This window comes from Pecten maximus, chromosome 3 (genome assembly GCF_902652985.1).
Source record: "Pecten maximus chromosome 3, xPecMax1.1, whole genome shotgun sequence".
Classification (NCBI taxonomy): domain Eukaryota; kingdom Metazoa; phylum Mollusca; class Bivalvia; order Pectinida; family Pectinidae; genus Pecten; species Pecten maximus.
In genome coordinates this window covers 38,745,843-38,890,021 of record NC_047017.1, presented here as the reverse complement: position 1 = coordinate 38,890,021, position 144,179 = coordinate 38,745,843, and the positions used below count along the sequence as shown (strand labels likewise).

Below are 144,179 nucleotides of genomic sequence, written 5' to 3'. Positions count from 1 at the left end.
TCAATATCTGAAACTCAACAGTAAACAATTAAAGATCTGGTTATTCTGATTTTTTAAACAGAACTAGCAAAATATTGCAAAAGAAAAAAAAAAAAAAAAAGAAAAAAAAACCCTGTAAAAATACGCTGTGTTGATATTTTTATTCTAAATCATAATTTTGTTGTGTGACACGACAGCAACATCTTTGTATCACGGATGGAGCCATGACACGAAATACAGTTACTGTAATGAGGAGAGTCATGACACAAAATACAGTTACTGTCATGAGGAGAGCCATGACACAAAATACAGTTACTGTAATGAGGAGAGTCATGACACAAAATACAGTTACTGTAATGAGGAGAGTCATGACACAGTTACTGTAATGAGGAGAGTCATGACACAAAATACAGTTACTGCAATGAGGAGAGCCATGACACAATATACAGTTATCGTAATAAAGAGAGTCATGACACGAAATACAGTTACTGTAATGAGGAGAGCCATGACACGAAATACAGTTACTGTAATGAGGAGGGTCATGACACAAAATACAGTTACTGTAATGAGGAGAGCCATGACACGAAATACAGTCTACTGTAATGAAGAGAGTCATGACACAAAATACAGTTGCTGTAATGAGGAGAGCCATGACACAGTTACTGTAATGAGGAGAGTCATGACACAGTTACTGTAATGAGGAGAGTCATGACACAGTTACTGTAAAGAGGAGAGCCATGACACAAAATACAGTTACTGTAAAGAGGAGAGTCATGACACAAAATACAGTAACTGTAATGAGGAGAGTCATGACACAAAATACAGTTACTGTAATGAGGAGAGCCATGACACAAAATACAGTTACTGTAATGAGAGGAGAGCCATGACACAAAATACAGTTACTGTAATGAGGAGAGCCATGACACAGTTACTGTAATGAGGAGAGCCATGACACAAAATACAGTTACTGTAATGAGGAGAGCCATAGCACAAAATACAATTATTGTAATGAGGAGAGCCATGACACAAAATACAGTAACTGTAATGAGGAGAGTCATGACACAAAATACAGTTACTGTAATGAGGAGAGTCATGACACAAAAAACAGTCTACTGCAATGAGGAGAGCCATGACACAAAATACATTTATTGTAATGAGGAGAGTCATCACACAAAATACAGTAACTGTAATGAGGAGAGTCATGACACAAAATACAGTTACTGTAATGAGGAGAGCCATGACACAAAATACATTTATTGTAATGAGGAGAGTCATGACACAAAATACAGTAACTGTAATGAGGAGAGTCATGACACAAAATACAGTTACTGTAATGAGGAGAGTCATGACACAAAATACAGTCTACTGTAATGAGGAGAGTCATGACACAAAATACAGTAACTGTAATGAGGAGAGTCATGACACAAAATACAGTTACTGTAATGAGGAGAGCCATGACACAGTTACTGTAATGAGGAGAGCCATGACACGAAATACAGTTACTGTAATGAGGAGAGTCATGACACAAAATACAGTTGCTGTAATGAGGAGAGCCATGACACAAAATACAGTCTACTGTAATGAAGAGAGTCATGACACAAAATACAGCTAATGTAATATAATGAGGAGAGCCATGACACAAAATACAGTTACTGTAATGAGGAGAGTCATGACACAAAATACAGTTACTGTTATGAGGAGAGTCATGACACAAAATACAGTTGCTGTAATGAGGATAGCCATGACACAAAATACAGTTGCTGTAATGAGGAGAGCCATGACACAAAATACAGTCTACTGTAATGAAGAGAGTCATGACACAAAATACAGTTACTGTAATGAGGATAGCCATGACACAAAATAGAGTTACTGTAATGAGAAGAGTCATGACACAAAATACAATTATTGTAATGAGGAGAGTCATGACACAAAATACAGTCTACTGTAATGAGGATAGCCATGACACAAAATAGAGTTACTGTAATGAGAAGAGTCATGACACAAAATACAGTTGCTGTAATGAGGAGAGCCATGACACAAAATACAGTCTACTGTAATGAAGAGAGTCATGACACAAAATACAGCTAATGTAATATAATGAGGAGAGCCATCACACAAAATACAGTAACTGTTATGAGGAGAGCCATGACACGAAATACAGTTACTGTAATGAGGAGAGTCATGAAACAAAATACAGTTACTGTAATGAGGAGAGTCATGACACAAAATACAGTTACTGTTATGAGGAGAGTCATGACACAAAATACAGTTACTGCAATGAGGAGAGTCATGAAACAAAATACAGTTACTGTAATGAGGAGAGTCATGACACAGTTACTGTAATGAGGAGAGACATGACACAGTTACTGTAATGAGGAGAGCCATGACACAAAATACAGTAACTGTAATGAGGAGAGTCATGACACAAAATACAGTAACTGTAATGAGGAGAGTCATGACACAAAATACAGTTACTGTAATGAGGAGAGTCATGACACAAAATACAGTTACTGTAATGAGGAGAGTCATGACACAAAATACAGTAACTGTAATGAGGAGAGTCATGACACAGTAACTGTAATGAGGAGAGTCATGACACAGTTACTGTAATGAGGAGAGCTATGAAAAAGGAGTGGATTACACAACTTTAGTACGTAGCAAACAACAATGAAACTTTACGTTAAGGGATGATAACGGTAAATTATATGAGAACATGTTTCAAGAAGGATTATATCATATCTACTACTGTAGCGAATCTAGTATTTTGATCACAGTGATGATTTATATTTTCACTTGTAAACGTGTGATTAAAGTACCTGTTGTTGTCTACTTTGGCTATTCATATCGTGCCAAATTGATTAAGATTTACTCACCAATGATCAATTATATCATTCTTATATCCTGCCTAATAGACGGAAACATGGATGGAGCAAATCAAAATCGAATTATCAAAAATCCAGTTGATGTTTACAGCCAATTGTCAAAGATACTGAAAATAGTATACAACATTAAGATATTAGCGCAGTACATATTAAAAGAAAGTGTTACACATTATATGCGAGTAATAGGTGATAATATGTACAGGAAGTTTGACGAAGAAAAGCAGACAAAAACATATGAGTTTTAATCTCCTTTAATTTTGCCATGATTTTCGGCTTCCTGATAGCAGAAGATAAAATGTTCCACAAAGTGGTTGCTTCTTTTCCGAATCAGAGTTTGGAAGCATAGCATGGACGGCTCGCCAGCAGATCTGATGAATGGGTCAGCACCACGGCCGCAATGACTTTGTCAGACGGACATAATGCCGCGACAAGGTATTACATGGACAGTCTATTGGCGAAAATAAGTGTAAAAGACACTTTGTGAACTTACTTATCATATTAGGGAGAGGATGTTTATTAACGGAGTATTTTGTCTCCGATCCCGTTTGATTTTATCAAAATAAAACATGTTTGAAGAAATAAGCCTGGAGCATTGCACTATAGGAGTGTTTACTACATAGAAAAGTAATTAAACAGCGATAAGGCAGTGTGAGGGGGTTGACTGAAAAGCCTTCCTGTTGTTTCAAGTTTGCTGCTCTTCGGCAACCAACTTTCAAAAAACTTCTCTGAATTGAATTGTCTCGTTATCATCGAAGTTGTATCAAGAACTTGCAAGTACATGAATGTTCTTAGTATTGCATCAAGAGAAACATTTAGGTAAATGTTTCCATGTTTTGATTACTTTCATAATTGTATGTCTTTTAGTACAACTCGCATAACTTGACATTAACAGCAAATCATATGACATGTTTACACTTCTATAACTGATTCAGGCTTGTTTAAGTAGAAATTTACAAACTATCTATACATTCGAATTTTATGTACCATTTAGATTGAATCATTTCGCTTGACAATGTGGTTTTCAATAAAATCTTGCAATTTTTTGTCAAAAAAGAATGATTCATTCGTGACAACACAAAATTCATATTAAATTGTTTTAAAAGCAGACAGATAAGAAACTTTAGAATGTTAAGATAACTATTTATGTATTCATTTATTGCCTGATTACACTCTTTAATTTGAAATAGAGATCTCTTTGCCCTGTGTTTTGCAGTGAATCACTTGTCTAGTACGCGATAACATCTCGTGCTTGTGAGCAGTAAAACGTTAATAGGTATGGTGATCCAGATATAAGTATTTATAGCCGATATATGACTAATATAACCCCAGACACTTATATAACATACATATAATTTTATTTACAATAAACCGATATATTTAGTAACGATACGGACAGATTCATCTTCTTAACCGTCACCAGGGAGAATAGGTCTGTATTTAACATTGCATATAATTGTTATATAACATATTACGATCTAGTATTATTCTTGAACATATAAAACTGTCTAAACAGAGCTGTACACACCAGTGGCTGTAGGATAAAGAACAATGACTGTACTACCCTGTATATATTATTTCTAACTATCAAGCACATGTTTCCTGGTTCCAAACATCCGTGAAGGCCGACACCAGATTCTGTCACTTCACGTAGCAACAATTTATCGCTGACTTATGGTGTTCTTTAGGTATAATTCCGTGTATCAATAAATTAGTCACGGAACACGTGCTAGATAGGCTCCGTTATTACAGCCATGTGCATACATATGAAGAGTCATGAAAACTCTTCCAAACTTCCTATAAGGATGTAGTTTAATGACGTTTCTTCCGTCTCATGATACATGATATCATTTTAACTGGGTTTTTTTTTTTTTTTTTGCAGACAAATATGTCGTAGGCTTTTAGACTTGGACGACCATTATCATTGTGAATGGGTATACGCCCAGATAAGGACTGCCAATCTCGCTGTTGCCACAACATCCCGTTATATACATGTAATTCCAAATGTAGGTTTTCTATTTCATTAAATACGTGGGGATTATAATGTAGTTCTTCATCATTTTAATTCAGGGTCATCGATATAGGATTTTTACAACGAACAAATATCCACAAAGCACAAAACTAGTCACGTCATATACCAAAATGTTTGTCGGGGCACGGAGATTATTAAAGCCATGGGATGTACCAAAATATTTGACTGGACTTGGAGTTTATTATAGTCATGTAATATACCAAAATGTTTGTCTGGACATGCAGTTTATTATAGTAATGTAATATACCAAACTGTTTGTCTGGGCATGGTGTTTATTATAGTAATGTAATATACCAAAATGTTTGTCTGGACGTGGAGTTTATAACAGTCATGTAATATACCAAAATGTTTGTCTGGACATGGAGTTTATTATAGTCATGTAATATACCAAACTGTTTGTCTGGACATGGAGTTTATAACAGTAATGTAATATACCAAACTGTTTGTCTGGACATGGAGTTTATTATAGTCATGTAATATACCAAAATGTTTGTCTAGACGTGTAGTTTATTATAGTCATGTAATATACCAAACTGTTTGTCTGGACATGGAGTTTATTATAGTCATGTAATATACCAAAATGTTTGTCTAGACGTGTAGTTTATTATAGTCATGTAATATACCAAAATGTTTGTCTGGACATGGAGTTTATAACAGTCATGTAATATACCAAAATGTTTGTCTGGACGTGTAGTTTATTATGTCATGTAATATACCAAAATGTTTGTCTGGACATGCAGTTTATTATAGTAATGTAATATACCAAAATGTTTGTCTGGACATGGAGTTTATAACAGTCATGTAATATACCAAAATGTTTGTCTGGACGTGTAGTTTATTATTGTAATGTAATATACTAAAATGTTTGTCTGGACGTGTAGTTTATTATGTCATGTAATATACCAAAATGTTTGTCTGGACGTGTAGTTTATTATAGTAATGTAATATACCAAACTGTTTGTCTGGACGTGTAGTTTATTATAGTCATGTAATATACCAAAATGTTTGTCTGGACATGGAGTTTATAACAGTAATGTAATATACCAAAATGTTTGTCTGGACATGGAGTTTATTATAGTAATGTAATATACCAAACTGTTTGTCTGGACGTGGAGTTTATTATAGTCATGTAATATACCAAAATGTTTGTCTGGACATGGAGTTTATTATAATAATGTAATATACCAAAATGTTTGTCTGGACATGTAGTTTATTATAGTCATGTAATATACCAAAATGTTTGTCTGGACATGTAGTTTATTATAGTCATGTAATATACCAAAATGTTTGTCTGGACATGTAGTTTATTATAGTCATGTAATATACCAAAATGTTTGTCTGGACGTGTAGTTTATTATGTCATGTAATATACCAAAATGTTTGTCTGGACGTGTAGTTTATTATAGTCATGTAATATACCAAAATGTTTGTCTGGACATGGAGTTTATTATAGTCATGTAATATACCAAAATGTTTGTCTGGACGTGTAGTTTATTATTGTAATGTAATATACTAAAATGTTTGTCTGGACATGGAGTTTATTATGTCATGTAATATACCAAAATGTTTGTCTGGACGTGTAGTTTATTATAGTAATGTAATATACCAAACTGTTTGTCTGGACGTGTAGTTTATTATAGTAATGTAATATACCAAACTGTTTGTCTGGACGTGTAGTTTATTATAGTCATGTAATATACCAAAATGTTTGTCTGGACATGGAGTTTATAACAGTCATGTAATATACCAAAATGTTTGTCTGGACGTGGAGTTTATTATAGTCATGTAATATACCAAACTGTTTGTCTGGATGTGTAGTTTATTATAGTCATGTAATATACCAAACTGTTTGTCTGGACATGGAGTTTATTATAGTCATGTAATATACCAAACTGTTTGTCTGGATGTGGAGTTTATTATAGTAATGTAATATACCAAACTGTTTGTCTGGATGTGTAGTTTATTATAGTAATGTAATATACCAAACTGTTTGTCTGGACGTGTAGTTTATTATAGTAATGTAATATACCAAAATGTTTGTCTGGACATAGAGTTTATTATAGTAATGTAATATACCAAAATGTTTGTCTGGACATGGAGTTTATTATAGTCATGTAATATACCAAAATGTTTGTCTGGGCATGGGGTTTATAACAGTCATGTAATATACCAAAATGTTTGTCTGGACGTGTAGTTTATTATAGTAATGTAAACTACCAAAATGTTTGTCTGGACGTGTAGTTTATTATAGTAATGTAATATACCAAAATGTTTGTCTGGGCATGGAGTTTATTATAGTAATGTAATATACCAAACTGTTTGTCTGGACGTGGAGTTTATAACAGTAATGTAATATACCAAACTGTTTGTCTGGACATGTAGTTTATTATAGTCATGTAATATACCAAAATGTTTGTCTGGACGTGGAGTTTATAACAGTCATGTAATATACCAAACTGTTTGTCTGGATGTGTAGTTTATTATAGTCATGTAATATACCAAAATGTTTGTCTGGACATGGAGGTTATTATAGTAATGTAATATACCAAACTGTTTGTCTGGACGTGGAGTTTATTATAGTAATGTAATATACCAAAATGTTTGTCTGGACATGGAGTTTATTATAGTAATGTAATATACCAAACTGTTTGTCTGGACGTGGAGTTTATAACAGTAATGTAATATACCAAACTGTTTGTCTGGACGTGTAGTTTATTATAGTAATGTAATATACCAAACTGTTTGTCTGGACATGGAGTTTATAACAGTCATGTAATATACCAAACTGTTTGTCTGGATGTGTAGTTTATTATAGTAATGTAATATACCAAAATGTTTGTCTGGACATGGAGTTTATAACAGTAATGTAATATACCAAACTGTTTGTCTGTACATGGAGTTTATTATAGTAATGTAATATACCAAACTGTTTGTCTGGATGTGTAGTTTATTATAGTAATGTAATATACCAAAATGTTTGTCTGGACATGGAGTTTATAACAGTAATGTAATATACCAAACTGTTTGTCTGGATGTGGAGTTTATTATAGTCATGTAATATACCAAAATGTTTGTCTGGACGTGTAGTTTATTATAGTAATGTAATATACCAAAATGTTTGTCTGGACATGGAGTTTATAACAGTCATGTAATATACCAAAATATTTGACTGGACATGGAGTTTATAACAGTAATGTAATATACCAAACTGTTTGTCTGTACATGGAGTTTATAACAGTCATGTAATATACCAAACTGTTTGTCTGTACATGGAGTTTATTATAGTCATGTAATATACCAAACTGTTTGTCTGGACATGGAGTTTATAACAGTCATGTAATATACCAAACTGTTTGTCTGTACATGGAGTTTATTATAGTCATGTAATATACCAAACTGTTTGTCTGTACATGGAGTTTATTATAGTAATGTAATATACCAAACTGTTTGTCTGTACATGGAGTTTATAACAGTCATGTAATATACCAAACTGTTTGTCTGTACATGGAGTTTATTATAGTCATGTAATATACCAAACTGTTTGTCTGGACATGGAGTTTATAACAGTCATGTAATATACCAAACTGTTTGTCTGTACATGGAGTTTATTATAGTCATGTAATATACCAAACTGTTTGTCTGTACATGGAGTTTATTATAGTAATGTAATATACCAAACTGTTTGTCTGTACATGGAGTTTATAACAGTCATGTAATATACCAAAATGTTTGTCTGGACGTGGAGTTTATAACAGTCATGTAATATACCAAACTGTTTATCTGGACATGGAGTTTATAACAGTCATGTAATATACCAAACTGTTTGTCTGGACATGTAGTTTATAACAGTCATGTAATATACCAAAATGTTTGTCTGGACATGGAGTTTATAACAGTCATGTAATATACCAAACTGTTTGTCTGGATGTGTAGTTTATTATAGTAATGTAATATACCAAAATGTTTGTCTGGACATGTAGTTTATTATGTCATGTAATATACCAAAATGTTTGTCTGGACATGGAGTTTATAACAGTCATGTAATATACCAAACTGTTTGTCTGGACATGGAGTTTATTATAGTAATGTAATATACCAAAATGTTTGTCTGGACGTGTAGTTTATTATAGTAATGTAATATACCAAACTGTTTGTCTGGACATGGAGTTTATTATAGTCATGTAATATACCAAAATGTTTGTCTGGACATGGAGTTTATTATAGTCATGTAATATACCAAACTGTTTGTCTGGACATGGAGTTTATTATAGTCATGTAATATACCAAAATGTTTGTCTGGGCATGGAGTTTATAACAGTCATGTAATATACCAAAATGTTTGTCTGGACATGGAGTTTATAACAGTCATGTAATATACCAAACTGTTTGTCTGGACATGGAGTTTATTATAGTAATGTAATATACCAAAATGTTTGTCTGGACATGGAGTTTATTATAGTCATGTAATATACCAAAATGTTTGTCTGGACATGGAGTTTATTATAGTAATGTAATATACTAAAATGTTTGTCTGGACATGGAGTTTATTATAGTAATGTAATATACCAAAATGTTTGTCTGGACATGGAGTTTATTATGTCATGTAATATACCAAACTGTTTGTCTGGACGTGTAGTTTATAACAGTCATGTAATATACCAAACTTTTTGTCTGGACATGGAGGTTATTATGTCATGTAATATACCAAAATGTTTGTCTGGACGTGTAGTTTATTATAGTAATGTAATATACCAAAATGTTTGTCAGGACATGGAGTTTATTATAGTAATGTAATATACCAAACTGTTTGTCTGGATGTGTAGTTTATTATAGTAATGTAATATACCAAAATGATTGTTTAGACATGGAGTTTATTATAGTCATGTAATATACCAAAATGTTTGTCTGGACATGGAGTTTATAACAGTCATGTAATATACCAAAATGTTTGACTGGACATGGAGTTGATAACAGTCATGTAATATACCAAAATGTTTGACTGGACATGGAGTTTATAACAGTCATGTAATATACCAAACTGTTTGTCTGGACGTGGAGTTTATAACAGTCATGTAATATACCAAACTGTTTGTCTGGACGTGGAGTTTATAACAGTCATGTAATATACCAAACTGTTTGTCTGGACGTGGAGTTTATAACAGTCATGTAATATACCAAACTGTTTGTCTGGACGTGGAGTTTATAACAGTCATGTAATATACCAAAATGTTTGTCTGGACGTGGAGTTTATTATAGTAATGTAATATACCAAACTGTTTGTCTGGATGTGTAGTTTATTACAGTATCGTTTGTCTGGACATTTAATTTCTCAAGATAATCAATTTGCTGTAGATGCTGACCGTTTCATCTAGAGTTACTTTGTGGTAAGAAGCATCAGCGAACAATTATTTGTCACACAAATAATCAAATATGAAAAATACCCCTGTTATTTTACTCACAAGTGTCTATAGCTTACAATAGGAGGATTTGACTTTATGAACGTATAAACACTGATTCTGTTTTGACCTTGACATGCAGATGACGGTTGGGGATATCATTACACAATTATGGTATAAAGGAAGCATTTCAATTAATGAAAACTCTCCTGCATTTCCTGTTTACATGACCCGTACATATCAAAATCACACAAATATACGTCATTTCCCTTTCTAATAACGTTGGATTGATATTCCGATCAGTCCTAATATGTACATTGATTTGATGCGTTTAATACGTCATCGGAATCTCTCAGAAATAAATCGGGGAAAATCATCATTGAGGGTCGAATATGAGGCCATATATATATCAGAAATGACCACCATCCGTATAATATACATCATCCCGCTATAGATAATATGTGTGATCGGTTCGACTTGAAATTTAACGTGAGCACACAGCTTGCAAATACTAAATAATTTGCAATAAACCGTTATCAATGCCATTGCTTAAATTGCGATGTTGAAAGTTCGCAAATATATATAATTCTTCCGTGAAAACTTGATATATTCTTCCTGTATACGTCCCTTTACTTCGAACAGGAAGTACAGCATCGTAGTGTCATGGAAGAAAACGTTTTGTTATCAAACATAAAACTGCACATTGCTTTAAAGCAAACACTTAACATTCAATAGCTGCCATCCTGTTATGGGTGTTCCAGACCAGACTTACCCTTTCAGCACACTTAATTGCTTCCCAGTTTTCTGCGATGACTCATTGTAACTTTAGTTTCGGGATCTGATGTCTGTTGACCTTGTGTCAGTATATTAAGACTACGATGCTGTATTTTACATTGCAACTTTAGTTCCGGGATCTGATGTCTGTTGACCATGTGTCAGTGTATTAAGACTACGATGCTGTATTTTACATTGTAACTTTAGTTTCGGGATCTGATGTCTGTTGACCATGTGTCAGTGTATTAAGACTACGATGCTGTATTTTACATTGTAACTCTAGTTTCGGGATCTGATGTCTGTTGACCATGTGTCAGTGTATTAAGACGACGATGCTGTATTTTACATTGTAACTTTAGTTACGGGATCTGATGTCTGTTGACCTTGTGTCAGTGTATTAAGACTACGATGCTGTATTTTACATTGTAACTTTAGTTTTCGGGGTATTTTGAATCTGTGGCAATATATTGAGTGATGGGATGTGAAGAAAGAATATATCACGTTTATAAAGAAGTAAAATTCTTCCGAACGTAAAATATCACAATGCCATTTATAACGAGTGTTAATTATCTTTCTATGTGAACAGATTTGATTATGTTTGGCTTAGTACTACTTTGTCCCCAACGTCATTGTAAAATACAATACTTCTGTTTGACTTAGAACTACTTTGTCCCCCAAGTGATTGTAAAATATTTATGTTTAACTTTGTACTACTTTCTCGCAAATTGTTTTTCAAATCAAAGTGTTTGACTAATAACTAATTATATAGTACAAGAAATAAATGTTCAGTAAATCAAACATGAGTTATCATGTCAGTACGCCAAAATTCAGCGTGAGGTAATTTTGATATATATCACTAAACACTCATATTTGTATCGTGAATAACATTATTATCATTAACACCGATATATTTTAAATAGAATTTCGTTTAAAATGAACGTTAATAAAGCTTTCATTAATTCAGAAAAAACGGCACGGGCAAGAAATAATGAAACAAATGATCTGTGCCTCGCCATTAGCTGTGTTATAACTACAGAGTGTATACCTATTCCCACTGTGGACGTTGTATTATTTTACCTAGAAATGGGCGGAAATAAATCACAGTAATAAACAACAAAACAAATACAATTTAAATTTCCGTGATTACAGGATATATCGATTTCCACACATTACGGGTGTTAAAGGCGGTTCTGGCACCATAGACTGTAAACACTGATGATTAACGCCTCAAATTATGAGACGTTGATAATGAGTGTGTGTATCAACCTCACCTGTGACACGGTCACACAGGTATACTCAACGCTCACAATCACACCTTTCATGACGAAATGAGTAAGGAATGATTATTTAGAACTGACTGAGCCAAGTTTAATCACAGATCAAGTCGTTATACAAAACAATTTATAATGTATTGGTGGAAAAGTAGCCGACTGATATGAATTTAATATAATTTGTGTCTGATCACTCCAATGCCATGATTTCGATTATATCAGATTCAGTGGGTAAAACTGTAACCTGCGTTTTACTGAGTTTAATCTTGTAAATAAACATTTTCCTGCAATAGATGTTTTAATGTGCATATATAAATAACGCTTTGTATTCATGAGTTAATTTTATTGTTAGAATGAATTAAATGTCGGCCTGAGTTATGTAATGGACATGCCGTGATAGGATCGTGTTTCGCTGATAACATCACATTGATGTATACACGTGAGTAGCGTTACCTCAGGTATGTGACCCGATCTTCACACTACACTGGCCGTGTTATTGTACAACAATAAACATTCTGTTTTTTGTTAAACATTAGGGACATTCCAATACTATGAAGTCAAAATGATATGGTTATTGATATTAGTTTATTTTACAATACGATCTATTGGCATTATTTTACACGCATTTGGTGTTGTTGATGGTCATTTGATTACATAAGCTTATTCTGTCTCGTGTACTGAAAGAACTCATAAAGAAGAGAAAACCTACCAAGAGACTTGATAATGGGCTGTGGAGCTCTAAATTAAACACCGTATTAATGTAATATATTTTACAGTTCATTCATGAATTATTTCTATTTTTTTTAAATTTATTTTAATTGATTATCATAATGAGCAGGCACTTCAATTTTACAGCTAGCAAGATTTTCATTTTCAAAGATGCAAGGAGTAGAGGTACAGGCAAATTGAAAATAAACACCCGATCTCCCAGCCCGTCAAATTAACAAAGCTTTTGGACAATATTACAGTGTATAACAATAGATGAATAGTGAGTGAGTATCGAAATGTATACATACAAATAACGTGATTACTTTTAACATACAAACACTGAAACTATTCGTATGACCCTAATAGAACGTGTAGCATTTAACATATATGGACAAAATAAAATGTCTGAATCGAAAAAAAAAACATTAATTGAAACATATAGAGACACAATGATTCCCTTATTCGACCAAAAGATTTACCCCCAAAATCAATTTTAAATTACAAGGCTAAAAACAATTTAAATTTATGTCACACCAAACGGAAACCTTATTATGCCTGCCTCCCCAAAACGGTGTTTCATCAGTATTTTTAAGCTATTCATTAAAATAAATCACCAGTAAAGTACTCCACGTAAATGAAACTATCGCTTGCATTGTTTTGTTCTGTGTTAAATCACTGCTCCATGCCCTGGTAGACAATAATATCTATCACATCTTAATTAAGTTTTAAGTACAACACTGAAAGATTCCAATCTAATTTGAAACTATGTTCGTCCTGTATTAGTTTTCCTTCGAAACGAGATTAAAAAATGCATTCAAAGCAAGAACTTTTTAATCTGGTCTGATCTCGTTATTTTGGTGTATGACCTAGTTGTAAAGCCAACCAAAGGCATATTTGTTAGTTTATAGCTCAATGCACGGGATAGATAATCTATTTACATGTTAGAACAGTCCCGCTACTGTTTATCGACATACCTATCGGTATTCTGGGTCTCATCTAGGACATGTACTAGAGAGATCTCGCTGGTTGATGTTGAACTTTAATATGGATGCTTTGGTATAAAATGTTACAACATTCTACTGTGCGTATCATGAAAAGTTGCCTGTGTTTTGTCTTCTTAACTATTTAACGGTTATGATATTGTAATACTGGTACTGTAATATACATTTTAAACATTTAGTCGCATTCTAGCTGATCTATAGTCAACGCGAAATATTAATGATGTTTGTTTTGTTTGACTGGTATGAAGTTCTGATGTTTGTTTTGTTTGACTGGTATGAAGTTCTGATGTTTGTTTTGTTTGACTGGTATGAAGTTATGATGTTTGTTATGTTTGACTGGTATGAAGTTCTGATGTTTGTTATGTTTGACTGGTATGAAGTTCTGATGTTTGATATGTTTGACTGGTATAAAGTTCTGATGTTTGATATGTTTGACTGGTATAAAGTTCTGATGTTTATGTTTGACTGGTATGAAGTTCTGATGTTTGTTATGTTTGACTGGTATGAAGTTCTGATGTTTGTTATGTTTGACTGGCATGAAGTTATGATGTTTGTTTTGTTTGACTGGTATGAAGTTCTGATGTTTATGTTTGACTGGTATGAAGTTCTGATGTTTATGTTTGACTGGTATGAAGTTCTGATGTTTGTTTTGTTTGACTGGTATGAAGTTCTGATGTTTATGTTTGACTGGTATGAAGTTCTGATGTTTATGTTTGACTGGTATGAAGTTCTGATGTTTGTTTTGTTTGACTGGTAAGTTATGATGTTTGTTATGTTTGACTGGTATGAAGTTCTGATGTTTGTTTTGTTCGACTGGTATGAAGTTCTGATGTTTGTTTTGTTTGACTGGTATGAAGTTCTGATGTTTGATATGTTTGACTGGTATGTTTGACTGGTATGAAGTTATGATGCATGATATGTCAGCGTTCATGTAGAATTTATCCTGGGGCTTATATCGAGGATTTGTATGAAGAATTTCTTTTAAAAAATCCTGAAAATTTTATGGTCAACGTAATGAATGTTAAAATATTAGTGCATAAACACTGTGATTATCATTTAATATGAATTTAAGTAAATGTAATGCATTGTGCTATTTTTTTAATGATATACCATGTAATGTGTTCATCTATATCAAGATATATATATTCTTGATTGATATAATGATATGATTGTCCATCACTATCTGTACTATTGTATTATTGTATATGTATATGTCTACTCTACAATGTGTCTTGTAACACAAGGAAATAAAATAATCTGAATCTGAAAAAAAATCCTGGCCTTGTTCCCGTGTGTATTTTGACAGCAATTCTGATGTTCAATACAATTGTTAACTATCTCGATATCACTGAAGGGTACCAATCTGTACTCACAGTCGACACTAAAATAGAATCACAACAAATTCAAAGCAAAGCATTTGGGTAATAATCACAAAAATAACAAAATGAAAGAGACGTCCAAAAAACCGGGCGAGGCACCAAACCAAGAAGACAATTTAACGGGCGTGACACCAAACCAAAACGACAATTTAACGGGCGTGACACCAAACCAAAACGACAATTTAACGGGCGTGACACCAAACCAAAACGACAATTTAACGGGCGTGACACCAAACCAAAACGACAACAACAGAAAGAAGGCAGCATGCATTTGTTGGGGTAACTTCGTGATAATGTCCTCCACTACATTATAGAATGTTGTCTTTTTTATAAATGAAGGGATACTGGTTTCGAAAATCTAACTCTTTAAATGTTGAATTTAATTTGGAAAAAGTTTTGTACACAAGCATTTTAACGTGGGCCCGATTTTAAATGTTTTTAGATATGTACAAACTCATCAAATCCAATTCAAATTTTGATAGTAATTTGTATTGTATCATTGTATAAATGTGCATATTTTAGTTGTGTTATTGGTCCTCTACGTTAATATGTTAATTTGTATTGGTAGAAGACGTAGTTAAGGTGTTTATACACCAACACCTTTGTTACAAGTTTGACAATAGATATGTTTAAATCAAATATACTATTCTTTGAATTGCAGGTAGTGTAAACACAGCTGGGTGACAAAGTCATAGGCTGTACACCACATTTTGATTCATTTGAATACTGCTAAGTATCTTGAGGTTATTTCGAAATCCATTATTGTATATTATTATTAAATGTATTTAGGACTATAAACCTCCCCATCCAGGTTCTGCTATCTCTTTTAGTCTATTTTGAATCCCCCCGTCGTCCTCCACTTTAGGCCATTGTCATCATTGACGAGTCTATAATGATTCAGTTTAGTTCATGATTTACTTTAAATTTGTTATGAACTGGTCTAATATCTTGGATTTTGTTTGATCAATATAAGCCTTTCTAATGTTTTTAATGTATAGGGCAACCTTTCAGAATATACACCTGTATATTTTGACATTTTAAAGCGTCTCCATTGACAGGTAAACCTAAAGGGACTCAAGAAAACCCTAGATACAGCTGTTTGACACTGTGACTCTGTTTATCATCTACTGTTCTTAAGTCAGGTCGTATTGAAGTGGCTTGTGTTTTTTCGTACATATACAATGTATCTCTAAAGTAGGCTTTATAGACACATTTGTCGAACAGATGTATATAATCTGTCCGCTCATTGTGATCACTTGTGTCCAGAATCTCCATGACAACGATGGCGTTTGTCACGGGATGGGCTAATTAACACTGGCGTATATAGAAATATCATCTGTACACCTATTATCGACTCTTACCTGTCCATGTACGACTTTACAATTAGCATGCGTGCTATGGTATGATAATATGATATTATAAAAACCTGTATTCATATACAACATTTAACTTACTGTGAAACATGGCCTTTTACAAGGTATACTTAGTTTGGCTATTGACGTCACTGCTATAGATAAAAATAGCGAATTAAACATTAAAACATGATACAGGTACCGGTCCCCGGTTTCCGAGAATACCTAATACAAGTCCATTTAAATGTTCTACGTCAAATCACTAAAAAGTCGGAACTTTAGTCTCGTTCGGCTATACATATGCAGAGCTTGTTTTTTTTTTTCGTTCTGAATGTTATGACGTTTTGCACAGCAGCGTGTGTACTCTGCGTATTCAGTAAATGTCAGACATGCGCGTACCCAGCATACTTTATGGTGGAGTAATGTGTGATGTTTTCGCGTACAGAATCAAACGGCGTGTATATATAGTTTACATTGTTGCATTGTATGCAGATTTAAGGGAGAGGAATTTTTGGCCTATTGATCGTTACGTCAGTCTTACCATTCATTCAATGTTTGTAATATTCAACCTTGGTGCTCATATCAGCTGCATATTTTCCGTATACATTTATAGGCATAGCTTTTCTACTTACATGTACCAGTTAAATGATTTGCGTTAAATGGTGCAAGGTAAAATAGTTTAACGGTTATCGATAGTAACGACAATCAGCTTAAGCTTAATGCGAATGCTATATCATCGAGTCAATCATATCAATTTCTTATATGACAAACACACACACACATACATATATTTATATAAATGTATACTAAATAACTTCTTTCTCAACTATTGGAATGTACACTTTGATCGAGAGGGCTCATGTCACCAAAGTAATATGTTTCCGTGTTTTTTTCACCCGTTTTGATAGCATTTCATCAATTTTGACAAAACTGATATTTATGAAGAATTGAGTTTTGAAGAATGTTTGCTTTATAGCTTTATTTAATATCTTGTGCCTACAAAATAACTGTAGTTTGATATAACGTTTATTTCCGTTACACTTCGGGGATTTAGTTTAACTTCCGTTACACTTCGAGACTTTATTTTTATTTCCGTTGCACGTAGGGATTCCCCGAAGGGTCAAACTGAAAATCCGTACACTGAATTCTGACGTTAAGTATTTAAAGTTAAAAAATACAATGCATTATTTTGGGTGATGCAAGTTGTATAAGGCTAACATCTGCGGTACACCAGTTCTGAATTGATTCACAGGAAGTAATTGTATCACCGTACAATAGTAGTAGGCGGTACCCTGATTCTATTATCGTTCTGTGGAGATTACATCTAGGAATGCAACGTCAAGTATGCTTTCAACAGCAGTACAACAACATTTACATTTTTAATAACCGTATTTCTGTATACATATAATAGGATATATCTTATTATCAGTTAATTTGATCAAAGTAAATAACATCCACGAGTAAATAGTTGACCTACATTATGTGATTAGCATTCATTGTGAGTTACACACTGGTATTACGTGTGGGCTGTATGTGGAATGTCTATAGGTCAAGGCAATATATAGTGTATTACTTAAGTATCTTCCTCACCTGTGGTTGTTACTTACACACCTGAGTGGTTAGGTACAATAGTCAACATACTTCAACTTTTAGTCACCTCACCTGTAATTCAAAGGAGTGAAATTGAATATTTGCACCATTCTCTATCAGACCTGCACATGTAACTTATACATTTCAATGTTGTTTTTCTTATCAAAATAATCATTACTGCAACTATCACATTTGTGAAAATATAATAAGTTCTAGAGAATAGATATTCAAAATAATAGACATTTGATACCTAATTATTTCGGGAATTGATTACGACTGACCATGCTCACAGATAACAAAAGGCAGCCGATTTATCAATATAATATCTTCATCTCATCTATAAATCTACGGACCCATCATCAGATGTAATTATAACCAGTATTTACATCATATATATACCATACAACGCAGATACTCTTATCGACCAAAGACGGCGCAGTGATTAACCTAAGGGTCGGACATATTTTTGAAAGGAATGTTAGTCATTTTATTAATCTCGGTCAATTTACTTTCTTTATGATATACATTTCTATTTATAGATAATATGCTCTATAGAAGGCATCTATAACAATGAAACAAATCACCTATCATCATTACAGACAATTAACTAATATTTATTAAGTTCTCTACATACGCTATTCCTGATGATTTTAACCAAAGAAATCAACATATTAGCTATAAAGATATACATGAACACTAAATGTAATGTTCTTTTTCTAGCGGTAGTCTATATCGTGGTCTGAATTACATGTACCTAGTATGACTTATTTTTGACAGGGTAGTAAATCGAAATGATTGATACATGTTTATCAAATTGCTTCCTTAAAATTGTGAAAATACGTATTTAAATGCATTTTATAAGTTTTATTCTTAACTCATTAAAACTTAATTAATTGATGATAAAATGGTTAATATAATATTCTGAAGACGTGTAAACGAAATAGTTTTAATTTAAGTATGAGTCAGCGAGGCGGAATACTTGATTACTTAATTATCCCCGAGTAGAACATCAAGTCACATTGATTACATTTATTATAACCTTGTCTTCCCGTAAGTCGATACCAATACGTGAACAGTGAAATGCCAATTTTTCAGAGACACGTCAAAAGTATCAATTAGTTTTGGAATTTAGAGAATTTTTATGAAACGATTTAATCAAATATCTTCACAATTAAGGGTAGCCTGTGACAGACTAGTTAGCTTCACCGCGGACATGTTTTTATAACGCAGCCCGGAACCTGTATAAATGGCTTGGGCACGGTATAGAAGCATTAACTAAAACCGTCTTAACCAATTTACCTTAAGATAAATTATGTTGAAAGCTTTATATTTAATTAACATTCAAATCCAACAACAAAGTTTAGTATTGATTAAAAGCAGATTAAAGTTCCTAGCTTGCAATCGAAATTTGGAAACAAACAGAATGCTGACAAACTCCTGGTACAATTTCAGACGTTCAGCTGAAATGATGTTTCGAAATAAATTAAATACAAAAAAGACAACGAATTAGCAATGACGTAATTAGCCTACATACTGATCGCGTGAAACCACGTGACAGTTGTCTCTGTGAGAAGGAGAAGAATGTGAATTACGTCATCAGTGTAAGTGATGTGTACTACTTTACGTCGGCAGGCTAAGGAATGTTGGCTATACGCGCCGAGGAAGACCCGCATCGTGGCTACATTCACAGTGAGACGAACGTGTTTGCATTCGGCGAATTTTAATGAGTGATAGAAGAGTGTATGAATCATAATATGTCGACTTGATAATTATTTCGCACCAGTATATATTAATTACTACTGTAATAAATCAAAATATAAGTTTTCCCTATCTTATCATGTTTAACCGCCTATTGTATACATTTATGCATCAATATTATTATTCATATTTGAAAGTTAAAAAAGTGTAAAATTCATAAGGTTGTCTCTTTTTTATGTAAATATATTTATAAGTCACACCCATCTCAATATCTATATTTCACACCCTTAATTAACGGTAGCGGGAATACCAGCTATATTGTATATAACTACTTTTCGTGCAATATTTTTCCTATATGCATATTTCATGAACATTAAGAGTATTGTGAGACCGACTCTCATCGTGATCATGTGACGTCATATGTCGTGTCTAGTACATTTTAGTCATAATTAATGCATCTATTGATGTTGCTTGATATAGTCGAAGTTTTCTGGTGCAAACCACAAATACGGAAGGCGATAAAAGGGCATGTCCTTGGATACAATACAAACTGGATTTAATCGATTCATTTACATAACTGCGACACTACTTCCATTTTGCAATACAACTCTTTTATATGTAGCACCAATGCTGTTTTAACTACGTAAAATGAATTAACTTATTCGTAGCTGTGCGACACAACACGATATTAAAAAGTAAACTTGAAAGTGAATCTCTTGCATGTTCTTATTGACTTGGTATAATAATTTCCTCTCGCCATTTGAGGACACAAATGTCAGCTGAATCGTTAATAGAATAACGGGAAATTGCTTCCAAATTACAACTGATGAATGAATGATTAGAAGTATCAATGGCATAAAGAGCAGACAGGAAGCCTATAATTCGCTCGTGATTTTATAGTCCTCCTATTAATGAATTCCGTTCGTTACTAAAAGTCATCAGACAAAAGATAAAGCTCGATACGGTTTGGTCGTCAGAGGACTTGCTGTACCAATATGGCATTGTAGCTGACGTCACGCGGGGTACAATGAATCACTTATATAGTAATGATAAATATGCTTTCGCTTTTATTCGTCAGTCGATTGGATACAGAATAAATTTCGTATGCATTATGCATGCAATCTTCTCTATATGTGCATTTCATTCATAAAAATTGGAAGTGTGGGACGTTACCAGTAAGAGTTGTCAGCGTATTCTTGATCTTTTTTCGTTTATGTTTTTATATCATTGATATAAAAAATATTTACATGATGCAAAGATCGTAACAGAAGATACAGTCATTAAGGCAGTAAGGACACTGCGTTTAATATACATTCACAAAGGGCATGTTTCTTGTCGACATGTTACTCTGTAATTCGTAAAATTGACATAATTACTGGAATTGATAATATCGCGAGTGCATTTATTTGGAATACGATCAAATACGACATCAGAACTAAATATTAAAGCATAGAATGGGTTGAACATCACTTTATGATATTCAAAATAAACCATATTTTTTTCATAAATTTGTACAATATATCATCCACGCAATATAACATACAATGAAATAGGATCCAGAGTTGTAACTTGATGATATTTCAGGCACTAATAAGTTAATTGGACCCATTAGTGATGACATTGTTTCAACATTAATCCAATTGTTTCTTTAAATAAAATACATTACTTTATGTATTATCTTATATCATAGAAATAGTTATTGAGACAATAATAATGATATATAACGATATTCTACTACTAATCTTTATAATAATATATATAACGATATTCTACTACTACTCTTTATAATAATATATATAACGATATTCTACTACTACTCTTTATAATAATATATATAACGATATTCTAATACTACCCCTTTTTCTTTGATACCGATCTGTACCTACGATGTGTTAACACGTGTTTTTTTTAATTTTTAACACCAGATAAAATTCGTTTACTGCTGCTGTCCTTTACTATGAGTAATATAAATTTGTAACTGTGATTAATCCAGGCAAATACTTCCTTAACTAAACTGTGACAGAGAAGGTTTACTATCGTTGTCCATTTCCGTGAAGTACATTTGTATCTTGATACTGAATGATTGTATAACATTTCACTGATTCTTATTCAATAAGATAAACTCTTCTTTAATGCATTCACTGCAAGACTAAGATATTTTTGACGCATTTTGATATATTTCAACGTATAGCTCTAGACTCCAGTTTGAGAAAGTATCATTTATTTGACAAACTGGACCAAAGGATGCAGTCCTGATCTACAAAGTGTCCCGGTATTACACGGTAAACTAGTATTAAGTCGATATGGTCGATGACTGGAGACGGGTTATGAATCATACCTCACCTGTCTAGATCAAAGCGTCGCCGCCGACAGATGGGTAAGGTCATCCCTCACCATAATACCAGGTCTAATGTGTGTCCTCTCTCTAATGTTCGATTATCCATGGTTCAAAACGTTATATTGACAGGTCCAAACATTAGGCTAGGGTTAAGTATAGTTATTAAGATCTGTTAATTTCACGGGTGATTAAACTAATTGTTTTACACAATCGTCAATATCACGAGGTAAATTATCTAACATTAAACCAATTAAACAAAGTGAAAAATTATTACACCAATTATCCTATAAGCGTAGTATAATGAATAAATAAACTCGTCTTTACCGAATGTAACTAGTGAAGAGATAAGTATCGAGGAAACAGCATGTTATTATTATCAACCGAAAATCAAACTCATTGATAACACCCACGTGTTATATTATTGAAGATTACGACATTCATGTCTTATTAAGGATGGTGTGTAAGGATAGGATTCAATGCTACAATGTAAATTTATATTTTCAGCAAGTAATACTACAATTAGTGCAGAAGTTGTAATGTACCGTACAGCGGAGGCCTACGATGCAACATTGGCCTTATATTGATGCCACACTATATGAAATATTAAATTTATGACGTAACGCTATTGTCGTGGTAGTGAAAAGATATATTTTCATCACTTCTCTTGATAAAGAAATACATATTAAGTATTGTTCTGTTTAAGTTTTGTAATAAACCGAATCTAACACAAAGTGCTCAGATGAGATAACATCAAATGAATACCAAATTAATGGGGCCTGTGTTAAAGTTACAATGTGAAAAAAAGATATTCCAGCTATTAGGTAAATGACTCTCAAGTTTTGTTTTTAAAGAAAGTAATTAATGAGAGATTGGCGATTGTTATAATTCAATCATTATTTCCGTACCGATAGTAATGTACATTGTACTCTACCTTTTAAGCATACAAAATCGCATTCTCTGGTATTATATTCAAGGCAAAAGAAACTTCCATGCGTTTTTTATTACACTTTATATAAGCATATCAATTAAAACTGACGATTTTTATGTGACGATATACCGTATATCCTATGTTTTTAATGTATTGTAATGTTGGATGTTTTTGCCAAAATTAATAAACTTAGCAATGATCACTGATGTTTGCTCTATATTGTAAACTACTACCGATACATTCGTTATCTATCTACTTTTAATAAAATGTGTTAGTGTGTTAGAATACCTGTACATGTAGAATTTGCGCTACACTCAACCGTGAAATATACCGACATCAAAATCGGAAATAAAACAAAATTCATCTTAACCCATTCGGGCAGCTAAAAACGTATGGGGCTATGTCTTTGTGCGTCAGTGTTGATTGCTGTTAATATCTTAAGATATTTGAATGGATATATATTTGTTAAAAAAAACTGATATATTTTAGTTTCTTATTTTATTACAGAAAAAGTATTGTTTGTATGAATATGTCATTTCATATTACCCCGTTCGTGTGAAAATGATACGAAAAGCTATGACACATTCCATTTCCAATATAACAGAATCTAGAAATTCTATGCAGCGGGAAATCGACCATTCAGATGTTCATCTAAAAAAGGTAAGAAATATCATTCTAACCTCAGATACAGAGTGCACCCCGTTTTTTTCCTCTGTGTGATATATGAATCAGTTTAATATGTTATTTAAGCATGATTTATTTGATTATAAGGTGTGTAGATTTGACTTTTCCCACGGGTTCAGTGGTGTGTGACTAACACGCACCACAAAGGTGCAATACCATATACTCAGAGGAGTTCTGGTTTTTTCTGCTGATTCACTTACGACAGCTGGTAACACTGTGGTCAGTCCCGTGGAGCACACCTACTGTCGACACCCAGCGTCCATTATAGTCATTAGCCGCTAGCTCATTTGTAAGAGGATGTGTATACGGTCAGGATGAACTCAACTTAAGGCAAAAGATATCAGCTTACCAAGTCAGTCATGCGAATTTTCAAAACAGGACATTTTTAGATATTTCAGGAAAGAGGATCATTTTCAGCGTTAAATCCGACTTTAGACGACTTGATTAAATCTAATGTTTAAAACTCCTGGTGTGACCATCTCTATTACATAAACATTTATCAGTGATCGTTTCATCGGTATTAAAAGCAAAAAAAAATTAAACATAATTATTGGAGTCAATAAACATGAACTAATCCAACTTAGGATAAGAAAGAAAAGTTTGACAAGTTTTATTATTCACTGTGACACTGATGTGACAGCATGGACCACATATACTAACACAGACTAGATACTGACACAGACTAGATACTAACACAGACTAGATACCTAACACAGACTACATACTGACACAGACTACATACTGACACAGACTACATACTGACACAGACTAGATACTAATACACACTAGATACTAATACACACTAGATATTAACACAGACTAGATACTAACACAGACTAGCTACTAATACAGACTAGATACTGACACAGACTAGATACTAATACAGACTAGACACCTAACACAACACAGACTAGATACTAACACAGACTAGACACCTAACACAACACAGACTAGATACTGACACAGACTAGACACCTAACACAACACAGACTAGATACTAATACAGACTAGACACCTAACACAACACAGACTAGATACTGACACAGACTAGACACCTAACACAACACAGACTAGATACTGACACAGACTAGACACCTAACACAACACAGACTAGATACTGACACAGACTAGACACCTAACACAACACAGACTAGATACTGACACAGACTAGACACCTAACACAACACAGACTAGATACTAATACAGACTAGACACCTAACACAACACAGACTAGATACTGACACAGACTAGACACCTAACACAACACAGACTAGATACTGACACAGACTAGACACCTAACACAACACAGACTAGATACTGACACAGACTAGACACCTAACACAACACAGACTAGATACTGACACAGACTAGATACTGATACAGACTAGATACTAACACAGACTAGATACTGACACAGACTAGATACTAACACAGACTAGATACTGACACAGACTAGATACTAACACAGACTAAATACTAACACAGACTAGATACTAACACAGACTAGATACTGACACAGACTAGATACTGACACAGACTAGATACTAACACAGACTAGATACTAACACAGACTAGACACCTAACACAACACAGACTAGATACTGACACAGACTAGATACTGACACAGACTAGATACTAACACAGTAACACAGACTAGATACTAACACAGTAACACAGACTAGATACTAACACAGACTAGATACTAACACAGTAACACAGACTAGATACTAACACAGACTAGATACTAACACAGACTAGACACCTAACACAACACAGACTAGATACTAACACAGACTAGATACTGACACAGACTAGATACTAATATAGGTAGTGATACTATTTGTCCAGTAAACCCTGTGATGCAAATGACCAAGAAAAAAGCGAATCAAAGAATTGCTTGTGTTACGAGATTCATTTTTTTTACTTTGACTGAAAAGAAATTCTAATACAAGTATCTTATTAATTTCCGATTAGTAAATGACCTTCGTTTCTTACCTTATGTTACTTTAACGACAAAGTGATGTGGCTGTCATAATAAATTAAAAGATGATTATGATATCTTATTTGATGAAATTGATAAAAACTATGCATACATCATAGGTCAAAATAACAACGCAATTCATTACTGTGTGGAAAGTTGTGTGTTAATTATATATCATCCTTAATTCCACATAGTTTATATCACGTTATCGTGTTATGACGTGTCAGATGAAGTAAAACAACGTAATATTGTAATTTTAAATTGCAATATGATTATGATATTAAATGGACATGACGTAATAACTAATTATATCAAATTGTGAAAAAAGGTCATCAAATGTAGCATCAAATAAGTGTGTACTGTTATATCGGCCAATTCAAGATTCGTTATTAAAAAATACAGGACACAAAGGAAAAATAACGGAACCCGAGAACATTATATAGATGCTTTGTTGTAATATAAAGTGAAGAAAATAATAAATCATATTTTTGCGGAAATGATACACAATTTATATCCCTACATATGCCCCTATCATGTTACTCTAAGTTCATCTCGTAGTACACTTAGCCCCATGTCTTTACAGGAATTACACTTCTTCCTATCAAATCAAAGAGTTCGACTGACTAATGACCCTATGGACTGTGTTAATATATTCTTCTTGTGCGTCTTTTGAGAAGTTAACCATATGTGAATGTATGTGAGGTCAGGCCATATGAGTACTGCTAAAATAAACGCTTAAAATCAAAGCCCGTAAGTGACTAATATGTGTGATCATGTTCCGACTGAGGTTTTTTTTTATCCTCGAGGGTAGCCGCGTACTTAGGTCACACTTAGAGTCTTTTGATGTCACCTTCTGTCACTTCCTCGGTAGCACGTGTATACAAAGATAGTATCACTCGACCTAAAGGTTCATCACTTGTACTGGATAGTTCTACACGTCCTTGATAGGGCGAGGGACATGTAAATCATGTTAACGTAGATGTACAATGTAAACGAGAAAACGAAAAAAAATGTGTGAAATTTATCCGTATCAAGGAAGATTTTTTCTTTATCATTTTAAAAATAGTTTCTGTTGTCTCTTTCCAAAAGAACACCATTATGACTGTATATTGTACCCAATCCATTGTAGATATCTCAATAATATATCCATATCAGTTTAATACGACCCTAAGTTATAACAAGAAGCTGGTTTATCTTCCTTTGGTCTATTGAATGTTACAATGTATCTATTGATAAAGCACAGCTTAAACTATTAAGATAGTTGCTATGATTTTACGTTATTAACTTATAATGATATTTTAAACATTTCTACTACGTAGCATCTAAAATGTTCTTCTAAGTAACTTATCATATTTTTCATATTTGAAAAACCGAAGAGTGATTCATGTAGGAGGATGAAGACGGGATAAATGACACACGGACCACAGAGAGCTGTGGGATGCAGGTTTGACTCGTGTAATATTGTATTAGTAATAAGCCAGTCAACTCTGTGGAATTCAGCAAGAACTTGATTCTACATCGAGATATCTATCACAGGATATATTTCATTCTTCATTCACAATATACATGATATGCATACATATATAAATAATATAATGTACATTTAAAAACAATACAAAAAGATGGCTCTACAGTAGTGGCCAGCTCCAAATTCATCATCGTTACAACTTAAAGTTTTTATTACATTTTCCATTGAGAGCATTATAAGATTTAAAGGGAAACCTTTAATTCCATCGAGATAAGGAATATTGATAAGTCAGGGACCAGATCAGATATTGCCAGTAAAAGGGCTGATTTGGATAATTATTTTATTCCATTTTAATTGGTGCTACTGTAACCAACTTTTTTGTAGTTGTTGTTTTTCTTAAGAAAAGACCATTGTTATCATTACAAGTATTGTCCTTTCGCAGGAGGGCTTTCTCTCGTCATTCTACTTTCATGCATCATAATTCTATATTCCTTATATTATATTGATATTATTTATTGTTATATTACTTATATCATATTGACATTATTTATTACCATATTCCTTTTATCATATTTATATTATTAATTGTTATATTCCTTTTATCATATTGATATCATTTATTGGTATATTCCTTATATCATATTGACATTATTTATTGTTATATTACTTATATCATATTGATATTATTTATTGTTATATTCCTTATATCATATTGATATTATTTATTACCATATTCCTTTTTTCATATTTATATTATTAATTGTTATATTCCTTTTATCATATTGATATCATATTGATATTATTTATTGTTATATTCAATCACGATGGTATTCATTGCAGTGTTCTATTCTCTCAACCATGTTTTCTTTCAACCAAGTCTCATTCTACATGATAATGTGCTAATATCTATTGTGTCCTTACTAATTAATACATAACACGGTGAGTAATTCATTTAATCTTATTTTTTATTTCCTCACATTTAATATACATTTCTGTGACAAATCATTCTACTTTTTGACAAATAAGGTGAATAAAAGTACGAGCACGTTCTTGTCCCTGACCCTCTGACCTCGCCACGTGTTATGTATTGTTTCCTGATTAATCTACGTCGGACAAACTCTTGCAGTAGAAGCGTCCTCTCTGATAAATTTATTTACATAATCTAGCTTACACCTTGTTTGGTAATAACTGTATTTCGTAATGACGGGCGCCATTTTAACATATCATGCAACTATAATCTGATAGGGTTATCTTCTATACCTGCGTCATGTTGACGCATGAGATAAGGAATGTATTTAACCTAGTAAACGTTTGTATATATTATACAAGGGTATAGGATCTAGAACAGTTCACCTTGGTGACTAAATGATATCAACTATTGTTTACTTTAATGGTAATTATCTATTCATACATTAGTTATGTGTGGAATTTCAACAGATTTATTACATTAAGAAAATACGCAGAAGTGAATTTGAATGACAAGTGTTCAGAAGATATATCATTAAATATCCTAAAACAATACAATAAGTAAATCATCGGATTAGTGTACTTCCCTTTCTTTATGATAATTAAGGTATAAACTGGATTTCTATACATTCCCCATCCTCCTGACGAGTCCAAGAAGGACGAGACAACTTTATGAGGCAGTTTTATCAAGGTCCTAATCACATGTCCTATGTTTGTATCATACTGAACGGGAAACAAATATCAACGTATCTAAAATAATTCTAAAAAAGATAAAAATGTATTACTTGTGTATATGAAAATATCATCATTTCACTACAGCCTATCGGATCTGTCAATTTGTCCATCTACTCTCGTTGCCATGTTATACAATTATGTATTATTTGACCTCTTGTTACACACCAAGTGTGTCAGAGTGAAAGAAAAAAATCTTAAATCTTGAGTTAAAGATGATCAGAATTACAAATCATATTTATGTATAATATCAGAGTTGTTAAACCATCCAGAACACGTAGAATCCTATTAAAGATATTCTAATTTACACAGGATTGTTAGATAATGTTTAACAACTACAATACCATCCCCACAGACATTATCGCAATAATGATTAAAAGTACTTCACAATATAAAATCTTCAATATATACCTTAATACATAAGTATATCGGCATTAGAAAGGTGGGTATTTAAACAATAACAATAATTAATCATAGTCAATTAAATCAGCCTTGCTTGTCCTGGAGTAATACTGTATATATATAGCTGTATTGATCAGGACTATGTATATATACGGGTGTGTTAAACTAATAAAAGATCGATTTTATCTATCTTTATACTTATATAAGTTAAAACGAATATCCGTGTGTGACATTGATATCGAGTTTATTTTTTGTGTTTCGTTATCTGTTTTGTGGTTGTACGACACTTCCTCCTCCGTTGATCGCGGGGGTCTATGACTAGTAGCGGACAAACCAATGACGGTTATATGACTAAGTCTCCACGGACCCTAATCCCGTCAACTATTAAGGGCCACATTTGATATTGTATGTTTTAATCTTTTTTATCCGTACAAAGTTCTTATCAACTGAACGCACATTCAAACTCAATGGACTTAATCATGGTATTCCTAAAGTGTATTTTAATACCACGTCTTGACATGTAATCTCTCCACATTGTCAGCACATCGCTTTTCAAAACGAATATGAAGTGACTTCGGTATGACATATGTAAAACAAGCTCAGCGGTTGTGGTTAGGTTCTGAAATGTTAAAAAAAGTGCCAGTTAAACAAATATAGATTGTATTTTGAAAATAACAAATATATATATACACATCACGTTATTTCAGAAACCCTTTCATTCAGAGCGTTTTTGTAATTGATATTTTTTCTAATTATTATTGTAAATGTATTATTGAACTTTATAATCATTATTTATTATTAATTTAATGTGATACAAATTGTGTAACAAATATTTGTTTGTAAATGTTAATCAGCCAATCTGTTGTTTTGACGGTAATACCGTTATAATCTGGCTCGCGTTACTTGTCTGATCAATGAGTACGTTCTTTATTTATAAACATTATACATACGAAGGACTTGGTTCCCACGACCAGTCAGCCATGTGATTCATTGATCGGTAAGGTTTGGATTATGAAGTCCGACAGCTTTGGGTGATAACTCCACGCGTAAACATCTCTATGCTATGGTAGGGTCGTTACCTCAGGAAAGAATGTAGTGTGGCAAAACTTTACATATGAGATAATCATCCACGCAAAATGCAAATTCAGCCTTGTCGATTGATATGTCCAATATTAAATATGATCTGTCCCACGCGATCAATGTCCAATACACAACATATAGTATACAATACCTTTTAACATGCCGAACAAAAACGCCGTTTTCACATTTCAAATGAAACACCATTCATCATTTCTCATGAACACCAATTTAATATGTGCAATTATTGATTATATACCAGGATGCTCTCGCCAAATATCATATCAGGTATATAGTTTCAGGACATGCTCTGAATGGTCCTGAACGAAATTGTACAGAAGTTGATGAGTCAATCATGATAAAAATATTAGACAAAATATAAATACAATGATACCAACATTTTACGAGTGTCATTCGCTACAATCTACACTACTGTACTGATATCAGAAGGCGATTCTACCAATTGACTAGTTCCTGTCGACAATCGACATTATCACTTTCATTCACGACTCTCAACTTTTGTTTTCCTGGTGGAAACATACCAGCATCCCCTTCTTTATGAGTGTTACATAAATCTAGTGACTAAGAATAGTCCATTGTCAGTTCCACATTCATAGCAGTTTTGTCTGTTAAACTACTTCACCGTGGTGTCCTATATTAAGAAATGGTACCATTTTATGTTCTGATTAAAAACTAAGACACTCGGTGTCATCATGTACGGTTACGACATTCCCGTGTTCCGTCATTATAGATTCGCCATGTCTGGGGACTTCGGGGACCTGTAAAAGTTCTTATATCACACAAGAGACATTGTAACTGGTACCACACGTGGCAAACGTTTTCTTATTCCCTGGTAACTTGATTCACCTGTTCCCGGGGTTTATTGATTCTTTCTTTTTGGCTTCGCTTTCTGTCTATTCTAATTTTCGTATCAACTTTTAGCGGGCTAGGAGTTTGTTCTTGTCTTGACGTTATTTATTCTTTTTCCTTCTATGTTGACACTAGTGGTGTTATGTAACGAACATCATTTTATATTAACATTTAAAATAATTTATTGCAATTTTTACCGGTATATCAATATCGGACTTTAATTGAAAAATTAATTTAATTAATTTACCTGTGTACTACATTGTTTTGCAATCACGTGCATGTGACGGTTTTTTTTTTAAATGTAACACGCAGAAACATATATTGTTAAGTGATATCCAACATCATTAACCCACTCTCTGTACCTAGGGTAATACCAATATCTACTGTATATAGGTATCGTCGACAGATTGTAATATTATTTTGAATCGTTGATTACATGAAATAAGGCGTATAATTAAAGGTTTATCCCGTCTCCTACTGACAGACTGTAGTTAGTCACTATCGGAAACAGAAAACACCATATGGGCGGTTCCTCTCATAGGACATTGTATACGGTTGGCATTGGAGCTCACGCGCAGAGCTATAATTGACTAATAAGGACACGCGCTCGGCTATTAGTCACTGTAGGCCTGTAATATCGATATCTGATTGGAATATGATCACCAATAATCATATGGGCGACACAAAAACACTTCAAACGCAGTAAAATTGGCTCCCAAACCACCAGAACACTGTTTAAGGTAGAGATATGGATGTTCGTCAGAGATAGTATACCGACTATGGCTGGTACTGTATACCATTCTATTAGAGGATTTAACATACAAACTATAGGCTTCTTAAGTATAAAGTATACACTTGTCTCAATTAAAATTATCAAACATAGATATAAAAAGAATACTTCCTTTGGTCAAAAGTATACAATAAACGCTTGTTACACTTAAAATATTCGAACATAGATATAAGAAATAACATTCTAAATAACATTCCCGATATCTGATGTATATTTAGCCTGGAAATCCTAACCTTGTAGCAGGGGAAATTAAAGGTCGGTATGGTCATTTATTCTGTAGTGGGATTGTAACAAAACTTGAAAAATGTATGTAATAAAAAATCAGATTCCATTACAGAAATATATATACAGTACCTAACTAGGAAAAATAATGTATTTTGGCAATATCCGAAATACTTAAGTGATTCCAGTAGGAAAAAGTAAATCCTTTATAGATACACTGTCAGTGGGCATTAGATTTCTCTGTTCCACAACATAACACGTTTTACCGAAGATGTAGTCTAATTTTATAATGCTGTCCAAATTATGCGGTATATTGAATACACACAAAGAATAATTACATGATAACCATGGATATTGACAGTATCGATTTGGTGTTTGTGTACATCCTGTTCACCAAACTTATAATGAGTAAATATTTAACGAGTTTCCAGTTCCATGGTTGGCCAGCGTGGGTATAGTGTACTTAATGAGTAATAATTAAACCTACGTCAGTCGTCTATCAATATACCCTTAATCTAGATCACAAAATGGCGCGAGACCCATCGGATTTGTTATATAAAATCACTTTTATCTTTCTGATTATGACTTTTGACAAGATTTCAAGATTTGAAGATTTTGTATTCACTCAGGACAGACAAAGTGTGTAACGAGATGTCAATATGACAAAATAATGTATATGGCTTAAAGGTAATAATCACTATACATAGAAATATGATAAGTACACTACAACATACGAAATAAAATACTTACCTATTATCAACTTGAAATACAAAGTTTTTCTACATTTTTGAGGAAATGACTCACTCTAGATAATAATGATTTGTTACATATTTCAAACATACCTCCCATTTGAGTTAAACTTGGATTTATGTAGTAATAATTTGGAATGTATTTGTGTCTAAACTCTGTCACTAAAACATTATTACATTGAAATAAATATTGGTATTCATCACCAATACCGTTGTGACATAATAAGCAATCACGATTATTACGTGGTATACCAATCCGTCTATCAGTTGCAACAGTTAACTTTAAATTTGACATTATAAATTTGCTGATAATAATGCGCTCTTGGGAATTAAGCTGAACTAGATAAGACTCAGTGCTAAATTGTTTTTTACAGATAGACAGTTATATATGTTTTCCCACTTTTTATAGTTCAGCGACGTATACAACAACAATAAAACTTCTGTGGATTAAAATAGCGGAATACATTTTGTTAATTTGACTTATAAAACAACATTTAAAAGTCGGTATCAATATGACATCCATGTGTTACAGAAGTAAGGACGTATTTGTCAGGTTTTAGCTCCACACTGAATATTTTGTGTCTTTTAAGTCTTAAAACGAAAACTGAAGGATAGTTTATTCCCGATGAGTGGAAATAGGAGCTCTTCTCAATTGTCCTGTTTTGTTTATTTAACTATATATGTAATCTTGTTATGAAAATTCAAAATTAAATTTACATGAAGTGATAACTACTGAGTTGGTCTTCAGCTAAATGTAATGTGAGATAATTCGTGGTGAGTTTATCTCCAGACCTTCAGCGACACATCTATATATTTACATCTTTTTATCATATTGTTACAGTGATTGTTACTTTGTCAATATTTGGTTATCTATGCAAATCCACGAACACAATGGAACTTCTATGTCGGATTAATAATGACCAGATGATCTGATATTAGACACGTATCCTTACGCATAGGCAATGTTCGTCGGACAAATTAACTTAATAGTTTAATTGAATCAAAATTATTAGTTGAAAATCATTTATTATTTATAGAATGTTTTAGATAAACCAAATTATAAACAAATATGAATTTCCCATGCTTGTTTTTGAAAATAAGCATTCAAAGACGAACTACATTTTCCGTAGACTTGCACAAGTTCATTATTTAAATGTATCTAGTGCCTGAATAGGAGACTCGAGAACAGCAATGGCATCATCTCGTGATAGCGACAAACGTAAGATTAAGCTCTTAAAACGATTAGTCACTTTCAAAATAAAAACGCGTTAGGATTTATTTGCAGCCAAAATCACACGCATGACGTCACGGAGTGGCATGGAAGCGCGCGCTAACACGAAACAATACGTGATCGAACGATATGAGTGATAAATAAATTTGCAGTAGACGTTATAAATATGTATGAGCATGTACACAACCCAGACTTTACCCCCTTAGACATCACTGAGACGCTTGTTTGCATTACATTTGATATAATAATGTCCTCTAATTGGCCAGAAATATACATTTCTTTGTCGTATCTATGAATTCGGACTCAGAAATGATGTGTCTCGTCTAAACAGATTTAAGTAGGTCGTGTACGTGCACTGGTTAAATTAACTGATATCGTATTGCAGATTTTAACATTACTGAATAGCATCTGTTCATGTTCATATATCGTTAATGGTCAACTTGTAGTTACGTCATCTCAAACGGAACTGTCGCTCGTGCACAGAACGATGACAAACATAGTTCACATGACTTAGAATATTTTGAAAGTAATAGAAATATTTCTCTAATATCTCACACCATCTTGGAACATTTGGCGCATTTGAAAAACAGTTTCTACCTCGGCAATGGTGATTTAAACATATTTCTGTCTCCACACATAACTAAAATCATGGCTCTTTGCCTTACTTCTTGTTGAGAACGATTTGCATATATATTTTCAGAATTTATTGAATTTGAGATTTTATTTGGTACGCATTTCCTTATACATTTCTGATCAGTAGACGTTCATTTTATCTCATGGTGATTTAATATACAATGTAGAAATAAAGGTGAGGTCCTTACCGTCAACAGAAGTAAAACAATGGTTATATTGATCAGAAAAAAATGTTTGGAAATTATCTGAGATCATCTATCTGACAGGGGCATAACCTGCTCTTTATAAAATTAAGATTTATCTTACTTTTCCTGCTGTTTCCTTCTGTTCATTCTGATGGTAAAAATCATGGTTTCTTACACACACACCACACACCCTATCATCTCTCCCTCAAAATAACAGTATTTACCACTTCCCCAATATTTTAATAATGGAAACATTGAAAACATTTTTGCATGTGTTTTGATTCCATAGTTTCAGAAACCTGTATGAGAATATATAACTGACCATTGTGTACATATCATTGAACTTTTATCTATACAAACTACTCCAAGCAGGATGTGGTATTATAGAACGAACTGATACCCGGATGTGCAATAAGTGAAACACTTCTAATGCTGTCCGTTGTCTGGTACGCTTCCATCTTGATTAGTAAGAAAATGTACCAGATTGTATATGTGGTTTCCTTGTGGGGTACAATATAGAAAATGTACCAGACCTTATGTGGTTTCCTTGTGGGGTACAATATAGAAGATGTACCAGATCTTATGTGGTTTCCTTGTGGGGTACAATATAGAAGATGTACCAGACCTTATGTGGTTTCCTTGTGGGGTACAATATAGAAGATGTACCAGACCTTATGTGGTTTCCTTGTGGGGTACAATATAGAAGATTTACCAGACCTTATGTGGTTTCCTTGTGGGGTACAATATAGAAGATGTACCAGACCTTATGTGGTTTCCTTGTGGGGTACAATATAGAAGATGTACCAGACCTTATGTGGTTTCCTTGTGGGGTACAATATAGAAGATGTACCAGACCTTATGTGGTTTCCTTGTGGGGTACAATATAGAAGATGTACCAGACCTTATGTCGTTTCCTTGTGGGGTACAATATAGAAGATGTACCAGACCTTATGTGGTTTCCTTGTGGGGTACAATATAGAAGATGTACCAGACCTTATGTCGTTTCCTTGTGGGGTACAATAAAGAAGATCGGGCTATTTGGAAAAGGGTGTATGCACGGTGAATACCCAAGTAATCTGACCATATGTTGCCTAATAGCAAACGGAATAAATCACACAATTAACTACCAAAGCCAATGGGGTGACCATGTTTTTTTTCTTCAAACGAACAGGAATACAAAAATATATCATGCTCACAAGTGGCTGATCAATTGCTTTCTATTGGTATCGCCATTTTCAACTGTTGTTATCGCTCACAATACAAATCCCGTAAAAGGACATGCACGTGCACACCCTGTCGACCGTGATTAGTCACCATCATGTTGATCTTCGGAGATTAGAAGCCATCAATATTGATGTTGTATGCGTGACGTCACCTCCTCTGTAGACGCACGTGCGGACGATGACAGTATAAATTCTCCCACTGGTTGGTAAACAGACTTGAGGTTTGGCGCTATACTCATTTAGAGGGGCGTGGTCGCTTCGTTCGCTACGAGACAAATTTACTGAAAAATGCGAAAAGATAGACGTTTGTCTAGTCGTAATTAATTGTTTCGGTTCATATGGTACTGGTGGTTCTTAATGATGGGTAAAATACCACCTGGCACGTTCCGTGGATTTAATAATATCACAACTACAAATGATATTATACCATTCTGTGATTGTTCAAAAGGGTTTCAACTTTCAAAAATGTTTCATTTGACATTACGAAAATCAAAAATATTCTCCATTATTCCCATGAAAGTATTTTTGTGCGCCAATGGCAATGTCACGTGTTGAAGAAACCAAAGAAATTTCAGTAAGAGTACAATGGGCACAGAAGTATCGGCACTACTTCAAAGGAAACATGACGAGGAGACCAAAGCATTATGTACACATTTCTACAATTATTACTGTACTACCGATATGTTTACTAAGTACATGAACTGACTGATAAATTGAATTGTCATGCATACTAATTGCACGTATTAGTTTACCACGAGGTCAGAGGGTGCCAAAGTCCCCACCAAGACACGACCTCACGTGAGGTCGGACATTGCCAGCGTACGTTCCTCCCATCCTCATCAAACAGACTAACATATAAAAAAACACTTCTTTTTTGCATGAAATCATACAAGTTCGACAGGTGCGCTTAACGCGTACAAACAAACTAGCATCGTTGTTGTATGCTTGTGTTTACACGTGTTGGAGAAATGCACGTTTGACGGAACAATCAGGACGAGGTGCGACCTGGGAATTAATTTGCATAATTGATAAAAATTTAAAAAGTCACGTTATATACGATATTTACAGAGCGTATCAGACATGTGCTGTTCAGTCGTCCTGTGGGGCAGGACGTAGCTTGTCGAGAGTACACTGGCGGTCCCATGGGTTGGGGTGTAGCGTGACGGGGGGACACTCTTAGTCCCGTGGGGTGGGGTGTAGCGTGACGGGGTACACGGTTAGTCCCGTGGGGTTGGGTGAAGCGTGTCACAATACAACAGTCGATACGATACGTTACCGTTAAGATGATTCATCACATTTTAGATTGAATAAATTCTCAGTTGGCGTCATCCTGCTTTGAAGATTGACACAGGGTGCGTAGTTTTTTTAACTTCAAACTGAAGTTATGCTATATTTTTGGTGCAAAGTACGTGCGCGCACATTCTCTTGTTCAAATAAAACCACAGAAAACAGATGCATGTTTGACCTATCGGTACGGTATCCTTGTAGGAGGGGACATATTTGCACGGATGTTCCTTTTTGCAGCACGGAGACAAAACAGTGATAAATTGTACGTGAATTCAGAAGCTAATACCTACCACACGCTGGCGTGGGAGTACAGAACACGTACTATTACACGTGTTTGTTATCTGGGTACATAGTCTGTACATGCAAATAATTCCCAGTGTCTCACTCACAAGAAATACAATACGCACGTGACGGTTAGATCGTGTCATTTCTGTGTTGTTGTCCATACATTATAAGCGTTGAGAGCCTAAAATAGTCGTTAGTCATTTTATTTATCCTAAAATCGAATATCACGGGAAACAGCGGTCAAATAAAACATTTTTATCCCTCCAAGGAAATACAAATCTCAATGCTATAATACAAACATTGTGTCATTGTTCTATTTCTGATGGAACTACTTTCAGATTTAGGAGCACTTTGACCTTTGTAACATGCTCCTTATCGTCATATGCAAGTAAAAGTTTACGTAAATAAATGGTGAATTACCAGAAAGAAGTATGAAGTGGTGTTTATACCTTATTATGGAAACAATATCGAATATTTATGAGCTTACATAAGATATGCCATATAATGAAGACATCTTGTATATTGATTAGATATTTTGCCCAACCGTGTGTTGTAGTGTAACTGTCTGATAAACCAGTGTTATGATTACGTCATGTAATACCGTGTGTTGTAGTGTAACTGTCTGATAAACCAGTGTTATGATTACGTCATGTAATACCGTGTGTTGTAGTGTAACTGTCTGATAAACCAGTGTTATGATTACGTCATGTAATACCGTGTGTTGTAGTGTAACTGTCTGATAAACACGTGTTATGATTACGTCATGTAATACCGTGTGTTGTAGCGTAACTGTCTGATAAACCAGTGTTATGATTACGTCATGTAATACCGTGTGTTGTAGTGTAACTGTCTGATAAACCAGTGTTATGATTACGTCATGTAATACCGTGTGTTGTAGTGTAACTGTCTGATAAACACGTGTTATGATTACGTCATGTAATACCGTGTGTTGTAGTGTAACTGTCTGATAAACCAGTGTTATGATTACGTCATGTAATACCGTGTGTTGTAGTGTAACTGTCTGATTTTTTAAATCATCTACGTTACGGTGTGTCTTATTAAAAGATTTAGAGATATCCATTTTATATATAACATGTCCAGTTTTTTGGTAGTTGAGTTTTATTTTCATTTTGTATGCTTGTTGTATATACAACATCTTCACACTCTGTAAACACATCACAGACCCGATATTCAGCTGTTGATAACAATGGTTACCATCAAGACGTGTAGGCCGGATCCTCTATACTGCGGATCTTACACGTAGAGGAAGCGAAGTGTTTTCCGCCCAGTTTTCCTGTTATCTGAAGACAATGGCTGATTAGTCTCCGGAATATTTACGTCATTTCTCCAATCACACAGACGTCCTTGTTGATATCCTTGAATTGTCAATCATACGTTGGACGTCATCTCGCTTTAAATGCGATAACTGAAAACAAAGAACGCGGATAGGACATTAATTAGAACATACGAATAACATATTTCACTGGTTTTGTAATTAAAATAGCCATCGGAATATATACAAATGTCTCCATATTTCTAAATATATTCAAATTAATTGAAATTTAATACATGAATAAGTTTAAGCAAAGTGCAATCGACTCCAGGATAGAAAATTGGTGATGTCATCGCTCGTGAGCCCATAAATAGTGTTTATCTACTAATAAATCTCCTGTTCACGTCGTATCCTATTCGTTTTTATCATATTTATAATAGGTGGTTTTATTTATAGAACACCTTAATACGTTACACATGCAGTACGTATACGACACACGTCTGATTTGTAAGTCAGACATTACATTATAATTCGTCGATACTATAAGACGCTTGACTTCCTGTTACTGATTGATAGTGAAGTTTGTAGTACAGATATTGAAACCACTAAAATAGCTTCATTGGCGCCGAGATCATATTTAAGGTACATGACGTGTTCATTTATTTCCAACTCAATTTATTAGATATGCCTTACGGCCACGTTTTATTACATACAATATTACATTTAACATACAATATTACGTATTATATACAATATTACATATTCCATATAATATACAATATTACATATAACATACAATATTACATACAATATTACATATTACATACAATATTACATATAACATAATATATTACATACAATATTACATATAATATACAATATTCCATATTCCATATTACATACAATATTACATATAACATAAACTATTACGTACAATATTACATATAACATAATATATTTTATATAACATAAGATATTACATACAATATTATATACAATATTCCATACAATATAACATACAATATTACATATAACATAAACTATTACATACAATATTACATATAACATACAATATTACATATTCCATACAATATTACATACAATATTACATATAACCTAAGATATTTTATGTAACATAAGATATTACATACAATATTACATATAACATAAGATATTTTATATAACATAAGATATTTCATATAACATAAGATATTACATACAATATTACATATTACATACAATATTACATATTACATACAATATTACATATTACATACAATATTACATATAACATAAGATATTTTATATAACATAAGATATTACATACAATATTACATATAACATAAGATATTACATACAATATTACATACAATATTACATACAATATTACATACAATATTACATATTACATACAATATTACATATAACATAAGATATTTTATATAACATAAGATATTACATACAATATTACATATTACATACAATATTACATATAACATAAGATATTTTATATAACATAAGATATTACATACAATATTATATACAATACATAATAAGGATGTGAAACAGCCAGACAGAAGTGGAGTACGAGTTACAGAATGCCGAGACGGCTTATTTCCTTTTATTAGTACATAATAACTGTATACATTCAAACATGGAAGGTTTTTATCAATACATGTACTATTTTCGTCTTCTACTTCAGTAATTCATTTACAAAGTGCACAATATCTTCTAATCCGCTCAATATTTCTATAACGGCAATGTACATAGCTAAATATATCTCATCGGGAAAAATATCTATGTAATATGCTTGTTTTCCCATCCCATAAAAAATATTTGTATATGTATTGAATATTTTGATTAATGAATAAAATATTGTTTAAACTAAAAATATTTACAATATGCTTATATAAATATATATATAAATCGAGGATTTCTCTAATAAACCTCTCAAATATTGTAGAATTTGGTAAAAAGCTTTCCATGGTGATTAGCTAAGCCATACTTCACCAAAAACAAGAGTACACAGTAACCATTTTATATAGTGTACCCAATCGAAGCACACATCACTATTCAAAGTACAATATTCCGTGTCGAGCTGTTCAAGTAAATGTATTCTAAAGGGAAACGATCAAGTTTCAGCATAAATATTTAAGACAATACATTTCCAGCTTACTTATGAGTCAAAAAATTCCTTTGCCCTGAAAATGTCAAATCGCTGGGGAAAAAACACTTGAAAAAGAAACTCTGAAAATAAACAAATATTTTATGGACATTGCTGTCTTTCGAACTTCGAAATCTTATGTGCGACATGAACACTTTGTGTTTTAGTCCGTGAGGAAGTTCGATTGATTCAATTGAAAACTAGAATGTTGTGTTTCGCGTGTCAATGGCTTGTCTCGGTTTCTGTTGTGGTGTGGTGTGGTGTGGTGTGGTGTCAAAAGAATTGTTTTTAATATCTGTGTGTTAACTCGGTATAACTTCATTTGTTTGTATTTATGTCTCATTAAATAATCAATTCGTCTGCCTTATCGTACCTACGACTGCCATAAACACCTAAATTACGTACCCCGTTACACGTGGTCACGGCTATACCCCGTTACACGTGGTCACGGCTATTATACCCCGTTACACGTGGTCACGGCTATACCCCGTTACACGTGGTCACGGCTATACCCCGTTACACGTGGTCACGGCTATACCCCGTTACACGTGGTCACGGCTATACCCCGTTACACGTGGTCACGGCTATACCCCGTTACACGTGGTCACGGCTATATTTGAGCCTTAGTTCACTACTATATTGGAGTCTTACTCAATCAAGTCGCTGAATCATTGGTAACTAGGTACGTGTGTATGCTAAGTTTATCTCGGAATAAATTAGCATATCTACATAATCAATTTATTTGACTAACCGGACTGTAACAATAAAATGAGCCTATTTGTCACCGACTTAGGTAATGTCTATTTCACACACCATTACGGTATCGTTAATCGATGGCGGACGAGTTGTTTCCAGCGAGAAGTTGATCTTTGTTTTGTATTTATTGACAGGTGAGCTCTCGTCCGCTCTCCGAATCCGATTCGTCATCAAACGGTTACGTCACGCGCCATCTGGTGGGGATTTCTGTTACAGTTCGTGCATTTTCCCGCCAGTTTTCTTTTTGTCTCTTTGTATCTGAAATAAAAGGAAATATCAGAGCCGAAATTCTTTGTCATTAGTTTTCTGGGTCACAGGATGAAGTTCTGTGTCTTTGTGAATAGTCCATGCAGGTGTTGTGTTCATGACAACATTTAACTTACTTCTGTCTCGTTTCTTCACCGAATAGAAAACGGTATGGGCAAAAGTTCTACCTTGAAAGTTCCTATTAGATAAACTGATAATAATAACAAGAACAAAGGGAAAGAAAAATCTGTATTTTCTGTATTGTTACCATTGTGTCTGTTGCTTTGTTAGAACCCTATACCGTATATAGTTCATACAAGTTTAAGACTGGTTGGCAACCCAAACAATTACTAAAGGATTTGTTTTCTTTGATAATGTCACTTGAGATCTGCCAGTTTGTTTGGTGTTGATCAACTGAATACTAGACATGTATACGTATAAGTTATAAGTATATTATGACACCCTCCTACATATGTGTAATTCCCCCCCCCCCCCCCCGCCCCCCCCCCCCCGAGTCACTTTCCAGATCTAATTATTTATATCAGTTAAGACGTTAATTATATCCTACGTAGAATGTCTCCACTTGATGGTAAAGGAATTACTAAATCTTAAAGTTATTTCATTGTACATTAAATATTTCATCCCCCCTCCCCCCAATATCAGTGAAATGTTTGTTTCTTCAGTTTGTGAAGATAAACCGTAGTTAAAATATAAAGAAATGTCCTATATCAGGTTAGAGGTGAGCAGACACTGTGTGTATCAGGTTACCGTAGTTCTTGTAAGTTAATCATAAATTAAAAATAATTTCAAAATTGATTTTATTCAAATTATTAAAGAGACAGAAGCTATAATTTTTTTTCTGAATGAGATAGTTGTGATAACAAAAACACATATTTTAGTCATAATGAAAAAGTTTAGCATTGGTTTAAGTACATGGTACTTTGTACTAAGATTTAGAATGTCCGGCTATGTGGCAAACTGCCGGGTACACTCCCCGCACAGAGTCCCGAGTTTTATCTTACACTGTACACAGTCTGTTCAATGGTGAACAAAAAGTCACACACAATTAATGTACTGATGTGAACTTTCACACGATACGTCGGGGATGTTGATGTTGTCGTCAGATAGGTAGTTGAAACAGTGCAGACTGTTTACAATAAAATTATTACTCTTTTCAGAAACCTCAGAAATATCAAAAACTGAGGGAGGAAAATGCGTGAGGCTATCATATTTGAAAGGATATGTATTTTTAATAAGAACTCGATAACTTTTAATAGTTACTGTCGTTACTTTTTGTATCTTATTTTTCCGACCGTTTATTTGAACTGTGATATTTACATTTTATGAATGAAAACGGGTCCCGTCAACGTGGGTCATACGCGTAAATGAGCGCGTGATTCACAGCAAGATACGATCACATGAGCACAAAATACGATCACGTGATTGTCGCTACTAAACCGGACCTATAATCTTTGATCCCAGACACGATTATAAAGCTCCTGCTAGATATAAAAAGACCACGTAAATGCTGTACGGTTAACCTTACTTTTAGTTACGATTTAGGACACTTTGTTGTAAACGACCTAACAATTCAGGAAAGAAGTCAATGTTAAAGTTGTGTCCAGTCATTTCTACACAAAAAACACACAATGAAAAATAGCATAGCCAAAGAAAAAAAAAAAGTCAGACAAAAATTCGAACTTCATGATATTTCGTAATATTTCAGAAATCTTTCAGTATTTTGAAATTGTGTCGGCCCCACCTACCGGAAGCCGGAAGTCGAGCATCTATCGATTTTATTTCAGTTAAATTTAAAAAGTCGGGGGTCATATTAAGAAAACCTCAATGGTAACACGATTTAGTTAAAATGAGAAAATACAGTACGTCATATAACACAACCCAAAGACAACAAAATTGTTTGAAGTTGATGGAATGATAATTTCCCAATATTCGACCCCTCCTGTGTTCTGTGGTTACCGAGCAGACGAGAGTCAGACCCCCTATACCATCTCATGTTACACCCTTCATTCCAATAGTTTCACGTGTTTCGTCAGAAAAATTCTAATCGAACAAGTCATTCTACAGACTTCTAATCGAACAAGTCATTCTACAGACTTCTAATCGAACAAGTCATTCTACAGACTTCTAATCGAACAAGTCATTCTACAGACAATATGATTTGTGTTCCGTATCCTCCCAATTACACATTTTCGTTTGTTTCGATGAAATAAATGTAATTACACTTATTTGACATTGTTAGTTTGTTTTAAATGCCGACTCTAAGAAATGTCTTTTGTTAATATCACCGCCTTCGACATTTCTTTTTTCAGACACAATTACTGATAGATTAAAGTGTGGTATTTTGTCATTGATTTTCAAAGTTAAGTATGGACTAATGTAATTTATGAAATGGGTGATAAAAACATGTATGGGACACAGTAATATTATGTTCTTTGTTTGTAAAACAACGTTTAGTGAACTGGAAAGTGGAAAATTCTATACCGTCACACTACTACAGTTTTATCTAAACATATCTTCTTGGTATCTTTAATATACAAAATAAACCATTTCAGTGGTATGAAGAGGGTACTATCGAAATGATATTAAAGCGTCATGTTACACACTCGACGTCAAATGGTACTATAGTGGAATGATATGACGTCATGAAAGTATATGTCGTAGTGAAATGACGTCATATACATAGGCGAATCCAGGATTTGGTTTGGGAAGGGGGAGGACGTACATTTTTTTTGAGACATGTGCGCGTTGCTTGCGATACGTTTCTTTTATTGTGAATGAATACTGGAATGATCATAAACGTATACGAGAACGACAAATTCGAAAGAATTTCGTCGATTGCAAGATGTGAGGACATATTCCCATGTGTCCATTTTAAGTTGGTATTGACTGAAAGCCACTGTCAATCTCTGACCCGATATTGACTGGAGGCCACTGTCCATCCCTGACCAGATATTGACTGTATTCCACTGTCCATCCCTGACCAGATATTGACTGTATTCCACTGTCCATCCCTGACCAGATATTGACTATTCCACTGTCCATCCCTGACCAGATATTGACTGGAGGCCACTGTCCATCTCTAACCTGATATTGACTGGAGGCCACTGTCCATCCCTGACCAGATATTGACTGGAGGCCACTGTCCATCCCTGACCAGATATTGACTGGAGGCCACTGTCCATCCCTGACCAGATATTGACTGGAGGCCACTGTCCATCCCTGACCAGATATTGACTGGAGGCCACTGTCCATCCCTGACCAGATATTGACTGGAGGCCACTGTCCATCCCTGACCAGATATTGACTGGAGGCCACTGTCAATCTCTGACCAGATATTGACTGTATTCCACTGTCCATCCCTGACCAGATATTGACTGGAGGCCACTGTCCATCTCTGACCAGATATTGACTGTATTCCACTGTCCATCCCTGACCAGATATTGACTGGAGGCCACTGTCCATCTCTGACCAGATATTGACTGTATTCCACTGTCCATCTCTGACCAGATATTGACTGTATTCCACTGTCCATCTCTGACCAGATATTGACTGGAGGCCACTGTCCATCCCTGACCAGATATTGACTGGAGGCCATTGTCCATCCCTGACCAGATATTGACTGTATTCCACTGTCCATCCCTGACCAGATATTGACTGTATTCCACTGTCCATCCCTGACCAGATATTAACTGGAGGCCACTGTCCATCCCTGACCAGATATTTCCCAATTGATTGTTATCGACCCGTTAATTACACTACCTAATCACGGAACAATATGACTCGTTACGGGGCGCTATGTTCGGGGATCGGCTCGCGCCACGTGGACTCTGTATTGGATGCAATCGTGATTATGCATTTAACATAGTAATCAAATTATGTACAGTCATACCGTTACCGGCCACTTCCGGTCAATAATATTGATAATTCACATAATTTGCATAGTTCCGTCGTGATTAACAGATTGTGTTTGTTTCATAGCCGATCTGAGCGTAATTATATTCCTGTGAACACGAGACTCGAGAGCTGGTTATCCGTTATAAATATAAATATATATAATATTGTAGTTAGTGTTGATATTTAACCTTAAGCTCTACTCCCATCTGTCAATATTTAATCTGGATTTCTCAGCGATGAAACAATTCAGTTCCATTTCCGTTCGTGTAAATTACACGTGTTCTGCTATACATATATGTGTTTGGCGCGTGCTCAGGACATCTGTTAGGAGAGACAGGAGGGTTTGTATATTTTACCCCCAACTGTTAACCACCGGGAACAGATTTTAGGATTATTGAACGCCATCTTTCGATTAAAAAAAGAAACGGCATGTACATGCAAACCTGTATTTACATTATAAATATAGACTAGAAACTCTATAGAACCTTCATATACCGGTATATACTATAAATATAGACCAGAAACTCTATAGAGTCTCCATATACCGGTATATACTATAAATATAGACCAGAAACTCTATACAACCTTCATATACCGGTATATACTATAAATATAGACTAGAAACTCTATACAACCTTCATATACCGGTATATACTATAAATATAGACCAGAAACTCTATAGAACCTTCATATACCGGAATATACTATAAATATAGACTAGAAACTCTATACAACCTTCATATACCGGTATATACTATAAATATAGACCAGAAACTCTATACAACCTCCATATACAGGTATATACTATAAATATAGACTAGAAACTCTATACAACCTTCATATACCGGTATATACTATAAATATAGACCAGAAACTCTATACAACCTCCATATACAGGTATATACTATAAATATAGACTAGAAACTCTATGGAGTCTCCATATACCGGTATATACTATAAATATAGACCAGAAACTCTATACAACCTCCATATACAGGTATATACTATAAATATAGACCAGAAACTCTATACAACCTCCATATACCGGTATATACTATAAATATAGACTAGAAACTCTATAGAACCTTCATATACCGGTATATACTATAAATATAGACCAGAAACTCTATAGAACCCCCATATACCGGTATATACTATAAATATAGACCAGAAACTCTATAGAGCCTCCATATACCGGTCTATACTATAAATATAGACCAGAAACTCTATACAACCTCCATATATCGGTATATACTATAAATATAGACTAGAAACTCTATAGCCTCCATATACCGGTATATACTATAAATATAGACCAGAAACTCTATAGAGCCTCCATATACCGGTATATACTATAAATATAGACTAGAAAGTAGAAACTCTATACAACCCCCATATACCGGTATATACTATAAATATAGACCAGAAACTCTATAGAGCCTCCATATACCGGTATATACTATAAATATAGACCAGAAACTCTATAGAGTCTCCACATACCGGTATATACTATAAATATAGACCAGAAACTCTATACAACCCCCATATACCGGAATATACTATAAATATAGACTAGAAACTCTATGGAGTCTCCATATACCGGTATATACTATAAATATAGACCAGAAACTCTATAGAGTCTCCATATATCGGTATATACTATAAATATAGACTAGAAACTCTATACAACATCCATATACCGGTATATACTATAAATATAGACTAGAAACTCTATACAACCCCCATATTCCGGTATATACTATAAATATAGACTAGAAACTCTATACAACCTCCATATACCGGTATATACTATAGATATAGACCAGAAACTCTATAGAGTCTCCATATACCGGTATATACTATAAATATAGACCAGAAACTCTATAGAGTCTCCATATACCGGTATATACTATAAATATAGACCAGAAACTCTATACAACCTCCATATACCGGTATATACTATAAATATAGACTAGAAACTCTATGGAATGTCCATATACCGGTATATACTATAAATATAGACCAGAAACTCTATATAGTCTCCATATACCGTTATATACTATAAATATAGACCAGAAACTCTATAGAACCCCCATATACCGGTATATACTATAAATATAGACCAGAAACTCTATAGAACCCCCATATTCCGGTATATACTATAAATATAGACCAGAAACTCTATATAGTCTCCATATACCGTTATATACTATAAATATAGACCAGAAACTCTATAGAGTCTCCATATACCGGAATATACTATAAATATAGACCAGAAACTCTATACAACCCCCATATACCGGTATATACTATAAATATAGACCAGAAACTCTATAGAGTCTCCATATACCGGTATATACTATAAATATAGACTAGAAACTCTATACAACCTCCATATACCGGTATATACTATAAATATAGACCAGAAACTCTATAGAGTCTCCATATACCGGAATATACTATAAATATAGACCAGAAACTCTATACAACCCCCATATACCGGTATATACTATAAATATAGACCAGAAACTCTATAGAGTCTCCATATACCGGAATATACTATAAATATAGACCAGAAACTCTATACAACCCCCATATACCGGTATATACTATAAATATAGACCAGAAACTCTATAGAGGCTCCATATACCGGTATATACTATAAATATAGACCAGAAACTCTATAGAACCTTCATATACCGGTATATACTATAAATATAGACCAGAAACTCTATAGAGCCTCCATATACCGGTATATACTATAAATATAGACCAGAAACTCTATAGAACCTTCATATACCGGTATATACTATAAATCTTGACCAGAAACTCTATAGAGCCTCCATATACCGGTATATACTATAAATATAGACCAGAAACTCTATAGAGCTCCATATACCGGTATATACTATAAATCTAGACCAGAAACTATATAGAGTCTCCATATACCGGTATATACTATAAATATAGACCAGAAACTCTATACAACATCCATATACCGGTATATACTATAAATATAGACCAGAAACTCTATAGAGTCTCCATATACCGGTATATACTATAAATATAGACCAGAAACTCTATAGAACCTTCATATACCGGTATATACTATAAATATAGACCAGAAACTCTATAGAACCCCCATATACCGGTATATACTATAAATATAGACCAGAAACTCTATAGAACCTTCATATACCGGTATATACTATAAATATAGACTAGAAACTCTATAGAGTCTCCATATACCGGTATATACTATAAATCTAGACCAGAAACTCTATAGAGGCTCCATATACCGGTATATACTATAAATATAGACCAGAAACTCTATAGAACCTCCACATACCGGTATATACAATAAATATAGACCAGAAACTCTATACAACCCCCATATACCGGTATATACTATAAATATAGACCAGAAACTCTATAGAACCTTCATATACCGGTATATACTATAAATATAGACCAGAAACTCTATAGAACCTTCATATACCGGTATATACTATAAATATAGACCAGAAACTCTATAGAACCCCCATATACCGGTATATACTATAAATATAGACCAGAAACTCTATAGAACTCCCATATACCGGTATATACTATAAATATAGACCAGAAACTCTATAGAACCCCCATATACCGGAATATACTATAAATATAGACCAGAAACTCTATAGAACTCCCATATACCGGTATATACTATAAATATAGACCAGAAACTCTATAGAACTCCCATATACCGGTATATACTATAAATATAGACCAGAAACTCTATAGAGCCTCCATATACCGGTATATACTATAAATATAGACCAGAAACTCTATAGAGCCTCCATATACCGGTATATACTATAAATATAGACCAGAAACTCTATACAACCTCCATATACCGGTATATACTATAAATATAGACCAGAAACTCTATAGTCTCCATATACCGGTATATACTATAAATATAGACCAGAAACTCTATAGAACCTTCATATACCGGTATATACTATAAATATAGACCAGAAACTCTATATAACCCACATATACCGGTATATACTATAAATATAGACCAGAAACTCTATATAACCCACATATTCCGGTATATACTATAAATATAGACCAGAAACTCTATAGTCTCCATATACCGGTATATACTATAAATATAGACCAGAAACTCTATAGAGCGTCCATATACCGGTATATACTATAAATATAGACCAGAAACTCTATAGAGCCTCCATATACCGGTATATACTATAAATATAGACCAGAAACTCTATATAGTCTCCATATACCGGTATATACTATAAATATAGACCAGAAACTCTATAGAACCCCCATATACCGGTATATACTATAAATATAGACCAGAAACTCTATAGAACCTTCATATACCGGTATATACTATAAATATAGACCAGAAACTCTATAGAGTCTCCATATACCGGTATATACTATAAATCTAGACCAGAAACTCTATAGAGTCTCCATATACCGGTATATACTATAAATCTAGACCAGAAACTCTATAGAGGCTCCATATACCGGTATATACTATAAATATAGACCAGAAACTCTATATAACCCACATATTCCGGTATATACTATAAATATAGACAAGAAATTATAAATCTAGGCCCGGAAAATCTATAGAGTCTCCACATACCGGTATATACTATAAAGCTAATCCATAAAATATACAGAGCCTCGGTGGTATATATCATACATCTAGAGTAGAGCCTCTCTATATACGAAATAAAACCAAAATATTTAACTATATTATGATAATTTAATACTAAGACTGTTCCTTGTTGATTTATGTTAGCAGTATTTTGTAACTATATATATCTATAAGTCGTATAACAATTGGAAATGATCATAATCTTTAAGAACAACTGAACAAACGATTCATGCTAACCCGTCATATACTATGCATTCGCTTCTCATTAACTTTGTCAAAATTGGTTTAAATATAGTTACATGCACTGCTAAAAATCAAACAGACCATTCCACCAACCAACGGAAGAAATTGATGTAGGGGAGATAACTCGAATGAAACGAATTAATAAGACACAAATGTCACAAATGATTTATATCAGTCTAAATCGTGTAGATCATAGACTATCTTTAATGTATATATCTAATCGACTCTGTTGTAACACCCTATACCTGTGTCATGGGCGGATTTCTATGTGTTACATTTCGTTTTGTACTTTTTTCTTATCAAAGATAACATTTCACTGGTGGATACAACACAAAATCATGGTAGCATTTTAAACTATTACTCAATATACAGAAATTATTACAAGTGTTATAAAATATATATCATCAGAAAAAAGGATGTAAATCCATGGACAAACCTGAATACTATCCGGTTAATATTTTCATGAAAGAGGCACATCTTCTAGTGTAAGAATACATAACTGGTTTCAAATGACAGTATAGATATATTGATCTCCATCACAAGGACATGGACATTTGTTAGTGTATTGGGTCCAACCTAGTCAGACGTATGTATGTGTAAGGGTAGAAGCTAGATTAAAATTCGGTAAAATTTTAAAGAGGCTGGTCCGCAGAGAGATCAGAAAAATTGGCTAATAGAAAAAGATTTTTTTACACATGACAGATTGTTGGAATTGTTGAGTTTTTCGTTTTATTTTCCTTATAAAACGCTGAAAAGTGATATTAAAACCTCATTTTTTAATATTATTTATTTAATCGCAACCCGCAATAAGTCCCCGCTATAAAGTGGAGTCTAATTTGATTGACACATCAAAGAAACAAGCACGTGCACAGTGCCGCACAGTGATAACTTCAAAGGCAGCGGCGATTTACAAAGAAAATTTGCCGTTATATTCCATACATTTCCCTCTCAGGTTGAGTTTTAAAACGTCTTTTAAATACATATTCTGTAATTGTTTTCAAGAAATAAAGTCGGAAAGCCTCTAATTTTGTCACATAGAAACGTGTACTGAAGTTTATTTAGTGATCGATGTGCCGTTTACCGGTCCGTCTGCGGGTAAGCCTCTTTAAAATGTTTTATACACATTGTGGTAGGCCCAATAAGATATATAGATCGTAACCGATTCTCAGGACCTATGATTTCCATACGATATTCTCAGACCTTAAAGCTTTTCAATTAACAAGATGCCAGAGAAAATAACAGCCGATGTGCTCATTGCTCAAGTTGCACCACAGAGCATAAGTGAACCCTTTGCCCCCCCCCCCCCCCTCCGCCCCAGGATAAGGGGGAGGGAGGGAGCAGTATGACGTTAACGTTAACCCACAATCCATTTCCCTAAAATAAAAGAACTGGTCCCAATTTATTCTCCTTCAGTCCCTGTTTTCTTTTCATAGAAAGCCTCATTGAGGTCAGTGACGTCACCACATGATCCATTTGTCGTAGAGGAGGAGGTCATTGAAGCTGATGTCCGTGTTACTGACTGGAATACTGAGTTTAACACAGTCCACATTCACATAGCTGTAGCCTTCTGGTAACGTGAAAGCCTCGCGAAGCTTACGTTTCTTCACGTTATAGCACTCCACCGTTCTGACGTCACAGTCTTTCTGGAAGCTTTTCCCGCCAAAAAAATACAGATGTTGTCCTGGAAAGATAGTTTAATTTAGTTTAAAAGATAGTTATAAATGATGGAGATAGTATTTTATATTCATGGAGGATGAGGAAGGGGAGAGGGGGAAGGGGAGGCGAGCAGGAGGTGCTAGAATATTATCTCTTCTCACTTAGACTGACTGAATTAGCAACTATGACCAACTATCTAGTCATAAAGCATTTTATAAAAAAAATAACGATATACATTTGATTGTAATTGGTAGCGTACGTACACTTTTAAAACGTCTTATTGAATAACAAATCATCACCAACTGGAGTTACTGATGAAGAGTCGTACAAACGACACCCAACACCTTTCAATGCAAATTGAGAATTAGATACGGTTAGAGCCAGAAATAAATTAAACTAGATAACACAGCTGTGTCGTTCGTCTAGGACTCCTCACTGACACGAAGTTGAGACCTAGGTAGGTTATGGCAAACACCGGTGACTAAAGTCCACTAATAGACGTTTTCGCTAGTTAAGCTTACATGTAGAACATCCATTGCCCGGCCCCACACGTACCTAGCAGAGTGACTCCAGCGTTGGCCCGGGGGTTAAATACGTTGGGGTGGTATACATCCCAGCACGTATCTCTTCGCGTGTCACCCTTCGATCGAGTATTGTAACTACAGATAGCAGATTCGTCCTTCTCCGACCATGTCTCTTGGTCAAATCCACGACCTTCAATCGAAAATATGCTAAGATCAAATCATCACCAAATCGAAGTAGCGACCACATAAAGAAAGGTTTTATTTTGTTGATTATTTATCATCTAGAAATGTTGTTTAAAGAAACAGTGACGTCATTCCAAAAGTAAACGACGAATTCAGGGCTACTTACCGGAAACAACATAGATATATTTCCCGACGCTGACCATATTATGTTTTTCCCGCTCGTGAGGCAAAATTATACCCTGAATAGGTTCATCCCACTCGTTCGCAACCGCGTCATACACCCTGTAATGTAACAAAACATCTCCGATCATATATAAACAGATCTAACTAAACTAACGTCAAATTAAATGTTCTAATAAATCCTGTATTTCTGTATCTTTATCTGCCACTGAGGATGTAAACAAAATATGGAGAACTCTGACGACTCACCAGAACACGTTGGAACACTGATGTTTGAGGTTACTGATGCCTCCGGAAACATAGAGACTGCCGTCGTTTACACAAGCGGCGTGGTCAGCCCGGGGGCGGGGCAGACAGCTGATTGAGGTCCAGGAGTTGAGCACTGGGTCATAGGACTCACAAAGATCTGTCACCCCTCCGCCATGGATCTCCCCTCCTAGGAGATAAGGTTGAATTTAACAAGAACGCACATAGACCCCCGCAAGTCCATCGTTAATCCCTTATACTAAACATCATCAGAAATTAGGTATATACATTTTTGGCGATTTGAAATTTGAGCAAATTTGAGGATTTTACTAGATTTACACAATGGTAAACTGACTCTCCCACATGATAGGTCCCGGTTTATATAAACTGTAGTAAGCGTTAAACACAATCTAATTAAAATATAGATGGTCATTCTCACTACGTTACATGGACATCTATCAACATCCCATAAGCGGTCACGTTCTGATGACCTTTTGGATTAGCCAATCAAATGACTACTTCCAGAATCTTGGAAGTGATTTTTGTTTTGTCCGAATTAGCAATACTAGAGTGCATAGCTTGCATAATCTGTCAATTTGTTTCAAGACATTTCGTCCCACAAAGCATAAAGCTATATCTACATGCTGTGACGAAATGGTTTGCTTCGATGACATCGACAAATTGGCAATTCGCCCTAAAAGTGAAATATACACATCGCAAAGGTCATCAGAACGTGACCCCTTATGGGATGTTGTTAGATTAATGTAACGTAGTGAGAATGGCCATCTAGATTTTAATTAGATTGTGTTAAACATTACCGTTAAACTAATCATAACAATATCTTTCTCTGTACTCTAATCACCTCTCTCAAAGTGTATAAATTTAACTTCCTGGTCTCAGCCATCACTGTGTAACACATTTCAATTCAAATGTTTATTGCGCAATTCTAATTACACACGTAATTGATGACAATACATAAACTAAAATACATTGAGTACATATCAAGGTTCAACAATATAACCAGAGTATTAGATTATACCGGATGCAGTTCTATAATGACTGTGCATGTATTATGAATAGACAAGTTCTTTGTTTAATCTCAGGGTTACTAGCTGACAAATGGAAATACAGATTTCATCTTCTGACCGATCTGATATAATTTTAACGAGATACATTTCTCTAACTTGACCACACAAAGGACATTTAAGGAAAACGTGGATTTCGTTTTCAATATCATGGTACACACTTAACAAACGTCTATTTTTAGACATGGGTTTCCTATTGAGATGTGATATAGAATTATAATGACGCTTTAAAACTCCTATTATGACGGGCAGGTTATGATGAGCTACCCAGAGGCACATGCATTGGCATAGATTCACGCGTCTACATGTACTAGCAAAACCAAGGGTTCAGTACCTTTTACCTTACAAGGACGGTCAATATATTTATAACAATTTTATAGTATTGGGCCTATTGTCTAACCTGTGACGTAAATACAGCCATTGAGAACGTCGGCGGTGTGTCGACATCTTGCTTCAAGCATAGATGCTCGGCCACTCCATCGACTGGTTGCAGGATCGTACCTCCAGGTCTGCGCGCGGTACTGTCCCGACTCCCAGTCCTTCCCGCCAATAATGTAGAGACAGCCGTCCAGTACAACTGGCCGGAAGCCCACGAGGTGCGTGAGTTTGTTGAACACGAGTGAGTTACATTTCGGGAAGATTCGAGTCTTGGTCCATGGGTCCACCATGAAGTACTGCACCCGCGGACTACCGGAAGTCTTGTTAAACAGGAAGACGAAGTCATAGGACTTCATTCCGATATTTGTGTCATCCATTTTTATAATATTAATTCTGTCTTATGAAAATGTATTCCGGTCATTTAGAAATCTGAAAGAAAGAAAATGAAACTGCATTTTATCTATTAAAAAAGGGTTTCGTCTGCCAACATTTCTTGTTTGTCTTTCGTTTCTTCTTTTCCTCATTTAGAGCTTAAACGCATGGTTACAACCGGCTGAAAGTATATTATCTTCAACTGAACTCGAAAGAATTTCGTTGAAATGTAATCAAATTTTACAATCTCAATCGTGTTTGTATTTAATGTTTAAGGTAATTTGAAAGCTATTATTGCTGACATGAGAGAAAACTCTTTTCTTTGGAAAGTACCCCCTTAGATATCTATAAACTGTTCAGTACAAACTAGTATAGGTCCAAATAAATCATATTCTAGCACTTCTCAGGTCCCTATGACATTATTACTTATACATGTATTTATGGCTCATCATGCAAAATTACAAAGTACACTATTCAAGGACGATATGTAATCTGAATTGAACACTGTAAGTTATATATTATCTTTCAAACAAGTCACTTAAATCTTTATCACGAAATCAATTTAGAACACAGATAGGTTTTCCACAAGATGTCGGTGAATTGATTTATAAGATCTAAATCTCCGAGGATTCTGATCGTGATATAACATCAAACTGCCACATTTTAAATTACACATGAATCATTGCATAGAGAACTGAGAATATTATTCATGTATACACATTATGGCAAATACATAACCTGTACTAGATTATCATGCCTCTGTGAATTATTGGTGGCAACACGTGAAACGCACACTTAAAAGTCAACTCCAACTGATGTTCTCGCCTGTCATCCATTCTCCAATGGTACTGTTTTACCGGGGAAAATTCAATAACCCCACCTTCCCGGTCCTTTGCCTACATTTACTTAATATATCCATGTCTTTGTTTGCATTATATTCGACTTACCGTGTAATCTTGTTTGTCAAGAAACTCAATCTAAATATCAATTTTCAGACGAAATATGTGCATCGATATTTTAAGCCTCATCATAAAATGGTTAAACTCAGTGTCACTGATATCAGAAACATGTACTGTTATATATGTTTCTGCTGATATGGAGGTCTGGAAATATTCTGTCTATAACCACTGACTCTAAACTCAGGGTATACGTTGTTAGCATTCGGTATGGATATACATATATACATGTATACTTACTGTTTTATATCAAACATCAATTTTACCGAAGACAACTATACTATATCGTGGATGTACCATTGATTTTTACTCACAGTTTCAGGACAGGCAATCGGCCATATCAACATTACATCCTTGTCATAGAACATTCAATAAACGTTTTAATAACCCTGATATTAGAGCAACAACTACTTTATTAGTCGTTATGGTAGGCCTAAACCCAATAATCCGGTGTTGGTGAGTATGGGGTGAGTATGGGGTGCTAATCGTGGTGGGGCTTCGGGATTAACAGTTCTAGATTATATGTCAATTACTGGCACAATGTATCTGTAAGCCAGGTAATTGTCAAAAGCTCCTTAAGATTTAGCTGGGCTTAAATATATATATACATATGTGTAATGCTATCGTAAATGATGAAAAGTATATATACATTTGAATATTAAAATAGCACCAGACAAAATTAAAAAAATTGTCGTGAACGTAAGAAATGCCCACTGATCTGTAGACTTACTTAAATCATTGAGGTTTGGTTTAGTATTGTTTAACGTCCGATCAATAGCTTAGGTTCAGAGTATCTACACGTGTAGTTCTTACTACTCAAGGTATGGGTAGAGTTAGAGTCTCAGAAATACTAATACGTCTATCAAAAAAATCTCAATAATTCATTTTTTTTTAATTTGTTTAATATCAAGTTTCAATCGAACCGTAAAGAACTGATAAAATTGATACTTGTACCGTGTACGGTACGCCTAGTTACTACACTGTTTTAATTTGTCACATATATAACATTTCGGTGTTTTAAAGAGGTTTGGCAATATATCGGGACAGAAGAGAATGATTAAGACGGAACTTAAGAAATAAGCGGTAAAATTACGTGTTTTAAAAAACAAAGGGCATTAAATCAGGGATACTACTCCTCGTGATACTCTACGAGAAGTGTTGGGCATTTTTTTCACTGTATTAAAGAATTAAGGGCGTTATATAATATGGAGATGTTCACTGGATAAACGAAGGGTGTTATATGGAGATTTTCACTGGATAAACGAAGGGCGTTATATGGAGATTTTCACTGGATAAACGAAGGGTGTTATATGGAGATTTTACATATAGAAATGAAACATTCTATCGAAGTATTACTGTACATATGTTAACGAATTACTTTAGTATATATTACATAGATGATACAACTAGATGTTTAAACGGATATCAGGAAGGGAAATTAACGTGATATCAAATAAGTTGGACTATATCATCAACTGCGACCGTTTCTAAAATAATAGATCTATAGATACATTAACAGGAAAGGTGGTTTAACAGATAACAGGTTAACATGGAATATGTTACATGTTTTGGCGATATCACAATAAAAAACTTACAAGTACAGATAGTGGTTTGTTTTTTTCTGCTGAATACTCGTGAGCTCATTATCACGTCCATGCCCCTGTGCCGTACTTAACAAACACATTTATGAGTGATGTATAAAATATTCTCTTGGTGCGAAAAAAATGTACTCATTGACCCAATGTAAACAGACTCATTCTAATCCGGTACATGTGGCAGGTGACTTAGGATTCACCTCAGTACCACGCCACATCATCACCATTTCCGTGGGATTCTGTCTTTTTCTCGCGTGCACCAGTCACGTGCCTGTTGAACTGGCCAGCTTGACGTCACCCCTCTTTTTATCTTGGACTACTGCTTTGTTAGAATGCATCATATGCACCTCAAAGTTCAAAAGTTCATTATTTTTGTGGCGTTGACATAGAATAATCATCTTTATAATCAGATATTTTTTTTTAGATACGGCACAACTGTTCTTTCTGAATGTGTTGTTTTATTGATAAAATTTGTTCTATAAGGTAGATATCACCTTATCATAACCACGACCACTTAGAAACATGATTTTATTTGTTTGAAGAAATATCTGATAATCATCTTTTCCTGTACGCTAATACGTAATCGGTAAGCTAATTATTTGCTGAATCGGGTAAGTTGATATGTGTTATTAAAGATCCGCAATCTGAGGAGGAAGTGTGATGCACCGGATGACCCTGTAGCGTAGGCTCATCGTGCACATTCCGGATATTTCCCCTGGTACCGTTTTATTACCATCAATATTATACAACATACTGAATTTCCGGTACGAGGTAAACAAAAATTACAGGTGAGAATGTATTTATAAATTCCAAGCATTTAGTCTTTTTTATTCATAGTGATACGATTATTACTGAGCCATTTGCTTACCATAGAAACATTTTTGTTTTAAAAGATATTCTTTTGCTTACAAATATAATTGTTTATTCCCTTATTCAACATGAATATCGTGTGTTACACAGTTAAAAAAAGTCAACTGGTCATGAGAAAGTTGTCGACTGCGACATATTATATCGCCATAAAACTCATATTCAATAACTATATGTACTGTATATATATACAGACCCTACTTCGGAATAGATGTACAGCATACATCCTTATTGAAGTCTGACTTTCCAATGGCCACAAATCTGAAAATGATGACAAGTAGTGACTAACTCCAATCACTTCAGTCAAGGGGTGACAAGAGTGTGATTTTTCATTTGATATAGTGAGAAAGAAGAGAATTGATCGTTTCATAGCAATCAAATGCTGCATTTCGAAAGTTAATAATAATACTAAATCACACAGTGGTCTTAAAACATCATTATAAACTTTTAAGATTAAGAATCTGATTGCTATATATATCAATTTATTCTCTTTTTATAATCATTCACCATATTTAATGGAAAAAACACTCCTGTCCACAAGTGCCTGTTACTTCAACAAAATGAAACTGTATGAAGTCTGGTGTTGTGGCTAGATGAACATGAATCATTTTCTAAGCCATTTCCACAGTTTTTTTATGTTATTGTTTTCTATTTTACTATAATTTAATGTGTGGTTTCTGGTTATTTATCTGAGTTTTCCTGATTTATCAAACAGGTTATTGTAAGTTTCACAGGGTAAACTTGTATCCTGCACTGAACCACAGCCATCTGAATATATTAATAAGATTATGTAATAAGCCATATAAAAATACACCTAGTATACAGGGTATTTTTATATGGATGACCATATATTATTATTGAAAAAATGTCAAACTCCTGTGACTGAACCATGTCATTGAAATTCTCTGTAGGAAATTACAGGCACTTAAAGTCTGCTTTAGTATAGCCATTTATCCCGCATCTGTTTGCCTTGTAGGCCTGGTTAGATGTAGTAGGTTTAAATAATCAGTGTCACCACTGGTCAGTGTCCTCCATTTTTCAAGTCAGACTGCTAAGCAATAACAACATCAAGAAATCACATATTTTTTTTGATATTTCATTTCAAAACTGGAAATTTCTTATGATATTAATTTGATAGTTAAAATACTTAAAATAATGACAACTCACATGCAATGAATATATAGTCAGTTATTATAGCTACAAAAATATATTTTAGGATTATTAATCAATAAGTCATTCATTTTTTAAAACTCATTTGTTGTTTTTATGATAATATTTTATTGCAGTATTTTGGCCGGGTGTTAAAAAATTATCTTGATGTTTGTTAATATATGCTAAAATTAAAGGAGTAAAGTATTCATCATCTTAAGTGTACATACATGTGTGAAGTTCAATATAGCACTTAGTTTCTCTATTATAAGGAGAAATATATTGTGTACAGTACAGCTAGTGTACATGTAATATATGTTGCTGAGACAGCAAGGGGAGAACGCTGCGTTATTATGATTATAACTCAGTATAAATTTGTTTTTAATTTTCAGGTGATACTAAGGCTAAGTACTTGGGGCCTATGTGATGACAATGAATTGTTGACTTCTGCACCTTTTATAGTATCAATGCTGGTACACACACCTCTGTAGTCATGTGACATCACCCATCTATACTGAGATCTATGATGGACCAGACGAGGGTGTGACATACCGGTACCATGGCCACATGTATGGGTGAGGTATTCACCTGGTCACTCAAGAACCAGACAGCCTTGCCAGGTAATCATAATTAAGGTCTTATGATCACAAGTGTACTGAACAGGGTTACATGTGACCTTGGTATCCTATGCAATATAAATATTGTATTTGTAAAAGCTCAGAACCCAACCAAACTAACAATGATTGCGCAAATAAAAAATCCTGTTGGGTTATATTTTAATGATACATGTACTTAAATATTTCAGATGATGTTCTTGGTATTCATACCTACCATGACAAACAACAAGCTGGTAAGTGACTCTGTGCTGTAGATATGTAGTAAAATATACCCTCCTACAGTTGTTAAGTCGGATAGCTGAAATATTGCATTTTCTATTTCCCACAAAATGTATTATCTGTGTTTGAATTAAAAGTACCTTTTTCTTTATCTCTTAAAGTAATACATGTAGTTCTGAAAAATTCAAACACTGTCAGTAATTTATGATATAAATTGATGTAAGAATTGAGTTATCTCCCTTGATATGTTTTAATCTACAAAATCCTGTTATGAAATTTAACAAGCAAATGTGAAAAAAAACAGCAATGTCCTTATGGAAAATAATTTAAAAAAAACCCCCAAAAAACCTTAAGTAGATGTTTATACAATGTACATGAACATCATGAAATAAACATTGATTAGAATAATTTGTATATCTTCAGTATTGAATAAATTCCATTCATATAATCAAATTTACCAAATTTTTGTATTAATTATGATTTTTAACACCCATTTTAATAAAGTCTTCAGAAAAAATCAGATGAATGTCCACGAAATGCCAACATTTTATCAGTATCTTCGAAAACACTGTGGTACCTAAATTTGTACATGTTTCAGCTGGTGATTTGTTTTTTAGTGTTCCACTTTTTTATAATGTTCATTATTATTATTCGTGTAACAGCCTCACAAAGCCAGCTGTATCTGGAGGAGAGACAACACCACTCAGAAGGTACACTATGTTATATATACACTCCCAAAATAACTCTTGTTTTTATGCAATGTAAACCTTTGCAGGGTCAAAGTGAAAGAGAAGATTGTGCCATATCTGCCACTATTTCTATTTTCATTGTTCTTTAGAGAACAGATGTACTAGTATTATGATATTGAACTATTTGTTAATGCTATCATTGAGGAATATAATTATTTAAACCTAAATAAGTAGCTGTAAGGGAAATAACTCTAACAAAGACAGGAAGAGTAGCATATATTGTCTTAGTTAAAACATTAATGTTAGTAGATATCCTCGTAAAAATATAACTTTCTGCTTGCTCCTCCATGCAATCAGTCTGGAATGTCAAAACATGTATAAGCTGGAAGTACTGTTTAAGAATACTTCATCCATTTCACTTTCATGAAGGAATATTGACAGTACCGAACTTGGATACAAGAATGATTTCAAGCTAATTAAAGACTCAGTAAAGGTGATGATTGTACTTCGTATTTCTTCAGGTCAGGACATAGCCTGGACTCCTAAGAATAAGAGACCGGAGAAGCTGCGAGATACACTAAAGGAGTTAGAGGTTTGTAATCTTATAGTAACACCAAAACACTAAAGGAGTTAGAGGTTTGTAATTCTATAGTAGCACCAAAACACTAATGGAGTTAGAGGTTTGTAATCTTATAGTAACACCAAAACACTAATGGAGTTAGAAGTTTGTAATCTTATAGTAACACCAAACAATAAAGGAGTTAGAGGTTTGTAATCTTATAGTAACACTAAAACACTAATGGAGTTAGAGGTTTGTAGTCTTATAGTAACACCAAAACACTAAAGGAGTTAGAGGTTTGTAATCTTATAGTAACACCAAAACACTAAAGGAGTTAGAGGTTTGTAGTCTTATAGTAACACCAAAACACTAAAGGAGTTAGAGGTTTGTAATCTTATAGTAACACCAAAACACTAATGGAGTTAGAGGTTTGTAGTCTTATAGTAACACTAAAGGAGTTAGAGGTTTGTAATCTTATAGTAACACCAAAACACTAAAGGAGTTAGAGGTTTGTAATCTTATAGTAACACCAAAACACTAAAGGAGTTAGAGGTTTGTAATCTTATAGTAACACCAAAACACTAATGGAGTAAGAGGTTTGTAATCTTATAGTAACACCAAAACACTAATGGAGTTAGAGGTTTGTAGTCTTATAGTAACACCAAAACACTAAAGGAGTTAGAGGTTTGTAATCTTATAGTAACACCAAAACACTAAAGGAGTTAGAGGTTTGTAATCTTATAGTAACACTAAAGGAGTTAGAGGTTTGTAATCTTATAGTAACACTAAAGGAGTTAGAGGTTTGTAATCTTATAGTAACACCAAAACACTAAAGGAGTTAGAGGTTTGTAATCTTATAGTAACACCAAAACAATTGTTCATATTATATTGCATATATGTATTCAGGTGAGTATTTCTGAAAATACAAAAATCTAATCTTGTTAATTGCTTGCATGTCAGAAAGTGCTGTAAAACATACATACACTAGAATCTTGCCACATTATTAACCCAAATGGGATAAAAGTATTTTACATGATTTTGTTTTTCATTAGATTATGTTGTTTAAATTATATGACGATCCTTTTTGTCATGATGGGAGGATAAAGATTGAAGAGACTTCTCATTTCTATATGTATTTAATTTTAGGAGCTGTTGTCACACAACAGACTAGTACATGTCTGGTGGAGAAGTCGAAGGATCCTCCAGGTAATATTTCCTTCTTCTTAGTCATGTCACCCTCTCCTTGGTAATGTCACCCTCTTAATTGGTAATGTAACACTCTCCTTGGTAATGTCACCCTCTCCTTGGTAATGTCACCCTCTTCTTGGTAATGTCACCCTCTTCTTGGTAATGTCACACTCTCCTTGGTAATGTCACCCTCTTCTTGGTAATGTCACCCTCTTCTTGGTAATGTCACCCTCTTCTTGGTAATGTCACCCTCTTCTTGGTAATGTCTCCCTCTCAATTTGTAATGTTATCCTCTTGTTGGTAATGTCACCCTCTCCTTGGTAATGTCACCCTCTCCTTGGTAATGTCACCCTCTTCTTGGTAATGTCACCCTCTCCTTGGTAATGTCACCCTCTCCTTGGTAATGTCACCCCTCTTCTTGGTATGTCACCCCTCTTCTTGGTAAATGTCACCCTCTCCTTGGGTAATGCTCACCCTCCTTCTTGGTAATGTCACCACTCTCCTTGGTAATGTCCACCCTCTCCTTTGGTAATGTCACCCTCTTCTTGGTAATGTCACCCTCTTCTTGGTAATGTCACCCTCTCCTTGGTAATGTCACCCTCTTCTTGGTAATGTCACCCTCTTCTTGGTAATGTCACCCTCTCCTTGGTAATGTCACCCTCTTCTTGGTAATGTCACCCTCTCCTTGGTAATGTCACCCTCTCCTTGGTAATGTCAGTCTTTTCTTTATAATGTTAAATTTTTATATCTAAAAAAAATAAACAAATCTTTCACCAGTTTGGGGTTGAAACATAGAGATCTCTACAAGAAGGTGAAAAATCTTAATTTGACAGATGTGAGGCTTGTCCCAAGGAGGTGAATAATCTTTGTTCAATTATGTTTAAATTGTAAACATAACCTTGATAAATAATATTGTTGACATGACAGGGTATTTATTTGTTATGAACAGTGTGTCCCTTTGTCTCTCACTGGTAAATGTGGATACACCTGTCCAAGGTAAGATAATATGCATTGACCGTTAGTGTCACTGTACTGAGGGACATCTCTATCTGTGTTGCAGGTTGTCCTGAGTAATATGGTCAGTGTGACCTATGTTCTGAGTGGACACAGTGGTGACCTTGATAAGGTCTTCCTTGACAAATCTATGATGATGAAGACCAACACAGACGCAGCATCAGATGGTACGTCTCCCTATCGTAACTACTACGCTATTTACACATAGGCTACTGGTTCTAGCAAACAAACTTTTGTCTTTCAATGTTGTGGGTTCTAATAATGTTCAGCATAGACATAAAAAAAGACTGCAATAGCAATTATCAAAGAGCATAGTAAGTTTGTATAATTTGTCTTTGAAGTGTTCTTCACGCACATGTACAGTAAAACCTGCCTTAGTGACGACCTGAATTAATATACAGATAAGCCACCTCCTGTCAGACGTGAATAACGACCATCATTTCAGTGTCCCAAACATTGAAATGTAACCTGTTATTGGGGTGTCAGTGTTACCTGTTATGAGGGTCAGTGTTACCTGTTATTGGGATGTCAGTGTTACCTGTTATGGGGGTCAGTGTTACCTGTTATGGGGGTCAGTGTTACCTATTATGCAGGTCAGTGTTACCTGTTATGGGGGTCAGTGTTACCTGTTATGGAGGTCAGTGTTACCTGTTATGGGGGTCAGTGTTACCTGTTATGACGTGTATTGTTTGTTTATGTTACAGCATACCTGTGTGAACAGTTCCTGATAACAGTGTATCCCGACCGTAATAAGCTGGACTACACCTACTTTGTCAAGAGACCTCCTCTTGGCGAGGCAATCAAGAGGCTAGAGAAACTCTCTACCTGGGAGCCTAAGGTACAGTGCAGGCTTGATATTGGGGAAAACCAGCTGCTGCAGGTTGTTTGTTTGTTTTTTCTGTAGCTGTACATGGTAGCACAGGTGTGAAAAATGTGTCCTGTCTTGTTGTATACTGTATAATATCATTTATCTTTTCCAATTTTTCAAATGAACAAATGAAAAAATCTATATGTAGGACAGGAATTGGAAGATAATGGGGTACATTGGAGTCTTTTTATAGTATGTCCAAACAGTAAAGAAGGGAAGTAACTCTGGTAGCATAATGGTCTCAGATTGACCTTTTTAAACTGTTGTAGCCTTAAAGCTTGTAAGATTGGTTTTACAAAGCATGACCAACCACCAAAATAAAAAAATTATATACACACTGTACCATAAAACAACCCTATCTGAAAACACTAATAAACGAGGTTAAATTTGTCTTTATTTCTATAAATTTTGGCATATGAACATGTATCTTTATTACATGTAGAGTAGAGAGGAATCAGACGTCATACTGTATCGTGGCATGGGTTCATCAATATTCCTAAACATTGGAGAATATTAAGGGAAAAAAGTAAGGAGCATCATTTTAATTCTGTGATTCCTTCTCTATTATACATTTCAAGTCAAGTAAGGAATCAATTGAGATAATGTCTCACCATGTATATAAATTATACATGGTACATATGGGTAATATAAACAGTCATTTATTGACAGGTGTCGCAGGTAGAAATTCCTGGTCCCATTGGACGCCGTCTGGACAGAAAGCTGTCGGTAAACACTCGACAAGACACAGTAAGTTGAATGCTGACATCTTTTGTGACACTCCAAACACCGTTTGACCCTCCTCACACCATGTGACACTCCTCACACTGTATGACACTCCTCACACCGTATGACACTCCTCACACCATGTGACACTCCTCACACTGTATGACACTCCTCACACCGTATGACACTCCTCACACTGTATGACACTCCTCACACCATGTGACACTCCTCACACCGTATGACACTCCTCACACCATGTGACACTCCTCACACTGTATGACACTCCTCACACCGTATGACACTCCTCACACCGTATGACACTCCTCACACCATGTGACACTCCTCACACCGTATGACACTCCTCACACCGTATGACACTCCTCACACTGTGTGACACTCCTCACACTGTATAACACTCCTCACACCGTATGACACTCCTCACACTGTATGACACTCCTCACACCGTATGACACTCCTCACACCGTATGACACTCCTCACACTGTGTGACACTCCTCACACTGTATAACACTCCTCACACCGTATGACACTCCTCACACCGTATGACACTCCTCACACCGTATGACACTCCTCACACCGTATGACCCTCCTCACACCATGTGACACTCCTCACACTGTATAACACTCCTCACACCGTATGACACTCCTCACACCGTATGACACTCCTCACACTGTATGACACTCCTCACACCGTATGACACTCCTCACACGATGTGACACTCCTCAACCTGTATGACACTTCCTACACCGTATGACACTCCTCACACCATATGACACTCCTCACACTGTATGACACTCCTCACACCGTAGACACTCCCACACCGTGTGACACTCCTCACACCTGTAGACACTCCTCACACCGTATGACACTCCTCACACCGTATGACACTCCTCACTGTACGACACTCCTCACACCGTATAACACTCCTCACACCATGTGACACTCCAAACACCGTATAACACTCCTTACACCGTGTGACACTCCTCACACCGTATGACACTCCTCACACCGTATGACACTCCTCACACTGTATGACACTCCTCACACCGTGATGACACTCCTCACACTGTGTGACACTCCTCACACTGTATGACACTCCTCACACCGTATGACACTCCTCACACCGTATGACACTCCTCACACCGTATGACACTCCTCACACTGTATGACACTCCTCACACTGTATGACACTCCTCACACCGTATGACACTCCTCACACTGTATGACACTCCTCACACCTGTATGACACTCCTCACACTGTGTGACACTCCTCACACTGTATGACACTCCTCACACCGTATGACACTCCTCACACTGTATGACACTCCTCACACCGTATGACACTCCTCACACCGTATGACACTCCTCACACTGTATGACACTCCTCACACTGTATGACACTCCTCACACTGTATGACACTCCTCACACCGTATGACACTCCTCACACTGTATGACACTCCTCACACTGTATGACACTCCTCACACCATGTGACACTCCTCACACTGTATGACACTCCTCACACTGTATGACACTCCTCACACTGTATGACACTCCTCACACTGTATGACACTCCTCACACCGTATGACACTCCTCACACTGTATGACACTCCTCACACCGTATGACACTCCTCACACTGTATGACACTCCTCACACTGTATGACACTCCTCACACCGTATAACACTCCTCACACTGTATGACACTCCTCACACCTTATGACACTCCTCACACTGTATGACACTCCTCACACCGTATGACACTCCTCACACCGTATAACACTCCTCACACTGTATGACACTCCTCACACCGTATGACACTCCTCACACCGTATGACACTCCTCACACTGTATGACACTCCTCACACTGTATGACACTCCTCACACCGTATGACACTCCTCACACCGTGTGACACTCCTCACACCGTATAACACTCCTCACACCGTATAACACTCCTCACACTGTATGACACTCCTCACACGGTATGACACTCCTCACACTGTATGACACTCCTCACACCGTGTGACACTCCTCACACTGTTTAACACTCCTCACACTGTGTGACACTCCTCACACGGTATGACACTCCTCACACTGTATGACACTCCTCACACTGTATGACACTCCTCACACTGTATGACACTCCTCACACCGTATGACACTCCTCACACCGTATAACACTCCTCACACCGTATAACACTCCTCACACCGTGTGACACTCCTCACACCGTGTGACACTCCTCACACTGTATGACACTCCTCACACCGTATGACACTCCTCACACCGTATAACACTCCTCACACTGTGTGACACTCCTCACACTGTATGACACTCCTCACACCATATGACACTCCTCACACCATATGACACTCCTCACACCGTATGACACTCCTCACACCATATGACACTCTTTATATCTCCTGTCACACAATTCACCCTCACATCTGTGACAAATCTGACACTGTGTGAGTGTACCATACACACATCTCGTGTGACACTCCTTAGATTTCACAGGTTTTATCAATAAAACTGTTAGATTTCACAGGTTTTATCATTAAATTGTCAGATTTCATGGGTTTTATGTTCAAGTCAGTAGGAATGCAGAGATCACAGGAAATAAACTCTTGTTGGATTTGTTTTCATCTGTTTAATCGATATATAACTTGATGACTTTTCTTGTTTTTCTTTCTTTTTTCTTCTTGGAGAGTCCCTCATACCTATAAATGGAATGTTTCACAAGGTCCTCCACAGGGGTGACAGGGAAAACCAGCCGTCCCTGTAATCGTTTCCAGGATTTCATGATTTCATTGATGTCCGCTCCCTGTATGGGCTGGCCCGCGACTCTGCTACGGTACTCATACAGTACTACCTGGTTATCTACCAGGGGGCCGAGGTGACACACACACAGGTACATGGTCAGGTCATGGTGACCCATTGAGGCCAGATGTTGGTGGAATAATTTGCGGATGGGGACAGACTGTCGTAGTGTTAAGAGAAAACTCACTGCTGCTCGCTTGTGGTGACTCTTGAATGGAATCCTGATGATAGAGTCCTCAAATTCATCAGTTTTGGGGAAGCTGTCACTGTGAAATGTGTCATCACTGTAGCCTGAGGCTTGGTCTTCTGATTTGTCCGAGCCATCTACGACAGAGTTACTGTCCTTACTGTCACTGTAGTCCTCCGACATCAGGGTAGGACTGACAGTTACGTCTGAACTCTCCATTGATTCCTCAGCTTGACCTGTGACCATGTCGACCTGTGTTGTGATGGACCTTTCCTCCCCATCATATTTCACACCCACTGTCTGGTATACCTCAAGGTCAATTGGATTACCCAAGATCTCTGACTGAACAAGAATATCATAAGTTACCTTTCCTAAATTGTTCATGTAAATTTTCAATTTATCTGATAGATCAGTGTTTTCCAGTGACCTTTCAAGGGTAGATAACTCTAGATGAGGTTGATATGTCATTCTAGAACCAAACTGATGGATATTTTGATATACAACATTGAGATAGTTCTCCTGACAGGTATCTAGCTTTCTGACAAGCTCCTTATGGAGCTCATTCTCACAGGTAGGCACCAGTACAGACACCTTAGGCCTCAAGTACAAACTCCTGTCATCAAACATGGCTGCCTCCAGGTCCAACACCTCCTCCAAAGATAGATCAGCAGCAGCCAGGTTTTCATCTACAAACACATTTGCCTTTTTCTCTTTCTCTATTTTTTCATCAACAGCCAGAAGGTCAAGCTGTTGTTGTATGGTAAGGACGGTCAGGCGTTCTGCCTTAGTCAGCATCTCGATTTCATCCTCATCAAACAGGATGATCCGAGTCTTACGAGGGTCATTGGTGGGCAGGTCGTTGTCACTGATATGGTACATGGTGAGATAGGCTGTTTAACTCACTGCTGGTAGCCAATGTCTTGTCCTGGTTATGGTCACCAATACATCAAATGATTTTGGCTTGATTGTCTCTGTATAATGATCACCAATATGTCCAATGGTACTGATTTGATTGTCCCTGTATGATGATCACCAATATGTCCAATTGTATTGATTTGATTGTCCCTGTATGATGATCATTGATACATCCAATGGTACTAATTTGATTGTTCCTGAAACATTGTTAAATGACAATTTAGAATCTGTAATTGATCATGAGCAAATTGTTCTTACTTATAAAAGTAACGAGAATAGTATGACATAAAATGAACATTTATTAATATGATTATATGACATACAGGTTGAAAATAACACTGGAACATAGTTGTACAGGTTTTAATAGTTGTCCCCGGATTTAAATAGGTTATGTTAAATTTTCCCTGTGTTGAAATTACTCACAATCAATAGTGATATGACTACAAACTGCCTGAAAGTTTTACAAGGATCATGAAAGTTCAAAGGATGATCAGGTAAAGGACCCCAAATAGAAATAACACATTCTCCAGATATTTTATGAAGTTACATATTTTTTTTTCATTTTCTATGTAAATTATATGCATGTAATTATAAAAGACAGGAACAGAGGAAATGTATAGAAATTGATGCATTACTTAGAGGGTTAGACACTCATTTATGATATATATTATTTAATTAATTTAGCTCCTTTCTATTTAAATTCAATTTAAAGTTATTTAATAAGATACATGCGCTTAAAATAAATGTAAACAAAATTTCCAAGACTGATCAGCATTAAATAGTAATACAGTGTAGTTGTATAGATTTGATATGTAACCTACCATGTTCTGTGTTAAAGAGGTAAAATGTTCTATGTAGATATTTCTTCTCACTCCAAGATGACAAATACTACTAGAACACTTATTCTTACTCAAAATAAAGCATGAAATTAGCACAATTTAAAACTCAATATGTATATTCAATTTCTGATGAGAATTAACGGCACTTCACCTTGTTTACCGTCCTGTATGTACAGTCAGTGTGGTATTGATTTATATGTTAACTCACCTGTTGATGAACAAGCTCATCAATTATGTATACACACACAGTAACCAACTGTTTCTGCCTTCTTATATGGACAGAACTGACCCAAGTATTCTGCACAAAGGCAGAGGTGTAGGAAAAAATCAATACTTATTGGTTAGCATTGGTTTTACTGGTACAGTAACTACCCACATATCTGTCACAGTGACAGACCTGGGTGTTTAGGTGTGAGGAGGTCAGGGGGAGGGGTCAGTGATTCCTGGGACAACAGTTACTACCCAAATATCTGTCACAGTGACAGACCTGGGGGTTTAGGTGTGAGGAGGCCAGGGGGAGGGGTCAATGATTCCTGGGACAACAGTTACTACCCAAATATCTGTCACAGTGGCAGACCTGGTGGTTTAGGTGTGAGGAGGTCAGCGGGAGGGGTCAGTGATAGACCTGGAACAACAGTTACTACCCAAATATCTGTCACTGTGGCAGACCTGGGGGTGTAGGTGTGAGGAGGCCAGGGGGAGGGGTCAGTGATTCCTGGGACAACAGTAACTACCCAAATATCTGTCACAGTGACAGACCTGGGGGTGTAGGTGTGAGGAGGTCAGCGGGATGGGTCAGTGATAGACCTGGAACAACAGTTACTTTCCAAATATCTGTCACTGTGGCAGACCTGGGGGTGTAGGTGTGAGGAGGCCAGGGGGAGGGGTCAGTAACCCCCCTCGGACAACTGTTACTACCCAAATATCTGTCACAGTAACAGACCTGGGGGTGTAGGTGCGAGGAGGCCAGGGGGAGGGGTCAGTGATCCCTGGGACAACATGATCATGGAATCAGTAATTACTGGAAGTGCTGATAGTTGCATGTATCTTTTAAAGATAATTTCTCCATTGGCAGGTGTTGGTGTGGTGGACAGCGTCCAGTGAGGAAGCTTGGCCATGGAGTCCAATGACCACTGACAAAGATAGGGCCAACCTGGTGATTCTGTCAATACATGGGTAATGGTCCAGTATGGCGAAGGTTGAAACTAATGAAAATAAGTCTCAGAAATACATACGAAAAGCAGTTTTACTGATTATTTACTTGAAGTTTTAATTAAAACTAGATCATCTCAATCTCACTTATTGACATGATATACTTTAATTAACTAATTGATTTGTATGTTCATATTTACTATTGTTATGTTACAGCCCAAACATAGGTCTTTTGACCTTCACAAGGTCGGAGTGTGACCCTATACATGCAGGATTCAGGTAATTACCTCACAAATTTACTCATATTCAACTTTTTGGACAAAATAGACAAATAGACCATGAATATAGAATGGACCTGACTTGTGTAGCAGCGATTGAACAGATCGAGTGGCTGCCATGTTTTAACATGTATTGTGATATTAAACAACAGTAAATGTGATATTATTAACATCACTATCTTCTCCACCTTAATTTTTAGCTCACCTGCCCAAAGGGCAGTTGAGCTGATGTAGTGACTTGGTGTCCATCGTCTAGCCATTCGTTAGGTGTCAACTTTTCCATTTAAACAACTCCTTCTAAATAACCAAGAGGCCCAGAAACCTAATATTAGGCATGTAGCATTATGGGATGAACGGCTACCAAGTTTGTTCAAATGAATGAAGTTGACCTTCATTTAAGGTCGCAGGAGTCAACTAGGCTAAAATCTTTAAACGACTTCTTCTCGATAACCAATAGGCCCAGGGACTTGATATTGGGTCTGTAGAATGCCGAGGTGAAGGGCTACCAAGTTTGTTCAAATGAATGACCTTGACTATTATCTAATTTTGAAAAAGTTATATTTGGCCAAAATATTTAAAAGACGCCTTTTCAAATAACTGAGAGACCCTGAGATCTTATATCTGGTCTCTGATACACTTGTTCTTTATCATGTTTATGTATAAAAAGGACCATTGGATAGCAGGTGAGCGATTCGGGCCCTTGTTTTTTTTTATATAGATCTTGAGACACCTCATTTTATTACAACCCCTCTTTGTAATGCAGTCCTAGTAAAAAATGATTTTTTTTTTAAATAATTGCGTTGAGTGAAAGTATACAAACAGTATCAACAAAAATAATTCAGGTGTTAGACAGTAGTTGTATGTTGTTATTTTCACTGTATTGCTATATATAATTTATTAACATTTTTTGTAGCGACCTACAGCCACACCGATTTTTTACAGTCGAGCAAGCGATGGGTGCAGGGTCAGAGACATCGGCTCAGACCTGTACCTACGAGATTATACAGGGAAAGGTAAGGGGGAAGACAAAGCCTAACAATAGATGGTGTTATTTATGTAGTAAACCAGTAACTAATTAAAGGTAAGTGATGAGACAAAGCCTAACAATAGGTGGCGTTATTTATGAGGTAAACCAGTAACTAACTAAAGGTAAGGGGGGAAACAAAGCCTAGCAATAGATGGTGTTATCTATGTAGTAAACCAGTAACTAACTAAAGGTAAGGGGGGAAACAAAGCCTAGCAATAGATGGTGTTATCTATGTAGTAAACCAGTAACTAACTAAAGGTAAGGGGGGAGACAAAGCCTAGCAATAGGTGGTGTTATTTATGTGGTAAACCAGTTACTAACTAAAGGTAAGGGGGAAGACAAAGCCTAACAATAGGTGGTGTTATTTATGTGGTAAACCAGTAACTAACTAAAGGTAAGGGGGAAGACAAAGCCTAACAATAGGTGGTGTTATTTATGTAGTAAACCAGTAACTGATTAAAGGTAAGTGATGAGACAAAGCCTAACAATAGGTGGCGTTATTTATGAGGTAAACCAGTAACTAACTAAAGGTAAGGGGGGAAACAAAGCCTAACAATAGGTGGCGTTATTTATGAGGTAAACCAGTAACTAACTAAAGGTAAGGGGGAAGACAAAGCCTAGCAATAGGTGGTGTTATCTATGTAGTAAACCAGTAACTAACTAAAGGTAAGTGATGAGACAAAGCCTAACAATAGGTGGCGTTATCTATGTAGTAAACCAGTAACTAACTAAAGGTAAGGGGGAAGACAAAGCCTAGCAATAGGTGGCGTTATCTATGTGGTAAACCAGTTACTAACTTGTAGAAAGGGATTTTTGGGGCAAATTTAGGTTCTCACAGTTTTACCAACAAATAATTAAAATAAACAGGATTAACTCTAACCCTGGTTCTTGTATAATTCAAATTCAAATCTTTTATCTTTCTGAGAAATGAAAATATGATAATTCATTGCTGAATTTCTGCTATGTTTCAGATTCAGAGGACTAATGTTACAGCTGTACAGTTGAAAGGTAAATTACTCCCACATGAGAAAAGTGCAGTAGTAAGGTCATGAGAGTAGTACGGTAGTAAGGTCATGAGAGAAGTACGGTAGTAAGGTCATGAGAGAAGTACGGTAGTAAGGTCATGAGAGAAGTACGGTAGTAAGGTCATGAGAGAAGTGAGGTTGTAAGGTCATGAGAGAAGTACGGTAGTAAGGTCATGAGAGAAGTACGGTAGTAAGGTCGTGAGAGTAGTACGGTAGTAAGGTCATGAGAGAAGTACGGTAGTAAGGTCATGAGAGAAGTACGGTAGTAAGGTCATGAGAGAAGTACGGTAGTAAGGTCATGAGAGACGTACGGTAGTAAGGTCATGAGAGTAGAACTGTAGTAAGGTCATGAGAGAAGTACGGTAGTAAGGTCATGAGAGACGTACGGTAGTAAGGTCATGAGAGTAGAACTGTAGTAAGGTCATGAGAGAAGTACGGTAGTAAGGTCATGAGAGAAGTACGGTAGTAAGGTCATGAGAGAAATACAGTAGTAAGGTCATGAGAGTAGAACTGTAGTAAGGTCATGAGAGTAGTAGGGTAGTAAGGTCATGAGAGAAGTACGGTAGTAAGGTCATGAGAGAAGTACGGTAGTAAGGTTATGAGAGTAGAACGGTAGTAAGGTCATGAGAGAAGTATGGTAGTAAGGTCATGAGAGTGGTACGGTAGTAAGGTCATGAGAGAAGTACGGTAGTAAGGTCATGAGAGAAGTACGGTAGTAAGGTCATGAGAGAAGTACAGTAGTAAGGTCATGAGAGTAGTACAGTAGTAAGGTCATGAGAGAAGTACGGTAGAAAGGTCATGAGAGTAGTACAGTAGTAAGGTCATGAGAGAAGTACGGTAGTAAGGTCATGAGAGAAATATGGTAGTAAGGTCATGAGAGAAGTACGGTAGAAAGGTCATGAGAGTAGTACGGTAGTAAGGTCATGAGAGAAGTACGGTAGTAAGGTCATGAGAGAAGTACAGTAGTAAGGTCATGAGAGTAGTACAGTAGTAAGGTCATGAGAGAAATAAGGTAGTAAGGTCATGAGAGTAGTACAGTAGTAAGGTCATGAGAGAAGTACGGTAGTAAGGTCATGAGAGAAGTACAGTAGTAAGGTCATGAGAGAAGTACAGTAGTAAGGTCATGAGAGAAATAAGGTAGTAAGGTCATGAGAGTAGTACAGTAGTAAGGTCATGAGAGAAATAAGGTAGTAAGGTCATGAGAGTATTACGGTAGTAAGGTCATGAGAGAAGTACGGTAGTAAGGTCATGAGAGAAGTACGGTATTAAGGTCATGAGAGAAGTACGGTAGTAAGGTCATGAGAGACGTACGGTAGTAAGGTCATGAGAGTAGTACGGTAGTAAGGTCATGAGAGAAATAAGGTAGTAAGGTCATGCATCATGAGAGAAGTATGGTAGTAAGGTCATGAGAGAAATACAGTAGTGAGGTCATGAGAGAAATACAGTAGTAAGGTCATGAGAGACGTACGGTAGTAAGGTCATGAGAGAAGTACAGTAGTAAGGTCATGAGAGTAGTACGGTAGTAAGGTCATGAGAGAAGTACAGTAGTAAGGTCATGAGAGAAGTACGGTAGTAAGGTCATGAGAGACGTACGGTAGTAAGGTCATGAGAGAAGTACAGTAGTAAGGTCATGAGAGAAATACAGTAGTAAGGTCATGAGAGTAGTACGGTAGTAAGGTCATGAGAGAAGTACAGTAGTAAGGTCATGAGAGAAGTACAGTAGTAAGGTCATGAGAGTAGTACGGTAGTAAGGTCATGAGAGAAGTACGGTAGTAAGGTCATGAGAGACGTACGGTAGTAAGGTCATGAGAGACGTACGGTAGTAAGGTCATGAGAGAAGTGAGAAGTACAGTAGTAAGGTCATGAGAGAAGTACGGTAGTAAGGTCATGAGAGTAGTACAGTAGTAAGGTTATGAGAGAAGTATGGTAGTAAGGTCATGAGAGAAGTGAGAAGTACAGTAGTAAGGTCATGAGAGAAGTATGGTAGTAAGGTCATGAGAGTAGTACGGTAGTAAGGTCATGAGAGAAGTGAGGTTGTAAGGTCATGAGAGTAGTACAGTAGTAAGGTCATGAGAGAAGTGAGGTTGTAAGGTCATGAGAGTAGTACGGTAGTAAGGTCATGAGAGATGAATTAATCTACACAGTTCTATATCAATCCTTCAATTACTTTTATCAATATACAACATAAAACAGTATGATAATGTTGGAGGATCATTGAACAGCAGTACACTGTACACTGTCAGTTTTTGTATAGAGTTAACCTTTAGATAACAAAGAGTTACTGTGGTGGTCCCTACTTCATTGAACCACATACTACTGCTGTATCCTTGTTCACTATATATAATATATATAACTATAATTACCTTCTGTAGGTCACCTGACATGTCAGGCTCGTAACCCAAGCGAGGACAAGCTCATTCTTGGCTGTGGTGACGGATCAGTGGTAAGGGCTTGTAGTATGGTATTTATACCAAGGCTATATAATTATAGGGCTTGTAGTACAGTATTTATACCAAGGCTATATAATTATTGGACTTGTAGTACAATATTTATACCTAGGCTATATAATTATTGGACTTGTAGTACAGTATTTATATCTAGACTATATAATTATTGGACTTGTAGTACAGTATTGATACCTAGACTATATAATTATTGGACTTGTAGTACAGTATTTATACCAAGGCTATATAATTATAGGACTTGTAGTATGGTATTTATACCTAGACTATATAATTATAGGACTTGTAGTACAGTATTTATACCTAGACTATATAATTATAGGACTTGTAGTACAGTATTTATACCTAGACTATATAATTATAGGACTTGTAGTACAGTATTTATACCTAGGCTATATAATTATAGGACTTGTAGTACAGTATTTATATCTAGGCTATATAATTATTGGACTTGTACAGTATTTATACCTAGACTATATAATTATAGGACTTGTAGTACAGTATTTATACCTAGACTATATAATTATAGGACTTGTAGTACAGTATTTATACCTAGACTATATAATTATAGGACTTGTAGTACAGTATTTATATCTAGGCTATATAATTATTGGACTTGTACAGTATTTATACCTAGACTATATAATTATAGGACTTGTAGTACAGTATTTATACCTAGACTATATAATTATAGGACTTGTAGTACAGTATTTATATCTAGACTATATAATTATTGGACTTGTACAGTATTTATACCTAGACTATATAATGATAGGACTTGTAGTACAGTATTTATACCTAGGCTATATAATTATTGGACTTGTAGTACAGTATTTATACCAAGGCTATATAATTATAGGACTTGTAGTATGGTATTTATACCTAGACTATATAATTATAGGACTTGTAGTACAGTATTTATACCTAGACTATATAATTATAGGACTTGTAGTACAGTATTTATACCTAGACTATATAATTATAGGACTTGTAGTACAGTATTTATACCTAGGCTATATAATTATAGGACTTGTAGTACAGTATTTATATCTAGGCTATATAATTATTGGACTTGTACAGTATTTATACCTAGACTATATAATTATAGGACTTGTAGTACAGTATTTATACCTAGACTATATAATTATAGGACTTGTAGTACAGTATTTATATCTAGGCTATATAATTATTGGACTTGTACAGTATTTATACCTAGACTATATAATGATAGGACTTGTAGTACAGTATTTATACCTAGGCTATATAATTATTGGACTTGTAGTACAGTATTTATACCAAGGCTATATAATTATAGGACTTGTAGTATGGTATTTATACCAAGGCTATATAATTATAGGACTTGTAGTACAGTATTTATACCAAGGCTATATAATTATAGGACTTATAGTACAGTATTTATACCAAGGCTATATAATTATAGGACTTGTAGTATGGTATTTATACCTAGGCTATATAATTATTGGACTTGTAGTACAGTATTTATACCAAGGCTGTATAATTATAGGACTTGTAGTACAGTATTTATACCTAGGCTATATAATTATAGGACTTGTAGTACAGTATTTATACCTAGGCTATATAATTATAGGACTTGTAGTACAGTATTTATACCTAGACTATATAATTATAGGACTTGTAGTACAGTATTTATATCTAGGCTATATAATTATTGGACTTGTACAGTATTTATACCTAGACTATATAATTATAGGACTTGTAGTACAGTATTTATACCTAGACTATATAATTATAGGACTTGTAGTACAGTATTTATATCTAGACTATATAATTATTGGACTTGTACAGTATTTATACCTAGACTATATAATGATAGGACTTGTAGTACAGTATTTATACCTAGGCTATATAATTATTGGACTTGTAGTACAGTATTTATACCAAGGCTATATAATTATAGGACTTGTAGTATGGTATTTATACCAAGGCTATATAATTATAGGACTTGTAGTACAGTATTTATACCAAGGCTATATAATTATAGGACTTATAGTACAGTATTTATACCAAGGCTATATAATTATAGGACTTGTAGTATGGTATTTATACCTAGGCTATATAATTATTGGACTTGTAGTACAGTATTTATACCAAGGCTATATAATTATAGGACTTGTAGTACAGTATTTATACCTAGGCTATATAATTATAGGACTTGTAGTACAGTATTTATACCTAGGCTATATAATTATAGGACTTGTAGTACAGTATTTATACCTAGACTATATAATTATAGGACTTGTAGTACAGTATTTATATCTAGGCTATATAATTATTGGACTTGTACAGTATTTATACCTAGACTATATAATTATAGGACTTGTAGTACAGTATTTATACCTAGACTATATAATTATAGGACTTGTAGTACAGTATTTATATCTAGACTATATAATTATTGGACTTGTACAGTATTTATACCTAGACTATATAATGATAGGACTTGTAGTACAGTATTTATACCTAGGCTATATAATTATTGGACTTGTAGTACAGTATTTATACCAAGGCTATATAATTATAGGACTTGTAGTATGGTATTTATACCTAGACTATATAATTATAGGACTTGTAGTACAGTATTTATACCTAGACTATATAATTATAGGACTTGTAGTACAGTATTTATACCTAGACTATATAATTATAGGACTTGTAGTACAGTATTTATACCTAGGCTATATAATTATAGGACTTGTAGTACAGTATTTATATCTAGGCTATATAATTATTGGACTTGTACAGTATTTATACCTAGACTATATAATTATAGGACTTGTAGTACAGTATTTATACCTAGACTATATAATTATAGGACTTGTAGTACAGTATTTATACCTAGACTATATAATTATGGAACTTGTAGTACAGTATTTATATCTAGGCTATATAATTATTGGACTTGTACAGTATTTATACCTAGACTATATAATGATAGGACTTGTAGTACAGTATTTATACCTAGGCTATATAATTATTGGACTTGTAGTACAGTATTTATACCAAGGCTATATAATTATAGGACTTGTAGTATGGTATTTATACCAAGGCTATATAATTATAGGACTTGTAGTACAGTATTTATACCAAGGCTATATAATTATAGGACTTATAGTACAGTATTTATACCAAGGCTATATAATTATAGGACTTGTAGTATGGTATTTATACCTAGGCTATATAATTATTGGACTTGTAGTACAGTATTTATACCAAGGCTATATAATTATAGGACTTGTAGTACAGTATTTATACCTAGGCTATATAATTATAGGACTTGTAGTACAGTATTTATACCTAGGCTATATAATTATAGGACTTGTAGTATGGTATTTATACCAAGGCTATATAATTATTGGACTTGTAATATGGTAAATAACTTAGTGATATAATAGTTATTATTACAAATTAAATGTGTGATTTTTCATCAAATACATCTTGACGTCTTTGTATATTAATGAAGCCATGTACCAGTCAAGATGACCATTGTTACCTGATTGCTTAGAATGTTTTTGTAAAACTGACTACAGATTTATCTACATTTGTTTCCTGTTCTTTAATGATATCTGTACTTTAACATTGTCACCCTGCTGGAGTGGTTTTTTTTACCATCTTCCTTTAAATGAAGAGTATTGATGGTACATATATTATAACTAATTTCATTGTTTTGTTTCCACCTTTAGGTCCTTATAGATGATCACAGGAAGACAACATCAGCAGTGAGAGCTACTTTGGTAGGTTTATCTACCCTTGTTTATGACAATGTCTTCCTAATGAGCAATTGGCACCAGAATTATATAGTTCTGCACCATTGTCGCTCTTGAAGTGAGAGATAATTAAACATGTAACTCTCAAGTAATCTTAATTAGGTCTGACAGGTTTATATCTAGTCGACTGTTCTATTAAACCAATTTGTATGTCTAATGAGATGTTGATGTGTTTGTTTGTTCCAAAAATACATAATGGGGATGTGTAACATATATAAATCAGCTGTATAATACTGTGGGTATATGTAGTAATGTGTAACATAGCTCAGCTATATAATACTGTGGGTATATGTAGTAATGTGTAACATAGATCAGCTGTATAATACTGTTGGTATATGTAGTAATGTGTAACATAGATCAGCTGTATAATACTGTGGGTATATGTAGTAATGTGTAACATAGATCAGCTGTATAATACTGTGGGTATATGTAGTAATGTGTAACATAGATCAGCTGTGGGTATATGTAGTAATGTGTAACACAGATCAGCTGTGGGTATATGTAGTAATGTGTAACATAGATCAGCTGTATAATACTGTTGGTATATGTAGTAATGTGTAACATAGATCAGCTGTTGGTATATGTAGTAATGTGTAACATAGATCAGCTGTATAATACTGTGGGTATATGTAGTAATGTGTAACATAGATCAGCTGTTGGTATATGTAGTAATGTGTAACATAGATCAGCTGTTGGTATATGTAGTAATGTGTAACATAGATCAGCTGTATAATACTGTGGGTATATGTAGTAATGTGTAACATAGATCAGCTGTATAATACTGTTGGTATATGTAGTAATGTGTAACATAGATCAGCTGTATAATACTGTTGGTATATGTAGTAATGTGTAACATAGATCAGCTGTGGGTATATGTAATAATGTGTAACATAGGTCAGCTGTGGGTATATGTAGTAATGTGTAACATAGATCAGCTGTTGGTATATGTAGTGATGTATAACATAGATCAGCTGTATAATACTGTGGGTATATGTAGTAATGTGTAACATAGATCAGCTGTATAATACTGTGGGTATATGTAGTAATGTGTAAAATAGATCAGCTGTTGGTATATGTAGTAATGTGTAACATAGATCAGCTGTATAATACTGTGGGTATATGTAGTAATGTGTAACATAGCTCAGCTGTATAATACTGTGGGTATATGTAGTAATGTGTAACATAGATCAGCTGTTGGTATATGTAGTAATGTGTAACATAGGTCAGCTGTTGGTATATGTAGTAATGTGTAACATAGATCAGCTGTATAATACTGTGGGTATATGTAGTAATGTGTAACATAGGTCAGCTGTGGGTATATGTAGTAATGTGTAACATAGCTCAGCTGTATAATACTGTGGGTATATGTAGTAATGTGTAACATAGATCAGCTGTATAATACTGTTGGTATATGTAGTAATGTGTAACATAGGTCAGCTGTATAATACTGTGGGTATATGTACATGTAGTAATGTGTAACATAGGTCAGCTGTTGGTATATGTAGTAATGTGTAAAATAGATCAGCTGTTGGTATATGTAGTAATGTGTAACATAGATCAGCTGTATAATACTGTGGGTATATGTAGTAATGTGTAACATAGATCAGCTGTATAATACTGTTGGTATATGTAGTAATGTGTAACATAGATCAGCTGTGGGTATATGTAGTAATGTGTAACATAGGTCAGCTGTATAATACTGTTGGTATATGTAGTAATGTGTAACATAGGTCAGCTGTATAATACTGTTGGTATATATAGTAATGTGTAACATAGATCAGCTGTATAATACTGTTGGTATATGTAGTAATGTGTAACATAGATCAGCTGTATAATACTGTTGGTATATGTAGTAATGTGTAACATAGATCAGCTGTTGGTATATGTAGTAATGTGTAACATAGGTCAGCTGTATAATACTGTTGGTATATGTAGTAATGTGTAACATAGATCAGCTGTTGGTATATGTAGTAATGTGTAACATAGATCAGCTGTATAATACTGTGGGTATATGTAGTAATGTGTAACATAGATCAGCTGTATAATACTGTTGGTATATGTAGTAATGTGTAACATAGATCAGCTGTTGGTATATGTAGTAATGTGTAACATAGATCAGCTGTTGGTATATGTATGTGGTTTCTGTCTCCACAGATTGCTGCTGATGTTGCCTGGCATCCCACAGGGACGGTTTTCTTCTTGATCAGTGTGCGAGGAGACATACAGGTTAGTTATCTTATATTTGTTTTTCAACTAAATTATTTCCAGTATTAATTATTTTTTGTTGCCAGACGTCATGTTTACCACATTGCTATATAATTTACCTCTATTACTCCAAGTGATTATTCTGTAGAATTTTGTGGTTCTGTACTCAATCCTAATTACCGTTTGGTCTAGCTCTTTTCCTAAAATAATATTTGAAATTGAACTTTCATACATGTAACATACCACATTTACCTAACAGGTGTTTGACTTGGCCTTGACCTCATTGAGAATACAGCTGGTCTCAGAGGAGCCGAGCCCACAGAGAGTTCTCCCCCTTGGCAAGCTCTTCAAGTAAGTATTGATGTTACATATGAGTGGTACATATTTTAGGGTATTTACTGACGTTTATATACAGTTGCAGTTGTGGTTTAAGTACTATAATAATAGTATTCTTAAAAAAAAGAAATATTTTTTATTTCAACATTTACCCATTTTAGCACAATAAGCGACAGCTGTTGTATTATTTTGGTTGTCTCCATTTATTTTCTCTGTCTACCTTTGTTGTCTCCCTTTAATTCCCCTGTCTACCTTTGTTGTCTCCCTTTATTTCCCCTATCTACCTTTGTTGTCTCCATTTATTTCCCCTATCTACCTTTTGTTGTCTCCCTTTATTTCCTGTCTACCTTTGTTGTCTCCCTTTATTTCTCCTATCTACCTTTGTTGTCTCCCTTTATTTCCTGTCTACCTTTGTTGGTTCCTTTTATTTCCCCTATCTACCTTTGTTGTCTCCCTTTATTTCCCCTATCTACCTTTGTTGTCTCCCTTTATTTCCTGTCTACCTTTGTTGGTTCCTTTTATTTCCCTATCTACCTTTGTTGTCTCCCTTTATTTCCCTATCTACCTTTGTTGTCTCCCTTTATTTCCTGTCTACCTTTGTTGGTTCCTTTTATTTCCCCTATCTACCTTTGTTGTCTCCCTTTATTTCCCCTATCTACCTTTGTTGTCTCCCTTTATTTCCCCTATCTACCTTTGTTGTCTCCCTTTATTTCCTGTCTACCTTTGTTGGTTCCTTTTTTTTCCCTATCTACCTTTGTGGTTTCCTTTTATTTCCCTATCTACCTTTGTTGTCTCCCTTTATTTCCTGTCCACCTTTGTTGTCTCCCTTTATTCCCCCTGTCCACCTTTGTTGTCTCCCTTTATTTCCCCTATCTTCCTTTGTTGTCTCCCTTTATTTCCCCTGTTTACCTTTGTTGTCTCCCTTTATTTCCCCTGTCTACATTTGTTGTCTCTCTTTATTTCCCCTGTCTACCTTTGTTGTCTCCTTTTATTTCCCCTATCTACCTTTGTTGTCTCCCTTTATTTCCCCTATCTACCTTTGTTGTCTCCCTTTATTTCCTGTCCACCTTTGTTGTCTCCCTTTATTTCCCCTATCTTCCTTTGTTGTCTCCCTTTATTTCCTGTCTACCTTTGTTGGTTCCTTTTATTTCCCTATCTACCTTTGTGGTTTCCTTTTATTTCCCCTATCTGACTTTGTTGTCTCCCTTTATTCCCCCTGTCCACCTTTGTTGTCTCCCTTTATTTCCCCTATCTTCCTTTGTTGTCTCCCTTTATTTCCCCTGTTTACCTTTGTTGTCTCCCTTTATTTCCCCTGTCTACATTTGTTGTCTCTCTTTATTTCCCCTGTCTACCTTTGTTGTCTCCTTTTATTTTCCCTGTCTACATTTGTTGTCTCCCTTTATTTCCCCTATCTTCCTTTGTTGTCTCCCTTTATTTTCCCTGTTTACCTTTGTTGTCTCCCTTTATTTCCCCTGTCTACATTTGTTGTCTCTCTTTATTTCCCCTGTCTACCTTTGTTGTCTCCTTTTATTTCCCCTGTCTACATTTGTTGTCTCCCTTTATTTCCCCTGTCTACCTTTGTTAAAAATCTCCCTTTATTTCCTATCTTTTGTTGTCTCCCTTTATTTCCCCTGTCTACATTTGTTGTCTCCCTTTATTTCCCATCTACCTTTGTTGTCTCCCTTTATTTCCCCTGTCTACCTTTGTTGTCTCCCTTTATTTCCCCTGTCTACCTTTGTTGTCTCCCTTTATTCCCCCTGTCTACATTTGTTGTCTCCCTTTATTCCCCTATCTTCCTTTGTTGTCTCCCTTTATTTCCCCTGTCTACCTTTGTTGTCTCCCTTTATTCCCCCTGTCCACCTTTGTTGTCTCCCTTTATTTCCCCTATCTACCTTTGTTGTTTCCTTTTATTTCCCCTATCTTCCTTTGTTGTCTCCCTTTATTCCCCCTGTCCACCTTTGTTGTCTCCCTTTATTTCCCCTGTCTACATTTGTTGTCTCCCTTTATTCGCCCTGTCCACCTTTATTGTCTCCCTTTATTTCCCCTTGTCTTCCTTTGTTGTCTCCCTTTATTTCCCGTCTACCTTTGTTGTCTCCCTTTATTTCCCTGTCTACCTTTGTTGTCTCCCTTTATTTCCCGTCTACCTTTGTTGTCTCCCTTTATTTCCCGTCTACCTTTGTTGTCTCCCTTTATTTCCCCTGTCTACATTTGTTGTTTCCCTTTATTCCCCTGTCTACCTTTGTTGTCTCCCTTTATTTCCCCTGTCTACATTTGTTGTTTCCCTTTATTCCCCTGTCTACCTTTATATCCCCTGTCTAACTTTTTCTCCATTTCCACAATGTACCTTTATATTCCCTAGAGTCCCTGTGACAGTAAAGGAGCTGTGCTGGTGTTCCTTTGATCCCCAATCAGTGGAATGGAGCGGAGATTATACAGATGCTATGTTTATACACTGTGATAGGTCGGTACTGCCTCACTGTATACTGGTCATGATGATTACAAACTTAATGTATCTGGATAATGTAAAAAGCTGAAATTAATCTCCAGTTTTGTTGTATTAGTTAAGAAACATTTTTTATTTATTTATTTATCTTACAAATTTAATAAGAAATTACAAACTAATAAATAAACAAAGAGTGAAATAGAATCAGCATTAAAATTTTTAAAACAAAATAATCATTGCAGAACTGTCTTTCTCCCAAAACAACCATAACATAGAAATTCTTTTAATTACATTGGTAAATTATATTGAGTGATGGGATAGTCAGGTTTTTATCAGGATGAATATTATATCCTTAATCGCTTGGTATTGAATTGAATACAGTATAAAATGATCTTAATTTCAACAGAAAGATTATTTGATCAGTTTTACCAGTTAAAGACACCAGCTGTACACTTTCTAATTACTTTATTGACAGAGGCCCACCCTGTCTGTTTCTGCTGCACCTGGGTGTGGTCAGTAGGGAACGTTTCTCCTGTCTTGAGCTGATGAAGGAGTACATAAAACATAACCAAGTACCCGAGGTGTGTATCTATTTATAGTACAGTTATTACCCGAGGTGTGTATCTATTTATAGTACAGATATTACCCGAGGTGTGTATCTATTTATAGTACTGATATTACCAGAGGTGTGTATCTATTTATAGTACAGATATTACCAGAGGTGTGTATATATTCATAGTACAGATATTTCCAGAGGTGTGTATCTATTTATAGTACAGTTATTACCCGAGGTGTGTATCTATTTATAGTACAGATATTACCCGAGGTGTGTATCTATTTATAGTACAGATATTACCCGAGGTGTGTATATATTTATAGTACAGATATTACCAGAGGTGTGTATCTATTTATAGTACAGATATTACCCGAGGTGTGTATCTATTTATAGTACAGTTATAACCCGAGGTGTGTATCTATTTATACTACGGATATTACCCGAGGTGTGTATCTATTTATAGTACAGTTTTTTGCCAGACGTGTGTATCTATTTATAGTATAGATAATACCAGAGGTGTGTATCTATTTATAGTACAGATATGACCATAGTGTGTATCTATTTATAGTACAGTTGCTACCAAACTTGTGTATCTATTTATAGTACAGATACTACCAGCAATATCTAAAAATCTATTTATAATTTAGATACATGATTGTATTACATATACCAATTTATGTATCTATTTTTAGACAATATTACTAGAGGTGTGTATTTATTTTGATGTTCTGAAACTTTGCAGAATTCCTGTTTGTGCTAATGCCTGTAGTTATGAAAATGATATTCAGATTACAGAAATATGTCACATTTTTCTTATCTGTTTGTAGAAGCATTGTTTATCAGTGAATAATACCATAAACCTCACTTTAGATATTGTATATTTAACAGGCCATCCTACTGCTGGAGAACATGAACTGGGATACCCATGGGTCTGTGTGCTACTCCTGTCTGTCAGCCATTGTCAATCACCTGCTACGTAAACCTCTCAATGTGGAGCGGGAGGGTAATATCAAATCTTTACTACTGTTACGTAAATCTCTCAATGTGGAGCGGGAGGGTATATATATATTAAATATCAAATCTTTACTACTGCTACGTAAATCTCTCAATGTGGAGCTGGATGGGTAATATCAAAACTTTACTACTGCCACATAAATCTTTCAATGTGGAGCGGGAGGCTAATATCAAATCTTTACTACAGCTACGTAAATCTCTCAATGTAGAGCGGGAGGGTAATATCAAAACTTTACTACTGCTACGTAAATCTCTCAATGTGGAGCTGGATGGGTAATATCAAAACTTTACTACTGCCACGTAAATCTTTCAATGTGGAGCGGGAGGCTAATATCAAATCTTTACTATTGCTACATAAATCTCTCAATGTGGAGCGGGCGGGTAATATCAAATCTTTACTACTGCTACGTAAACCTCTCAATGTGGAGTGGGAGGGTAATATCAAATCTTTACTACTGCTACGTAAATCTCTCAATGTGTAGCGGGAGGGTAATATCAAATCTTTACTATTGCTACGTAAACCTCTCAATGTGGAGTGGGAGGGTAATATCAAATCTTTACTACAGCTACGTAAACCTCTCAATGTGAAGCGAGAGGGTAATATCAAATCTTTACTACTGTTACGTAAATCTCTCAATGTGGAGCGGGAGGGTTATATCAGATCTTTACTACTGCTACGTAAATCTCTCAATGTGGAGCGGGAGGGTAATATCAAATCTTTACTACTGCTACGTAAACCTCTCAATGTGGAGCGGGAGGGTAATATCAAATCTTTACTACTGCTACGTAAACCTCTCAATGTGGAGCGGGATGGTAATATCAAATCTTTACTACTGCTACGTAAATCTCTCAATGTGGAACGAGAGGGTAATATCAAATCATTACTACTGCCACATAAATCTCTCAATGTGGAGTGGGAGGGTAATATCAAATCTTTACTACAGCTACGTAAACCTCTCAATGTGGAGCGGGATGGTAATATCAAATCTTTACTACAGCTACGTAAACCTCTCAATGTGGAGCGGGAGGGTAATATCAAGTCTTTACTACAGCTACGTAAACCTCTCAATGTGGAGTGGGATGGTAATATGAAATCTTTACTACTGCTACGTAAATCTCTCAATGTGGAGTGGGATGGTAATATCAAATCTTTACTACTGCTACGTAAATCTCTCAATGTGGAGCGGGAGGGTATATATATTAAATATGAAATCTTTACTACTGCTACAAAAATCTCTCAATGTGGAATGGAAGGGAAATATCAAATCTTTACTACTGCTTCGTAAATCTCTCAATGTGGAACGAGAGGGTAATATCAAATCTTTACTACCATTTCATGCAAATCTTGTTCCACCATGAAATATGTTGAATGAGGAAAAATGTACCTTACACTATTTCCTGATTTGTACTGTAAACATATTTGTAAACTTATTATGGTACTAAGTTGTAAACTTATTATGGTACTAAGTTGTAAACTTATTATGGTACTAAGTTGTAAACTTATTATGGTACTAAGTTGTAAACTTATTATGGTACTAAGTTGTAAACTTATTATGTAGTTTCTGCTTGGTCATTAGTAATGCCTTATGTTCTAATGCCTTGTCCTCAATTGTCCTGCATATCATTTTTGGAATTGATTAAAAGGAGAAATCAAAACACCATGTCAAACCATAATGTGTCTTAAAGAAGAGGCAAGTAAGAATGGAAAGTGACCTAATTTTGTGTAATGTAGGTGTGTAGTCTGTTGATGTGACCTAATTTTGTGTGATGTAAGTGTGTACTCTGTTGGTTTGACCTAATTTTGTGTGATATAAGTGTGTAGTCTGTTGATGTGACCTGATTTTGTATGATGTAAGTGTGCATTCTGTTGGTTTGACCTGATTTTGTGTGATGTAAGTGACTGTGTAATCTGTTGGTTTGACCTAATTTTGTGTGATGTAAGTGTGTATTCTGTTGGTTTGACCTGATTTTGTGTGATGTAAGTGTGTATTCTGTTGGTTTGACCTGATTTTGTGTGATGTAAGTGTGTATTCTGTTGGTTTGACCTGATTTTGTGTGATGTACATATAAGTGTGTAGTCTGTTGATGTGACCTAATTTTGTGTGATGTTAGTGACTGTGTAATCTGTTGGTTTGACCTGATTTTGTGTGATGTAAGTGACTGTGTAATCTGTTGGTTTGACCTAATTTTGTGTGATGTAAGTGTGTATTCTGTTGGTTTGACCTAATTTTGTGTGATGTAAGTGTGTAGTCTGTTGGTTTGACCTGATTTTGTGTGATGTATAAGTGTGTATTCTGTTGGTTGGACCTAATTTTGTGTGATGTAAGTGTGTATTCTGTTGGTTTGACCTAATTTTGTGTGATGTAAGTGTGTATTCTGTTGGTTTGACCTAATTTTGTGTGATGTAAGTGTGTAGTCTGTTGGTTTGACCTGATTTTGTGTGATGTATAAGTGTGTAGTCTGTTGGTTTGACCTGATTTTGTGTGATGTATAAGTGTGTATTCTGTTGGTTGGACCTGATTTTGTGTGATGTACTGTAAGTGTGAAGTCTGTTGGTGTGTGTAGTCTGTTGGTGTGACCTGATTTTGTGTGATGTAAGTGTGTACTCTGTTGGTTTGACCTAATTTTGTGTGATGTAAGTGTGTATTCTGTTGGTTTGACCTAATTTTGTGTGATGTAAGTGTGTACTCTGTTGGTTTGACCTAATTTGTGTGATGTAAGTGTGTACTCTGTTGGTTTGACCTAATTTTGTGTGATGTAAGTGTGTACTGTGTTGGTTTGACCTAATTTTGTGTGATGTAATTGTGTAGTCTGTTGGTTTGACCTAATTTTGTGTGATGTAAGTGTGTAGTCTGTTGGTGTGTGCAGTCTGTTGGTGTGACCTGATTTTGTGTGATGTACATGTAAGTGTTAAGTCTGTTGGTGTGTGTAGTCTGTTGGTGTGACCTGATTTTGTGTAATGTAGACCATGTGTTCCTCTTGACTCCAGGACAGTTAGAAGTGAGTCTAGGGACATTCTATAATCCTAAGAGAGCGCTGTCTGAATCGACCATCATGGATTTCAGAGACCCTATCAGCCGACTAGCACGCAGATTCTTCCACCATCTACTTCGGTAATGTATATGAGATACCAGCTGTCTTTAGCTTTCTCATGTAAATGAAGATTTTGAAAACTATAGATCAGTAACAGATCCCGTACATATGAAGACTGAATCTATACATTGTTATATACCCATTCCTTCCCGTACATATGAAGACTTCTGTACATTGTTATATACCCATTTCATCCCGTACATATGAAGACTGAATCTATACATTGTTATATACCCATTTCATCCCGTACATATGAAGACTGAATCTATACATTGTTATATACCCATTTCTTCACCACTGTAGGTACTCCCGGTTTGACAAGGCATTCTTACTGGCCGTTGACATTGGAGCCAGAGACCTTTTCATGGTGAGTAATCAGAAACTTTGAAGTAGTTCTTTATTGATGTTAAGGTATATAATGATACATGGAAATGTTTGTATGATTGGTATGAATGCCATGGGTTCGTATAATGTGAATCAACCGTACAATTTACATTATTATCATTTAACTACTGTAACAGTTAGTTCCTCCCTAAAACTGTCACGCAAACCAATGTCATACATAATGAAAATAAATTCTTGTCAATACAACACATGACATTTCAGAGGCTTTGTCACCAAACAAAGTAAAACATTACTTTCAGACTAACATGGAAGAAGTTTTCACTTCAAAATTGTTTTATTTTGATCCTCTGATTTTTATGTCATGTCGGGTGCAGATGCTTGTTTTATTTTGTATAGAAGGTCTTGCTTTCACCTATAACTTGGTGCCAATATCCTACACTGGCTGTGTACGATTGATGTGAGTTATTTTAACATTGTATAGGATATCCACTATATGGCACAAGACAAGGGTGAGGTGGCCCTGGCTGAGGTGGCTAAACGTAAGGCTGACCAGATTGAAACAGAGGCTTTAGGTAAATATCTAAATCACTGCTGTATTCAAACATAATAAAACACCTTTATCAAATATTTTGTTAAACATTTTTGTTGTTGTTAAACTTGTTTTGCATTAGGTTATCAGTTTATAGTTTGTTCTACTATTATAATATCTATCATTACAGTACTTTTAATGAATATGCTTGTAGCTGATGATCATAATTTGACAAAACCTTCATGATTGTAATCTTGTGACATTTACACATGTAAGAGTTTTTTTGACATGCAATGTTGAAATCTGTTTATTAACTCACATGGCTTCTCAAAAACCAATAGGGCTAAAATCATGACATTTGGCTGGTACATTTCTGCAAAAAGATATCTCCTTGACCCATATGATCACTGGAGTGAAATTTGGTAAAACACTCAAACGTCTTCTGATTAACTAATTGGCCTAGAATTAAGATACTTTGTATTTACATTGCTATAAAGTTCTCGGGATGAAATCCGACAAAGATTGTGAAATGAAATGACCTCAAATCATATTCAAGGTCACATGGGTAGCTTATTAAAACATTACAATGACTTCTTCTGATTTACCACTGTAACAATTAAGAACTAAAATAAAGAAGATGGCTAGTCAGTTCCTAGGATAGTTTCCGGCAAAGTATGCAAAAGAAAATACCCTTAACAAGGTCACAAAGGTCAGAATTGTTCAGTTTCTTCTTGTTCAACTACGGGTAAACACCTAGAATAAAAAAAATTGGCTGGTAAGCTTCGATCTGGAATGATGCCCAGTAAAATTTGTGTTAAGAAATGTCCATGACCCATATACAAATGTATTCAAGGTCGCAGGGGTAAAATTTGTTGGAGCACAGAAATAAGTTCTTTTGATTATCAGAAACGCTGAGAATCATCAAAGATTTGAATACTAGGTGAGCAATACAAGCCAATTGGACCTATTGTTAAACTTAAATTAGACATATTGATCCTATTAGATGAAAATACTGTTGCAGTGCTTTATTTGTGTTTTGCCAGAGTCATTTGACGGACTTGATGATGATCTGATATTTAATGGCTTTAACAACCAGGTGGCCAACAACCATCAGGACAACAGGCAGAATGGACAGGTATAATTATAGAAACTTAACTCTGGCCAGTAATGTTAGAGTTGATGTATTACAGGCAGAATGGACAGGTATAGTTATAGAAACTTAACTCAGGCCAGTAATGTTAGAGTTTGGTGTATTACAGACAGAATGGACAGGTATAGTTATAGAAACTTAACTCAGGCCAGTAATGTTAGAGTTTGATGTATTACAGGCAGAATGGACAGGTATAGTTATAGAAACTTAACTCAGGCCAGTAATGTTAGAGTTTAATGTATTACAGGCAGAATGGACAGGTATAGTTATAGTAACTTAATTCAGGCCAGTAATGTTAGAGTTTGATGTATTACAGGCAGAATGGACAGGTATAGTTATAGAAACTTAATTCAGGCCAGTAATGTTAGAGTTTGATGTATTACAGACAGAATGGACAGGTATAGTTATAGAAACTTAATTCAGGCCAGTAATGTTAGAGTTTGATGTATGTATTACAGGCAGAATGGACAGGTATAGTTATAGAAACTTAACTCAGGCCAGTAATGTTAGAGTTTGATGTATTACAGACAGAATGGACAGGTATAGTTATAGAAACTTAATTCAGGCCAGTAATGTTAGAGTTTGATGTATTACAGGCAGAATGGACAGGTTTGTATAGTAACTTAATTCAGGCCAGTAATGTTAGAGTTTGATGTATTACAGGCAGAATGGACAGGTTTGTATAGAAACTTAATTCAGGCCAATAATGTTAGAGTTGATGTATTACAGGCAGAATGGACAGGTATAGTTATAGAAACTTAATTCAGGCCAGTAATGTTAGAGTTGATGTATTACAGGCAGAATGGACAGGTATAGTTATAGAAACATAATTCAGGCCAGTAATGTTAGAGTTTGATGTATTACAGGCAGAATGGACAGGTTTGTATAGTAACTTAATTCAGGCCAGTAATGTTAGAGTTGATGTATTACAGGCAGAATAGACAGGTATAGTTATAGAAACATAATTCAGGCCAGTAATGTTAGAGTTTGATGTATTACAGGCAGAATGGACAGGTTTGTATAGTAACTTAATTCAGGCCAGTAATGTTAGAGTTTGATGTATGTATTACAGGCAGAATGGACAGGTTTGTATAGAAACTTAATTCAGGCCAGTAATGTTAGAGTTTGATGTATTACAGGCAGAATGGACAGGTTTGTATAGAAACTTAATTCAGGCCAGTAATGTTAGAGTTTGATGTATTACAGGCAGAATTGACAGGTTTGTATAGTAACTTAATTCAGGCCAGTAATGTTAGAGTTGATGTATTACAGGCAGAATGGACAGGTATAGTTATAGAAACTTAACTCAGGCCAGTAATGTTAGAGTTTGATGTATTACAGACAGAATGGACAGGTATAGTTATAGAAACTTAATTCAGGCCAGTAATGTTAGAGTTTGATGTATTACAGGCAGAATGGACAGGTTTGTATAGTAACTTAATTCAGGCCAGTAATGTTAGAGTTTGATGTATTACAGGCAGAATGGACAGGTTTGTATAGAAACTTAATTCAGGCCAGTAATGTTAGAGTTTGATGTATTACAGGCAGAATGGACAGGTTTGTATAGAAACTTAATTCAGGCCAGTAATGTTAGAGTTTGATGTATTACAGGCAGAATTGACAGGTTTGTATAGTAACTTAATTCAGGCCAGTAATGTTAGAGTTTGATGTATTACAGGCAGAATGGACAGGTATAGTTATAGAAACTTAATTCAGGCCAGTAATGTTAGAGTTTGATGTATTACAGACAGAATGGACAGGTATAGTTATAGAAACTTAATTCAGGCCAGTAATGTTAGAGTTTGATGTATGTATTACAGGCAGAATGGACAGGTATAGTTATAGAAACATAATTCAGGCCAGTAATGTTAGAGTTTGATGTATTACAGGCAGAATTGACAGGTTTGTATAGAAACTTAATTCAGGCCAGTAATGTTAGAGTTTGATGTATGTATTACAGGCAGAATAGACAGGTACATGTAGTAATAGAATCTTGATTTTTAGCTCAGCTGCCTGAAGAGCAAGTGAGCTTAAATGATGTGCTATGTTCAAGGTCACAGGGGTGAAGCTTACGCTTATGCTATGCTCAAGATACCAGGGGTCAATTAGACTAAAATCTTTAAACAACTTCTCAATAACCAAGAGGCTCATAGACATGATATTGGGTCTTTAGCGTGCTGCAGTGAAAGGCTGCTAAATTTGTTCAAATGAATGACCTTGACCTACATTCAATGTTACACATCAGGTCGAATAGGCTAAGATCTAAAAACAACTTCTTTTCAATTGCCAAAATGTCCAGACACCTGATATTTGGCTTGTAGCATACTTGAGTGAAGGCTTGGATGTTTGTACAAATGAATAACCTTAACCATGATTTAAGTTTGAAAAAGTTAGATTGGCCAAAATATTTAAAAGACACGTTTTCAAATAACTGCGAGTTCCTGAGATCTTACATCTAGTCTCTGGTAAACTTGTATATGTTAATGTATAAAAAGGATCACTGGATAGCAAGTGAGTGATTTCGGCCCAGTGGGCCATTGTATTTTTTTCATGGATTGCTGTACAAAGCAGACAATACACAATTAACACTACCTCATCGACTCCCAATAACATATGTGTACTTCACACCATGACAAACACACTTCTGTCTTTTTATGGTTTATTGGCCAAGGAAGTAAAAATTAAAAGTAATTTGCAAGTGAAATATTCTGCAGTGCTTGATGGAAACCAGGTAATATATGATGGAATATTTATATACATGTATATATGATGTTCTATATGAAGTATAAGTATGTAAAGTTTAAAGTAAAAAGAATATAATAGCAAAAATATATATGGCAAAAGTGTATATAGTGAAAAGTATATATGGATAGTAAAAAGTATGCACAAAGTATTATCCTTCAAATCATCATTTGATTGTAATTATGATGATTTTAAAGCCAAATAATTAATGGAAACACATTATACTAACAGATACGGTGGCTGTACATAATCATGATCATTCCATGTCATTAGTATACAACACCAAAATAAAACCACATGATCATGATAGGTACCATACATATGAATACAATCTACTTTGTCAACAAGCTTTATATAATCAGCTACTATATTATGTAGTTCAGTGTATTGAACTGGTCCAAACTTATACCTCTTTTTATGATAATCCATGTTCCAGTCCATAATGTTTGGTAACGAGGTCTGTCGTGATTTTGTCCCATTCAGGAGAAGAATTTGGTCACATATTGTTTTATACTAGAAGTAAGTCTGACAAAGTAACTTCCACTGTCACCCAGCGAGGAGATCAGACAGTCATTTTAAGGATCATTGAGTTTGTAATAACTTCCATTGTCACTCAGGGAGGAGGTCAGACAGTCATTTTAAGGATCATTGAGTCGAGTTAGTAATAACTTCCACTGTCACTCAGCCAGGAGATCAGACAGTCATTTTAAGGATCATTGAGTCGAGTTAGTAATAACTTCCACTGTCACTCAGCGAGGAGATCAGACAGTCATTTTAAGGGTCATTGAGTTTGTAATAACTTCCACTGTCACTCAGCGAGGAGATCAGACAGTCATTTTAAGGATCACTGAGTTTGTAATAACTTCCACTGTCACTCAGTCAGGAGATCAGACCGTCATTTTAAGGATCATTGAGTTAGTAATAACTTCCATTGTCACTCAGCCAGGAGATCAGAGTCATTTTAAGGATCATTGAGTCGAGTTAGTAATAACTTCAACTGTCACTCAGTGAGGAGATCAGACAGTCATTTTAAGGATCATTGAGTTTGTAATAACTTCCACTGTCACTCAGCGAGGAGATCAGACAGTCATTTTAAGGATTGTTGAGTTAGTAATAACTTCCACTATCACTTAGCCCGGAGATCAGACAGTCATTTTAAGGATCGTTGAGTTAGTAATAACTTCCACTGTCACTCAGCGAGGAGATCAGACAGTCATTTTAAGCATCGTATAGTCGAGTTAGTAATAACTTCCACTGTCACTCAGTCAGGAGATCAGACAGTCATTTTAAGGATCATTGAGTTAGTAATAACTTCCACTATCACTCAGTCAGGAGATCAGACAGTCATTTTAAGGATCATTGAGTTAGTAATAACTTCCACTGTCACTCAGTCAGGAGATCAGACAGTCATTTTAAGGATCATTGAGTTAGTAATAACTTCCACTATCACTCAGTCAGGAGATCAGACAGTCATTTTAAGGATCATTGAGTTAGTAATAACTTCCACTATCACTCAGTCAGGAGATCAGACAGTCATTTTAAGGATCATTGAGTTAGTAATAACTTCCACTGTCACTCAGCCAGGAGATCAGACAGTCATTTTAAGGATCGTTGAGTTAGTAATAACTTCCACTGTCACTCAGCCAGGAGATCAGACAGTCATTTTAAGGATCGTTGAGTTAGTTTTGATGAGCCAAGTCATAGTTCAGGTGTATTGTAGCTGTAGTACCGCTTCTCCTTAATGATTTTAACTGTGTCAGCTTAGTTACCTCCCTTTTCTTGTTACTTGGCACCATATGCTTCCATCATGACTATTTCCCTACCGGCGATGGATGTGAATGCCCTAACAGCCAACTTCTGGATGCATTTACATTAGTTGACTGTTGTCGTCGTTCAGTTTGTTCTTGAATGCTCTGCGTGAATGGAGCCACATGTGGTGATGCGGTTCCAGACACCTGTGTGGGTCTTTTGCCAGCTCCCCTGTATGGTGTTGGTATTGCAGTAGCAGGGGGTGTGGGCACTGTCAAGCTGTCATCCATAGATACAGCCAAGGATAGACCAGACCTCACCTGATTTGTGATGTTAAGTTTACCTGAAAATGATCCTATCATTTCCCTCAGCTGGTCAAACGTCTGGCTGGATGTATTCGCTCTAAAGTCTGCTGATTTTAAGTGTGGGACTTGTGGAAGTGTCAGATCTGAAGTTTTGATTTTGGTACAAGTATCATAGACTTGTATAGGACCACCCACCTGTAGGGCACTCTGGGTTTTCTGCAGACAGTCCCCAACCAGCTTTAGGCTCTTGTTGAGTTCAGACAGATATTTCTCCAGCTTTGCACAGTTATGCCCCTCCATTTCCTTAAACGTTGTGACATACTGAACTTTCATTTCCTCCACCCAGGATTTCAGCTCTTCGCTACGTTTCTCCACTTTCAGAACGAGATTTTTAAAGTGTTTAGAATTCTCTTCTTTTTCCTTCTTTGTTAATTGTATCTCTGTTTGTAACTTGATAATGGTGTCTTTCTCCACTCGGTTGATAAAAGTTTGTAGATATTCTGTCCGTGTCTGGTGATCTGTGTCCTCTGAGAGACTGACCAGAGAGTGATTTGTGTGCTGTTTGATACATTGTGGACATAGTAGGTCTCCTCCGCAGTCTTTACACACGAAGGCCACATCATGGCCCCGATGTAGGTTACACTGAGAGCTACCAGGAGCACGAATCGCAGTCTGTGCACGTAAAACAGTCCTGTTGAGATTCCGTGACATCACTGAGACTTAATGAGATATAGATACAAGTTAATGATGTCTCCAGGTGATTTGGTCAAAATAATGTCAACAAATGATGCTGGCTCCCCATGGAATTAAACAAAAAGATACTGATTTAATATATTCTGATCATCAGCACTTATGTACAAATGTGAACAGCTACAATTACTGTTCTATATCGTCAGATCTGTCTCCCATAAAACACAGGTAAATCCACAGTTACAAGTATTCAAGTTATAACAATACAATCAGAACGATGTACATAGCTTCAAAATAAATCTCTTCAGAATTTAAATAAATGTTACTTCCTGAATGAAATTGTGTTTTATAAGCTGAAAACTTGTATATGTATTGTCTAGGTAAATAAAAAAGCTCTTAGATAAAATACCAGTACCTTTGTACGTGACCCGGTTGTCAGGTTCATAAACAGATAAGACTTCAACATATTTGGATGTTGTGTTTAATACTCATTTGTTTGAACAGTGCTGTGGGGATAAAAGTGAGAAAATTTATTTCAGTCGTAAAAAAAACTTCCTTTTCCCTCTGTAATAAAGGAGGGGTTATCACGAGTGTGTTATAAAGGAGGGGTTACATTTGTATCACAAGTGTGTTATAAAGGAGGGGTTATAACGAATGTCTTATAAAGGAGGGGTTATATTTATCACGAGTGTTATACATTGTATACATTGTTAAACACTATAATGTAAGATGAAGGAATCTAGCGGTAGGTATTGTTATGTAAATGATAACCTCTGTAAGACAAAGAAACAAAGCGATAGGTATTGTAATGTAAATGATAACCTCTGTAAGACAAAGGAATCTAGCGATAGGTATTGTTATGTAAATGAGAACCGCTGTAAGACAAAGGAATCTAGCGATAGGTATTGTTATGCAAATGAGAACCTCTGTCAGACAAAGGAACAGATAGGTATTGTAATGTAAATGATAACCTCTGTAAGACAAAGGAATCTAGCGATAGGTATTGTTATGTAAATGAGAACCGCTGTAAGACAAAGGAATCTAGCGATAGGTATTGTTATGCAAATGAGAACCTCTGTCAGACAAAGGAACAGATAGGTATTGTAATGTAAATGAGAACCTCTGTAAGACAAAGGAACAGACACCAGTCTGTGTAAAATACATGTACACATGGAAATGCTAGAAATAAATTAATGAAGATCCTGTTTTCATTTAAAATAGAAAAGGTTTCCAACCATTAACTTAATCTGACTATTTTACTCATTTTAACAAATCACTTGTTATTAATTGAATAATAATAGAATATTATCGTATATTGTTCACCAAGCTCTTGGCAGACGACGTTTTTGTTATTTGGTAATTTAAAGATCATTATGCTGGTTACCTATCTAAATTTGTATGATGTCTTACACTGGAGTAATATGTAAGGACCCTACTACAGCATGCACACCTGTCTATAATGACATAGTGGTAGATCATTAAATATGTACATGTTACTTGATAAAGATCAATTGAATATAAATACTGATATGTACTGATTTACATATATGCAGGATTTGTGTGGCAGGTGTTAAAAGTATATCAGTAAATAAATTCTGAAATATTTTGTTTTGTTTTGAAGAATTACAACCAGAGCCCACCGTCATGGCAACCAGATTATGCTTATACCCAGGGATACAGGCAGCAGAACGCTGATTCAGGTACCAACAGGTATGTCCTTGTCAGATGACACATACAAACAGGTCGTTAATGTATATAGATCTCTGTCCCTGTCAGATGACACATACAAACAGGTCGTTAATGTATATAGATCTCTGTCCCTGTCAGATGACACATACAAACAGGTCGTTAATGTATATAGATCTCTGTCCCTGTCAGATGACACATACAAACAGGTCGTTAATGTATATAGATCTCTGTCCCTGTCAGATGACACATACAAACAGGTCGATAATGTATATAGATCTCTGTCCTTGTCAGATGACACATACAAACAGGTCGTTAATGTATATAGATCTCTGTCCCTGTCAGATGACACATACAAACAGGTCGTTAATGTATATAGATCTCTGTCCCTGTCAGATGACACATACAAACAGGTCGATAATGTATATAGATCTCCCCTTGTCAGATGACACATACAAACAGGTCGTTAATGTATATAGATCTCTGTCCCTGTCAGATGACACATACAAACAGGTCGTTAATGTATATAGATCTCTGTTCCTGTCAGATGACACATACAAACAGGTCGTTAATGTATATAGATCTCCCCTTGTCAGATGACACATACAAACAGGTCGTTAATGTATATAGATCTCTGTCCCTGTCAGATGACACATACAAACAGGTCGTTGATGTATATAGATCTCTGTCCCTGTCAGATGACACATACAAACAGGTCGTTAATGTATATAGATCTCTGTCCCTGTCAGATGACACATACAAACAGGTCGTTAATGTATATAGATCTCTGTCCCTGTCAGATGACACATACAAACAGGTCGTTAATGTATATAGATCTCTGTCCCTGTCAGATGACACATACAAACAGGTCGTTAATGTATATAGATCTCTGTCCCTGTCAGATGACACATACAAACAGGTCGTTAATGTATATAGATCTCTGTCCCTGTCAGATGACACATACAAACAGGTCGTTAATGTATATAGATCTCTGTCCCTGTCAGATGACACATACAAACAGGTCGTTAATGTATATAGATCTCTGTCCCTGTCAGATGACACATACAAACAGGTCGTTAATGTATATAGATCTCTGTCCCTGTCAGATGACACATACAAACAGGTCGTTAATGTATATAGATCTCTGTCCCTGTCAGATGACACATACAAACAGGTCGTTAATGTATATAGATCTCTGTCCCTGTCAGATGACACATACAAACAGGTCGTTAATGTATATAGATCTCTGTCCCTGTCAGATGACACATACAAACAGGTCGTTAATGTATATAGATCTCTGTCCCTGTCAGATGACACATACAAACAGGTCGTTAATGTATATAGATCTCTGTCCCTGTCAGATGACACATACAAACAGGTCGTTAATGTATATAGATCTCTGTCCCTGTCAGATGACACATACAAACAGGTCGTTAATGTATATAGATCTCTGTCCCTGTCAGATGACACATACAAACAGGTCGTTAATGTATATAGATCTCTGTCCCTGTCAGATGACACATACAAACAGGTCGTTAATGTATATAGATCTCTGTCCCTGTCAGATGACACATACAAACAGGTCGTTAATGTATATAGATCTCTGTCCCTGTCAGATGACACATACAAACAGGTCGTTAATGTATATAGATCTCTGTCCCTGTCAGATGACACATACAAACAGGTCGTTAATGTATATAGATCTCTGTCCTTGTCAGATGACACATACAAACAGGTCGTTAATGTATATAGATCTCTGTCCTGTCAGATGACACATACAAACAGGTCGTTAATGTATATAGATCTCTGTCCCTGTCAGATGACACATACAAACAGGTCGTTAATGTATATAGATCTCTGTCCTTGTCAGATGACACATACAAACAGGTCGTTAATGTATAGATCTCTGTCCTTGTCAGATGACACATACAAACAGGTCGTTAATGTATATAGATCTCTGTCCCTGTCAGATGACACATACCAACAGGTCGTTAATGTATATAGATCTCTGTCCCTGTCAGATGACACATACAAACAGGTCGTTAATGTATATAGATCTCTGTCCCTGTCAGATGACACATACAAACAGGTCGTTAATGTATATAGATCTCTGTCCCTGTCAGATGACACATACAAACAGGTCGTTAATGTATATAGATCTCCCCCTGTCAGATGACACATACAAACAGGTTGCTAATGTATATAGATCTCCCCCTGTCAGATGACACATACAAACAGGTCGTTAATGTATATAGATCTCTGTCCCTGTCAGATGACACATACAAACAGGTCGTTAATGTATATAGATCTCTGTCCCTGTCAGATGACACATACAAACAGGTCGTTAATGTATATAGATCTCTGTCCCTGTCAGATGACACATACAAACAGGTCGTTAATGTATATAGATCTCTGTCCCTGTCAGATGACACATACAAACAGGTCGTTAATGTATATAGATCTCTGTCCCTGTCAGATGACACATACAAACAGGTCGTTAATGTATATAGATCTCTGTCCCTGTCAGATGACACATACAAACAGGTCGTTAATGTATATAGATCTCTGTCCCTGTCAGATGACACATACAAACAGGTCGTTAATGTATATAGATCTCTGTCCCTGTCAGATGACACATACAAACAGGTCGTTAATGTATATAGATCTCCCCCTGTCAGATGACACATACAAACAGGTCGTTAATGTATATAGATCTCTGTCCCTGTCAGATGACACATACAAACAGGTCGTTAATGTATATAGATCTCTGTCCCTGTCAGATGACACATACAAACAGGTCGTTAATGTATATAGATCTCTCTCCTGTCAGATGACACATACAAACAGGTCGTTAATGTATATAGATCTCTGTCCTGTCAGATGACACATACAAACAGGTCGTTAATGTATATAGATCTCTGTCCCTGTCAGATGACACATACAAACAGGTCGTTAATGTATATAGATCTCTGTCCTTGTCAGATGACACATACAAACAGGTCGTTAATGTATATAGATCTCCCCCTGTCAGATGACACATACAAACAGGTCGTTAATGTATATAGATCTCTGTCCCTGTCAGATGACACATACAAACAGGTCGTTAATGTATATAGATCTCTGTCCCTGTCAGATGACACATACAAACAGGTCGTTAATGTATATAGATCTCCCCTTGTCAGATGACACATACAAACAGGTCGTTAATGTATATAGATCTCTGTCCCTGTCAGATGACACATACAAACAGGTCGTTAATGTATATAGATCTCTGTCCCTGTCAGATGACACATACAAACAGGTCGTTAATGTATATAGATCTCCCCTTGTCAGATGACACATACAAACAGGTCGTTAATGTATATAGATCTCTGTCCCTGTCAGATGACACATACAAACAGGTCGTTAATGTATATAGATCTCTGTCCCTGTCAGATGACACATACAAACAGGTCGTTAATGTATATAGATCTCTGTCCCTGTCAGATGACACATACAAACAGGTCGTTAATGTATATAGATCTCTGTCCCTGTCAGATGACACATACAAACAGGTCGTTAATGTATATAGATCTCTGTCCCTGTCAGATGACACATACAAACAGGTCGTTAATGTATATAGATCTCTGTCCCTGTCAGATGACACATACAAACAGGTCGTTAATGTATATAGATCTCTGTCCCTGTCAGATGACACATACAAACAGGTCGTTAATGTATATAGATCTCTGTCCCTGTCAGATGACACATACAACAGGTCGTTAATGTATATAGATCTCTGTCCCTGTCAGATGACACATACAAACAGGTCGTTAATGTATATAGATCTCTGTCCCTGTCAGATGACACATACAAACAGGTCGTTAATGTATATAGATCTCTGTCCCTGTCAGATGACACATACAAACAGGTCGTTAATGTATATAGATCTCTGTCCCTGTCAGATGACACATACAAACAGGTCGTTAATGTATATAGATCTCTGTCCCTGTCAGATGACACATACAAACAGGTCGTTAATGTATATAGATCTCTGTCCCTGTCAGATGACACATACAAACAGGTCGTTAATGTATATAGATCTCTGTCCCTGTCAGATGACACATACAAACAGGTCGTTAATGTATATAGATCTCTGTCCCTGTCAGATGACACATACAAACAGGTCGTTAATGTATATAGATCTCTGTCCTTGTCAGATGACACATACAAACAGGTCGTTAATGTATATAGATCTCTGTCCCTGTCAGATGACACATACAAACAGGTCGTTAATGTATATAGATCTCTGTCCCTGTCAGATGACACATACAAACAGGTCGTTAATGTATATAGATCTCTGTCCCTGTCAGATGACACATACAAACAGGTCGTTAATGTATATAGATCTCTGTCCCTGTCAGATGACACATACAAACAGGTCGTTAATGTATATAGATCTCTGTCCCTGTCAGATGACACATACAAACAGGTCGTTAATGTATATAGATCTCTGTCCCTGTCAGATGACACATACAAACAGGTCGTTAATGTATATAGATCTCTGTCCCTGTCAGATGACACATACAAACAGGTCGTTAATGTATATAGATCTCTGTCCCTGTCAGATGACACATACAAACAGGTCGTTAATGTATATAGATCTCTGTCCTTGTCAGATGACACATACAAACAGGTCGTTAATGTATATAGATCTCTGTCCCTGTCAGATGACACATACAAACAGGTCGTTAATGTATATAGATCTCTGTCCTTGTCAGATGACACATACAAACAGGTCGTTAATGTATATAGATCTCTGTCCCTGTCAGATGACACATACAAACAGGTCGTTAATGTATAGATCTCTGTCCCTGTCAGATGACACATACAACAGGTCGTTAATGTATATAGATCTCTGTCCCTGTCAGATGACACATACAAACAGGTCGTTAATGTATATAGATCTCTGTCCCTGTCAGATGACACATACAAACAGGTCGTTAATGTATAGATCTCTGTCCCTGTCAGATGACACATACAAACAGGTCGTTAATGTATATAGATCTCTGTCCCTGTCAGATGACACATACAAACAGGTCGTTAATGTATATAGATCTCTGTCCCTGTCAGATGACACATACAAACAGGTCGTTAATGTATATAGATCTCTGTCCCTGTCAGATGACACATACAAACAGGTCGTTAATGTATAGATCTCTGTCCCTGTCAGATGACACATACAAACAGGTCGTTAATGTATATAGATCTCTGTCCTTGTCAGATGACACATACAAACAGGTCGTTAATGTATATAGATCTCTGTCCCTGTCAGATGACACATACAAACAGGTCGTTAATGTATATAGATCTCTGTATATAGATCTCTGTCCCTGTCAGATGACACATACAAACAGGTCGTTAATGTATATAGATCTCTGTCCCTGTCAGATGACACATACAAACAGGTCGTTAATGTATATAGATCTCTGTCCCTGTCAGATGACACATACAAACAGGTCGTTATGTATATAGATCTCTGTCCCTGTCAGATGACACATACAAACAGGTCGTTAATGTATATAGATCTCTGTCCCTGTCAGATGACACATACAAACAGGTCGTTAATGTATATAGATCTCTGTCCCTGTCAGATGACACATACAAACAGGTCGTTAATGTATATAGATCTCTGTCCTTGTCAGATGACACATACAAACAGGTCGTTAATGTATATAGATCTCCCCTTGTCAGATGACACATACAAACAGGTCGTTAATGTATATAGATCTCTGTCCCTGTCAGATGACACATACAAACAGGTCGTTAATGTATATAGATCTCTGTCCCTGTCAGATGACACATACAAACAGGTCGTTAATGTATATAGATCTCTGTCCCTGTCAGATGACACATACAAACAGGTCGTTAATGTATATAGATCTCTGTCCTTGTCAGATGACACATACAAACAGGTCGTTAATGTATATAGATCTCTGTCCCTGTCAGATGACACATACAAACAGGTCGTTAATGTATATAGATCTCTGTCCCTGTCAGATGACACATACAAACAGGTCGTTAATGTATATAGATCTCTGTCCTGTCAGATGACACATACAAACAGGTCGTTAATGTATATAGATCTCCCCTTGTCAGATGACACATACAAACAGGTCGTTAATGTATATAGATCTCTGTCCCTGTCAGATGACACATACAAACAGGTCGTTAATGTATATAGATCTCTGTCCTTGTCAGATGACACATACAAACAGGTCGTTAATGTATATAGATCTCTGTCCTTGTCAGATGACACATACAAACAGGTCGTTAATGTATATAGATCTCTGTCCCTGTCAGATGACACATACAAACAGGTCGTTAATGTATATAGATCTCTGTCCCTGTCAGATGACACATACAAACAGGTCGTTAATGTATATAGATCTCTGTCCCTGTCAGATGACACATACAAACAGGTCGTTAATGTATATAGATCTCTGTCCCTGTCAGATGACACATACAAACAGGTCGTTAATGTATATAGATCTCTGTCCCTGTCAGATGACACATACAAACAGGTCGTTAATGTATATAGATCTCTGTCCCTGTCAGATGACACATACAAACAGGTCGTTAATGTATATAGATCTCCCCCTGTCAGATGACACATACAAACAGGTCGTTAATGTATATAGATCTCTGTCCCTGTCAGATGACACATACAAACAGGTCGTTAATGTATATAGATCTCTGTCCCTGTCAGATGACACATACAAACAGGTCGTTAATGTATATAGATCTCTGTCCCTGTCAGATGACACATACAAACAGGTCGATAATGTATATAGATCTCTGTTCCTGTCAGATGACACATACAAACAGGTCGTTAATGTATATAGATCTCTGTCCCTGTCAGATGACACATACAAACAGGTCGTTAATGTATATAGATCTCTGTCCCTGTCAGATGACACATACAAACAGGTCGTTAATGTATATAGATCTCTGTCCCTGTCAGATGACACATACAAACAGGTCGTTAATGTATATAGATCTCTGTCCCTGTCAGATGACACATACAAACAGGTCGTTAATGTATATAGATCTCTGTCCCTGTCAGATGACACATACAAACAGGTCGTTAATGTATATAGATCTCTGTCCCTGTCAGATGACACATACAAACAGGTCGTTAATGTATATAGATCTCTGTCCCTGTCAGATGACACATACAAACAGGTCGTTAATGTATATAGATCTCTGTCCCTGTCAGATGACACATACAAACAGGTCGTTAATGTATATAGATCTCTGTCCCTGTCAGATGACACATACAAACAGGTCGTTAATGTATATAGATCTCCCCCTGTCAGATGACACATACAAACAGGTCGTTAATGTATATAGATCTCTGTCCCTGTCAGATGACACATACAAACAGGTCGTTAATGTATATAGATCTCTGTCCCTGTCAGATGACACATACAAACAGGTCGTTAATGTATATAGATCTCTGTCCCTGTCAGATGACACATACAAACAGGTCGTTAATGTATATAGATCTCCCCCTGTCAGATGACACATACAAACAGGTCGTTAATGTATATAGATCTCTGTCCCTGTCAGATGACACATACAAACAGGTCGTTAATGTATATAGATCTCTGTCCTTGTCAGATGACACATACAAACAGGTCGTTAATGTATATAGATCTCTGTCCCTGTCAGATGACACATACAAACAGGTCGTTAATGTATATAGATCTCTGTCCCTGTCAGATGACACATACAAACAGGTCGTTAATGTATATAGATCTCTGTCCCTGTCAGATGACACATACAAACAGGTCGTTAATGTATATAGATCTCTGTCCTTGTCAGATGACACATACAAACAGGTCGTTAATGTATATAGATCTCTGTCCCTGTCAGATGACACATACAAACAGGTCGTTAATGTATATAGATCTCTGTCCCTGTCAGATGACACATACAAACAGGTCGTTAATGTATATAGATCTCTGTCCCTGTCAGATGACACATACAAACAGGTCGTTAATGTATATAGATCTCTGTCCCTGTCAGATGACACATACAAACAGGTCGTTAATGTATAGATCTCTGTCCCTGTCAGATGACACATACAAACAGGTCGTTAATGTATATAGATCTCTGTCCCTGTCAGATGACACATACAAACAGGTCGTTAATGTATATAGATCTCTGTCCCTGTCAGATGACACATACAAACAGGTCGTTAATGTATATAGATCTCTGTCCTGTCAGATGACACATACAAACAGGTCGTTAATGTATATAGATCTCTGTCCCTGTCAGATGACACATACAAACAGGTCGTTAATGTATATAGATCTCTGTCCCTGTCAGATGACACATACAAACAGGTCGTTAATGTATATAGATCTCTGTCCTTGTCAGATGACACATACAAACAGGTCGTTAATGTATATAGATCTCTGTCCCTGTCAGATGACACATACAAACAGGTCGTTAATGTATATAGATCTCTGTCCTGTCAGATGACACATACAAACAGGTCGTTAATGTATATAGATCTCCCCTGTCAGATGACACATACAAACAGGTCGTTAATGTATATAGATCTCTGTCCCTGTCAGATGACACATACAAACAGGTCGTTAATGTATATAGATCTCTGTCCCTGTCAGATGACACATACAAACAGGTCGTTAATGTATATAGATCTCTGTCCCTGTCAGATGACACATACAAACAGGTCGTTAATGTATATAGATCTCTGTCCCTGTCAGATGACACATACAAACAGGTCGTTAATGTATATAGATCTCTGTCCCTGTCAGATGACACATACAAACAGGTCGTTAATGTATATAGATCTCTGTCCCTGTCAGATGACACATACAAACAGGTCGTTAATGTATATAGATCTCTGTCCCTGTCAGATGACACATACAAACAGGTCGTTAATGTATATAGATCTCTGTCCCTGTCAGATGACACATACAAACAGGTCGTTAATGTATATAGATCTCTGTCCCTGTCAGATGACACATACAAACAGGTCGTTAATGTATATAGATCTCTGTCCCTGTCAGATGACACATACAAACAGGTCGTTAATGTATATAGATCTCTGTCCCTGTCAGATGACACATACAAACAGGTCGTTAATGTATATAGATCTCTGTCCCTGTCAGATGACACATACAAACAGGTCGATAATGTATATAGATCTCTGTCCCTGTCAGATGACACATACAAACAGGTCGTTAATGTATATAGATCTCTGTCCTGTCAGATGACACATACAAACAGGTCGTTAATGTATATAGATCTCTGTCCCTGTCAGATGACACATACAAACAGGTCGTTAATGTATATAGATCTCTGTCCCTGTCAGATGACACATACAAACAGGTCGTTAATGTATATAGATCTCTGTCCTTGTCAGATGACACATACAAACAGGTCGTTAATGTATATAGATCTCTGTCCCTGTCAGATGACACATACAAACAGGTCGTTAATGTATATAGATCTCTGTCCCTGTCAGATGACACATACAAACAGGTCGTTAATGTATATAGATCTCTGTCCCTGTCAGATGACACATACAAACAGGTCGTTAATGTATATAGATCTCTGTCCCTGTCAGATGACACATACAAACAGGTCGTTAATGTATATAGATCTCTGTCCCTGTCAGATGACACATACAAACAGGTCGTTAATGTATATAGATCTCTGTCCCTGTCAGATGACACATACAAACAGGTCGTTAATGTATATAGATCTCTGTCCCTGTCAGATGACACATACAAACAGGTCGATAATGTATATAGATCTCTGTCCCTGTCAGATGACACATACAAACAGGTCGTTAATGTATATAGATCTCTGTCCCTGTCAGATGACACATACAAACAGGTCGTTAATGTATATAGATCTCTGTCCCTGTCAGATGACACATACAAACAGGTCGTTAATGTATATAGATCTCTGTCCCTGTCAGATGACACATACAAACAGGTCGTTAATGTATATAGATCTCTGTCCTTGTCAGATGACACATACAAACAGGTCGTTAATGTATATAGATCTCTGTCCCTGTCAGATGACACATACAAACAGGTCGTTAATGTATATAGATCTCCCCTTGTCAGATGACACATACAAACAGGTCGTTAATGTATATAGATCTCTGTCCCTGTCAGATGACACATACAAACAGGTCGTTAATGTATATAGATCTCTGTCCCTGTCAGATGACACATACAAACAGGTCGTTAATGTATATAGATCTCTGTCCCTGTCAGATGACACATACAAACAGGTCGTTAATGTATATAGATCTCTGTCCCTGTCAGATGACACATACAAACAGGTCGTTAATGTATATAGATCTCCCCCTGTCAGATGACACATACAAACAGGTCGTTAATGTATATAGATCTCTGTCCCTGTCAGATGACACATACAAACAGGTCGTTAATGTATATAGATCTCTGTCCTGTCAGATGACACATACAAACAGGTCGTTAATGTATATAGATCTCTGTTCCTGTCAGATGACACATACAAACAGGTCGTTAATGTATATAGATCTCTGTCCCTGTCAGATGACACATACAAACAGGTCGTTAATGTATATAGATCTCTGTCCCTGTCAGATGACACATACAAACAGGTCGTTAATGTATATAGATCTCTGTCCCTGTCAGATGACACATACAAACAGGTCGTTAATGTATAGATCTCTGTCCCTGTCAGATGACACATACAAACAGGTCGTTAATGTATATAGATCTCTGTCCCTGTCAGATGACACATACAAACAGGTCGTTAATGTATATAGATCTCTGTCCCTGTCAGATGACACATACAAACAGGTCGTTAATGTATATAGATCTCTGTCCTTGTCAGATGACACATACAAACAGGTCGTTAATGTATATAGATCTCTGTCCCTGTCAGATGACACATACAAACAGGTCGTTAATGTATATAGATCTCTGTCCCTGTCAGATGACACATACAAACAGGTCGTTAATGTATAGATCTCTGTCCCTGTCAGATGACACATACAAACAGGTCGTTAATGTATATAGATCTCTGTCCCTGTCAGATGACACATACAAACAGGTCGTTAATGTATATAGATCTCTGTCCCTGTCAGATGACACATACAAACAGGTCGTTAATGTATATAGATCTCTGTCCCTGTCAGATGACACATACAAACAAGTCGTTAATGTATATAGATCTCCTTGTATAACAAAGTACATTACACAACTCACAACACTGATTATCACAGGTAGTAGAGCCGATACCAAAGCATGGCTGATGATCTGTCTTTGGTATAGATCGATACCTGGAGGTATGTGTAGGTAGTGGGCGACGATCGATAAAGTTGGATAAAATCATATAAATCAGGAGAATCACTGACAGTAGGCTAAGTCTGGGGAATTCCATTTGTATGATAAGTAGGCTAAGTCTGGGGAATTCCATTTGTATGATAGGTAAAGTCACTCACATATCCCGGCCAAGTAACGGGCTTCATAAGGGCAACTCAAAACCAGGCACCCCTTTGTACATTGAATGTCATGTCACAAGCTGGAATGAGGAACGATTTCTCTCTTTTGTTTGTTTATTGTACTTATTACATTGTTATGTAATTACCTAATAATCGAATCTGTGGAAATGTTCATTTGTTCCCGAGAGGTTTTCAGTTCTGAAAAATGTCCATTCCTAACCAAAAGTGGAATTTTAATTCTGTAAAACATCCATTCCTCACTAAAAGGTTCTAAATCTTTCCAGATTTATAATACCTATAGAACAATAAAATATTCATAATATGTGTGATGGTATTAAACCTATTTTAATGACCTTGACCTACTTAAAATCATTTAGATGAGAAATGAGATGAATAGCAGGTGAACCATCTATACAGGATCATTGTGCCTCTTGCTTCATAATACACTGTATATGTATAATGTTTTTGTTTATGTATAATGTTTTTGTTTATGTATAATGTTTTTGTATATGTATTAATGTTTTGTATATGTATAATGTTTTTGTATATGTATAATGTTTTTGTTTATGTATAATGTTTTTGTATATGTATTAATGTTTTATTTATGTATTAATGTTTTTGTATATGTATAATGTTTTGTATATGTATTAATGTTTTTGTATATGTATAATGTTTTGTATATGTATAATGTTTTTGTTATTTTATGTTTTTGTATTGTCTATGTTTTTTTGTCTTCTCTGTTTTTGTCTCTGTCTTTACTGTTTTTTTTTGTCTCATGTTTTTGTCTCGTCTCCCGTTTTTTCTGTCTTTGTTTTGTCTCTGTTCCTGTTTTTTTCTGTTTCCTGTTGTTGTCTCTGTCTCATGTTTTTTTTGTCTTCTGTTTTTGTCTATGTCTCCTGTTTTTTTCTGTCTCTGTTTTTGTCTCTGTGTCCTGTTTTTGTTTTGTTATGTTTTTGTCTCTGTCTATGTTTTTGTATATGTATTGTGTTTTTGTTTATGTTAATGTTTTTTATGTATTATGTTTTTGTTATATATTTTGTTTGTTGTTTTTGTTGTATATGTCTAATGTTTTTGTATCTGTTATGTTTTTGTCTCTGTCTCCTGTTTTTGTTTCTGTTCTGTTTTTTGTTTTTGTTTTGTTCGTTCATGTTTTTGTATATGTATAATGTTTTTGTTTATGTGTAATGTTTTTGTATATGTATTAATGTTTTTGTTTATATCTCGGTTAACTTGTTTTTTCTATGCTGGGTTTATAACCATTACAGGTATCTACCTTACCCTGATGATGTTGGGGTGGAGTCCGACCTCATACAGGATTATACAGATGCCTTACGTATTGATGACCCATCATGGATCCACACAGCAGGTACACAGAAAAAAACCTTAATGTTATGTGGTTCATGGTGTTTGTTTTTATACAGGGTTATTATAATATTTTAGGTAAATGGCATGAATTTTGCTTTTACTATGAAATAGTATAATGTGTTGGTTAATATCAGTGACTGGTTTATATTTACACGGTGTTAATCTGTTGGTATCTTCTGTCTGTTTGATATGACAAGGAATCCTTACTTATACGTACTAAACAGTAAAATGATATCTTTATTTGTTCTAGGTTTGCATCACCATCAACAAGAGGATTCCCCAAACCCAGAGGTAACAAATTACCGTCAAATTGGATTGTCTCCCTTTTACTTATTGGTTGTAGTAAGGAAATGATCTATATCTCCACTATTAAACTTTTAAAGTCAGTGATAGTATTATATCAATTCTGGTGTGTCATGTTTTATGTTGTATTTTAAAACTAAATTTTGTCAGATTGTATTGATAGTAATAACAAGGCATCATTATAATTTTTCAGACTGAAGAGGATGACAGTTCTGCCAACGTGATTCACTTTGGAGTCGTGTGACTTTATACTTAAATTACACCACAATTTCAGTGTTAGGTCACCCCTGATAGGTGTACAGTGTTAGGTCACCCCTGATAGGTGTACAGTGTTAGGTCACCCCTGATAACTGTACAGTGTTATGTCACCCCTGATAGGTGTACAGTGTTATGTCACCCCTGATAGGTGTACAGTGTTAGGTCACCCCTGATAACTGTACAGTGTTATGTCACCCCTGATAGGTGTACAGTGTTAGGTCACCCCTGATAGGTGTTCAGTGTTAGGTCACCCCTGATAGGTGTACAGTGTTAGGTCACCCCTGATAGGTGTACAGTGTTAGGTCACCCCTGATAACTGTACAGTGTTAGGTCACCCCTGACAGGTGTACAGTGTTATGTCACCCCTGATAGGTGTACAGTGTTAGATCACCCCTGATAGGTGTACAGTGTTAGGTCACCCCTGATAGGTGTACAGTGTTAGGTCACCCCCGATAACTGTACAGTGTTAGGTCACCCCTGATAGGTGTACAGTGTTAGGTCACCCTTGATAACTATACAGTGTTAGGTCACCCCTGATAGGTGTACAGTGTTAGGTCACCCCTGATAACTGTACAGTGTTAGGTCACCCCTGATAGGTGTACAGTGTTAGGTCACCCTTGATAACTATACAGTGTTAGGTCACCCCTGATAGGTGTACAGTGTTAGGTCACCCCTGATAACTGTACAGTGTTAGGTCACCCCTGATAACTGTACAGTGTTAGGTCACCCCTGATAGGTGTACAGTGTTAGGTCACCCCTGATAACTGTACAGTGTTAGGTCACCCCTGATAGGTGTACAGTGTTAGGTCACCCCTGATAGGTGTACAGTGTTAGGTCACCCCTGATAGGTGTACAGTGTTAGGTCACCCCTGATAACTATACAGTGTTAGGTCACCCCTGATAGGTGTACAGTGTTAGGTCACCCCTGATAACTGTACAGTGTTAGGTCACCCCTGATAGGTGTACAGTGTTAGGTCACCCCTGATAACTGTACAGTGTTAGGTCACCCCTGATAGGTGTACAGCGTTAGGTCACCCCTGATAACTGTACAGTGTTAGGTCACCCCTGATAACTGTACAGTGTTAGGTCACCCCTGATAACTGTACAGTGTTAGGTCACCCCTGATAGGTGTACAGTGTTAGGTCACCCCTGATAACTGTACAGTGTTAGGTCACCCCTGATAGGTGTACAGTGTTAGGTCACCCCTGATAACTATACAGTGTTAGGTCACCCCTGATAGGTGTACAGTGTTAGGTCACCCCTGATAACTGTACAGTGTTAGGTCACCCCTGATAACTGTACAGCGTTAGGTCATCCCTGATAGGTGTACAGTGTTAGGTCACCCCTGATAGGTGTACAGTGTTAGGTCACCCCTGATAACTGTACAGTGTTAGGTCACCCCTGATAGGTGTACAGTGTTAGGTCACCCCTGATAACTGTATAGCGTTAGGTCACCCCTGATAGGTGTACAGTGTTATGTCACCCCTGATAGGTGTACAGTGTTAGGTCACCCCTGATAGGTGTACAGTGTAAGGTCACCCCTGATAGGTGTACAGTGTAAGGTCACCCCTGATAGGTGTACAGTGTTAGGTCACCCCTGATAGGTGTACAGTGTTAGGTCACCCCTGATAGGAGTACAGTGTTAGGTCACCCCTGATAACTGTACAGTGTTAGGTCACCCCTGATAGGTGTACAGTGTTAGGTCATCCCTGATAGGTGTACAGTGTTAGGTCACCCCTGATAGGTGTACAGTGTTAGGTCACCCCTGATAACTGTATAGCGTTAGGTCACCCCTGATAGGTGTACAGTGTTAGGTCACCCCTGATAGGTGTACAGTGTTATGTCACCCCTGATAGGTGTACAGTGTTAGGTCACCCCTGATAGGTGTACAGTGTTAGGTCACCCCTGATAGGTGTACAGTGTTAGGTCACCCCTGATAGGTGTACAGTGTTAGGTCACCCCTGATAGGTGTACAGTGTTAGGTCACCCCTGATAGGTGTACAGTGTTAGGTCACCCCTGATAACTGTACAGCGTTAGGTCACCCCTGATAGGTGTACAGTGTTAGGTCACCCCTGATAGGTGTACAGTGTTAGGTCACCCCTGATAGGTGTACAGTGTTAGGTCACCCCTGATAGGTGTACAGTGTTAGGTCACCCCTGATAGGTGTACAGTGTAAGGTCACCCCTGATAGGTGTACAGTGTTAGGTCACCCCTGATAGGTGTACAGTGTTAGGTCATCCCTGACAGGTGTACAGTGTTAGGTCACCCCTGATAGGTGTACAGTGTTAGGTCACCCCTGATAGGTGTACAGTGTTAGGTCACCCCTGATAGGTGTACAGTGTTAGGTCATCCCTGATAGGTGTACAGTGTTAGGTCACCCCTGATAGGTGTACAGTGTTAGGTCACCCCTGATAACTGTATAGCGTTAGGTCACCCCTGATAGGTGTACAGTGTTAGGTCACCCCTGATAGGTGTACAGTGTTATGTCACCCCTGATAGGTGTACAGTGTTAGGTCACCCCTGATAGGTGTACAGTGTTAGGTCACCCCTGATAGGTGTACAGTGTTAGGTCACCCCTGATAGGTGTACAGTGTAAGGTCACCCCTGATAGGTGAACAGTGTTAGGTCACCCCTGATAGGTGTACAGTGTTAGGTCACCCCTGATAACTGTATAGCGTTAGGTCACCCCTGATAGGTGTACAGTGTTAGGTCACCCCTGATAGGTGTACAGTGTTATGTCACCCCTGATAGGTGTACAGTGTTAGGTCACCCCTGATAGGTGTACAGTGTTAGGTCACCCCTGATAGGTGTACAGTGTTAGGTCACCCCTGATAGGTGTACAGTGTAAGGTCACCCCTGATAGGTGTACAGTGTTAGGTCACCCCTGATAGGTGTACAGTGTTAGGTCATCCCTGACAGGTGTACAGTGTTAGGTCACCCCTGATAGGTGTACAGTGTTAGGTCACCCCTGATAGGTGTACAGTGTTAGGTCACCCCTGATATGTGTAAAGTGTTAGGTCACCCCTGATAGGTGTACAGTGTTAGGTCACCCCTGATAACTGTACAGTAATAGGTCACCAATCTCCCTGAAAGCTGTATATTTCTGTACAGTTGATTTATCGGCCAAAATAATTTTCATTTTTATCATGTGATAATTTATTATTAAAACTACATACCCATTTATACACTTATCCTGATATGACAGAAGAGTTAGTCACCCCATGTGGTATCCAGCAGCCTCACACTCCACATGTGGTATACCCCTATATCATGTACTGTCAGAACACGTTCAGTACACCAGTATTTCTATAACTGGCATAATTCCACAGCATGGAAAACAATACAAACATTTCTACATCATGAAATAAAATGTTTTGATCCATTAAAGATGAAAACACAAAATGTCAAAGAACAAAACAATAAAATGCCAATGTACTTTCCAGTAATTGATGAGAGTTGTGATTGAGTGAGCCTCAATTGGCCAGTATTTATTTTTTTATGATTTCCATAAACCAAAGAAATAATTCCTTATTTCTGTATTGAGTACGCTGTACGTGGTTGTTAAGGATGTGTTTGTATTTGTACCATTATCTGATGGATTTAGACATTACACATCAGTTGTATTACATGTACTTAAAATGTGGTGGGTAGAGTGTTATTTCATAGCAACAGATATGCCATCATGTTATAAATCTCAGTATATTTACAAGCCATCCTGCTATTTTGTACTGATATTTATATGCCATTTACATGGACCACTGCTTCTTGTATAAAGTCTGACCTCAAGGATTTTGTTTTTGAAATATTCCTTGCTCTTGTAAATCGTAGGTTCCAAATATGATGATAACATATCATATTCGTCTTTTGCTTTATAGTCTATTGTGTTATATATTTTGATAGTGTACATTATATGTGTAAGTGTTCATGGTGTACATTATATGTGTAAGTGTACATTGTACATGGTGTATATTGTACATGTAAGTGTACATTATACATGGTGTACATTGTACGTGTAAGTGTACATTGTACATGTAAGTGTACATGGTGTACATTGAACATGGTGTATATTGTATGTGTAAGTGTACATTGTACATGGTGTACATTGTACATGTAAGTGTACATTATACATGGTGTACATTGTACGTGTAAGTGTACATTGTACATGTAAGTGTACATGGTGTACATTGAACATGGTGTATATTGTATGTGTAAGTGTACATTGTACATGGTGTACATTGTACATGTAAGTGTACATTATACATGGTGTACATTGTACGTGTAAGTGTACATTGTACATGTAAGTGTACATGGTGTACATTGAACATGGTGTATATTGTATGTGTAAGTGTACATTGTACATGGTGTACATTGTACGTGTTAGTGTACATTATACATGGTGTACATTGTACATGTAAGTGTACATGGTGTACATTGCACATGGTGTATATTGTATGTGTAAGTGTACATGGTGTACATTGCACATGGTGTATATTGTATGTGTAAGTGTACATGGTGTATATTGTATGTGTAAGTGTACATTGTACATGGTGTACATTGTACATGTAAGTGTACATTATACATGGTGTACATTGTATGTGTAAGTGTACATTATACATGGTGTACATTGTATGTGTAAGTGTACATGGTGTACATTGCACATGGTGTATATTGTATGTGTAAGTGTACATGGTGTACATTGCACATGGTGTATATTGTATGTGTAAGTGTACATGGTGTACATTGCACATGGTGTATATTGTATGTGTAAGTGTACATGGTGTACATTGCACATGGTGTATATTGTATGTGTAAGTGTACATGGTGTATATTGTATGTGTAAGTGTACATTGTACATGGTGTACATTGTACATGTAAGTGTACATTATACATGGTGTACATTGTACATTTAAGTGTACATTATACATGGTGTACATTGTACGTGTAAGTGTACATTGTACATGTAAGTGTACATTGTACATGATGTACATTGTACATGTAAGTGTACATTATACATGGTGTACATTGTACGTGTAAGTGTACATTATGCATGGTGTACATTGTACGTGTAAGTGTACATTGTACGTGTAAGTGTACATTGTACATGTAAGTGTAAATTGTGCATGTAAGTGTACGTTGTACATGGTGTTCATTGTATGTGTAAGTGTACATTGTACTTTGTACATGTAAGTGTACGTTGTATTGTAAGTGGACATTGCACATGGTGTACAATGTACGTACATATTTGTGTGGGAAGAGATGTGTTATACATGTCAGTAAGTAAGAAGTTAACGGAGAGCAAGGTTTGTGTACATGTAATTGCCAAAGTATATATTTTATAGATTTATATTAAATCGGGTTGGAATTCTATATCATGTTTGTTATTTTTACTTGTTTTTGTTTTTGTTTTGAAGTTGTGAACACCACAACTTTGACTTTCTTTGTTAGGGATATGATCCTAAAACATCACAATAATACATATGTAGGGTTAGATCGTTGTGTCCTGGACTTGGCACCTACCTGCCTAGTCCGCATTGATAATTATAAATGATTATTAACAAGCCAACGGTCAGAATTTTGGAGCCAGTTTTAGTGGAACCTATCTATAGCGGACTCTGTTTATTACGGAGTCTGGATTGGGGTTATGTCCCTTTGTGCTGAAGTATTAAGAATATATATGCACTCATAATGATGTATGTCGGAAAGAAGTATTTATCTGAATCATCTTTGTATTTTACTATACCGTATATACATGTACAAACAGCACGAAACAATTACAAAGTACATTGCGCGAAACTGTATAGAGTACAACACGTGACGGTAGCTGCCGGGATATGATGATGGAGGTAAACTGTATTTCACTTTTAACCTGTAGAAAAGGTCGACATGGACTCCCGTAGTTCTGGTGAAATTTGAAGAAGACTAGAGTATCCGGGGGATCTATTGATAGGCCGGAGAGTGTGTCACCCAGATACATTGTCGTGGATGTCCAGATGTCCATGACTTGATACTCTGTTTTGTCGCAAACAAACCAGGGTCATCAATCACTTTAGGTTTTGTCGCTATGGGTGACGAGCTGGGAGAGCGAGGCATGTATATATGGGACACGGCTAATATAAGTTCAATAACGTGTTTTATTTCGTTGTTTTTAGACAAAACAATATATTTCGACTAGGGTTATGAAATACTCCGTGTACCCGATAGTGGACGGATAAAACATACAGAAAATGTAGTTTCATAATGAGTATATATATTTACCTTTTCCAATGTTATGCCGGACACTGGGAGACGATTAGCTACGATAACGTAGATCTGGACGACGGACGGACAATTTCTGACAGATGGTCGCCGTCAGAGAGACGGACGGACAATTTCTGACAGATGGTCGTCGTCAGAGAGACGGACGGACAATTTCTGACAGATGGTCGTTGTCAGAGAGCGGTGTATGCAGGGTATGGAAACTCGTTCTAGGTGACGATGAGAGATACAACAGAAACATAGATTGAAATTTTACCAAGGCCAATGAACTTATTTCCATCACAGAATGACGATTGTGGTGCAAGTTTTATATATAGCTGACTAATGTTTCTGAAACACGGTCGAAATTGTTTTAAAGAATAATTCTTGTTTTTTTTTATTGTTTACTGGTGTGTAAACTGGATGGTTTTTTTTTCAGATATTTTGAATGACGTAACGTGCGTCATGTTGACATATCTGTATATGTAAAAATGCAGTTTACAAACCAGTAAACGAGTTATTAAATGTTACTAAAAAAATAAAATCGGCATTCTTTTTTCTGCGTTATACGAATTGACGTAACAGCCGGACAATTAATAGAATCGCAAAACAGCTGGTTCCAATTTGGCGGGAAAGGTTGTCATCTCCAAGAATAAATATAGTTCCACAGTAAAGTCGTTTTTTTCAATTCCTGTAAGATATTTCAAACATTTTTTTTCGTCGTTATATCTTAGTTAATTCTACCATATTCCATTCATATTTTATTGGGGAAAAGTCCAAACAGAGACGAAAATAGTCATTGCGCATTCACATGCACCGGTACGGCTTATGTATTCCTACGCGTCCAATTTGATGTTTAGACACTTGTAAGCGATGTTCTCGTTGGTATTCGGTTACATAACGAACATGCACCGGAAATATAAATATTCAGTTGTAATCACTGACTTATGTTAGTCACATTCTCGGATCCTCAACACTGAATCATTTCCGCCAGGTTTATTGCATTCTGACTGATCATGTGCTCAGTAAACCCTGAAATGAATGTCCTCGTCCCTTAGTTTCCTGTGGGGAGCCATCTGATCTAGTGATTTTGTAACGAAGACTTCTCTTAGACTGTATTACCCGTCGTGGTTTTTTCTACTTTCCGTTAGGCTTCATTTCTATATGGGCTGCCTAGCTGTGAGAAATGGTATTAAGGCAGATAATACAGTCTGAAAACGCCTTGCGATATACCGGAAATATGTCACAATCAACTCTTGAAAACCGGAAGTCCGTCATGGTGATTGTGGCGTCATCTGTTTATTTCATGTGTTATCTCATAATTTAATTTTGCTTGTAACAAGCATTTTCATTGGCTCAAAAAATTATCTTATCATCTCATAACATAAATAATGACTGTGACGTCAGCGGAGTAATTGTTGTTCACGGGATCTTGTATTTATCGATGTGTTTTTAAATATCTGGAGCAAAATAAACATGTTAAACTTAATGAAAATGTTTCTTATCGTTGTTAATTAAATTATAAGGGTTAACTGTAATATTTTGTTTACGTTATTGAGGAATAACCCTTAATTATCAACGGGATACACGAATATGTTTCGCTCTCATATTCTTCTTGATTTCTTCGAGTTTCATTTCAAACTACAGTAATTGTCAAAGGCAAAGTTATCTAGGTAAGTGATTTGTATGATAAAGATTGGCAAATTCTATTGAGGATCTTTGGGGGTACTGTAGGTCTGTAACTTCAGCGTTAGTTTTAGTTCATTCGTTGTTAGCATCTTCTTTCTTCTAGTGACGCGTCTTCTTTGTCACATATTAATGCACAGATTAATGTAGCACTTTGGTCTATTGTTTATTGATTCTTGACTTAAAAGTGATTGTAGGGGTGTGTTTACTACTTGCTTTGGAAAGCCATACCAAAAATCGGTAAACATCACTGAATATTCACTTTAAAATCTATGATCACTATGTAAGCCATGGTTACGATTGATAAGCTTTTGTGTAATTTTGCTGGGGATCGGCAAAATTTACAGTGTTCCATATTTTTATATAACCTCTGAGATTGTGCATCTGCAATACACTTTGAACCTTATGTCAATATTGTGTTTTCTGTAATGTGTTGGTACAGGAAATGATCTTTGAGACATTCTACAAAATCTTAACAAGGTGAATTTATTGGGTCTGTTGTTGTTTCCAGTTGCCAGTTAATGTTCTTGTAATTAAAGTTCTCTCACAAGCAATAAGTGACTTGACTTGTTAGTACATTGTAGCTGCTTCGAATAAGATTCATGGAGTTTTCCTCTGAGCTTGATTGACTTCTATATAAGCAACCGACCAAAAGCTTATATGTGCCCTGCAAATTTAGCCTACACTAAATCATTTCCTTAAATGGTATGTCCATAAGACTATCTTCTAGCTCAGCTGCCTTCAAGTTCAAATTTAATGTACAGCAGTGATCCTCTGCCTTCTGTTGTGGAATTCATGAACACATCAAAGTCTTGTGATGGTTCATGGATATGGGCATTTCATGATATTATTGAGGGTTGTTCTTCAATTTTATGTTGTAGCTCATTTCTTTTATTGAGTAATGTATCCACATTGCTATACATTACTTTAACTTGAGTGAGAGTTTTATCTACAGTGCTAAAATTTGTGCTGCTACAACTTCTATCATATTGCTCCCCTATGAGGTCTGCATTATTTAGAATAGATCGGTCCCCCTTACTGTACATACATGTATCTACCCGTAATTCGATATCACGACGATTTTATATTATCACGTTAACTCTTTTTTTTACTTTAGATTTGTGATGGATAATTTGCGCACTCAGAGGAGACAATTGCGAACACGCCGACAAGACGACATACAGTCACAAGGCCGTGATCCGATTCATTTGACCAGGATGGACGACACTTTGGTAAATGGACCTCGTGTTAAAACTTATAAGCCTAATTTCGTTAAGATTTGGAGACAAATTTCATTAAATAATTGAGAGATACCAGCTAAAAGAAGATTAGCTGCAGAGCTATTTACCGTAAGACGGATGTCTTAATAACCTGAGACACGCCCCCACAAATATTCCTATTGCCAAGTTTATATTATGTAAGGAGACTTACCACAATACAATCTCCGTATGGTCTTCCAGCATGGCAACACCAAGTGTTATAATTTCTTCTAATAATAATCAAGCAAATTATATAAGATATATTATATAATTATATTGCTGTCATGTACTGTATGTGATATCTTATATACTTTATGAACTATCTTATATAATAAATTATATAATATGGTTAATTACTCGATCAGCATTGCTCCATGAATAAATGACAACATATCATAGCCTAGTGTTGTTTTTAACTGCTGTAAATATCAGTCCAAAGCGGCGCGTTGAATGTTTAAAATGTTTTCTTTTACAATCCTGTCAAATTGGTAGATTTCTGTCAATTTAAATGTATATAATTTATGTTATGTCCTCATCCAGAAAGTTATCCTGAAAAAAAGATAGCTGTCGGCGCCAAGTCATTAACAACAACAGTTTACTATTGGTCTGGACCAAAACACGGAAAGACGCATATCCAAGACAGGTTTCATTGGTCCAAACCAAAAGGTCAGGACGACGCGCCAAATAAACAGGAATTTTTACAAATATATTCACGAACATACGGTAACCATTTTTTCTCCATTTACAAATCCAATTAACTTAGCAATGTGTTGTTTTAATACAACATAAAAAAATTGCATTTAATATATTTGTATATATTTTGTTTCAGAATTCAAATGTTAAGGACCGCCTGTCACCAGACAAAAAACAGACAAAGGCTGACATATCTCAGCTTGCTGGATTTTTAAAGGTATAGTACACAGACAGATCACAGCTACAGTTTGGACCGGAATATCATACGTTATCAGTATATAGCCAGTCCGTATGATCATCATATTGTTTTTAATGTCAGATTCGAAATCAAACTTATTTTGCTACATCTCTAATTCTCCACACTCCCCATTACCCGTATAAAATATATTATCATTCCTTTCCATACAGAAACGTTCTATCTCGGACGGTCCCCGTACGACTACCCACACTTCTGACGTCACTAATAAACCCGGTCATACATGTGGTATCGCATCTGTTAAAGAAAATTCCAGCATCCCGTTTTCTACACCTAAACAGGTATTTACTATATATTTCACAAGTTCGTGTCGATATTGTAATGTTCATATACCTATATACCTTTATTATCTGTTGCCGTTCTCTAAGTATGTTTCCTTTCACTGCTGTCGTTCTCTAATTTTGTTTCCTTTCACTGCTGTCGTTCTCTAATTTTGTTTCCTTTCTCTGTTGTCGTTCTCTAAATATGTTTTCTTTCTCTGTTGTCGTTCTCTAAGTCTGTTTCCTTTCTCTGTTGTCGTTCTCTAAATATGTTTTCTTTCTTGGTTGTCGTTCTCTAGATCTGTTTCCTTTCTCTGTTGTCGTTCTCTAAATATGTTTTCTTTCTCTGCTGTCGTTCTCTAAGTCTGTTTCCTTTCACTGCTGCCGTTCTCTAAGTCTGTTTCCTTTCACTGCTGCCGTTCTCTAAGTCTGTTTCCTTTCACTGCTGCCGTTCTCTAAGTCTGTTTCCTTTCACTGCTGCCGTTCTCTAAGTCTGTTTCCTTTCACTGCTGCCATTCTCTAAATCTGTTTCTTTTCTCTGTTGCCGTTCTCTAAGTCTGTTTCCTTTCACTGCTGTCGTTCTCTAAGTCTGTTTCCTTTCACTGCTGCCGGTCTCTAAGTCTGTTTCCTTTCACTACTGCCGGTCTCTAAGTCTGTTTCCTTTCACTGCTGCCGTTCTCTAAATCTGTTTCTTTTCTCTGTTGCCGGTCTCTAAGTCTGTTTCCTTTCACTGCTGCCGTTCTCTAAATCTGTTTCTTTTCTCTGTTGTCGTTCTCTAAGTCTGTTTCCTTTCACTGCTGCCATTCTCTAGATCTGTTTTCTTTCTCTGTTGTCGTTCTCTAAGTCTGTTTCCTTTCACTGCTGCCGTTCTCTAAATCTGTTTCTTTTCTCTGTTGCCGTTCTCTAAGTGTGTTTCCTTTCACTGCTGCCGTTCTCTAGATCTGTTTCCTTTCTCTGTTGCCATTCTCTAAGCCTGTTTTCTTTCTCCGTTGCCATTAACCAAATCTGTTTTCTGTCTCTGGTAAGCGTCATGGACATATTGCTACTGAAATCTAATATATCTATGTCAACATTTGTGTTTTCTGTCCGTCGACCTATACTTAACCGTTGTGTGTTTTTCCTGAAACATTCCATGAAAATATCCACGGTCTAAACAGTTTTCCTGAATATTATTTTCCATAAGTGTAAAGGCTGACAGTGAGAGGTCGGTAGGGGTGATTGAAGGCAATGACACCGAGGATGATTTTGACTACAGCCTAGATCTTATGGTAAGTTTATCGGCGGGAAATGACAAAATTAAAGTTGTACATCAATGAGTCAGTCTTCATCATACAATTGTAAGTTTGTGAGTCGGTTGCCTCATATATAAGATCTGATGCTTGGTAGAGAAACTTTCATGCGATCTTTGACATATTTTATCGTCATTTCAGGGAGAGCACAGTCTCGATGCAGGTGATAACAAGAAGGAACCTTCAACCTTTGAGGCTGGTCAGTCAACTTATAGAACTAGGACACCAGTAAAACAAACAAATACTGACGTATCTCGCAATACTATCCCATGTGTTTCAGTGTCACAAGAGGATACCAACTTGTCCCACTATTTCACTCCCGAGATCGACTTCGCGCTGGGTACGACACCAGACAATGGGGAGTATGATATTTTCATGAACAGTAGGCGTGGCTACACATATATCAACAGCAGCAGACACAGGGGTATCAAGAGAAGAATCACTTATGATGAGGACCAACAAGATCCCCTCCCTTGCAAAAGGCTGAGGACGTGTTGATACAGCAATATGTCTTGTAACACATGGTTATATTGATAACGGGTGTGGCCGTATTGACCAAGACATGGTCACCGTAAAAGACTTTGCGGATTGTATCAATTGTTAGATGCACGTGTAGTACATGTGTATGATGTTGCCCAAGTCGTCACACCATACAATGGTCGTCAATCGTGGTGTGTCTGTCTTAGTAGTTGTTGTGTATGTCCGATATATCTGTTGGTCCGTTTGTCTGTTCGTGTTGTCCAAAAATCTGTGCTCTATGTTCAAGGAAGAAGCTTGTCATGGTCACTCGGTGGTTATTGACACTCAGAATGATACACACCAATCATTTTGATTGTCAGAACGTCTGCCGTTTGACTGAAGCTCTTTCTTATTGGTTACTTAAGTATTTCCGATATTTCTGCCGGTCCGGTCTGATATATTGTCTCCATGTGTCTGTCTGTGATTGGGGGTGGGGTAGGGGTATTTGTGTATTTGTCTGTGATTGGGTGGTTAGGTTTGTTACATATATGTTTGTGTTGTCTGGCTGGCTGAGAGGGTGATGCTTAATGTCCGTGTGTTTGTCTGTTCCTCCTTACATGTCTTATATTGAGGACGTGACGTCGAACACTGGGTACATTTGCGGTATAATGTGTTACTCCCATTTGGAGTCTGGGTGTATTTCTGATTTCTTGTGTAGATCTATAATCAACACAGCACATTCTTGTTTAATAAAATCAGTCTACCTTATATATTCGTTTGTTATACTTGCACAGCTGCTAGTTAAAATCTGGACACAATCAAACACCTGAAAATATAAATAAAGAAAAATAAAACATTAGACAAGTCTCGGAGATACCTCGCCGCTGATTGTCTAACTTGCTCACAATGGCACTGTCTTGGTCGGACACAAATGTCAGAAAAGAAGGCTGTTGTTTCGGTGACAAAATCTAAGGATTATTTCAAGCCAAAGTGTCATTTATTCATTACACTTTGTACTGTTAATCCTTCCTTGTTATTCCGTTGTCATCATCCCAGTTCATTCCTCTGATTGGTCTTAATTAGTTTACTCTTCAAACTTAGTAAATCCATCCGACAGATCATATAGCACGTGGATGAGTGCTGGCAACCTTCGTCGGCATGGTTCTGCTCCATCCAGGGTCCGTATAGCTGTATACTGGTTCCCTCCCTTAATTCTCTACGTTCCGCATGGCTGCGCTCGGCTCACGAAGGACCGGTCGTGGGCATGTGGATATATCATTGGTTAATTTCTGTATCCATGCAGTGACATACTTATCGCTAATTTAAGACGCGGAAACCCCGAATACACATGAAGCTGGAATACGAAAAAATGATTAACCGAAGCACATCCAAGTTGTTGTTGTTGTTATGCAAATCAGCAGCTGGAGCACGATGGCGAGTTGATATTGACAATGCAATAATGGATACCTATTCACAATATTTACACAACAGCTGAGGCACCCACACTACATGCGATCAAGTTCCCAGGCGTTTCTGGTATTTATTATATAGAGGGAAACCAATAACCCCCTCTCCAGTGGGAGGTAAAGTGTTCCGAGTCAACCAGGAGGTCCTCTAGAAGGGGAAATGATGCGCCATAAACCGAAGAGGTCGATCCCTAGCGGACAGATGGATATGCTACACTTGCTGTTGGAGAAAGTTCAGCGTCACACTTGGTTCTTCACGAAATAGCCAGAAAAGAAAATGACGATGGATGTGATGACCTTACTCTAGATAAAATGGTCACTCCTCGGGGGTGATGCAGCCCTCCCTCCCCAACAGAAACGGATAGCTACAGGAAGAATCTTTTCGTCCAACTGAGATGCTGTCCTGGTTCATGATATAATTATCCTTTTTCTCTTTATCTCTCTTCGGAACATTTTACCTCTGCGTCCTAGTAATCTTCGGTTCCCCATATTATCTCCTGGGTGTCACATCATCCTCATGATGCATGATTGGAATCAATAAATCCCTGACCAATCGCTAAGTTGATTTTTTTAGGATTTAAAAGGAGCGACACGCAAGTTCATAGCCAGTCAATTTAACTGTCCGACGACCTCGAGATTCGTTTGATGTATAAACGAGTAATTTATCATCAAGGTAGTGGTGATTGAACATAAGATTTAACCACGACATATCCCACGGGTGTAGGGAGCAAAAGTGAAAGTAACACCATAGAGTATTGAGGATGGAGACAACAGTAATATATTAGCTACTGCATACTGGGTTATCCGGTCCATCCGTTCTTAAAGTGAGGTTTACGGCTGTTAAATAACGTATCTAGATGGCAGTATATGTCTAATGTAACACTTTACTGCCTTGGGAGTGTACACAAAATATCTCAATACGAGGGGGATTTCATGAATGTCCAACCAGGGGCTTGCCGATATAAGTCAACCAGATCTACATCTATCCACTCAGGTCCGTTCCCAGGGAGTCAGATGTCGTTAGAACTCATGTGTCCGTCCGACAGAGGAACATCTGGTTTAATTTCTGTATCCTTGGGTCAGAGAGTCCTGGAGGTCGGCTACCACAACTTGAATACATTGACCACGTGAGAGAGAATCCGAAACATCGCTGCCGGAGCCTGCCAAAACAAACGCGGAAGTCTGTAATCCTACTCAGCTTGGAACTCCGTCGGATCGCTCAGTTGTCCCTTGCTCCTAAGTGTGGTATAGGTAGTTTCTCAGTCTCTTCAGCAATAATGAGAACTCCCTGTCATTGCAGAGTTTCCTCCTGAGTCAGCCTGCACTTGGTCGGGATTCCCATCCTGCACGCTATATAGAGGCTCCAGGCCAGGGTAGATATTCAGTTTCTGGGTAATATTTCTGCCCGCCATAATCCGGTTAGGAATGAATCTTGACTGCCGATGCTGAATGGCTCTAATCGCTCCTGTGATAGTATACCGGTTTCAAATTGATTGCTTCCCTTTGATTACTTGGGGGCCGCGGTGGCCGAGTGGTTAAGGTGTCCCGACACTTTAACACTAGCCCTCCACCTCTGGGTTGCGAGTTCGAAACCTACGTGGGGCAGTTGCCAGGTACTGACCGTAGGCCGGTGGTTTTTCTCCGGGTACTCCGGCTTTCCTCCACCTTTAAAACCTGGCACGTCCTTGAATGACCCTGGCTGTTAATAGGACGTTAAACAAAAACAAACAAACAAAATGATTACATAACCTGATCAGTGTGGGTGGATCTGCAATGGACTGCCGAATCTATAGATAAACACATCCATCAAAGCTGTATCCACACTTTCTGTATTTTGGTCAGGAAGAAGGTAGCACTCGAACAATTAGGAAATTGGTCAAAGACCATCAGTATACACTTGTTCCTCCGCCGGGTCACCGAATTAAGTTGTCCAGTGATATTCATATGCGTCCTTTCCAACCAATCACAGGCATTCAGAAACCATGTTTAACTACATCATTACTTGCATTCGAATTTAAGTTTGGACCCTTGCTTATGCTTAGAACTATATGTCATATCCTAGCTGCTTTGAAATGGATGTGTGGATAATTGATTTACAAGAATTCTTGTAAGCCTCGTTCTGGCTTAGCAAAACGACATGATTGACCAGGCTTCTGTGTGGTGTAGACTGGTTCCATCCCTTAGTTCTCCACTCTCCGCCAGGGCTGTGCTCCGATTACAAGGGAGGGATCTGTACCCGCAGTCAACAAGAGTCTTGTTGAGCGAGACTATTCAAATCAAGCACATTCTTGATGAAGACCGAACTACTACGTTGTTTCCCGCCATAATTATCAGTTGCAACCATTTTAAAACTCCATCTATTTATATGAGCTCAAGATACAGGAGGACACGGAATGGATTACGACTCTGATCACTATCAAGCGTTTTATGAATATCATAATTGGCATGATGATTACCATCAGTTACCGGTAGGTCATTTTACATAGACAGGAAACCTTGAAGGTGGCATGATGATTAGTTATTGATTACGATCACAGTTACCGGTAGGTCATTTTACATACATGTAGATGGGAAACCTAGAAGGTTTAGATTCTATAGAATCACGTTACGGGTGCCTTACATCTCGGTACACTGGCGTACATGTGTATGTTATGCTATTGTTGTGAAATCGAGTGGTGTAACATGGCAGGATTGAGTCATCGTACATGTATCTGTATGACGATATTGTCAGACAGAACAGCAACGACAGGAATTAACGTCTCTATTGCTCTAAGGTCTAACCGATAACTCAGGGCTAAAACATAGGTAATCCATAGCATCCTGTCATATTACGTGATATAAAGAAAGGTGTTTATTGTTTAATATACAAATACTTAGTACATAATGTTCCAAAATTCAAACACGAGTCTGCTGCGTTGTATACATTACAGAATTTCTAATATTCAATCTAGGCACAGGGCCGCGTGACTATCGTAACGTTTTGTAAATACTTGAATTACCTAGGCATCTTATACCGCAATCCATACATTTAAATTCCCCTCCATTTTTACACCATGTGATGACCTACATAATCGACATAAACAGATCTGCATTGCCTCGTGTGTGACGTCAATAGTCGACACCCCCTCTAGGGCAACTCCTTTCGCCGAAACGTATAAAAGCTCGGCAGTGGCGGCGAAGTGTGGCTTTCTCAGCCCCCGACGGTCGAAGTGTATATCGTTCCTCGGAAACTCTGCCATCATAATTTTATTTAGATGGCGACTCCAAACCCAGTGGTGAGTCTAGCAAGCAACTATTTTGGTTATATATCATAGAAGCCTGTAATTTGTCTAAATTAGACGATTTTAATTTTCTCTCGGCTACTGCGAGTGATGGTGAAAGGCTGATGAATGCGTGTAGTGCACAGACAGTCTAGCAAAGGCTGAACAGTGCGTTATTGTACCGACTAGGATAACCACATTCTGGGTTTGTTTATGTCTTCCCTAGATAAAAATTATTTAATCACACACATACAAATTACTCATGAGTATAGCCATGAATTGTAGAACTGATTTACTTTTATTGTGTAAACAGGACAATGCAGTTAAAAGTTCGTCGCGATCGGCAATAACTATTTACTATATTGAAATAAATCTGTATATTTGGTGATGCGTTCGTGACACGGTTGTTTAGCATTAGCAGGGATTTGAGAATTTATCCCGTATTTTTGCTGAAAATATCACTGAAAATTCCAAATCGTTCTATTTAATTTGTTGAAATGTGTATTTCATAATGAAGAGCAACTACATGTATACATCATTTCTGGTTCTGTTCCATCTGAACATTAACAATCCATAATTATCACTAATATTTAGGGAGGGGGAATAAAACATACCAATTGTTTTGCTAGAATTATTATAAAACACACGTGCACACCGATTTAAAAAAAAAAAAGTTATTTGGTGGTCATAAAATCCTGACATTCAAATGTTTGAAATTAATCATTGTGCATTTGTCAGTTAAACTAGATACATAATTCAATAAAATTTTCAATTTTACTGCCGTTTTACACAGCAACATGTCGGTTAACTAAATATGTGGCATTTATCAAAACTAAATCTGGAGTGATATATTTGTACAAATATTGACACGTCTTCAAAACATATTATGAATTTTTAATAAACTGGCATCACACAAAAAAAAATAACATCCACAGCTTGAGTCCAGAAGAACCAAGTATCTAATGTTTTTCATAGTGCATCTTTTATACCATTCAGCTTAGGTAAAATGTGTGATTTTAGTAAAAAAAATATGGTAAATGGTCACATGAATGTTGTCAGGGTAGTGTTCCATACAGCAAGTTGATTTTATTTTCAGTAATGGGGTAAGTTTTGGGACTTCAAATTCCAAAAATTTATACAAAATTAAGTAAAGGAAGCTTGAAAGTTGTTGTGAATTCACCTGACACAGTATATGAAAGTATATATAAAAATTCCTTAGACAATTGGTCTATGGAAAATTGAAATCCTATGGCCCAAGTTTTTCTATATACCCATTTTGTAAACACATATTGTTAAATATAGCCTATACTGTGTCGCACAGACGCTTGAATCGTCCAGTTCATACTCGCTCAAATGTTTGAAGCCAATAATGCACTGTTCTTGGTAAAATCATCTCGATTATAATGTTTGACTTCATATTCATGATCGTTTGTCAGAAAATATAGTAATGTTGTTTTCACAAATCCTAATGTATATATATATATGTCAGCTAGGACTCAAACTTTTCATAGCCAATAGGACCAACATGTAGAAATTTTACATAGACCAACCAGGTTTTCTATAGCATCGGGCCATATGGGACCACCTTTACTTTCGAACACTGCTGACAAGACGGCAAGGTCTAAGCAGACAGTTGCAGCACCAAATTGTGGATCATATGGCTACGGGAATCCTTTCATGTCGACTAATGAATTGCTTTAAAACTAAACAAATTCAAAATAATTCAATATTATATATATGTGTACAACCATTCATTATATAAGCTGCCTCCTCATTCTAGTTTTCCTGGATACTGATGATACTAGCAGGAACGTACATAGTTAACTATTGAACTGCCTTCAGTTGGAAGTTATACGCTAATGAATGCCAACTGGGCAAATATTTGATTTATTCGATAGTTTGACTTATCTGTGTCTGTGTGTTATCAGTCATATGCGGAATAGGTGCTTGATAACATGGTTGGAATAAACTAACTAAAACGTGTACATTATATATTCTAAGTTATTTACACCTTAATGTTTAACTTCACCTGCGCACCTGTATAAACAATGGGATGATGTTCGACCGACAGCCAGAAACTAACTATAGGCTCTGGTAACACTGCTACAGCTGATCGGTCACACTCGGTCAATCAGAGTCTGACCGTACCTGAGAAAGCAAAACGCTTTGATGTTCAAAAACAAAAATGGAAATTTTGGTATAGTCTAGAAGGGAGGGACCACAAAACATATTTGACACAATGCAGTATTCGATTCAACAGTGTTCGAATCATTCATGTTTAATTTACTAAGATAAAGAAGGGGGAAAATCGGGACCGAATGAAACATTTGACTCATCCGATGTATTTGATTCAAGCGTGTTCGACACAAGTGTGTTTTACTGTCTGTACAATACCTGATACTAGTAATTTTAATTGTTGTTCTGATACTGATACTGGTTAAAATGTCATTCTAATCTATCATATGTGCATTTGTAAACAGTAAATTAACTTGAGTAATGTTTGTTTTTCCAGGGTAGTGTATATAGATCTGTAGTAGATGATGTAATATCCAATGTACGGGAGGCATTCCTTGATGAAGGAGTAGATGAACAAGTTCTGCAGGAGCTCAAACAGGTAATTTTTTTAGAACAACATGTACAGTTTGAAGTTAAGTTTGAAGAAAGAATTGATGTCTGAAATTATTTCTGCTTTCATGGTTATTCAAAGAAAATCCACCTATATATTGTGTAAGAGTTGTATGAAGTTAAACACAGGAAAGCTCACTAGTAGTCTTGTGTGTCATATTAAATATTTCTTGACTTGAGTTGACTTGACTTTGTGAAATATCAATTTACCCCAACAATCCTTGCTGTTTTGTTTGTCTTTAGCTTTGGGAAAGCAAGCTCACGCAGACTCGTGCTCTGGATGCGGCACCGGAGCCACAGGAGCCGGTCTCTTTACCAGCCACCATCCAGTATGCCCAGTTCACACCCCAACAAGCAGCTATTGCTCAGCCTGCAGGTAACACAGAAATTATTCTAAAATCATAAATTTTGTGAAATTTCATATATCCTGATATGAACCAAGACTTTTTCTGACTTTCAGGACAGTATGAAGTCTTAAAACTTTGTAGTTTGGTACAGATAGAGCTGCCTTGAAAAATATATGTGTAGAATAATATTGTATGAAGGAAGATAAAATTACCTATGCAGTCAAGAAAAAGGAGGGAAAAAAACCAAAACAATTGATGCAATTTGATGGGTTAAGGGAATAATGTGATTAAACTCCAAACAAAAAAGACTGAAAAAAAACTTCTGTAATAAGTCTTATGACTTTTACTACATTTGCAAAAATACAATTGTTAGTCCTCTTTTTTTGATTTTTAAAAAAATTAAATGCTGGAATTGTCTAGCTATTTAAGAATAGGTTAACACTTGTTCACATTTTATTTGTGATAGCTGAATATAGACATTAAACCTCTGTCAACATTTGTAGTGAGACCAGCTGGGATGGCTCAGACAGTGCCTGTACCTGTGCAAATAGCTGCTGGCAGTCAAGGACAGGAGATTGTAAGTTCAAATGTTTTAATTATGGAGATTCATTCAAGTCAAGTAGAAAAGCACTATCTAAATCTATCACAAAAAAAACAAAAAAAAACAACAGAATTGATGATTACTTGTACAAGTATTATTCAAAGGTTGATTTTATATAATAACTATTCATTCTTTTTCACTGATTACCGAAATATTTCCTTTGTCTACACATAACAATTAAAAGATCAATATTTATCGAGTATTTATAAGTAAAACAAGTATATTTTATTAGCAATTGTTTTAATTGTGGTTGACACTGCTGAATAAATGGTGACACTTTGAATAAAATATGATATTAAGATAAACTCCAACTTTGATCTAATACCCCAAATTCATGTTTGATATAAAGAGTTTTTTCAGTGAACTCATTTTATAGGTATGATATAATGATTAAAATCAACATAGAGTAATGAATATACCTTAAACTTTGTGGACACATCCCCCTGATTCATCTTTCTAACTTGCAATCTGACATTGGACGCCTGTGTCAGGAACCTTGTAAACCTGTAATGCTAGTTACCTCCCTTCTACCACATTCCTAACTTTGACTACAATCACATGCATGGCGATCATTATGTTTGTGCTCTTCCATGCTCTTTCATCATTAGATATGAATTGATATTTAACAACTGAATAATAGTAGACTTTGATTATTCCAGAGTGCATCAGCTGCTGCAGCGGCCATGGCCTTGCCTACAGGTCTGTTCCACCAACAGTTGCAGTCATTGGCTGCTCAGGGTCTCACTCTCCATCCCACAGGTACAGTATGTCATGCCTCATAAGCTCATACAGTTCTGAAACTCTCCACTGCACAGATAATATCATACGTTCCTGACACTCCTTAACTCAACAAATAAAGTTCTGGAACTTTTCATCCCACAGGCACAGGTATATCCTTGGCTATTCCATAAGATAATAAACTTTAGATGTTGAACTTCTATCGGTTATTAAACCAGGGATGTACATATAGAGATTGGAAACTGTCTCTATCTCAGTGTTAGTAAATGAGATCACATCAAGTCAACTATACACTACCTTAAGCTTATTGTGAACCACTTTTCTTAAACAATTCTTGTTCATTCTTTCAATTTTAGATTCTGTAAAAAGCTTAATAAATTCTCAGGCACTGATTAAATTTTTCGTAGCAAATGATTTTGGCCCAATTGCTCAGGTTTTGCATAAAAAATTACGGATATAACATAAAGGCTACTTAGTGTTCGTAGCAAATAACAAATGTTATCAAAATATACTACCTTATTGTAAGCCACTTTCTTACAAAAATATTCATCCAATCTTTTTTCATTTTTGGATCGGTAAAAAGCTGAGTTAATTTCTCGGGCACTGATCAAATTTTTCAAACACTTTTTATTATAATGTTATTCAAATTTTGCATCAAATACAGTTGAATTTTAAGCAGGTTTTCTCCAAAAGTACTTGTCTATTTTGTTTCATTTTTGAATCAATTAAAAGCTGAAAACATTTTACATTACTTGATCAAGTTTAATAGCAAATGATTTTTAAAAGGTAACTAAATTTTGCATCAAAAGGCAGACCTCTGATCAAATAGATCTAATTTTACCTGCATGCTGGTGTAGTAGTAGTGATATACTGGTAGTCATGTCTTCACGGCTCGGTGCATAAATATAAAAGTGCATAAATACAAAAGTTTTCACTATGTCGGTCTCTGATCCCTCTATGACCAACTTTCATAGTTAGGGGAGATAACTCCTATTACTTTCAGAAGCTACCTAGTACAACCCATACAGCAAGTAATCAATTTCCAAGCGACCCCTTAGGAATCCTTTGGCATCCTTGGGATTCCATCTATCAGATCTGCACTGTGTGAGAATGAGACATTTTGAAAAAAAATTATACTCAATTCAAAAGGAAGATTTAATAAATATGCAGGAAACACACACCCACCCCCCCATCCCCCCCCCAAAAAAAAAAAAAAAAATACAATCACAACATTTTCCACAAATCTGCATACACATATACAGTATTTATAATAGCTACTTGTGTTTTATTCCTTGAACAGGTAATGGCCAGTTTATAATCCAGGCCATCAACCAAGGACAAGCTGGTCAGATGACAACCCTTGCAGCAGCCCAACAGGTGGGGGGTCAACCTATCACAACTATTCCCACTGTAGTACAGACATCTCAACAGCAGGTATAATTCTCTGAAAAATAATCAAATTAAATAAGATGTGAAACGAAAAGACAGATTCATCAATTTGTGTAAATTGTTTCAAATAGTGGCACCGATTGGAGTATTCGTATGTATTTCACATTCATCAAATCATCAAAAGTTGGGTGGGGGGATGAAGTTAATTAAAGTGGGAGGTTGATGAACCTCCTTTTCTATATTTTAAAATTAAATCGGGTCCATTCTGGTTTTCCTGACTCCCCATCTGCCCTTAGTATTGCTGACGAGTTACAGAAGGATGATGCAGTTTTATATTCTTAATTGGAAGGTATCCCAGGATTTTCTGAAATAATTTTCTTTCTTTTTGCTTCACAGAATCCTCAAAACATACTACAACTTGATGGTGCCAATGATACAAGCTCCTCGGAAGAAGATGATTTTGAGAACGATGAAGACGAAGAAGAAAATGAAGATGAAAATAAAGATGAAGAGAATGATGAACCTGGAGAGGAAGAGGTGAATACAGAATGCATTTAGCATGCAAAATGTTGTGTATGAGTATTGAGTTTTTTTCATTAAGAAAAAACATGTATACCATCAATTATGCATTACTAGTTCAGTCATACAAGCATACAATCATCATTCACAGCATTTGATAATTTATCACCATGCAGAACTCTGCTGTTTCAGTATAATAACACCAGCATATACACATTTTGAATTTTGATGTATAGTACTGTTGCTCATCATGTCATGTATGGAACTTTTGTGTAACACAATGTCCTAGGATTTTTGTGTGGGCCTTCTCTGTACTTATTAATGGGGTATATTAGTTTATATCATTTATAATTCAGTAGTGTGTTTCTATTAAAACAACAACAAAAATAGAATACACAATAAACCTTTTGTGATGTCATAGATAGATGACAATTAACATTAAGCTGAAGATGACCTTAGAATTTGTAAGAGTGATCATTCAAATAAACAGAACTTTTCAAAATTGTTGCATAAAATAAATATTGCATTATTGTCATGCGGTGTTAGTGCATGTCCATTATATTGTCTTGCAGATTTTATCACCAGACTTAGGTCTGTTAGGTTAACATTTAATGACACTTTGTATTCTCACAGGAGCCACTAAATTCAGAAGATGATGTCAGTGACGAGGATCCTATAGAACTTTTTGATACAGAAAACGTTGTGGTGTGTCAGTATGACAAGGTGAGTTCCTGGTTTAATTACCACAAATGTATAGAAACAGTGTGGTAATAACATATAGAGTAGAAAAATTACATGAATTTTTAAATGAAATGGCAGTTTAAACTTGATATATTGTTAAAGATTGAGCAAAAAATAAATGTATCAACTCATGGAGTGGTAGTTTCCAAGAGTTGTATTCTAGCCTGGTAGTAACCCGCTGTCATATTTATTGGAATGCTGGCTCTGATAGTTATTACTGCATGTCCATTTATGTACAGTGGAACTTCGTTAACTCAAACTCGGATAACTCGAATACCCCGCTTAACTCGAAGTACCTCGCCGGTCCCGGCCGAATTCTCTCTTTATCTTAGTAAAAAAAACTCGGAAAATTCGAATTCGGATAACTCGAAAAACTCGGATAATACGAAGTAAAAATTTGGTCCCAACAATAAAAATCCTACTTGAAATGTTCGAATAACTCGAAGTATAATTTTCGTCGATTGGTGGCAAACGCCGACATTTTTTAAGAGCTAAATTCCGTTTGTAATACTGAACATATCGGCACTACTAACCTACATGCTATTATAAGTGTTTCATAAATTCATAAAAGAAATTGTCGGTTGAATCTTATAACAACAAGTCTTGGTGATAAAAAGTACTGCTTTACTGACATCAGGTAATTTCCCAAGGCGGTCGCCGATATCAGTACACACGATAGTCAACAACTCATCTACCCGTTAGCTCAAGCGGAACTAATCTCTGACACACCGGTAGATCTACCCGGCTGATGTTTTTACAGGTGTAGAAATGACACAGTCACCGGCGCTTATTAAATCTTTAAACTGCTGAAACAATAGCGTAATTACTGCCGAGGTGTTCAGAGTACAACTGTAACGGTCAGTGCTGTCTATTAAATCAGATAAAACGCCAACTCAGTTACAGTAACATTTTATACGCACATGCGCAGCCCAACTTCCGGTGCTAATACACATGGAAATGGCGTGGTTATCAATAAAAAAATTAAGTAGGCCGATCAAACAGTATTTTATATATGTCCAATAAAAGGTAATGGTTCTGTTATGTTTTGTATGCAATCTGTGTTAAACTTAAACGGTTATTTGTTTTGACATTAATAACTTGTTATTTTAATTTGTCAAATTCCGTTTTATCGTTTACCTTTTGCAAACATGACTTGCACATCAGATCGTTATTGAAGTGACTAAGTGAAAGAAACTTTATCGTGACTGTATATCGGCAAAACTACACCAAATTACAAGTGACATAACGAAACATTACATATATATTTACATGTATTGACCAGTCTTCACACTTAACTGATGAGCGACAGAGCAAAGTTATAATGATTACATAATGTTGACAAATATTGACCAAACTTTTCACCAAAAACGATAACTCGCTTAATTCGAATACTCGGATAACTCGAAGTTTTTTCGTGGTCCCGTCGACTTCGAGTTAACGAAGTTCCACTGCATTTCATATTAATATAGCTGTGTATTCTGTTGGATATACTCCAAAGACCTTTTAAATGAACAACACCACACTTCTAAACTTATTGGATGAAACATGTTTGTGGGAATTTTTTTCTCAAATTTCACAATATTAATTATTGTTTGCATCAACCACACTTATTGCTAAAAAAGAATCAGCTTTGATTTTTTATTATTTTTCTGCTGTACATCTGAAATTCATTAAGTGTGACACCTTTTTTTAACAGATCAACAGAAACAAAAACAAATGGAAATTTCACCTCAAAGATGGTATTATGAATCTCAATGGTAAAGACTATGTGTTCCAAAAAGCCACAGGTGATGCTGAATGGTGATTTAAAATGTTGTTGGTGGACTGAAGCAGTGCCAGACTTGTATAGTGGTAGCCCGCCCCAAGGAATATCTACCACCCCAGGGAATATCTACCACCCAAGGGCATATCTACCACCCCAGAGCTGTGCTCTTATGTGGTAACTGTCAGCGACTTTAATCTTAGGATATTCAGTCGCCAAGACAAAAGCTGTTTGTGAGGTGCTATATGGGGACAGAGGACTTCTGTCACAGTGCATAAACACTGTTCAGAGTGTATGACAAAGGCCTTTCAATCAGATTTAGCTTAACACCCCAAAGTACTGGTGTCAGTTTTGTAGAAGATACATACATTATTTATGGTTGTGTTAAACACAACTCAACTCCTGTGTTTTTTCAATATAAGGATGTTGGACAACTTGGAAGTTGTGTTTTGGCAATTATCTGTAAACATCACAGATTATGAAGGTTTTTTCCCCACATCTTTTTGGAAGAAATCACTGACTTGGTCTTTTTATAATATGTAGTCCTAGTTAGTGTTTTGTGATATTTATTGATTTTTTTAAAAATAGATACATGTATCAACCAAACTTCATGTACATTTCCAAAGTTACCACTTACTCATTTTTTGACAGACATTCACATATTCCTACTATATTAAAAGCAAACGTGTTGTAGTGGCCGTGCTAACAATGAAAGATAATTAATGTGTAAAAGTGTACAAAATATGAATATTTTGGTAGCCATTTTTGATTCCTCAAGGTAGATTTTTTCGTTGGTAATCTATAGGAAAGTTTGAATACAGAAACTTGCTTCAAAACAAGTCTAGATTTTTACTGGACTCTAAGAAACGTAAGAATACATACACAATATAATTATTACGTGATCAAAAATATGCTAGTATTTTTACTGCAGAATGGATATATTAGGTTTTATCAATACAGTATGCACTTGTAATTGCATGCTCTATGGTTGTTGGTGTAACTGTTGGTAATGTAATTGTCAAGGCCAAGCATCGTAAACAAAAATATTAATGTAAGCTTTTTGAAACAGGTGTGGAACAGTGATATGTGTTTTTTGTTATTTTACTGTGTTGCTTTATATATACCAATATGTTGTTGTGTGTGTAGGCTTTATGGTGCATTAATTCTTTCATTATAATACTGTCGACGCCATTTCATATCAATGATCATAATTCTGAATTCCTGAAGTGCATGATAAAATGTACAAAAACGTTTAGTTTAAATTTTTTATCATTCGATATAGACGTGAAACATTGATTAGTGCTACCTATTTCACCAGATAGTTTTTCTTTAATGCATGAAATCTTCACTAGAAACGCTACTTCACTTGGTCTGATAAAACACTGCACATTTCTCTTAGCTAGAGCTAAGTCCAACTTTATCAGTAGAGAAAAACTCTAGACTTGTTAATGCGTCAAATACCTTTTCTGTTATCAGTACATTGTATATTGAAATGATAAGTGTAGAAATGGAAATGTTCATCCTTTAACAGGGTCTTGTGTAATGAAACACGGGTATAATAACAAATACTTTCTCTGCAGCTTTAAACCTGCTAATTATTATTACTAAGTTACTTTTAGATCTTTCATGAAAGAAAGGAAACAAATTAAAGCAGTTGTCAGTACCTTTTTATTTGTGTTGATGCAATGGCTGTACATCAGCCTCTGTTTAATTTATACTTTTAACATGTCATCTGTTATCTGTATCTCAATAGCATTATTTTGTAAATTAGTGATTGAATGTTTTTGTTATTAAGTTAGCCATTTATTTAATCTGCCTTCTCCCACAGGTGTGAACTATTCTAGTCGCTGGTTTCGTTCTGCTCCACAATTCTAACCATAAAAACATAATTCATTCTCATTTTTGTACAATGAAATCCACAATGCTTGCATTCCTACACTATGCACTATGTTGCAAATTCTTCATCTGAACATTGTTCTTAAATTCAGTGTAAATCAACATTGACTGAATTGGCACAAATCTCATGAGAATGTGTTACAGAGACATATATATATATATACATTAATGTGTTTGATTGAAATATGCACATTTCACTTGCATATCAAAATGTTTTATTGAAAAAAACTTTAAATAGCATTCTACCAATCCAGTATGTATTTGTATTGTTAATATGTGAGATAAGAAGACAAAGGTGTACCACATACTGAGTATATGTATATGGTACCACCTATCAAGGCTTTTATTCTTGGTGTTGAGATCGTATTAAAAAAAAAAACAAACATTGATCCCCATAAAACTGCAAAGTCAGTTCTTTTCGCTGTGTCAGTGATATAAATTATAATTTTGGTCAGTATCAGTAATACTGACCAAAATTATAAAAGTCACTTAATTACTAATATTATCACAATGTAAAGGTACCATATTCCACACACTATATATAGAGTAGCAAAGAATCTGTAAATTATCAGAATATTTATGGTGAATAGTGAATGTATAGACCTTTCTTTACTTTACACACTTTCGATATGACACTAATTGTCCTTTGACGTTTCAAATTTGGACGATAATGGAAGAGTTTGTGTTGATCCTTTGGTGTAGAATCTGACAAAAAAAAGATCAAGCCAAATTATGACCTTGTTAGGGCTTAGTTTGAAAACTGCCTGTGACCACCTAATTAAGTTATGAAGAACTAATATTTAATGGAATTTGTTTTTCTAATTAGTAAACAACAGTTAAAATAAATGTTGGATGCTTTTGCCCATCAGTAATACTGGTATGGTCAGATTAATTCTGAATGCTGTTGGAACTGTTTTTTGTTTTAAGAAAATAATGTAGTTAACTGTTCGATATATCTAGTCGAGTAAGTTGCAGTCAGGTGAAGGGAATATGTGATGGATAGTACTTCATTGTCCATATAGATCTACCAGAGTTAGGAAGAGAGTAGATCTTTGTGTGCTAATTTAAAAGAACATGAGTGAGAAGTTGATGTTAATGTTGAAATTTATATTTTATCATAACAATGAATACCTAAAGGATGATTTCACATGGTGGTCTAATATATGTTGTTTAAGACAGGTTTATGTGAGCCCTGTCTCGTTGTTTTGAGAAGAGTTAAATAATCTCTTCTACTGAAGTGTATTTAAAACCTCTTTCACATTATTTGATAGATGTTGAGAGCCCTATAATATTGTATGACAAATGTTGTTAGCCCTATAATATTGTATGAAAAATGTCGATGAGCCCTCTAATATAATGGGACAGCTCTTGACGAGCCCTATAACATTGTGTGACAGATGTTAACAAGCCCTAAAACATTGTGTGACAGTTGATGATGAGCCCTAAAACATTGTGCGACAGATAATGATAGCCCTATAACATTTGCTGGCAGGTGTTGACGAGCCCTATAACATTTGGTGACAGGTGTTGACAAGCCCTTTAGCATTTGGTGACAGGTGTTGACGAGCCCTATAACATATGGTGACAGGTGTTGACGAGCCCTAAAACATTGTGTGACAGATGTTGATAGCCCTATAACATTTGGTGACAGTTGTTGACGAGCCCTATAACATTTGGTGACAGGTGTTGACGAGCCCTATAACATTTGGTGACGGGTGTTGAAGAGCCCTAATACATTGTATGACAGATGTTGATGAGCCCTATAACATTTGGTGACAGGTGTTGATGAGCCCTATAACATTTGGTGACAGGTGTTGAAGAGCCCTTTAGCATTTGGTGAAAGGTGTTGACGAGCCCTATAACATTTAGTGACAGGTGTTGACGAGCCCTATAACATTTGGTGACAGGTGTTGACGAGCCCTATAACATTTGGTGACAGGTGTTGAAGAGCCCTTTAGCATGTGGTGAAAGGTGTTGACGAGCCCTATAGCATTTCGTGACAGGTGTTGACGAGCCCTATAACATTTGGTGACAGGTGTTGACGAGCCCTATAACATTTGGTGACAGGTGTTGACGAGCCCTATAACATTTGGTGACAGGTGTTGAAGAGCCCTTTAGCATTTGGTGACAGGTGTTGAAGAGCCCTTTAGCATTGGTGAAAGGTGTTGACGAGCCTATAACATTTAGTGACAGGTGTTGACGAGCCCTATAACATTTCGTGACAGGTGTAGACGAGCCCTGGTATTGGTTAATGGATGTAAATAAGCCATGGTGCAGTCAGAATGATTGGACACTTGTGTGGTGAATGTAAGGTTAAAGAGAGGTTATGTATGGTAGAGGTGAAGTGATGGTGAACATTTATATTATTTTGAAGTCATTTTCCTTTTTATGTGATCAAGATCATGATTGATATATATAAACCTTTTCATGGGAAAATAAAATGTGCAAGAGTTGGCGTTTTCTTTGCTTATTTTTAGAGCTTAATTGTTCCAGACTATGATAACCTCTCTGCTGAATTCTACAATTTTGACATTGTTTTACCAGATCAACAAATTTGTTCTCTAAAAAGTGGCAAACACAGTTTCTCACTTGTGAATTGGGACTGAACTTGGAGCACACCCGTTCATTGTCCATACGTTAATTTGTGCCTTTAAATGACCTCTCAATATCCAAATTACCAATATTCAATAAATTTGGCGTGTTCCAAAGATGACACCAAGTTTGGTTTGGGAAGAGAAAGGACCTTGACCTATATTCAGAGTTACATTGGTCAAATTTGTTTTAACACTCTCAAGGACATTCTCTGATTATCCAAAAGGTGTAAAATGAAGATATTTCAGGAGCAGGTTTCCGAGATGACATCCCATAAAAGACTTGTTTATGTAAGGATCTTGTTACACTACCAATGAATGCCTGTTGGGTGTATGTAGCAAATCCTTACATAAACCATACTTTCCAACCCAAAATGAAAGTTTGGAAAAAATGACTTGTTGATCCTTATCCAAGATCACAGCTGTCTAACGGTTTCCTCTGAATAACCTGAAATGGTCTAAAATCTTTGACAGGTAGACTTCTGGGATAAAACCAGAGTTTGAAAAAAGGAATTGCCTTGACCGACTCCAGGTTATAGAAGTTGGCAGGTGATACCAGTCGGGTGATACCAATTAGGTGTTACCAGTCAGGTGATACTAGACAGGTGATACCAGTCAGGTGATACCAGCCAGGTGATACCAGTCAGGTGATACCAGCCAGGTGATACCAGTCAGGTAATACCGTCAGGTAATACCAGTCAGGCAATACCAGCCAGCCAGGTGATACCAGTCAGGTGATACCAGCCAGGTGATACCAGTCAGGTGATACCAGTCAGGTGATACCAGCCAGGTGATACCAGTCAGGTGATAACCAGTCAGTCAGGTGATACCAG

At 36.0% G+C, this 144,179-nt stretch overlaps 4 protein-coding genes across 8 annotated transcripts; 3 read left to right on the top strand and 1 right to left on the bottom strand.

Moving 5' to 3' along the window:
* Window positions 1-52,408: 52,408 nt before the first annotated feature.
* On the bottom strand, window positions 52,409-57,392 carry LOC117324129 (kelch-like protein 13). Its single transcript, XM_033879797.1, has 6 exons — window positions 57,283-57,392; window positions 55,663-56,069; window positions 54,181-54,367; window positions 53,918-54,033; window positions 53,600-53,758; window positions 52,409-53,069 (listed from the first exon to the last, which is right to left on the bottom strand). The coding sequence occupies exons 2-6, from the start codon at window positions 56,015-56,017 to the stop codon at window positions 52,846-52,848; spliced, it is 1,041 nt and encodes a 346-aa protein (XP_033735688.1). The 5' UTR covers window positions 56,018-56,069; window positions 57,283-57,392; the 3' UTR covers window positions 52,409-52,845.
* A 1,886-nt stretch (window positions 57,393-59,278) lies between these two features.
* On the top strand, window positions 59,279-117,145 carry LOC117324128 (WD repeat-containing and planar cell polarity effector protein fritz homolog). Of its 2 annotated transcripts, none has more exons than XM_033879795.1 (29): window positions 59,279-59,351; window positions 60,972-61,199; window positions 61,385-61,429; window positions 62,078-62,125; window positions 62,626-62,696; window positions 63,810-63,869; window positions 64,912-65,032; window positions 65,570-65,703; window positions 66,403-66,480; window positions 72,310-72,410; window positions 72,603-72,665; window positions 73,578-73,677; window positions 74,663-74,699; window positions 77,089-77,159; window positions 80,901-80,951; window positions 83,139-83,210; window positions 83,449-83,540; window positions 85,885-85,986; window positions 86,444-86,549; window positions 87,413-87,527; window positions 90,528-90,651; window positions 90,935-90,998; window positions 91,458-91,548; window positions 92,549-92,640; window positions 99,763-99,851; window positions 112,614-112,714; window positions 112,964-113,004; window positions 113,210-113,436; window positions 113,801-117,145. In XM_033879795.1, exons 2-28 carry the CDS (start codon window positions 61,139-61,141, stop codon window positions 113,258-113,260), a joined length of 2,181 nt encoding a protein of 726 aa, XP_033735686.1. In that variant the 5' UTR covers window positions 59,279-59,351; window positions 60,972-61,138; the 3' UTR covers window positions 113,261-113,436; window positions 113,801-117,145. The 2 variants fall into 2 exon arrangements, with proteins under 2 accessions (XP_033735686.1, XP_033735685.1); XM_033879794.1 differs by having other exon boundaries at window positions 113,210-113,604; window positions 113,829-117,145.
* A 5,267-nt stretch (window positions 117,146-122,412) lies between these two features.
* Window positions 122,413-125,691, top strand: LOC117322745. The gene is made up of 4 exons (XM_033877684.1): window positions 122,413-122,427; window positions 123,284-123,369; window positions 124,847-124,931; window positions 125,094-125,691. Exons 1-4 carry the CDS (start codon window positions 122,413-122,415, stop codon window positions 125,448-125,450), a joined length of 543 nt encoding a protein of 180 aa, XP_033733575.1. The 3' UTR covers window positions 125,451-125,691.
* A 3,564-nt stretch (window positions 125,692-129,255) lies between these two features.
* Window positions 129,256-143,210, top strand: LOC117324127 (transcription initiation factor IIA subunit 1-like). Of its 4 annotated transcripts, none has more exons than XR_004531899.1 (10): window positions 129,256-129,345; window positions 132,650-132,751; window positions 133,006-133,138; window positions 133,613-133,686; window positions 134,370-134,469; window positions 135,749-135,882; window positions 136,234-136,374; window positions 136,990-137,079; window positions 138,794-142,279; window positions 142,599-143,210. XR_004531899.1 is itself a non-coding variant. In XM_033879792.1 (9 exons), the coding sequence occupies exons 1-9, from the start codon at window positions 129,271-129,273 to the stop codon at window positions 138,899-138,901; spliced, it is 957 nt and encodes a 318-aa protein (XP_033735683.1). In that variant the 5' UTR covers window positions 129,256-129,270; the 3' UTR covers window positions 138,902-143,210. The 4 variants fall into 4 exon arrangements, 2 of the variants coding, with proteins under 2 accessions (XP_033735683.1, XP_033735684.1); XR_004531898.1 differs by having other exon boundaries at window positions 138,794-142,470; window positions 142,631-143,210; XM_033879792.1 differs by having other exon boundaries at window positions 138,794-143,210.
* The last annotated feature ends 969 nt before the right edge of the window (window positions 143,211-144,179 follow it).

Bases quoted from the DNA above. Each gene is read 5' to 3' on its own strand.
- LOC117324127 (XM_033879792.1), top strand. From the start codon at position 129,271: ATGGATTACGACTCTGATCACTATCAAGCGTTTTATGAATATCATAAT. The intron at 133,687-134,369 runs GTAAGTTCAAAT...TGATTATTCCAG, and splicing joins GCAGTCAAGGACAGGAGATT to AGTGCATCAGCTGCTGCAGC. The intron at 135,883-136,233 runs GTATAATTCTCT...TTTGCTTCACAG, and splicing joins TACAGACATCTCAACAGCAG to AATCCTCAAAACATACTACA.
- LOC117324129 (XM_033879797.1), bottom strand. From the start codon at position 56,017: ATGGATGACACAAATATCGGAATGAAGTCCTATGACTTCGTCTTCCTG. The intron at 54,368-55,662 runs GTTAGACAATAG...CTTATCTCCTAG, and splicing joins TGGCTGTATTTACGTCACAG to GAGGGGAGATCCATGGCGGA. The intron at 53,759-53,917 runs GTAAGTAGCCCT...TTTCGATTGAAG, and splicing joins ATATATCTATGTTGTTTCCG to GTCGTGGATTTGACCAAGAG.
- LOC117324128 (XM_033879795.1), top strand. From the start codon at position 61,139: ATGGCCACATGTATGGGTGAGGTATTCACCTGGTCACTCAAGAACCAG. The intron at 62,697-63,809 runs GTTTGTAATCTT...ATTTAATTTTAG, and splicing joins ATACACTAAAGGAGTTAGAG to GAGCTGTTGTCACACAACAG. The intron at 77,160-80,900 runs GTAAGGGCTTGT...TTCCACCTTTAG, and splicing joins GCTGTGGTGACGGATCAGTG to GTCCTTATAGATGATCACAG.
- LOC117322745 (XM_033877684.1), top strand. The intron at 123,370-124,846 runs GTACACAGACAG...ATTTTCCATAAG, and splicing joins GCTGGATTTTTAAAGGTATA to TGTAAAGGCTGACAGTGAGA. The intron at 124,932-125,093 runs GTAAGTTTATCG...TCGTCATTTCAG, and splicing joins ACTACAGCCTAGATCTTATG to GGAGAGCACAGTCTCGATGC.